A 144179-nucleotide genomic window follows, 5' to 3' on the forward strand; every position below is an offset into this window, starting at 1 on the left:
TTCATCAGACTTCTTGGATCTGTACATTCTTGTATTTCTTTAAAATTGAGAGATTTTCAGCTAATAGTTCTTAGTATAATTTCTATGCCCCCTTCTCTTTCTATATTCCTGGAACTCCCACAATATATATTGGTCCATAGATGGTTCCTCATAAGACCTGTAGATTTTGTTCACTGTTTTGCATTCTTTTTACTTTCTACTGATCAGATTAATTTCAAATGTCTTCTTCAAGCATACTAATCCATTCTTCTGATTGCTCAAATCTGTTCTTGAACTCTCCTAGTAAAATTTTCAATTCAATTATATTTTTCAGCTTGAAATTTTCCATTTGTCTGCTTTCCATAATATCTGTCATTTTGTTTATACTCTCTGTTTGGTGATATATCATTTCTTGATATCCTTTATTTCTTATCTGTGTTTCCCTTTTCTTCAAGCATATTTAATACTGCTGTTTTATGAAGTCTTTACCTAATGCATCTGATACCTGCCTTTTTTCAGACATGGTTTCTGTCACTTTATTTTATTCCTTGGAATGGGCCATTTTTCCTCTTTCTTTTCTTTCTGATTTTTCAATGAAAATTGGGCATGAAAAAAACAAAAGAAGAAATGAACAAAAAACCAGCACACTCTCCAAGTCTTTGCAATCTGGTTTTGTTCCAGGTAAGAACTTTAATACTCAGCTGGGCTTGTTCTGAAACTTTAGATCACTATGAGAGAAAAGCTTAAGGTTCTCAGGTACTTTCTGAGCATGATCTTACCTGGATCTGTGTGTATCTTTTTCCATTCCCTTATATACACAGTTGCTTTGAAATGTCTGTAATTTCCCAAAGAATCTCATGCCAAGGTCTCTTGAGGCTTTAGATGGTGCATTGTAAATCTCAACCTGTATCTCTTGCTGCACATGTCTTCAGGTCTTTGTCTCCCTGAAGCTTTCTCAAGCAGTGTCTGATGCTTTTTCCTGCCTGAGATCTGAGTTAAGCAAGGCAGGGGCCAGTTATTGTGACAGTTTCAATAGGTTATAATATTTTAATCATGCCTGCTCTGCTCTTCTAGTTCAAAGCAGGGAATTTGAAACCAGGGTTCCGATTCCTCCAGACCATGGCATTGCCATAGCAGGGATGCGCTGTGGAAAGAATGCACAGGCTATGAAACTTCCTACCATTTCAACTATGGCTTTTTGTTTAATGGGCATTTGTTTACTTGCTATAGCTCTTTGACTGTTTTACAGTTTTTACTAAGATTCTTTCCTTTGTCCAAATGAGTCAGGTTCCTCTGAGTCCTTTTTCTGATCATAACCCCAGCTCGAGTTCTATCCTTAGTCCATTGGCTCTGCTGACTTACTACAGTTTAAGCAAGAATTCTGATAGATAAGTTCTGAAAAATCTCCCACTCATGATACCTGACCAATTTGCTTTAATAAGCTGCCTTATCTTTAGCAATAACTCTGTCAAGTCAGTTTAGCCAAAATCATACTTGCCTATTCTGCTTCCTCTTAGTAATTTTCTATCTACTTGGCCCTCACCATGGTCCTGATCTTATATTTGGAGTCAAGGCTATTCCCTGTCCTGTGCAGCAAAACTCCACTATCTCTATTCACAGATTACATGAACTTATATAGAGAAAATCTTGAAAAACTCATAAAAGCTAATGAACCTAATAAATAATTCATCAAAGTTTCAGGGAAATCAATACCACCAAATAATTTGTATATCTACAGAATACCAGTGAACAAACCAAAAAGAAAATTAGCAAAAAAATTTAATTTTTTGCTAATTGAATACTGCCTACAAAAACTAAATACTTAGAAATAAAACTAATCAAAAAGATGAAACTGTTGTATGCTGAAAATTAAATAGCATTTCTGAACAAAATTAAAATCTATTATAGTGGAAAGACAACACATGTTCATGAATGAAAGATATAATGTTGTTAAGATATATGTACTGTACAAGAAGAAAGACAGATTTAATGCAATCCCTATTAAAAAAAATCCAATAGCATTTATTTTCAGAACTGGAAAAGCTAATCCTTAAATTCATATAGAATTTTAAAGGGTCCCAGATATTAAAACAATACAGGAGAATAAAGTTGAAGGACTCATATTACCTGATTTAAAACTTACTACAAATCTATCATAAAACCTTATGGGTACTGACATAAGGAAAACAGGAAAGGAGGAGGAACCCATATAAAACCCCTCACATTTATAGCCAGTGGATTTTCAATGAGGATGTCAAAACCATTCAAGGGGAAAGGGTGTTGTTTTCCAGAAATGGTGCTGACAAAGTGGATATGCTCATGTAAAAGAACCAAGCTATACTCACCATATACAAAGATTAAATAAAAATGGATTAAACACCTAAATGTAAGAGCTGAAACTACACAAGGTTGGAATTTCTGTTACCACAGGTAGTCTTTCAGTTCCCATATGGCATGCCTGCCCATACTAACTAGGGGAACCAGGTAGTTCTTTGGGATTGAGCTGGGAAGGTGTGTGTTAGTTTTCACTGTATTAAGCACCCGAGACAAGTCAGCCTGATAAGAGTGAAATGGGATGTTGATTCTGAGTCTGTATCCTGACAAAGTTGATTGAAAATGCCAGACCAGGAGTTCAGAGTAAAGCAAGCACAAAGTTTATTGAAAGGACAGCAAAGATCCCTGCACAGGAGGGAATTAGTGAAAAAGGATAATTCTTGGAATGGCTGAAGTCTAGGGGATAATAGAGTGCTTTGTCCGACTTAGGTCCACCTTGAAACTACGTTTGTGAATGGATGCCATCTAGTTGACTTCTTGCTGAATCCCATCACCTGGTCATGCCCATCTTTATCAAACTGGACATTCCAAAAGGGTCTGGTCAGTTCATCCTGGCCTCAAGCCCTCCCTTTATATTTTATGACTGCCTTTTTTTTATCTTGGTGAGTCCTGCCATTCACACTTTATAACTACCTTCTGCTATTTTGGTGGGAGGTCTGCTGTGCTGCTTTCCTTGAGGAGCCTGTTTCTCATCTCTTTGGATATTTTTTTTAAAAGATGCCTTTCTGTCTCCCTTAACTAGAAGAACGCTGTATTTTATTATCTTGGTGAGAAGCCTGCTCCTCACATCTCCTTAGATATTTACCCTCCGCTTTCTCTTATCTAAACAAAGTTACTTCTGCATTTGCTCTTTCACATTCTTCTGATTTTTGCTCCGCTCACATTCCTAAAGTCACTTTTCTCATTTGCTCCCCTCACAAGAGGAATGGTTTATTTTGGCTCACAGTTTCAGAGGTTTCATTCTATGATTTCTTCCACTGCTTTGGGCCTATGGGGAGGCAGTATATTATGGCAGGGCAACAGCAAAGGAAGCTGCTCACTTGGTGGCAGCTGGGAAGCAAGGGAGAGGAAGAGAGGCCAATATTCCATTCAGGGCACACCTCAGTGACCCCACTTCATTGTATTAATTTTCACCTCCTAAAGGTCCCACCATGTTCCAACAGTGCCATTGGCTGGGGACAAAGTCTTCAATATGTGGGCTTTTGGGAAACATTCAAGATCCAAGCCATATCTAACAGTAAGGATGCAACTCATCTGAACTGCTTTGTAGGATCTGGGAGAAGGTTCAGTTGAACTGCAGTACTTACCCAATCACTTCTGTCTCTGCACAGGTGTGTGAAGTGGTCCCTGATTCCTCATATTTTGGGTACCCAAACATAGGATGCTGGCACACAGATGGGAAGGTTGTAGCAAACTGGGATTCTTGAGGTCTTTTCTAGTTGATAAGGTCCCAAATCGGATCACAGGTTACAGGGGAAGTTCCCTTTTCTGATGATCAGAGGAATGTGGTGTGGACGTATGAAATGTAACTTTGTAACATCACCTTATTCATATGTAGTGACATATACAGAAATAAGCTGTCTCCAGGGTTATATAGTTGGCAAATGTCACTCAACAGACTAAATTCAATCACACTTCCAGAGCTGGGAGTATTTAATTGCTTGAATGCTGCAACTAAAGCCTTCAGCACGCAGGGCAGGTACACAGGACTCATGAGACTCAGTTGCTGTTGCCATTAACAATATATTGCAGTACAAATTTTCCCTTTTCATGTTTAATGCTAGAGCACTTACTTTCTGCACCTCTTAGGCCAATTGTCATTGTTTTTGTCTTTCATCAATGACTTTTCTGCATAGGCCTTTTTCTCCAATACAATAGCAAGCTGTTTTAAAGGCAGTGTCTGACTTCTCCTTAGGAACCCAGCATGGAGCTTAGCTCCCAGCAAGCAATTACTGATACATACCTTGATATTTTTGTAGCACTTTACCAATGACTGACCAACAGGCTTTAATGAGATTTGACTAGATCACAGCTAAAAATTTGAGCTTGACTATCTAGGCATCAGTGCTCTTCAGTGACATGGCTATAACCTTCACTCAGGAAGAGGGCAATTACTTGCAGCCCAGGTGACCCTGTACTGAGAGGATGCTGAAGATCTGCAGGCTTCAGATCTCATTCGGTAAAGTCTTACCTCTCCTCCATGTGGGAACCTGAAGCTTCCTAATTCTGCTTTTTCCAAATCTGTAAGGTATTCTTCTTTCCCACAGCCCTGCAGTGTTCTTGCCTGACCTCCCACCTGGTCTCTTTGTTTCCTGAGTACTTGGGGGCAAGAAACACATTTTCCCTCAAAATGGCTCAGAAGGATTTCTTGGAAGGAAATGAAGATGTTCATCTTTGCAGTACCAGTGGCTTCAGAGGGTAGAGGAAAGGCATGGAATGGGAGAGAATAAGCTATAGCATTTCCTGTAAATATATTCAGGCAGTTTAGGTAGTCTAATAATTAATTACAACTGTTCTAAATTCTGGTACCATGCCATACTTCCTTAATTTAAAAAATCTCTGATCCTTCAATATCCCATAGAATTTCAAGATAAATCCTTGCATTTAAAACACACCACCCCACCCCAAACCCACTATCTTTACTGTGAACTACTATTGGAATATTCCTTCATGCATTGGCCTTCAATTAAGTTACCACAGGTATCAGGGTGTTTTGCATAAAGTTAGAAACCATACCACGTTATTATATTGATGCTATGTCTTCTTTTAAGTAACATTTTACTACAACTTTCAAATGCCTTAATGGGCTGGCAGTGTCTCAAGCAGTAGTGTACTTGCCTAGCCAGCATGAGGCCTTGAGTTCAAACTCCAGTACCACCAAAAAAAAAAAAAAAAACCACTGAAACATAAGCTGTACAACTGCCCTTTGCTTACAAGTGTCCAAGTATTCCTAAATCAAATTAATCTGCACTATCTTTCTAGTCGCAAAATAAGAAACCACAGGGCTACTGCAAGTATTACATATCTTCTTTAAAAATGTGAAGCCATCCTACTTCCAAACCATAATTGTTTGCCAATGTTCAGTACAGAAAACAAACACTCTCTTTACGTGTTTAAAGAAGGCATACATTGCAGAAAGTCAATGCTTTCAAAATTGGTATGCTGGCTAGAGAAGTAATGGAGACAACTTCTAGGCTACTAATTTGAAAGTAAGCCCACATCACTAGGAAACACCTGCTGCTGCCAGCAGTAATACTTCAAAACCACAAGCTTACAGCCAAACAATAGAATGTTAGTCCAGCTGCAGCAAGCATGGGAAAACTTGCTCACTTGCTTTCCCTAGAATAACATTCAACACTCAATACACACACACACACACACACATATGCATACAGCTACATAATCAGAACTCATCACATAAATGGTAACTGGTACTCATCCTTTAGGATTCAGATGAAAAACTACACCCACAGCCAAGCATGCTCTAGTCTCCCATATGTTGATTCTTAATTATGCTCTCATAACCCTTGGAAAAGTTATTTCCAACTTACATGCTACCTCTTTTGTTAGCCATAACCTCTGTGAGACAGGACACATTGTTTTAGTTATTACAATGATCATCAAAATGTACTGTATGGACAAAGAGTATCAGTGCCACCTGAGAGTCTGTGGAAAATGCAAGTCTAAGGCTTCACATCGAGCTAACTGAAGCAGAAACAAATGTGGAACTCAGCAGTCGGTTTTAACAAGCTCTCTTAGGACCCTGACAATCACTAAGTTCTCTGAACTACAGGATTATTACATCCCAGCCCACAGCATTGCAGATGTCTCAGCAATGCTCAACAAATTTTGTTGAAGTAGGGGAATTAAGCCCACAGGAAATGAACTGTAAATTATCTCACCGAAATAATATTCTTAGCACAGAGGCCAGGCCATTTTCCTCTAGGTTTGCAAGTCTCCAATTAAAGACTATATAGTGTGGGTGGAATCAGTTTTTTTAAGAAGAAATGAAAAGTTTTGCAAGAAATACATTCACAGTAAAAGTTCCTTAGGAACAAAATTTTATTAAAGACTAAAAATTTGGTTAATGCCATTCTTAATTCTATAGCCTCTATTTTCAACATTATTAATGTTTGTTGAGTTCACACACCCAATAGCTAAAAATAATTTGTGTAGAACTCAAATTGCAAGATAGTGCTACAAGTGCATATGCATTGATAATATGCTTGTCTGCTCTCCTGTAGGATTTTGTTTATAAATAGTATCACTGCAAAGAAAGATTTACATGTAATTCCCATATCCTTCAGGTTGTTCAACCAGTAATCTGATGTCAACCAAGATAACTTTTAGTGAACACTGCTACATCGAATTTCTCTCCAGTATGTGTTCTTTGATGTAAAATGAGGGATGCACTTGAACTGAAGGTCTTCCCACCATTTCTAAATTCTCTGTACCCTATACAGTTTTTTTCCTTTATAACTCTGTAAGGGATTTCTATTGTCTACAGTCTTTCCCACATTTGCTATATGTACAGTTTTTACCCGTGTCTTCTTAGGTCAATTGAGGAATTAATACTGACAAGGCTTTCCCTCGTATTGTCTTCATTTGGTTTCCCTACAATATCTCTGTTAGACTATAAAATCTGCACTATTTCCAAAAGTCTTCCCATATTCACTACATTATAAGACATTTTCAATAAAAGTTTTTCAGTGTTGAATAGGGGAGAATCTATGGTTGCCGTGTATTATGACAAACAATGCTTCACGTAGTCTCTCATAGCATCACTTCTCACACATATAGTGACTCATGTGGTCTAAAGGCTTTTCCATGCTTACTGCACTATTGAGTTTCTCTCCATTATGTGTTCTCTGGTGGGCAGTAAGATTTGAGCCTTTGCTAAAAGCTTTCCCACATTCATTACACTTATATGGCTTTTCCCCAGTATGAATTCTCTGATGTACAGTGAGGTTTGAACTACAGTTGAAGGTCTTGCCACACTTAATACACTCAAAAGGTTTCTCTCCAGTATGGATTCTATGATGCTGAAAGAGGGATGACCTGTGACTAAAGGCCTTCCCACACACACTGCATTCATAAGGCTTCAATCTAAAGTGATTTCTCAAATGCATATTGAGTGATTCAGGCTGGCTGAAGGACTTACTACACTTCTGACATACAAAGGGCTTTTCTTCAGTGTGAATAGTCTGATGCTGAACAAGAAATGACAGGCTACTAAAGACTTTCATACACACATTACATTCATATCGTTTTCCCACTGTGTGAATTCTTTGATGTCGAGTAAGGTGTGAGCTACAGCAGAAAGCTTTCCCACACTCACTGCATTCGTAAGGTTTCTCTCCAGTATGGATTTTCTGATGGTGAGTAAGTGATGATCTATGAATGAAGGCCTTCCCACACATTTGACACTCATAGAGTTTTTCTTGAGTATGAATTCTCAAGTGTTCAATGAGATGTGCAACACGACTAAAAGACTTCCCACAGATCATGCATTCGTATGGTTTCTCTCCAGTGTGAGTGCTTTGATGATTAGAAAGTGAGGAGACATGACTAAAGGCCTTTCCACACTCGGTACATCTGTAAGGCTTCTCTCCACTATGGCTTATCTGATGTCGAGTAAGGGATGAGCCATGGCTAAAAGTCTTCCCACATTCATGACATTCATAGGGTCTCTCTCCTGTGTGAATTCTCCAGTGGCGATTAAGGGTTGATTGTTTGCCGAAGGCTTTCCCACATTCGCTGCATGTATAGACTTTATCTCTATTATAAGTCTGCTGAAGAGTAAGAGATTTACCCTGGCTAAAAGCTGCAACATTTTCACTAGAATTCAAATGTTTCTTTCTGCCATTGATTTTCTCCTTTTTCATAATTGATTTTTTTGGTAAGTTTTTGCTTGACATATCATGTCTCTGTGATTTCCCTTCACCAGAAATTTTGTGTGGTTCAGAAAGAGTAGACTTTAAATGGAAGATGCTTCTAAGGGTATTGTATTTGTAAACACGTTCCCCAATGGGGCTTTTTCGAAAGCCAAAGGTCAGTGATCTGAAATGTTCCCCTTGGCATCCATGCTCCCTCTCCAACCTCTCTACATACTTCACGTCCTTGTTAAGATCTGAAAATTCAAAACCCTGTTTTATGTTTTTTTCCATTATTACTGTTTGGGATGAGTCTTCATTAATATGCTTTGTTGATGACTCCTTGTTTTCCCATCTTGACTCCCAATCTGAAATACATCAAGAAAGCAAAGCACTGCTTTTTTGTATACTTCTTGAAAAGAAACTTCTATAGTAGAAGTAGGAGAAGTCTATTTTTTAAAAAATTAAAATGAAGTCCCTAGAAAACACATGGTTATGACAACTCATATATTTCAGTGAAATATATGAAAACACAGCTCATAGGAACAGGAATATAAGGTGATGAGCAAAATGGGAAAATAAAGGCGATTAGTATATGGGAAAAAAATGAAGCTAACTGAAAGAAAGTGTAGAAGACATTCCAAATCTCAAGCAATCATTTTGTGTTTATATTTATTGTCAAAGTACCTAACAGCCTTATTCTCCAACCTTCAATAAATCTCAATGCCAGATTTAAAATTCTTAAAATACAGAATTTATACTATTATTGAACATTAACAACACAATAATCTAAATGCTCTTTGTGTGTCACAAAGATGTCTTTCTGAGTTTATGTAATATCTGTATGAAATCATCTGATAATTTATTGGACTTTAGAAAATATCCCTAGAAATATATTGTAATAATTCCTTGTTTCCTCTAATACTTATGTTTATATAGATCTATGAAATAAGCTTTAGAGGAAAAGTGATTTTCCATCTATTTGACATCTAATTCAATATTAGATTAAAGCCATGAATAAATCTATTTCCTTAAGTGGACTTAAGAAAAAAATAATTTGCCTTATTTTGTTTTGAATAAAAAAGAGATCTGAAATGTTACAATAACAAAAACCTTTGACTAGATGACATGAGTAATAGAGACAGGTAATAATTCAGTATGGTGGAATGATCATTTTGAAATCTAAGTTAAGAAGGCCTGGGGATGTAGCTCAGTTTGATAATGCTTGCCTAGCATGTGGAAAGCTCTGGGTTTGACCCCCCAGAACTGCAAAAAACAAAAGAAAACAAAACATAATAAAAAAAATAACAAACTAAAATATAAGCTAAGGATTCCTTCAATTCATTTATATCTGGGATCTCTTGAACATGGTATCACTAAAATGTCTCTATGCTAACAACAAGCATCTTTAAAAAGACCTTCTTTGCCTGATTCACATGACTCAAAAAGAAACATACCTTTTGACAGTTTTTTCTCCACCATCCAGGGTTCTCTTCCATCTTCCAGTAAAGTGATCACATATGGCTTAGTTATGGAAAGACCTGCTTATAGAAAGAATATAGAACTACCTTAAGTTGTATTTCTCAAGGATGAGAGGCCATCACAAGACAGAGCAAAGAAAGAGTTAAAAGGTATTCACCAAAATGAGAAGGTAAGCTTCAGACAAGGAACAAAGAAGCTGCACATTCCTCTGGGAACATGGTACAGAAATTCAGCCATTTATTTAGGAGGATTTCCAGCAAGTCAGAGTAGCAAAAGGAAGATTTTCCCCTACTGTAATGATGGTGGAGATACCCTTACCTAGAGAGACCAGGTTCTTATAATTCTGGACCATCACATCCTTGTATAAATCCCTCTGAGCAGAATCTAGCCATCCCCACTCTTCATGAGAGAAGTCTATGGCCACATCACTAAATGTCACCTGAAACAGCAAAGATACTTAGGTTCAACTATAGCCCAAGTCTCTTCTGAGTAAGGAAAAAGAGTTAAAAGAAAAAGGACATATCAAAAAAAAAACCAAAACCAAAACTCTAATGGAATGCTCATAAATGTGCTTAGAAATTTCTTCTCAACAGTACTTACAATATCATTTAACATACCAAAACTTGAGAAGAAACTTAAATGTTTGATAACTTAATGGTTAGTAAAATTATAATATATGCATTTAAAATGGCACTAGCAGCCTGGAATGATGATACATATCTGTAATCCTAGCACTCAATCTTCCTGCCTCGACTTTCCCAGTGCTGGGATTACAGATATATGTCCCAAGCCCAGCTGGTCCTTAGTTTTAAAGGGGAATTAAACTGTGTCAAGTGTTGGGGGTAAATCACTAAAAATCAAATCTCCTGCCGATGCAGAAAATGCTCTCCACAAACAGAAAAGAACACAGCTGCATTACTGAATAAGCATTAAATCAGACTGAGTCATGTAATCCACCAATGAGATGTGTGAATAGAAAGCAATCTCATAATTTTATAATGCCAGGCAGATACATTAATATTTTCAAAATAAAATGACAAATTTTCCTCAACTAAGAGGACTGACAGCACAATCTGCTACCTTATAGTTCATCCAAAATTTTATGTTAGTTGGAGTATCTGCTGTGTTAGTTAACTGTCTTTATGCCAAAGAAAAGAAAAGAAAGAATTTGGGCTGAGAATATAGTGCAGTGGTACAGCACTTGCCTAGCATGCACAAAGCCCTGAGTTTGATCCCCAAAATCATAAAACAAATAAATGTAAAAAAAAAAAAAAAAAAATATATATATATATATATATATATGTAAAATATATTCTTGGAGTCTTGCTCTTATTTCCTGCATGGGGAACAGGAAATGTTTCTCCCCTCCTCCTTGTCTATACTTTATCCTATTTTACTGAAATAAATCCTTGCTAAAACTTCAAAAAAAAAAGTAAATAAATAAAATTTATTGTATCTTTATAAGTAGGTAGCTATAAGTGATAGTCAGGACCTAAGCTCAATTCCTACACATGCAGGGAGAGAGGGGCTCTAATGTCTTTGATGTTTACATCTCAAAGAGATGGCTCCAAGGCCCTTGAGAAAGACTTCACAGACTAGCAAATCTGGCAACAGGCTTGTATAGCTTTGTAAAAAGATTTACTTGTACCTCAAAGGGATAAGGAAATGTTTTAAAATTATAGACCTTTTTTTTTTGCAAAGAAATACTCTAAAAAAGGGGTGAGGGAGCCTGTTTCCCTTTTGGTACCAGGGAAAACTTTACTTTTTCAAAAACATTTGTGTTCAGACTTACACAGTTACTACAGGGTTATGCTAGCCTTACCATATGGACTGAAATTTTTTCTATTTTTTCCTACTTTTTACTTTTGACAATGGCTTTTAAATTATTAACTTTTACAAATCTGATATGACTAATAAAAAATCAACAATATACTAAATGTATAAAACATGTCTTACTCCATAAATGCAAACATATTTCATTTTTTCCATTTAGTATTTCATACTTTGTTTTGGATGCATATTAATGTCACTATATATTAATAGCTTGAAGAAGACAATCCACATACTCTCATCAGTAGATACTCTTTGCTCTTTATTTACAACCAGGGTTTCTCATCTGTGACACTACTGACAATTGGGACTGGATAATTCTTTGTTGCAGTGAGCTGTCCTGTATACTGTTAAGACAGCCCTGGCCACCAAGCTGGTCATTAGCAACACCATCTCACCCATATCCTCTTATGACAACTGAACAAAAAAAGTGTCTCTAGACATTACCAAAAGTCCCCCAGGTGCACTGCAAGCAGGGCCAAAATCATGCATTTGAGAACTACCACTTTAGAAAATTTGTATAGTTCCTTAAAAGAGCCTTGGAGCCCTCTCTACCTCTCAAGGTATTTTCTCAGTTAAGCATTACTTCACTTCCTCCCTGTTGTTATAAGCCTCTACAACCCAGCTCAAGCTTCATTTTCCCAGGGATGGTCCAACACCTTCTGTCCTTCAGTTGCCTGGGCAGCCTGGGTGTTCACTTGTCTTGTCCCCAAAAGAACTTAGGATATTTGTTCTAGCACTTATCTTAATATCTTTTATGTTTTCTTACATTTTTCCACTTTTGTACTGCTTAATACAGTAGCTGCTAGCCAATATGGCTATTTAAATTTAATTATCCTCAGTAACCGCCACAGGTGGCTATGGTACCCAAGAACACATATACAGAACATGCCCAACAACACAGAAAGTTCTCATCTAATGACACTGCACCAGAGCTTGAGTCTAGCATGTCAGTGTTCAATCTAATCCATGTATGATTTTTCCTAACAGGTACTTCATAGGTATTCAGAAGATGAATCAGTGAATGATTTTGGCATTATTTCACTTTGGCTTTTCCTTGTTAGAAGTTTTTTTCAGTTCTAACAATTAATTTTCTTGGGAAAGACTACCTAACACACACATCTGCAATCTATGTATTCATGTCTTTTTTTTTTTTTTTAACCTTTCACCCCATGATTCTGCCCCACCATTTGTATTTTGGTCACTCATTTTAATCACCCAAGAAATACTTATTAAACATCCATTTTGTGCAAGTTTCCACTCTGCATACTGAAAAACAAAAAGTATTACTCCCAGCAGGAGAAGACAAACAACCCATGCATATACCACATGCATATTATATAGCTAGTGAGTGAGCTGCTATGGAAAACACCAAAGCAGGGCAAAGAAGTGGAAGAGATGGGCAAGGGAAGGTGACAACAATTTTAAAACAGGGAAGATTTACTGAGAGTGTAACCATCAAGCAGAGTTACAAGTTTGTGTGCATCGAGGGAAGACTATTGTGAGCAGATGGTACAGCAACTTCCAAGGCCTGAAAGCAATGGCTGGAGCTCAAAGGGGAAAGAAGACGGAAAAGGTACGACCACTGAGAAACAGCCCAACCGTACACAGGCCACTGTAGATCTCTGACTTCTATTCTGAGCCGCAGGCCACTGAAAAATTTTAAGTTCAAGAATGATAGGATTTTATATGACAACAGGATCACTGTGACAACTGTATTACAAAGAAACTAAAGAGTATTAAAGGCATAAGCAAGGGATCCAGCTAGCTAGGAGGCTACTGCAATAAATCCAATTAGGTTGGGTCAGGGTGGGAATGGTGGGTGGTAGTAACGGAGTAACCAATGATCAGAACATATATTCTTTTAAAATTTTAGATACACTAGAGTATCTGAAGAGAATTATAAACGAAAAGGAAGAATCAACTGGCAAGACTGACATACCAGTAACTGGACAGCTCTGAAAGGGAGGTATTTGGGCTCCATCCTTTCCTTTTTTTCTTGGTAGGACTAGGGTTTGAAATCAGGGCTTCGAGCTTGCAAAGCTGGTGTGCTACTCTAGTCCTTTTTTTTTTTTCCAGCACTGGAGTTTGAACTCGGGCCCTCATACTTGCTAGGCAGGAGCTCTACCACTTGAGCCTCTCCACCAGCTCCATGTTTTTCTGTAATGAAAGGAACCATAGATCCAATCCCTAAGTGGACTGTTGGGTGGCAACCAGGAAAAACAAAGGACATGCTCAAGAGTCCTGATAAATTTGTTTCAGGAATATTTGGGTACATACTGACTTACCTGCGACATTATTTCACAATTTCCAGTAGTCTATGCAGTTCTCTTTCCAGGCTCCTGGTAATGTCTAGGGAAGGCGGGAAACAAAACAAAAAGGCTTATCTTGCAGCTCTATGACACACTATAATGGAAAAGCACACAGGTAATCACACTCCGGGGCTCCAGTCTCTCCCTGTGAACTAATAAGGTATTTCTTGGCACAGAGTAAGCACTTACCAGGTGCCACCTGCAAGGAAAATCAACTACTTTGTACATAGGAGATACACTCGTCAACATTAATAATGTGAATTATCAGCTTGTTCTATCTTCACCATTACACATGGTTAGGCATTCATATTATTCTAGATTTGCTTTTTAAACGATGGCAGAACTAGGGCATATTTAAACCATTTGATCAGGGTTAGACAACTGGCAAGGGTCATTCAAATAAGCAACATTCAAACAGCTGTGGATGGCGTTTGCTCTGAGCATGCACAGGGAACACTCACGTTTACTTCTCACCCCAGGTGAGCGCCATCGCCACTTTCCCCTTACAGAACAGGCCAAGGAGGCCCCGCTCCAGGTCACACCTCGGAGTGGACCCAGGACCTTAGCAAGAGCCGGCCGTACGGCGTCCCGGGCCCCACGCCTGCGGGAAAACTCAACCGGGGCACCCGAAGCTCCAGGGCTGCAGAGCCGGCATCTCCGCATACCTGAGGCGCCGCTGCCTCCCGGGACCTGTGTTACCCGGTGTCCCTGCCGATTTGCACCGCCGCCGTCAGGACTGCCACTGTCTTGGGATGAGCCAAGAGTCACGCCACCTTTCCCAGTGTCCTCTGCGACTGGGACAAAAGTTCCTGACACACTTCCCGATAGCCTCTGCGGCTATCCGGGCTTCCTAAGACATTATGCAGCTTGGAGCCGTAGTCCCAGCGCGGCCAACAAAGACACACACTCAACGTGTCAGAGTTTACAGTATCTTTTGGTGACCTATACTTCCCAGAACGAAGGGGGTGAGCCCTGCATGTGTCGTAAAGACACTGGCGCCCAGACCAGGAAACTACATTTCCCAGAAGGCGGTGCGGCCGCGACAAAAGGTCTTCCGGGTCATCCCGAGCGGTCAGCCCTGTTCTCTAAGGATGTGAACTTACCTTGCTGGTACGGTAGGAGAGAGAACTGACTTCGGGTAAACAAAACTCTCTCTCATCCAAAATCCTGCTGCCACCGGTCCAGGGCCAGTGTTCTCTGCGTCCGCTTGCACCGGACTATATTTCCTAGGATGCCCTGTGGGTGGACTGTCACACCAGCCTAGGCCAATTCACGGAAGTTCACGCCCGCAGTTCATCTCTGTGTCTGTACTGAAGGTCATTCGGATGCCCTTGAAGGACTTAGAAATGTTGCACTGCAGTGAATGCGCTGAAGACAATATTCCTGATCAGGAAGAAATCACTCTTCCTGCAACCCTGAGCCTGCCCTGCCTGGTCCCCAGAAGCGCTTTTTTGGCTCTGATCTTGTCCAGCCTATATATTTAGGCCAGAGCAATGAGCTATTGGTGTAAATTTATGTTGTTCACTTTTTAAATTATAACTGTACTTTTTTTAAAATTTACGTAGTGTGGCTGTGAATTTTCTAGTCCAAGTAACTAAGTGTATGATATTCATTAGGCAATGCTTCTTACTTGATGTATCTCATGTGTATGATAATTAATTACTATGGCAGCTATAGCTTTTATGGGGCATCAGCTGCCTTGCTCTCATATGCTTTCAGTATGTTAAAAGAGTATTCCTTTTCTAATAAATTTTACTATTAGTTCTACTATAATCTTTGAGTCCTGCTTGAATTCTTCTACTGCTGCTTGCAAGAATCAAGGTATTTACCAGCGATATTTTTCTGGTAACACATAGGCATGGCTGGGAAAGAGGTTTTTGTGCCTGAAGTAAAATTATTTACAGTACAGGGGATGAGGTTATCTCCAAAGGTTAGATCTACAGTTGGGGTGATCATCTGAAGTAACATCATCTCCAGAAGTGATGTAAAGGTTTACATGTGCTATGTTAAGAATTATTAGGAGCATGAGAACATTTAGAGAAGCAGCATCAAAATCCTGGTAAATAGGATGTTAGCTTTCTACAGGGCCAGCAGCAGAGGTGAAGAAATGTAGCCAAGATTATATGTAATTTCTAGTAAGAGCCAAAATGATTTCTCTTAGCCTGGACATGGTGACATAAGTTATGGGGTATACATGTCAGGACAGTATTATATTTCAAAATATCTCTAAACTAATATTAGCAGCCCAAAGAGAATCCCTTATTATTATGACACTGAAGATCCTCAACTAGAAGAGGGCTGTGGCTTTTCCCCTAGTCCAAGCAATAAATTAGATTTCATTAAGCCTCTTAAAAAGGAGACCATCTTAAAAAACATGCAAACAGCTGGTAACTAAATAACTCATTACTTAATGAACAATGGGTCATCAATGAAATAAAAGAGGAAATTAAAAAGTTCCTGGAAGTCAATGAAAATGAAAACACAACCTACCAGAACCTATGGGACACAGCTAAGGCAGTCCTGAGAGGAAAGTTTATAGCCATGAGTGCATATATTAAAAAGATTGAAAGATCCCAAATCAATGACCTAATGATACATCTCAAACTCCTAGAAAAACAAGAACAAGCAAATCCCAAAACAAATAGAAGGAGAGAAATAATAAAAATAAGAGCTGAAATCAATGAAATAGAAACCAAAAAAACCATACAAAGAATTAATGAAACAAAAAGTTGGTTCTTTGAAAAAATAAACAAGATCGATAGACCCCTGGCAAACCTGACTAAAATGAGGAGAGAAAAAACCCAAATTAGTAGAATCAGGAATGCAAAAGGGGAGATAACAACAAACACCATGGAAGTCCAGGAAATCATCAGAGACTACTTCAAGAACCTATATTCAAATAAATTCGAAAAGCTTAAAGAAATGGACAGATTTCTAGATACTTGTGATCACCCAAAACTGAACCAATACAACCACTCTGGAAAAAAATGTGGAGGCTACAAAAACAAGATAGCATTTGATGTCCTCAGTGCAAAGGAACTAATGAAGAAACTTTAAAGCAACAGAGGCCAATAGGAGAAGGGGACCAGGAACTAGAGAAAAGGTTAGTTTGAGAAGAATTAATTTAGAATGTAACACATATATTCAGGAAAGCAATGCAAGTAAACTCCCTATATAGCTATCCTTATCTCAACTAGCAAAAACCCTTGGTCTTTCCTATTATTGCTTATACTCTCTCTACAACAAAATTAGAAATAAGGGCAAAATAGTTTCTGCTTGGTAGCGAGGGAGGTGAGGGGGAGAGGAAGGGGGCAAGGTAAGGGAAGGGGTGGGGGGAAGTGGGGAGAAATGACCCAAACATTGTATGCACATATGAATAAAAGAAAAAAACGAGCGGGCTCTAGTGCATTAGCACTGACTGTAGGGAGTCTGTTTAGAAGAATAACAGTGATCAAGCCAACATGAAGGGTGGCTCTGAACAGGTAGCACCTGTGATGGTGATAAAAGTGTTCATATTCTCAATATATTTTTAAATGTGCCACTGGGTTTCTCATTTGATTATATGTGCATTTGTAAGAGAAATGAACTTGGAGGAAGTAAAATACCTTCGAACACCTCTGGAAACTTTGGTATATTTGACTGGAATAATGCAAACATTACATAAAGAGAAACAGGTATTTAGCAATGTCATATGTCCCCAGTCAGAAGAGAATTTGCGTAATCACAGTAATAAAGAAAAAATTTAGCAACTCTTCCAGTTGCAGGTAAATATAAATTCTTCCTAGTCACACAAGCAGTTTTACATACAACTTTTGTACTTTTCGTTACACAGTAGTTTTGTAGGTGACTGATCCCAGTTCTAAATCCCTGACTATGTTTATGACTGGAAGTACATAAACACTTATGGATTATTCCATGTTTATTAACTTTTGCCTTACAACATCCCTAAGCAATTTTCTTGTGTTTTCATTATATATTTTTGTTACTATGCATCTGTAGAAGAGGGTAGTTACCATGCTTTATATTCTCAGAGTAGTTCTCACTGTGGTATACTATAAGCAAGACAAAGATAATTACCAAATTCTTGGCTTAAGCAACTAGAAGAATAAATTTATCATCTGATGAAATGAAGTAGCTGTAAGAAAAGGAGGTTTGAAGGGAAAATAAGGACATCACTTTTGAGTGTGTCCAATTTGAAATTTCTGGGATATATCAAAGTTATGTGTCATATAATCACTTCTCCATATGGCTAAATTTTGGAAGAGGTTATGGAGATACCGATTTAGGATTAATTGCTTTTGGTCCCATTTTAAATCACAATACTGGATGAAACTACCAAGAGAGTGAGTGTGGATGGAGAATGAAGTGGATGAAAGAAGAGCCCAGCTCAAGTATAACATTAAATGCCTGAGACCAAGCCTGGCACAGTAGCTCAAGCCTGTAATCCTACCTACCTGGGAGGTGGAGACTAGGAGGATTATGGCCCAAAGCCAGCCCAAGCAAAAAGTTAATAAGATCCCATCTTAGCTAATGACTGGGCATGGTGGTGTGGACCTGTCATACCCAGCTATGTGAGGAAGCACAAAGAGGAGGATCATGGTTCAGGCCAGACTGCACATAAAAGTAAAACCCTGTCTCAAAAATAACCAACAGAAAAGAGCTGGCAGAGCAGCTCAAGCAGCAGCACACCTACCAAACAATTGTAAGGCCCTGAATTCAAACCCAAGTATCACAAAAAAATGGTTGAGGCCAATAGGCAAACTAACAACAACAGGTAAGGAATTCTAAAAACAATCTAAAATAAAATAATAAATATCCTATTACTGAAAAGTGTTTGTAAATCACTTGTACTTTTAGGATAAAGGTTTAAAAGACAAATCTATTAACAATAAGAACAGCTATGATGATATGTTAAGGAGACTTAATATAAAAGACACAAATTGTGACACCAAAGACAAAGTGGAGAAGGATGAAGGATGAAGATGGTTTTTATGCAACTGAAATTAAGTTTCTCTCACCTTAAAATAACCTGGTAAAACTACAAGGTGTTTTTCAGAGGCCTCATGATAGCCATAAAGCAAAAACATATGGTAGGTATGCAAAGAAAAAAAAGAAGGTGTCAAAGCATACTACCACAGAAAATCATTAAATCACAAAGAAAGGTAGCAAGAGAGGAAAGGGAAAAGAGAATCTATATAAAACCCCCAAATACTCAAAGTAGAAGCAGTAAGTCATTATCTTCAATAATTACCTTGGTAAATGTTTAAAAGTTTTCAATTGAAAACATAGAGTAAGTGCCAGTCATTTATTCCCAGTACCAGCTACATGGGAGGTCGGAGTAGTATTAAAAATGAGGCCAGTCTGGGCAAAGTTAGCACCAGACCATTATCTGTAAAACAAACTAAAAGCAAAGGGAATGGGGGCATGGTTCAGCAGGTAGAGCATTTGCCTAGAATACACAAGGTCCTGAATTCAGTCCCCTAGTAACACACACACACACACACACACACACACACACACCATAAAGTTGTGGAGTGAACTAGAAACGAACTACATCCCCCCTTTAAGATCCTCTCACTTTAGGGAAACACACAGATTGCAAGGTAAAGGAAATGGAAAAAGACATTCTACACAAAAGAGAACAGAAATACCTATAGGTACATTAAATAGTATAAACTTCAAGACAGAAACTGTAAAATGAGACAAACGAGATAATTATATAATGAACAAGGGGTGTGTTAATCAAATACGCACACACTTAATATCAGATCATAAAGCAAATATGACTGGTTCTGAAGGAAGAGAGAGAATTCAATACAGTAATAGAAGAGAACTTCAGTACCCCACTTTCAAAGTGGACAGGTTACCCAAGCAGAAAACCCACAAGAAAATGCTGGATTTGGATCACACTTTAGATGACACGGCTCTAACAGACTTCTACAGAACATTCTAGCCAACAGCAGAAGATGACACATTCTGCTCAAGCACAATCGAGTGCCTACCAGGATTTGGCCACAAAACAAATTTCTAACACATTTAAGAGGGCTGAAATCATATAAAATATCTTTTCAGACCACAATTACGTGAAGCTAGAAATAAATAAAAGGAAGAATTTCAGAAAACTCACAAACATGTTGAAATTAAACAACATGATCAAGAGTAACCAATGAAGTAAGGAAGAAATTGGAAAGGACAACTTAAGATATCATGAGACAAGTAAAAATGGATAGACAACACACCCAAACATATGGGATGCTGAAAAAGCAGTTGTAAAAAGGGCATTATAATAATAAATACCTACATAAAAAAAGAAGAAAGATCTCAAACAAACAATCTAACATTATATGTCAAGTTTTAACTAGAGGGGACTATCACTGAACATACAGAAGTAAGAATTATAAAGAATGTCATGAACAATTGTATGACAATAAAGCAGGTAACATACATGAAATGCACAGATTCCTAGAAAGACACACTTACCAAAACTGACTCAGAAAGAGACCATCCAAATACCTAAAACAAATGAAAAGATCGAGTTAACAATTATCATCATTATCACTGTCTTTGTCACAGTCATTCTTGTCTAGGAAAACCAAAGACTGGCTAGCCTCAACAATGACTTGTAACAATGATTTGCATTCCTTTTCAGCAGTACTGGGGTTTCAGCAGTGCTGCCTAGCACACTTGCTAGGTAGGCTCTCTACCACTTGAGCCACACACCCAGCTGTACCAACTAGTTAAAGAAGAATTAATGCCAGTTCCTCACAGACTCTCCTAAAGAATGGAAAATTCAAGAATACATCTCAACTCATTAGTAGGTTATTATACCCTTCATACTAAAATTAGACAAAGACATCATAAGGAAGCTGCAAACCAAATCTCTTATGAATAAGGATGCAAAAAATCTTCAACAAAATACTAAAGACTACATCTGAAACATATAAAAAGGATTCTACAAATGGCCAAATGAGGTATATAACCAGAATGCAAGAATACTTTAACATCTGTAAATAAGATAATGTTGTATATCATTCTAGTATAAAATGTTATATTAATTTGTTATATAGCACAGAAAAAATTTATAAAATATGACAAATTTTCAGATAAAAAAATCCAACAAACTAGAAACAAAGAAAATCCTATGTCTGAAAAAGAAAACCAATGAAAAACTCAGAACTATCTTTGTACTTAACGGTGAGAGAGCACAAAGATTTTACCCTAATAGAACAAGACAAAGATGTCCCTCTTGATGTTTCTGTTCAATGCAATAGTGGAAGTTACAACAAAGGATTTTAGGCAAACAGAAGAAAAATACATCCAGATTGGCAAAGAAGAAGTGAAACCATTTCTATTCACAGATGAAGTGATTTCCCATGTAGAAAATCCTAAGCAAACCGCTAAAGCACTAGAGCAAATAAAAAATTTAGCAAAGTTTAATGCACACAAATCTGTTGTTTTCCAATACATTAGCAATGAACAACATGAAAATGGAATTCAGAAAGATTTCATTTATAAAATTATCAAACCAAATAAAAATTTAGGGTCTCTTTTGAAAATTTTACCTGAAAATTTTTATATATTTATATACATCCATAATATTTTTAATGCATGTATAGATTGTGGAAAGGGTAAATCAACGTATAGCATATCTTTTACCTCCTATACTTATTTTGTGATGAGAACACTTAAAATGCCCTCTCCTGACAGTTTTCAAGTATACAATGTATTGTAAGTAATTATAGTCATCATTGTTGTTCAATAGAACTCTTGAACTCCTGTTACTGTCCCTTCAACACCCACCACCCAGCCTCTGGTAATCTCTACTGTCATTTTTTTAGATTTCACATATAAGTAGAATGGTATTTGCATTCAGTACTTGGCTTATTTTGCTTAACACAGCATCCTCCAGATTCACCCAGATTATCACAAATGACAGGATTCCCTTATTTTTAAGGCTGAATAGTAGTCCACTATGTATATATTCCATATTTTCTTTATCCAATCAGCTATTGATGGACACTTAAGTTGATTTCCTATCTTGGCTCTTGTGAACAATGCTGAAATGAACATGGAATTGCTATTCTTTGACATACTGACTTCATTTCATATATACTTCATTTCATATATACATATATATGTATGAATTACATTGCTGGATCACATGATAGTTTTATTCTCAATGTTTTAAAACACTGCATACTGTTTTCATTAATGGGTGTACTAATATACCTTGTGCAAGGATTACCTTCTCTTCACATCCTATCCAACAGAGCTGATCTTTCATTGTTTTGATAAAAGTCATTCTAATAGGGTGTGAATTATATCTTATTGTGGCCTTAAGTGCATTTACTTGTGCTTAGTCATGTTGAGCTTTTTTCCGTGTACCTATTGCCCATGTGTATGTCTTCTTTTGAGAAATGTCTACTCAGATCCTTTGCCCATTTTTCATCAGGTTATTTGATTTTTGTTCATTTGTTTTTGATATTGAGTTATTTTACCATTGAGTTCCTTATATTTTTTTGGATATTTATCCCATAACAAAAAATTGTGCTAGTATTTTCTCCCATTCCATAGATTGTCTCTTCATTCTGTTGTTTTCCTTTTTGTGCAGAAGGACTTTTGTTTGATGTAGCATAATTGTTTATTTCTCCTTTTGTTGCTTGTTTACTTGAAGACATACACAAAAATCATTGCACAGATTAATGTCATGAAGCTTTCTCCTATTTTTTTTCTAGTAGTTACAAACTTCAGGTCTTCCATTTAAGTGTTTAATCCATTTCTATCATTGCATGATAAATAATCAGAATAATGGGTTTCATTGTGATTTTCTTATACATGCATATAACACTTTGATCACATCTAGTCTCTTCCTTCCTCTCTTCTTCTACCCTATGAGCCTCTCCCTCTTGTCTAATAGCTTCCTTCTACTTTCATGTCATCCTTTATCCCCTAGATTCCACATATGACAGAAAATATGTGATACATGACATCTGAGTCTGGCTTATTTTGCTTAACATGATGATCCCCAGTTCCAACCATTTGCCTGCAAATGACGTTCTCCTTCTTCTTTATAGCTAAACAATACTCTATTGCATGTGTGTGTGTGTGTGTGTGTGTGTGTGTGTGTGTGTGTGACATTTTCCCTTAACCATTCATCTGTTGGTACTCAGGCTGATTCTATAATTTGACTGTTGTGAATAATACCACAATTAACATAGGTATGCAGGTATCTCTACTGCATACTGCCCTTGGTATAACTCAAAAAGTGATATAGATGGATCATCTGGTATAAATAGAATTATTTTTAGTTTTTTGAGGCACCTCCATCCTGACTTCCATAGTGACTGAACTAATTTGCATTCCTACCAAGAGTGTATAAAGGTTGCTTTTTCCTACATCCTTGCCAGCATTTAATTTTTGCATTTTTGACAATAGTTATTCTGACTGGGGTAAGATGGAATCTTAATGAAGCTTTGATTTGCATTCTCCTGATGGCTAAAGATTTTGAACATTTTTCATGTAGGTACTGGACATTTTTACTTCTTTTGAGAAGTGTCTGTTCAGTTAATTTGCCTATTTATCAATGGGATTACTTGGTTTTTTGTATGTTTGGTTTGTTTTTGGCAGTAATAGGGTTTGAACTCAGAGTGCTCTACCACTTAGATGATACCTATAGCCTTTGTGTTCTTTATGTATTTGGGTACTAATCCTCTGTCAGATAAATAGCAAAAAAATTGTCCTTATTCTAAGCTGTCTCTTCACTCTGGTAATTGTTACCTTTGCTGTGCAGATGCTTTTTAATATGATGCAATCCCATTTGTCAATTCTTGCTATTATTTCCTGAGTTATTGGAGTCCTATTTAGGAAGTTATTGCCTATTCTTGTATCTTAAGATCTTTCTCCTGTTTTTGTCTAGTAGTTTCACAGTTTTAGATCTTATGTTAACATCTTTAATACACTTTGAGTTGATTTTTATATAGGATAAGAAATAAGGATCTAGCTTCAATCCTCTACACATGGATATCCAGTTTGCCCAGCACCATTTATTGAAGAGGCTGTTTTCCCCAACACGTTTTTGGCTCCTTTGTCGAGAATCAGATTGCTGCAGCGGTGGTTTATTTGGGAGTTCTTTATTCTATTTCACTGGTCTGTGTTTATGCCAGTTTCACACTGTTTTTGCTTCTGTGGCTCTGTAGTATAATTTAAAAGTAGCTACTGTGATACTTCCAAAATTGCTCTTTTCCTCAAGATTTCTTTGGCAATTTGGGGTATTTGGGCTTTCATATAAATTGTGGATTTTTTTTTCTTCTCTAATTTTGTGAATGTCATTGATATTTTGACAGTGATTGCATTGAATCTGTAAATCATTTCCAAGACTATGATCATTTAACTATATTAATTCTGCTGATTCATGAAATTCATGAACATGGGAGGTCTCAGTGTCTTCTTCTTCAATTTAATTCTTTCGTGTTTTATAGAGGGTTTTTTTTTCAGTACTGGAGTTTGAATTCATCACTTGCTACACAGGTGCTCTAACACTTGAGCCATGCCCTGGGCCCTTTTTGCTTCAGTTATTTTTGGGATACTGTCCACGTTTTTGTTTAGGCTGTCTTGGACCACGATCCTCACCATACTCAAGTTGATACGAAGTCTTGTTAACTTTTTGCCAAGGGTGTCTTCAAAACATGATCCTCTTGATCTCTACCTCCTGAGTAGCTGCGATTACAGATGTGAGCCATTGCACCTGGCCAAGAGTTTTCATGGTAGCAATCTTACACCTCCTTTGTTAGATTTATTCCTAGGTACTTTTAGGCTAATACGAATGGACTGTTTTCCTGATTTCTTTTTCAGCAGGTCCATTATTGGTATAAAGAAAAGCTACTGATTTTTGTATGTTGATTTTTTATTCCACAAATTTAATGAATTTGTTTATTGGATATGAGTCTTCTGGTAGGGTCTTTAGGGTCTTTTAAGTATAGGATCAGATCAACTGCAAACAGAAATAATCTGAATTCTTTCTTTCCTGTTTGTGCCCTTTTCATTTCTTTCTCTTGCCTCTTGCTTTGTCTAAAATGCCAAATACTATATTCACATATACTGTATTATATGACTATATTGACATAATGAGAGTGGACACCCTTGTCTGCTTCCTGATTTGACAGGAAATGATCTCCATTTTTGTCCATTCAGTATGATATATGCTACGGGTTTCTTTTACATAGTCTTTACTATGTTGAGGTATGATTCTTCTTTTATTTCCCCCAAATACTGAGTTTGAAGGTATGATCCATGTATACCTAGTTTCTGCAGGACTCTTACTATGAAATGATGTTGAATTTTGTTGAAGGCTTTTTCTGCTTCTACAAAGATGATCATACGATTTTTATCCTTGGTTCTATTCATGTACTGCATTATGTTTTAATTTATGTATGTTAATTATCCTAGCCTCCCTAAAATGAAAACAACTTGACCATGGTGTATGGGCTTTCTAATGTGTTGTTGAGTTCAATTTGCCAGTATTTTATTGATTTTTGCATTCATGTTCATCAATGATATTGGTCTGCAGTTCTTTTTTTGTGATATTGTTGTTGTGCATCCTTATCTGTTTTTGGTATCAGGGTAACACTGTCTTAATAAAATAATTTGGAAACACCCTTTCCATTTTGTGGAATAGTTTGAGGAGCATTGGTGTTAATTCTTTTTTAATGGGCTGTCAGGATTGAACAGTGATTCCATCCAATCCTGAGCTTTTCTTTATTGGGAAACTATTATTGCTTTAGTCTCCTGTGGGATGTTAATCTGTTTAGGAATTTTTACCCTCTTGGTTCAATTTTGTTAGGTCACATGTCTAGAAATTTGGCCGTTACTTCTCAATTTTCCACTTTTTTGGAATACATGTTTTCAAAGAGTCCCCTAATGAGTCTCTGAATTTCAGTAGTATCTGTTGTAATATCCTTTTTTCCCCTCTAATTTTGTTAATTTGGGTCTTCTCTTTCTTTTGGTTAATTTGGCTAAGAGTTAGCTAGACTTGCTTATCTTTTCAAAGAACCAACTCATTTCATTGATCCTGTTTTTTAGTGTCTATTTCATTAATTTCAGCTCTGACCATTATCATTTCTGACCTTCCATAGGTTTTGAGTTTGGCTTGTTCTTGTTTTTCTAAGACTTTGAGATACATCATGAGGAAGTTTTTTGAGATCTGATTTTTTAGCATAGGCACTCACATTCATAAACTTCCCCCTTCCCTGTATCCCACAAACTCTGATATACTGTTTCCTTTTCATTTGATTCTGAATCCTTTAGAATTTTCTAATTCCTTCAGTGACCCACTGATCATTCAAAAGTGTATTATTATTCCATGTTTTTGTATAGTTTATACAACTATAGTTTTGCATAGTTTATGCATTTTATTTGCTTTTGATTTCTAGTCTCACTCAATTATCTGATAAGATCTAAGAAATTATTTCAATATTTTAAATATTTTTAAGACTTGTTTAATAAAGAGGGTAAACTTGTTCAACATACACTGTATACATGTATGAAACTAACACAATGAAATCTCATTAATGTATGTTAATTCAAAAATTAAATTAAATTTTAAAAAGTCTTGCTTTATGTTCTAAAATATGATCTATTTGGAGAAAATCTCATGAACTTCTGAGAAGAATGTGTATTCTGCAGTTCTTGGGTGGAATATTCTATACATGTTTGTTAAGTACATTTGATCTACAGTTTTATCACTGTAGCTTTTCTTATTGATTTTTTTTTTTTGGTCTGGATGATCTATCATCCAGAGAATATGGTTTTGGAGTCACCCACAATTATTGTATTGAGGCCTAACTTGCCATTCATATCCAATGTTTGTTTTATGAAATTGGGTGCACTGAAGTTCTGTGTGCATATATAATTGTTGCAATTTTTGATGGATTGTTCCCTTTATCTATATGTAGTAACCTTCATCTCTTCTGTTGGCTAAAAGTCTGTTTTTGTTTTTGTTTTTTCAGATATGACTGTAGCTACTGCTGTTTTTTGGATTTTATTTTCTTGTAATATTATTTTCCATCCTTTTACTTTTATCCTGTTGTGTGTCTTTGTGTGTCTCTTGCCATCACTCATTTGTAGGCAGCAAATTGTTGTGTCTTGTTTCTTAATCTGGTCAGCAACTCTATCTTTTAATAGAAGAATTAAGGCCATTTAGAATTAAGGTCATTATTGACAGGCATGTACTAGTGCCTGACATTTTCTTGTTTTTCTTCTGATTGCTTTTGAATAATGTATAATTATTTCTTTTTTCCTTATTCATCTTAGAGGTATGATGGCTTACCAAATTAATCATGCTTGGTTCTTTACTAATTATCACATGTTTGTCTACTCTTCTAGCAAGAATTCTTCTTTTTCTTAGCCTTATGATTGTATTTCTTTTGCTTCCTCTTCTGTAAGAAGGAGTCTTTAAAGTATATACTTTAATCCAAAGCAGGGTGTGGTGGCTTATGCCTGTAATCCCATCTGTTTGGGAGACAAAGATTGGAAAGACAAGACCATGGTTCAAGGCCAGTATTTGAAAAAGGGTAGCAAGATTCTATTTATTTTTTTTTTGATAGTACCAGGGCTTGAACTCAGGACCTACACCTGGAGCCACTCCACCAGTCTTTTTTGTGTTAGGCATTTTCAAGATAGGGTCTTGTGAATTTTTTTGCAAGGGCTGGCTTTAAACTGTGATCCTCCTGATTTCTGTTTCCTCAGCAGCTAGGATTACAGGTGTGAGCCACTGGTGCCTGGCTGAGACTCTATCTTAAAACATAAATGGGATTGGGCTGCTGGAGTGGCTCAAGTGGTAGCATGCCTGCCTAGCAAGTGTGAGGGCTTGAGTTCAAACACAGGTACTGCCAAAATAAAATAAATAAATAAATGCATAAAATAAACCAGGTAGTTGACTGCAGTGGCTTACACCTATAATCCAAACTACATGGGCTAGTGGAATTGCTCAAGTGGTAGAGCACCTGCTAGCAAGTCTGAGGCTTGGAATTCAAACCCTAGTATAGATTAAAACAAAACAAAACAATAATCCTAGCTACTTGGGAAGCTGAGATCAGGAGAATCACTGTTTGAGGTCAGCCCAGGCAAATAATTCCCAAGAGCCCATCTTGGGAACTAGAGCAAAATGGACTGAAAGTGCAGCTCAAGTAGAGCGCCTGCTTTGCAAGAGCAAAGCCTTGAATTCAAACCACAGTTCCATCAAAATAAAATAAGCAGGGCAGTAGGAGCATGTGCCTGTAAGTAGGAGGACGGTGTTCTAAGACAGGACCCAGATAAAAACACTAGACCTTATCTGAAAAATAACTAAAGCAAAAAAAAAAAAAAATGGACTGGATGTGTAGCTTAAGTGGTAGAGCACTTACCTAGCAAGAGAGAGGCTCTGAGATCAAATCCCAGTACTACCAAAAAAAAAAAAGAGTGAAAACATAAGCTAGATTTTAGAAGACTGTACTGTCAAATCTGTTAAATCACTGTCTAAAGAAGGGTTTATGCTCAAATTTACTAAGAACTCTCAAAACCTAATAAAACTAAGGAAAAAACCATTTGCCAGCTTGATAACAAGGAAATAAAAGTTATTTATAAGCAACATGAGTGTTAACAGAAGATACCACATGGAATCTACAAACAAAATGAAACAAAAGCCAGATGTAGTAGATGGATGCTTGTACTCCCTGAACTTGATAGGCTGATACAGGATCATGAATTCAAGGCCTAGCCTATGCTATCTCAAACAAAATAAAAGAAATAATTTTTTAAAACCTACTTAATAGTTTTCAAGGTAGAAGATGAATATTAAAAATAATTGTACCTCTAAAAATAATTATACCTCTACATACTAGAAATGAACTGGAAACTGAAATTTAAAAAGAACATTTTTACAACATATAACATATTTAGAGACAAGATGCATAAGATATATACACTGAAAACTATAAGAGATTGCTGAGGAAAATTAAAGACCTAAAGAAACAGAGACATATACCACATTTATGGAATGTTATAGTTAATACTGTTAAAATGTTAATTCTATTCAAATTATGTAATATATAAATTATACATATGCAGACCTAATCAAAACTCTACAGTGCTTCCATTAGAAATTTATGAATGGATTCTAAAATTTATGTGGAAAGGGTTGGGATGTGGCTCAGTGGCAGAGCACTTGCCTGGCATGCACAAGGCCCTGGGTTCAATCCCCAGACCCACCTCCCCCCCCCCCACAAAAAAAATTCATATGGAAATGCAAAGGATGTAGACTAGACAAAAATGTTTTTGAAGAAGTAGAAAGTTAAAGGACTACGTTACCTCATTTCAAGACATATTACTAAATTAAGTGAAACTTTTAAGATACCAGCAATATTCTAGATTGAAAAAGTCCAGAAATAGACTAACACATAAAAGATCATATGATTTTTAAGAAAGGATCAAAAGCAACTCAGTATAGAAGACAGAGCAACAAATGGTACTGAAGCTATTGAATATCCATATTGAAGCAAAAATAGAAACAAAACTCTTATCCCAAACCTCATACAGTATAGAAGAATTAACTCAAAATTGATTATAACACTAAAAGCATGAAGTCTACATTAGATAACACAAGAAGGATTTTTTTTTAATTCCTGGGTAATATGTAAAATAAAACCCCAAAACATACTCAATAAATGGGAACAATGCGTTTAAAAACTTCCAACATGGGAAAAATCATCAAGAGCGAAAACACAAGCCAGAGTTAGAAGTCTACATTAATGAAGGGTTTGTGTCCAGATGTATTGCTTTCAAAACAGCAATAAAACAAACAAAAAAAAAGTTCATTGGGCAAAAGATTTGAACATTTAATCAAAGAGAAATGGCAGTCGTATTAGTCACTAAGGATATATGCAATAAAATCACAAGAATACCAGTATACACCTAATGAGAATGACAAAAAAATAGAAAGACTGAACATCCTAAGTATTGGTGGATGCAATACTGTACGTGGAGCAGGTGAAACTCTCATTGTTGTAAGCATGTGCTATAAGCAAACTAGAACAGTTTGTATCTGATAAAACATTCCTGGAGCCTTTGACTTAGAGTCCTTGTTTGTTTTCTGATGTTTTGACACCTTAAGTAAACTTGATAGCACCACAAACTTGATAGCCCAAGAGAGACTGCCCCTCCAGGGCTGGCCTTTAGAGCAAAGGGCTTGATAGGAGCACATCTTTCATATATAAACCAACTAATCCTAAGTCTATAGCCCAGCTAATTCTTAACATACAAGGCCAGTATTTCCCCTGCCCTACAGAATCATAGAACCAGATACCAAGTAGCACCATAATCCAAAACCCACTGGAATTACTCAAACCAGTTAATCCTAAATTGTTTATTCTGCCCTTCTTTTCTTTCCTGTGGAGTCCTCATTAAAGGCTGTGGTCTATCCCTTAAACTTGCTACTTTCTGCCTCCTGACCAAAACTGGTGCTCTCCATGTGGCCCTGTGTGACATGGTGTGGCCCCTCCTCTTGGGAAATAGAAATACTAAATTCTTCTTTCAATGGCATTGTGTCTGTGTCATCACTCAGTCACTTCCAAAAGTAAAAATTAGACACTCAGGCCTTTGACTTCTAGGAATTAACCCAAGAGAAAAACTAGTACATGAACTATGAGTGTTCACATCAGCTTTATTTGTACTGACCCCAAACTGGAAGTATTCCAAATGTCCATTATAATATAAAGACTGTCCATAAAGAGAATAAATACTAGCCTATAAGAAAACAAGTATCCTTACAATTAACACGAAAAAAAATCTCATTATGCTTCCATGAAAATAAGTAAAAAAGACATGTTACTTCATTTACATAAACTCTAGAAAAGGAAAACAAATCTACACTGGAAGACAGTAAATCAGTGGTTACAGGAAAGGAGACTGAGGGGAGAAGGCAGAAGAATGAATTATAAAGGGGAATGAGGGACCCTTAGGGGATGAATACACTCATGATGACGGTGGTGTTCATGACTGTATACATTGAGCTTGTCATGTTCCACACTTTATGCACAATACATTGCACATGAATATCTCTACAGAACTTTATAATAGTTTTACAAAAAAAACTGGATGTCAACTCTCTGCAAAAACAGATTTGGCAAACACTGATTCCACAATACTTACTTTCACCCTTTGGAAGGGCCAGCCCTTCTTCAACAGAAGCAAAGACTAGTGAGCAAAAGGCTGTTAGTGAGTCCCTACTCACAAACCTGCATTATAGTCTGTCTTTTCTGTCTCCACTTTCTGGCCCATGGAGCTAAGGCCTTCTCGTGAACAAGCTGAGTAGCCTCAGCAGCCCAAAAAACAGAATATTTGCTCAGCCAGTGACCATGTCCACAGGACAAACAAAATATACAAGTCCTGAGAATATCCATGTACGCTGACCACTCACAGCATTCATGGAAGCACATTTAGAGGGTATACTCTAGAATTTGCTGTCCTTAACTCATCTAGTGTGTGAATGTAATTACGGTAGACTCCACTGGCTTCACATCACTCATGTTTTCCTCCAGGGAAGAAAGGGAGCAGTGGAGGCCTGCCTTCCTTGAGCACACTGTGTAACCTGACACATACTCACCAGATGCCAGAGGTGAGGTTTCAGCACAGGTAAAGCACTGACACACTTCAAAGGCCTTGGGCAGTATATAAAGTGCAATGCAGCTCCTGAACGCTTCCTACATAACTGGCACTCAGGGAATATCTATAAAGTGGATGTCCAGATGTGAGATTCAATTTGTGACAGATGGCTATTTCACAGAAGCCACTATGAGATTCTATGAAGTCACTCATTTCATCAACCAAATAGGCAGCAAGCTCCCTGCACTCTAAGGCCTTTCTCCAGGATGAATTTTCTGCTATCAAAGGAAGGAAAGAAACTGGCTTAAGGCTTTCCTACAATGTGATTTCTTTGATGTTTAAGGAGACTGGACTTGTGGGTAAAGCATTTCCCACATTCACTGCACTCATAAGGCCTTTCTCCAGTGTGAACTCTCTGATGCAAATTGAAGCTGGATCGGTGGCTAAAACATTTCCCACACTGAACACACTCAAATGGTTTTTCACCAGTGTGAACTCTCTGATGTGAAATAAGGCCAGAGTTTTGGCTAAAGAACTTCCCACATTCAGTGCACTTATATGGTCTTTCTCCAGTGTGGATTCTCTGATGCCGAACAAGTGTGATTTTGCGGCTAAAGCATTTCCCACATTCACCACACTTATATGGTTTTGCCCCAGTGTGAATTCTCTGGTGTCCAATAAGGCTAGATCTTTGTCTAAAGGATCTTCCACATTCACTACACTCATAAGGCCTTTCTCCAGTGTGAATTCTCTGATGCCGGACAACCGTGGTTCTGCAGCTAAAAAATTGCCCACATTCACTGCACTTATAAGGTTTTGCTCCAGTGTGAACTCTCTGATGCTGAATAAGACCATAACTTTGTCGAAAACATTTCCCACATTCAGTGCATTTATAAGTCCTTTCTCTTCTGTGGATTTTCTGGTGCTGAACAAGCCTGTGTCTGCGGTTGAAGGATTTACCACATTCACTGCATCCATGAGGCCTGTCTCCCATGTGAATTCTCTGGTGTTCAGGAAGCTTGTGTGTATAGCTGAAATCTTTTCCAAATTCAATGCACCTGTAATGTTCTTCTCCCATGTCAAAGGCCTTCCTGCACTCAATGCTTATGGGGAAATGCCCCTTGGTCTGATGTGGCAGAAAGCATGTGCTCTGCAGGCGATCTTCCCCACCATCCTCATATGTGAAAGGATTCCCTGGCATGTGGGCTCTGCAGTTATGAACACTGGAAGTCCTGTCCTCATCCCCTTTGAGGTCTTCCCTCCCACTGTGCTGCTGCTGGTCCTGGGGGATGCTTACACTGAGCCAGAATTGTCTGCCACATGCCCCACACGTGTGCATTTTGTGCTTAGGATGCTTTCCCTGCTGTTCAGCCAGCACCAAAATGTGTTTCATGACTGGGCCACACGTCCCACAAGGGTATGTCTTCTGGGTGGCTGGACTGGCCTTTGGAGCCCCAACCCTTGACCCTTGTTCAAAAGGTATCTCCTCATTCTCCACTCGAAACAAAGAACCTGGAAGCAGAAAAAGTTGTTGAAGTACATGAAATCTTGGAGGAAAGAAGCAGCCCAATCACAAATGCATGTCTTTCAGAAAAGACAACCATTAGAATGGAAGAAATGATCTGCAAACTATGCATAGTTTAACATGGGGTTAATATCCAGAATGTATATGGATCTCAAAAAATTCAATAGCGAAATACAAATAGCCCGGTTCAAAAATGGACAATAGAAGTAGACAGGTCTAAAAAAAAGACAGAAATACTCAAAAAAAAACATGCAAAAAATACTCAATACTCCTAATCATCAGAGAAATGCAAAACAAAACCACAATGAGATGATATCACATTCACTCCACTCCAGTAAGAAAGGCTATTATCAAAAAGACCAAGATGTGAAGAAAAAGAGAGCCCTTGAACACTGTTGGTGAGAACGTAAAATTGGTATAGCCATTATGGAGCAACAGTCCTCAGAAAATTAAAAATAAGGGCTGTGAGTATAGGTCGGTGGTAGAAAAACTGCCTAGCACAGATGAGGCTGTGGGTTAAGTTTCCAGCACCACAAAAAAAAATTATAAATAGAAGTATCATATTATCCAGCAGTTCCACTACTGAGTATGTATCCAAAGAAAATGAAATCAGTATGCTGAAGAGACATCTATATTCTCATGCTGACTGTAAAGCTATTCACAATAGCAAGAAATAAAACCGTCTAAATGCTGGTAAACTGTGTATGGATAAGAACATGTGGTACATATACTCAATGGACTATGATTGGGCTGTAAAAACAAATGAAATCCTGCATTATGCAACAACATGGGTGGAAATGGAGACCATTATGTTAAGTGAAAAAGCTAGGCACAGAAAGAAAATTACCCATTACCTTTTTTTTTTTTTTCTTTTTTTGGTGAAAGGTAAAAAATATGTCATAGAAGTTGACAGTAGAATGGTGGTTATCACAGGCTGAGGAGATTTGGGGCAGAGAAGGATAGAAGAAGACTGATCAATGGGTAGTAAGTTGTAGTTAGATAGGAGAAAGAAGTTCTGGTGTGCTATTGCACAGTAGGGAGTACTTCAAAAAACTAAAAAAAAAAAAAAAAAAAAAAAGGTTTTTGAATGTTTTAGCCATGAAGAAATGAAGGTCATGCCTATAATTCCAGCTAACGGAGGCATAGATTGGGAGGATGCAGGTACAAGGCCAGCCTGGAAAAAAAGTTAACAAGACCCCCATCTCAACAAAAAAGTTGGATGTTGGGGGTAGGTGGCTGTACGCCCAGCTATGCTCAAAGTTTAAGTAGGACTGCAGTCCAGGCTAGCCCAGGCAAAAATACAAGACTCTACTCGAAAAAAACTAAGGCAAAAAGGGCTGGGGGCATGGCTCAAGTGGTAGAGCACCTGCTATCAAATGCAGGCCTTGAGTAAACACCAGTACAGTCAAAAAAGAAAGAAATGAAGCCGAGCACAGTGAGGCACTTCTGTAATGTTACACACAGGAGGCTGAGTGACGCAGGATAAAGCAGGTTCAAGGCCATTCTGGACTACACAGTGAGACCCTGTCTCAAAACAGGCCATGAAATAAAGCATGATAAGCACGTATGTGTACACTGACCTAAATAGTACACTGTGTTAAATGTATCAAGACCACATTGTAGCCCATAAATGTGTATAATTTACATGTTATGCTCATCTATTAAAGTACAAATAACTAAGCTTTTACCAGTAACCAATGAGTAAAACAAATGTGCATATTACAAACCCAGGAATTAGTACATGGGACCGCTGAGAAGATAACAGGGCTAGACTGAGTGTGACAAAGGGTCTGCTACACTGAGACTGCCAAAATCACAGCGGGGAGGACCACTCCACAGTGGGACATAGCAATGGGATCTAACACAGAAGGGCAACTGCGTCTCTGACCTATTTCTACACAAGGCCTTGTCTGATTAATGTGAGCACTGAACAAAAGGGTATACCCAGACCCGTAAATCCAACTGTAACTAAGTACTGTTCCAAGACTAGGCTATTGCACATCTCAGCACATTACATGTAGCTCAGTGTGGAAGATGGCGTGACCTTAGAGTCAGAGAAGTGTGGTTGGCTCAGACCAGATGGCAAAGTAGAGATCAGTGGGCAAAATGTAAAGGATGGGGCTGAAGGAGTGAGATGAGTCATGGATACTGTCCTTGCTATGAAAACATTAATGGATACTGGAGAGTTTCCTAGTAGGATTATACTCTATTCCTCACTTCTCACTTACCACAGCCAGTTCCCTTCCAGGGCATACTTGCCCTGGCTGGTGTCACATCTGCCTTGTCAGGCACCCAGGCCTCTTCCCCCAGCTCCAGCTGGACAAGTACATGAATCTGGGGAGATACAAGTCCTAAGGGAAAGACAAGTCCAGTGAGTGGACAGCAGTAACTCAAGATGATCCCACTCCCCATGGACCATAGGAAAGGAAACTAATAATAAAAAAGGACCTCAGAGGAACATCTTTGGTCCCTACAAATAGTGGCCATACTAGTCCCTGCGATTCATGGTACCATCACATACATGAGGGAAGAGGACAGAACTGGAGACAAAGAAGTACAATAATCTGGAGAGTAACTATGTCAGGGTGAATCTACCCTTGGTGGGAACCACTGCATTCACTGCAAGATTCCTCCCCTGATAGCCTTTCCTGAAAGACTTCCAGGTCCCAGGTAGTAGCACTCCCTGGGAAGAACATAGGAGAGCACTCAGCCCAGCCCTGGCACCCACAGATCTTCTATAAGAAAACCTAAGGAAGAGTGTCCCTAGGTGGCTTTGGAAGCAAAGAGAAGCCCCCTAAAGAAAAGGAGAAAGAAAAGGCCCAGTCAAGGATATATATGAACTACAGAGGGACTTACCCAGTGAGGCCACAAGGGTAAAGTTCTCCAGCATCACATTGCGGTACAGTTGTCTCTGTGTCTCATCAAGAAGCTTCCACTCCTCCTGGGATAAGTCCACAGTCACATCCTCAATGGTTACACTGCCCTACCAGGACAGGGAAGGTCATGTCCTTGAGCAGCAGGTCTACCTTAGAGAGAGCCGCTACTCAAAATACCCTGATGAATGCATTCTCTGCTACACCTCCTCCTCAGCTTATTACATAGGAATATGAGGTTGAGTGCCACAGCTGGCCCCGCTCTCAAGGCTCTATTGATCACTGTGCCACATAGACCCACTAGGGCATGTGGGCAGATACATGCAACTAAGCTCTGGGCCTGGCATGAAGGGGCCCACTACATGTCCTGCAAGCTAAGTCCTCTGATCATGCCTCCTAAATCCTGCCTCCCTATACATAAACACAGACTCAGCTTTCTCTCTTAAATTCCCAGGAATAAGTCCTGGGACCATCAGTTCACACTTTCACCTGAGCACATCACTGTGTGAACCATCTCTTCCTCACATTTCTCACCTCCATGGCCACTGCCAACTTCCTGGCCCACATTGCAGACATCTCCCTGACCTCTCAACATTTCACTCTGCACCTGGCATCCAGAAAGTACATGAAACTGCAACCATGATTCCATTGTTCCTCGGACCTCTGATGGCCCAGTGAGAGGGGAAGCCCTAGACACTAGCCTTTCCATTTTGCCTGATCCTTGCTTCAGTCTCAGCCACCCAGAACCACCAGATGTGGCAGACACCTCAAGTCTTTAACTCTTGTATCACAGGCTGCACCCTCACCCACTTCAGCCATCCTCCATCCATCAAAACCCACTCACTCATGAACAGCTTCCCCAGTCCCCTAGCTTAGTGATTCTCCTACTTAACCACCAGCCTGAAGGAAGGAATAAACTGAATGAAGCTCTCAAGGCTCCAGCAAGGGTCACCACAAAAGCCTAGGAAGACTTCCCAGAGCTGAGTTAAGGGTAGGTCCTGGCCTCACTGCCTTGCTGTCATCTCACTTCCATCATTGTTATCCTTCCACACCCATCACATGGCCATTCTCTCTCCAAAGGCTTGGTACCCTGACAGACCCACCTCCATACCCACAGCAACCACTCTCCCTCACCTGATTTTTTATACTAATCAATCATATTCAGGGGCCCAAAGAATATAGACCCAATCCTCATCTGTTGCTCCATATTCTGCTTTCAGTCACCACGACCTGAATTGTCCCCCTGCTAACTGTAACTCCTAGTTCCACTCCTGTTCACATACAAGCCACCATACTGATGTATCTGTAACCATAATCCCTCTCCCAAACTTCAGACCCTGTCTATCTATCTACCCACTCAATGTCTTTGGAACATCTTAAACTCAACATGGCAAAAACTTAAACATTCCTTCTGAAGTTTTTTTCTGCAACTGACCTTTCTATTTCACTTGATAGCAATCTTTCCCTCCAGCTGCAAAGGCTAAATAGTTATCCCAGACTCCCATCCTTCTCTCTCAACCGCAAATCAAAATGTCTAAATAGTTATCCCAGACTCCCATCCTTCTCTCTCAACCGCAAATCAAAATGTCTAAATAGTTATCCCAGACTCCCATCCTTCTCTCTCAACCGCAAATCAAAATGTCTAAATAGTTATCCCAGACTCCCATCCTTCTCTCTCAACCGCAAATCAAAATGTCTAAATAGTTATCCCAGACTCCCATCCTTCTCTCTCAACCGCAAATCAAAATGTCTAAATAGTTATCCCAGACTCCCATCCTTCTCTCTCAACCGCAAATCAAAATGTCTAATTGGACCTACTGTAAGAATAAATTCAAAAGCCATACTTTTCTCCCACATCCAAAGCCACCATCCTGATTCAGCCACAACTGTGGACCAGGCATCACGGAGACTCTTTTAGAACCTTCTCCCTCACTCTCATCTGTTCTCCACTCTACAGCCAAAGGTGCATTAAGACCTAATTCAGATGACACACACCCCACACTCTATTCCTAAGCTTCTAGGGCTTCCAGTGCCCTCAGAATAAAGGCACACTCTCTCAGCCTGGCATTCAAGGCCTGAATCCTGCATCTTTTCAGATAGCTGTAATAGGTGACTGCCTTCTCAGTGTCACCTATAATTTTTTGCACATGCAGATCCCTGTCCCTTAATACCTTCAACAGGACAAGCTATTGGTGGTCAGACACTGAGTTGTGTCCATACAACCCCTGGTCTGGATTCTGGATCCTATGTCCAAACCAACCCCATAAGCACTAGATCCAAACATCAGTAGAGTGATAGATATAGAATACCAGGACACATCCCAGTCACCACAGTGGGATGTGTGTGTATATATATATATTATATGTGCATATATGTATATATATATATATATTAGATTGAAGGCCTGAGACACCCTCTACTTACCTCAGTCTGACTCATAAGTGCCTCTGATGCCATGGAAACCTGTGGAAAGAGTAAAAATGTGAATGGAGGACGTCCATGGTGTGGATGCAGGAGATCATGTGACCCCATCACTGTCCTGGAACAAGGTGACCTCCAGATCAATAACCTCTGGGTTTCAGTTATTAGTGCTCCCTCTTGCTGGCTGTGGGAACTTGGTTTGCAACCTCCTCATGTTCCAGTGTCCTCATCAGTGACATGGAAATGAGAATGAGAACATCCTCAATGGTGCTGCCATTACTATCAATGTATTAGTATATGTCAAGACTTCTGTTAATATTGTCAGTGCACGTGATGTAATAATTTTTAAAATCTTACATGCATACTTACATTGTAGGTACTTACAAAGTTGTAATATTCATGACTTTTAGCTTAGCAGTGATTGTGATATTTAGCGTTTGCATAACTTGTTAAATTCATACATTGCAACGCTTAATTGCCTATTCGTACACTTTTACAGGAATGTTTACCTGTTAACAACAAATATGAGATATGCTTCATAAATTCTTAAGTAAAAAGTGACATGGGGAACCTATGCAAGCTACTGGATACTTTTCTATCCTGAAAAATAGACTGGTATTTCTGCCTCTTTTCCCACTCTCCCTACAGCAGTAAGTGTCCTGTTGTCTTGCAGTCACATCCCCAAGGTCTCCAGGTCTCATCAACCCTGACCGACCCCCCACCCCAGGCCCCAGTCTTCTTGTCCTTGGCGAAAGCCCCTTTAAAATCCCTCAAAATCGCAGCCCAGCGGCTCAGGCGGCTGCCGGCACACACGAGGCTCATCTCATCGGCTCACAGGATGCCCAGGGCTCCCCAGCCGCACCCGAAGCCCGGGCACGCGTCGGTCCCCTGGAAGAAACGCTCCCCGGCCCGCGTCACAATGGGAGTCAGAAGCCACGCGTCACTTAGCAACGCTCCACGGTGCTGAAACAGGGTGTCGGGCTGAAACGACCCGGGCAGGCGTCCGCACCCGGGGCTTCGGGCTGGGAGGTGCGGGTCGGGACAGGTGACTGCCTGGGGACCGAGGCCTAAGCTGAGTCTGCGCGGCCACCACCTCTAAGAGCTGAGGCGGGGCGCAGCCACAGCAGGAGGACGCCCACGCGGAGCCCCACTTCAGTTAGTCCCCGCGCGGAGGCACACAACCGCCTCTGTGGTTGAGACCGTCTCCTTGTGCCTTTCTTCTCGCCTTACCTGCCGCAGCGAAACCTAGAGCTCACGATCTCATCCGGCAAATCATCCGAGGCTTCATCGAGAGGGCTGCGAGGAGAACTCCGGAAGTCCCGCCTCCCGAGGCGCACTCTCTGGATCTCATTGGTCCAGCGCGCCGACGCTCAGCGCAGAGGCCTATGGTAATGTAGTTTTCTCAAGCCCTTGGAGTGCGCCCAAGCAAAACTCCCTCTAAACGGCCCCAGAGAGGCAGAGGCCAGTGGTCTGCCGGGCGCCTGGCGAGTGGGCTGCAGTACACTGACATGGGCATTTATCTCTTCTGTATGCTGTCTTCATTTCCCTTGGATATATGTTCAGGAATGGGCTATCCGCCCTATTTTGTTACTATTTTTACTTTGTTGAGGAACTTCCGTACTGTTTTCCAAAGTGGCTGGGCTGATTTATGTTCCTAGTAACCGTGTATAGAAGTTTTTCCTCCACATCCTGTTTTTCGGACCGTAAAGCACACGGAGCAATCTGTTAATTAATTTTTTCTTCCCAGTCATATTGTTGCAGAAATGGTACAGAAAGTATGACTGACCTGCAAGAATAAGACTCAGACCCAGGTGGTTGGAGGAAAGGAAGGTTTATTACGCTAGCGGACCAGCACTTGGATATCTCCAAAATGGCACAGGCCCCCGAGCTCCGGGTGGCTGAGGTTTTTATACTGAGAAAAGCAGCAAGCAAGCAAGTGGGGAGAGCAGAAGCAGACTTGGCGGTTAGCTGTTCAAGGCTATAGTATATCATGTCAGCACAGCTGTGGATGAAGGCCATCCATAGTTTCTAATGAGATAGATGGATGCAGGGGCCCTGGCTAAGGGGAAGGGCTTTACTTGTCTTTGATCCTTTTCCCTGGCTTTGATCTCTCTCTGGGTTTCCTTATCATTCCCTCCTCTTATCCATCATAATCCCTTATGACTGTTTCTGGAATGTCATCTAGAGGCAATCCTTGGTACTGTCTCACTAACTATAATTTAACAGCGTCCATCCAGTTGGGGACCTGTCCAAGAGGTTTATCATAGGAGGCCCTAGGAGCAGTAGTAAGAGTAACACAGTGAATGGGCCTGCCAGGGGGGTTACCCATGGGGCCCAGTTTTATCCTGTAAAAGACTTTGTCTAGAATCCCCTCAAAGGACTGGAGTTTTCCCTCCTCTTCTGGCAAATATGTATCACCCAGGTTACTTTGGGAAAGTTGGCATGAGGCATTACCATTTGAAAAGGGAACTCAGAATAGAAACAACCAAAAACAATATCACATCCTGTTAGTAGGAGAGAAAGATTGCCAGAAAGAGCGTCTTGATTTATGCTCTGTCCTGCTGGGACAGTTACTGTTAATGTTACTGACCAAAACAAGGTCATAATACCAAAAGAGAGATAGGCAAGGGATGACAGAATTTAAACATCACCATAGAACATTGTCCATGAGAAACACCAGTCCATTAACTGTCTGTCCAGTTGGACTCCTCAAGCTTCTGCCATGTGTAGAGTAGTCAGCTTCCAGTTTGTGACTAGGGCAAGGCTGAAGGTCCCCTCCTCAGGGTCAGTTTGAGTGGATGCTGGAGTCCTGGTTTGAAGAGGAGTCCCTGTTTGGGGTTATTTTTGGCACATGTGTTACTTTGTTTACAAATATTGTTGGCTAGGCTGGTGAGGCACCTGGTTACCAAGATCAGGGCAACTTAAGTTATTAATCACCTTAACACACTCATGGTCTGGAGGCCCTGCAGCCGACAGGAGGAGGATTGCTGGGTTTAAAGCCTAGACAACTTTTAGCTTTACTTGTGGATTTTTACAGAGCATATTTTGGTATCTGACTATCCTGACATTTGTCAGCCAATACCATCCCTTGTATTTTATTAGAATCATTACAGAATGTGGGACCCTAACAGTTATTTTCTCCCCCAGTGTTAACTTTTTGTCTCTGATATGAGGAAGGCTGTGGCTGTGAGAGCTCACAAGCAGAGAGGCCATCCCTTTGCCGTTGAATCCAACTGTTTGGAGAGATAAGCCATTGGCCGATGTCATGAGCCTAGGAATTGGGTCAGGACTCCAATTGTTATGTTGTTTCTCTCATGTACATAGAGGAAGAGAGGCTTTTTATATCTGAGAGTCCCAGAGCAGGGACGCTAACTAATATCTCCTTGATGGCATGAAAAGCCTGTTGTTTAGATTTTTAGATTGGGGCTCCGTTTTATCCCACACACACACACTTTGTGGCTTTATATAAAAGCTTTGCAAGCAGTGAGAAGTTAGGTATCCAAATTTGGCAGAACCCAGTCATTTTCAAGAACTCATGGATTTGTCTTCTTGAAGTTGGAGTCGGGATTTAACAGACAGCTTGGTTGTGTGTGTGTGTGTGTGTGCTGGCCTTGGGAGGTTTTGACAGATCTGAGCCTTTTTTGAGATACCTTGTATCCAGCTTTTTATAAGAGAGAGTGGGAGCTCTGTCCCTTTAAGACAGTCTTGGTGGTTAGCCGCTGCAAGGAGGGGGTAAGAGTGTGCAGCCAGCTTTTTCTGCTGGGTATGCTGGTAAATCTGATGTCAGAGCAGTTTCAAAGATGATTGGGGAGTTCTTGAAACCCTGTGGAAGACAGGTTCAGGTTAACTGTTGTTGTCCCCCTGACTGGGGTCCTCTCATTGGAAAGCAAAGATGGGTTGGCTCACAGGTGTCAACTGGATGCAAAAAAAAAAAATGCATCTTTTGAGTCCAAGCATGAGAAGCACATTGTCTTTGCTGGTATTAGGGCCATCAAGGTGTATGTGTTAGGAACCACAGGGTGCAGAGCTACTGCTACTTGATTGACTGCCCAGAGATCCTGCACTGGGTAGTAATCATTGCTGTCCAGCTTCTGAACTAGCAGCAAGGGAGTGTTTCAGGCAGGTTGACAAGGTCTTAGGATTTCATATTTTAAAATCTCTGGAGGTGATGAGATATCTCTTTGATCACCTGACTGACGAAAGCAGGCCCACTGTCTGACCCGATGCTGCTAGGTACCCCGAACCGGGGAATGATTTTCTTGGCTAGTGTTTTTGATACCTCTGCAGCCTTTTCCGTGGGGGTGGGGTGGGCTTCCACCCAGCCTGTAAAAGTGCTGTCCACCACCAGAAGGTACTGATAAGTTTTGCTTAGTTGGATCTCAGTGAAGTCCATTTCCAGCTGTTGGAATGGGTAGCCTCCTTTTTCTGGACAAATAATGGAGGCTTGGGCCCCTGTCCTGTGTTGTGTTGGGCGCAGCCAACTGAGTTAGAGTTGCCAATCGGGGAAAGACCAGATGTTTTTGTAACAGTTCTTGTAGAGTGGTTTTGCCCAAATGGGTGATGTCATGTCATCATTCCTGTCCTCTTTGGCGTTGAGGCCATTGGAGTCAATTTTAAGGGGCTCTTTCTCCAGCCCCTCCTTCTTGGCTTTGTCTGTCACAGTGACCATGGCCAAGAACTCTCAGGGACTGTCTCCTTTATCTGGGTTCTCCTGGGTGGCCCACTTCTTAATGAGCTCCTTGGTGGCAGCCTGGAGCATGGCATACATAGACCTCTGGTCTTTGTCCACAGTCAGGTCCTCTGCATGGATCTCCTCTATCATGAACCCAAGCCATTATCTGAAGAGTACCCAGAGTTGCTTATCATAAGCTGCCCTCCATGGCCCCTCTTTCTGTATTTTTGGGTCACCCTATGGCCTCTGGCTCTGTGCAGACCCGGGGAGCTTTACCAGGGATGCCAGCCTTCCCGGCCCTGGGTCTGGCCCCTAGGTCTGGCTTTTTGTGTCCCCAGAAGCCTGGCTGGGGCCCTTCATCCAGCAGCAGTTTCCTTGGCTGCTTCAGGACCTGTGTGTCCTGTGCTCCCGTCTCACACAGAACCCTCCATACCCCATTCCACATCCTAAACAAAGTTCACAAGAGTGGCCTTGACCTTTTCTTGGCTTATGGCACTCACCGCCAGAAGCTTGAATTGACCCAGGGGCAGCAAGTTCAGCTGCAGGATGGCTTCGATGTCCACCGGTTTTAAGTGCTCCAGGACGCAGTTCTAATGCATTGTACCACAGCATGAGGCTGTGCAGCTGTGGTAGGCCCTGCACCAAGCTCGGCTACTGCCGTGGACAGGCTGCCATAGAAAGTCTCAAGTGGTGGCCCTGGAGCCTGATGGAGGGGTCATGGTGCTGCTGTTGGGGCCCCTACTTTTTACTTGTCAGCCTATCAGAATTTGGTGACCATTTTAATGGTTTATCTCTTACTTTGGGGTTGTTGGAGGCAAAGGGGGGGATATAATAAGGGAACTGCTTAATGACATGGGTAGGGGTCCAGGCCCGATGTTTTCTCCTTTTTATTGAAGTCCCCTGTGTTAGACTCAGATCTTTGTAGGCCGGAGTGGCCTGGTGCGGGCGATAATAGCCAAGTCTAGAGTGCCCTCTGCTGGCCATCCTGCCCTAAAAGCAGGCTATTTCAATTCACAGAATCTCCGAAGCTTGGTCGGTTTTATTCTAACCCCAGTCACCAGAAAAGCCTTCCCTAAAGTTAGCAAGCAGAGTCTGAAGCACTGTTGGGCGCTTTCACCCAGAGGAGCCCATTTGTTAATAGACCCCAGTATTATAAGAGAGAATTTAATTCCAGACTGTATTTATGGCAGAATGAAACATGCGAAGGTCATTTGTTTTTAATTACCCAAATTTTGACATTCCTGTTGCGGGCTGTGCACATACACCCCCTTTTTTTTCTCCTCTGGTCTGGGCTGGAGTGTTAACCCCTGAATGTCTACATCCTAGTGAGACCTGATTGAAATATGCTTGAAAATCTGTTTTCTTAAAAAGTAGCAGCAGAGCAGAGCAATAATTTTTACATTGACTCTATAATAAGAACTGTTCTAAAGATGTTCACATATTCATGTGTAAAAAGCCCAAGCAGCTTATAACAGAGATCTTTAAAATAAATACCCTGTTTTTGTTACCTTGAGTATCATATTAACCTTACAGCAGCATTTTAAGAACCATTTTGAAGATGTTTACATATACACATGCATTGTGAGCACACCATTAGATGGATATGTAATCTGACCAGCCATTAACAAGAGAAACATAAGCATCTCATGACTGTCTCAATAACAGACCAAGCCTACTGTACCAAACTTTTGGAACAGTTTTTTTTACCAGCAACAGTCAAAGTTGTTTTATTTTTTCTTTTAACCCCTTTTTTATATTCATAACCCTTCTGTAATATTCCTTTTCTTTAAGTCAGACCAGATCTTATGTACCAGTGCAAGTCCATCTTTAATGTGTTAATTTTTATAAGATCTCAGTTAGTGCTGAGCCTCAGTCCTCCTTCAGGATGTTTATCTTTTATATGCCTGATAATTGCTGATGTCGCAAGACAGACAAAGGAGGGGGGTGCCTCTCAGTGAGGCCACACAGATGCTCACCTGGTTGCAACCCCAGACAATGAGGTTGAGTGTGACTTAGCCAGAGTGGCATCAGCCCAACAGGGTGACTTACGACTGGATGCTAGTCCAATCCCACCATAGACCATATGTCAATCACTGTGACTCAGATTGAGCCCACTTGGACTCTTGTAGCCTTCAGGGCACCTACAAGTGCCCAGCTGTGGAGCCACAAATTTGAGCTTGAAACACCAGCGAGTCAAGCCACTCACTCACACACCATTCACTCAGATTTAAAAACAGTCCCTATTTATTTCCCCTAAAATCCTGGCTAGCCTTAAACCCAGTTGGCTGGAAGCCAGAATCACAAGGACCCCTAAATCAACAGGCCAGAATCACATTGGCCCCAGATGACTGGAATCACATCGGTTCCAGAGGAAGGGGACACCTCACCCTGGAATCACATCAGGGCTCAACTGGTCCCCTGTGGGGATCAGTCCGCACCGGCTCCTATACTGACTACCCCAGGGCTCTTACCTGGTCCAGACATCTGGTGCAGGTCTCCGTTTCACTCCACCAGTTTGAGGGCCCAGCCCTTGGCTGCCCAACAGGGCTCGGCAGTCTGATTTCACTGGGGCCTCCAAAATGTTGCAGGAACAGTACAGAAAGTATGACTGACCAGCAAGAATAAGACTCAAACCCAGGTGGTTGGAGGAAAGGAAGGTTTATTACACTAGCAGACCAGCACCTGGATATCTCCAAAATGGCACAGTCCCCGAGCTCCGGGTGGCTGAGGTTTTTATACTGAGAAAAGCAGCAAGCAAGCAGAATGGCAGTTAGCTGCTCAAGGTTACAATATATAATGTCAGCACAGCTGTGGACAAAGGCCATCTGCAGCTTCTAACAAAATAGCTGGGTGCAGGGGCCCCAGCCAAGGGGAAGGGCTTTACTTATCTTTGATTCTTTTCCCAGCTTTGATCTTTCTCCAGGTTTCCTTATCAGTATCTCCTAGCATTTCTTATCCCTGTGATCCAGTTTGAACTAATGGCTGCATAAATTCCATGCATTGGTTTTCCTGGAATTTCCCTTCATCATTTTGAGAATTCAGTTGTCCCTCTCTTGGTCTATCATTTTGGTTGAAGCACATTCTTGAGTAAAAGGTGCAGAAAGTTGAATGCTGGTGAATATCACATATTTGATAGTTTTCTAGGTTGAAAGTAGTTTTTCTTCAAAAAATGTGAAGGCATGTTTCTGTTATGTTCTGTATACTCGTGCCATTCTACTTGCTTGATCTTTTGAGTGAAAATGCTTGAACCCATGGTCCCTGGTCTTAAAAGTTATGCCATGATGCCCTCCATAGTTTCCTCTTTGAAGGGTGATCCTTCAGGCAGGTATCTGTCACGAAAGGAGCAGAGAAGGCAGGTGAGTGATTTTGACGGTTCCACATAGAAATTTCCCACCAGCAGCCTCTGTTTAACTCAGGAGCTTTACTCAGGCCTTTCCACTGCCCATGGCCTCTGAAGCTCAGGCCTTCTGGGGTGATATGGAGAAAACCCATTCTCTCCTCTTACGTGTAGTTTTCTCTACCCAGAGTCATCACAACCTTCTCTACTTTGCACTCTCCACAAATGTGTTGTATTCAATCATCGCATTCCCTTTGTCCATATGGAGTTATGTGTTTTTCTTCCACTGTTGTCTTTTCAGTGGTATCTTGGGAAGCAAAGGGGAAACATACGTTTTTGGGAGGGCATTTTTTCCACTTCAGACCATCCTCTCAGGTTAGAGGTGAAATATTTTAAGTTTATAAACCTTGACCATGCTGTCACCATTGTGCAGTTTCCCTGACATTGATAACCGGACTGTCTTATTCCTTCTGGCCCTGAAACTAGAGTTTTAAACCCCAGAACCAAAATTCCTTGGATTCCACCTAATAGATCTAGCCATGCTTCCCTATACACTAAATAAAAAGGCATAGTGAAGAGCAGAAAAAGGAGATTGATTATGTGGCATAGACATGCCATAGAAAGACAGCACTTCAGTTCAGCCATCTTGGGAGTACAGACATGAACTATAGATTTAAATAGCAAAGAATTAGGGAAGTGGGTGAAAGGTATGCACAGTTTAACAGGCCCAGTTATAGGTAGCTGTGGCCTGTTGACCATTATCTTAGTTCTTGTTTTGTGAAGGGTTCCCTGAGAAGTTGTTATCACTTGTCCTGGGGAGGCTCTGATGTTCCCTTCCTTTGGGGCACTTTCCTCCATCCCTCTTTGTAAAATCGTTATTGGTAAGTCCTGTCCTTTCTGGATTCAAAGGTGACTGTAAGTTGAAGGATTCAGACGAAGACAAATACAAACTGAAGGCAATGATGCCTAGGTTTTATCCTGCTTTTAGTAAATCAGTGGGCCCAAGTAAGGCAGTACTCTTCAGCAAAAGCAGCCCTTAAGCACTTGTTACAGCTCTGCTGGGCCTCTCTTAGTATGGAGATTCCCTAGTAATTGGGGTCTTGCTCTACTTTTTCCAGTGTAACTAGAACAAAATGGTTTTGATAACTCTCTGATTTTGTTTAGAGAATTGTCACACACCTCTCTTGAAAGACTTAGTATAGCATAACCCTTCCTGGCCTAATTATGTAGGCCTAAATATCTCCGGCTGCGTCAGCCTTGTGTGTTTGGTCAGAGCTGACTTTGTGGTGTAAACAGTGATGATGTGAAGATGCAGCCTTCAGAATGGGAGAAAATCTTTGCTATCACACAAGGGATTAATATGCAGCATATATAGAGAGCTAAAAAAAAATCCAATTAATAAATGGGCAAATTAATTAAATGATTATCAAAAGAAGTACAAATGGCCAATAAATGCATTAAGAAGTGTTCAACATCCTAAGTTATAAAGGAAATGCAAATCAAAACTACACCGATGATAGGCATGTATAAAATAGAATAATGAAACCCATTAAAATTGATACAAGAGGGAAGAAGAATAAGAAAGAGAAATAGATGAATTTTATCAAAATACATTATTTGCATGTATGGACATATCACAGCGAAAGCCCTTTTGTACATTTTACATATGCCAGTAAAAAAAGGAAAGTTGGAAATGTTAGTTTAAAAAAACTATCACTCCACTAAGATGACTACCATCAAGAAAACAACAAGGGCTCAAAGCAAGGCTCGAGTGGTAGAGTGTCTACTTAGCAAGCCTGAAACCCCAGGTTCAAACTCCAGCACCACATATGTAAATTAAAATGGGATTAGAAAAAGAAAACCTACAAAAAATGAAGGTGAACATGCTCGGGGCGGGGAAGGAACCTTCACACACTGTTGGTGGGAATGTAAGTTAGTGTTGCCACTGTGGAAATCAGGATGAAGATTCCTCAAAAAGCTAAAAATAGAGCTACCATTTGATCCTGATATACCACTCTTAGACATATACCTGAAGGAATATAATTTGTCACCATACAATTGAGATACCTGCACATTTTGTTATTGCAGTACTATTCAAAATAACTAAGTATGGAATCATCCAAAAGGCCCATTGATGCATTCATTGATAAATGTGGCATATAAACATAACAGACTATTATCCAGCCATAAAGAATAATGAAATTATGTCATTTGCAGGAAAATGGATGGAACCAGAGATATTAATGTTAAGCAAAATGAGTCAGACTTAGAATACAAAAGACCATGTATTTTCTCAAACATGGAATCTAGACCTTATAAATAAGTATATGAACAAGAAAGGAGGACTATCTGACAGGTGGAACATTGGAAAGTGGAGGGGGGGAGAAAGAAAAGTAGGGGGAGAAAAAAATCAAAGTACATAGTATGCATGTATGAAAAGACCACAATCAATTCATTTTTAAAACATGTGCAGAAAGGACTGTGGGTGTGGCTCAAATGGGCTGGTGCTTGCCTAGTAAACACAAAGCATTGAGTGCAGTCCCTCAGTATACAAAAAATAAAAGAAAGAAAACTAAATAAAGGGCCAGAAAGTTAAAATGGAGGGCTGAACTAAAACAGACATGAAGACCGGTGGAAAAGAATAGAAAACCCAAATATGAGTTCACACAGCTATGCCCACCTGATTTTTACAAAAGCACCAAAAACATGCATTGGAGAAAGACAGCCTCTTCAACAAATGTTGCTAGGAAAACTGTATCTTCATGCAGAAAATTGAAACTAGATCCATGTCTTTACCCTGTACAAATATCAACTCAAAAGTAGATTAAGGACCTTAATATAAGACATGATATATTGAAGCTAGTGCAGGAAAGAGCAGGGAATACAATGAAACTAATAGGCATAGAAAATTACTTCCTAAATAGAACTAAAGGTTCAAGAACTAAGAGAAAGGACCAACAGAAGAGACTACCTGAAATTTAAAAAGCTTCTGCACAGCAAAAAAAAAAAAAAAGGTCTCTAAATTGAAGAGGCTGCCCACAGAATGGAAGAAAATCTTTGCCAGTTATACATCTGACAAGGGATTAATAACCAGAATATACTGGGAGCTCAAAAAACTAACCTCACAAAAATTCAATGACCCAATGAAGAAATGGGGAAAACAACTGAATAGAGATTTTTAAAAGGAAGAAGTCCTAATGGCAAAAAACACATGAAGAAATGATCAACATTCCTGGCCATAAAAGAAATGCAAATTAAAACGTTAAGATTTCTCCTCACTTCTGTTAAAAGGCTCACAAGTAGTAAGTGTCCAGGGCAGACTAGAGCACAGGCCTATGGCTACGCAGCAGCTCCTGCCCTGCCTGGCTTTCATCCTAGCCAGGTCCTCCACCTGCCCGGAGGCCTCCCTGAGCCAGTCTCCTGAGTCCTGAGTTCTCTCCTATACACATTGACTGTCTTTTAACTAGACTAGTTGCCTTGTAAACCCTTCGTTGTCCCTGATTACAAACTGATTACTTTGAGCAAACCTCACGCTTAAATGAAATTTATTATTTTCCCCACCTCCCTCTCCTCAGTTTCTCTACACTCTCAATAGCACCGTCTCTCCATAGCTGTAATCTGAGTAAGAGCTAATCCCCTTCCACCATGTCTGTGGGATCCACATGCCCAGCCCTTTTACATCTTTTTTTTTACTGTGCTGAGCGTACTTGTTAGGGAAGCACTGCACCACTGAGCCACACCCAGCTCCAAGCTGAGTTTGTTTGGTGTTTTTCTCATCCTTTATACTGGAGTTAGGGTTTTTATTAAGACCCTACAGAGATCAAGTGACTCATCAAATCATATGAGGGCACACATGATGTCCAGAAGTTTGATCATTAATTTGTTGATTAATGTTCTGTTTGCCAGATTTTCTACTGCTTACCCCTTTCCCTATTCCTCTTTGGAAATTTCTACCCCACCATTATGGTGGGAGGAGAAGCAATTTTCACCTTCTGGTGGGAGCAGTATTTACATTTCTCTTTGGGATTCTTCTGTAAAGAATATTTCTCTTTTATTCCCCACTGAATTATTTATTAATCATTTATACCAATATGGGTGCACATATTATTTTATGCTTGAATCATAATCTAATGTTATATTATTTACTTTTTTGCTCACATTGTTCCAGATTTGACCACTTGGGAGCTTTTTCAGTCTTCCTTCTGCTATGGTTTTCACAATCTCATATTTTTCTTTTTTGAATTGAACCCAGGGCCTCATACATGCTAGGCAAGTGCTATACCACTGAGCTACAACCCCAGCCCTTGGTTTCTTTGAGAGAGGGGCTCACTATGTGTTTTAGGTTGGTCTTGAACTTGTGTTATTCCTGCCTCTGCCACTTCAGTCCCGCGATAATAGGTATGCACCACCATGCCCAGCTGACAATCTCAACTTATTTGTGCTAAAAACTCCTTTCCCAGGTAGGAGGTTTAATTGAATTTTAGAAACAGAGTAATACCTCTGATCCACCTAGCACGATGATCTGTGGAATTCCAGCCCACAGTGGCTTATAAATGTGTGGACAACTTAGGGTCTCTGACACACTGGTATTACTGTGTGGACTGTGCACTTTAAACCTGCCTTGAGGCCATGTCTGATGATGGAGAAATAGCCAGGAAAAGGAACAAGGCTAGAGCCACATGAAATCAAAGAAGGTACCCAGGAATTAGTTCCCTTGGGGTGAGGAAGAACCCTGAGACATATTGTAGTTGGTGGGCAAATACAAGCATTGTCAGCCCCTGAGGACAACCATATGGGTCCAGGTCCTTGGACTTCCCTAGCAGAGAGTGACTCACAGCCCTAAACTGGTGCCCACCTGTCCCTGAGGGCCCAATCCAGAGATTGCAGCACTAAGGAGCTCAAGAGAAGTGAAGCCCAGGCTCACACACTTTACCCCAGATCTGAACCCAGGCAAACACAAGTTTTCTGGATGATCTTTTGGCCAAATACAGTGACAGAGACCTCTGCTTGCCTCTGATGGTTTCCATCTCCACCTATTAGAAGAGTACTGCATTTGGAGTCAGGGGAGGTGTGGACATCTGTGGCCAGGAACCACAGGTGACCTTTGGGGATGGGCCATCAGAGCATTTTTCTCAATGTAGCCACTTCAAGGCCAGTTCCAATTGCTCTTTTGGCAAAAGCTGATGGTATCAGGGTTAGCATCTCTGCAATTTGCTCTGCAGAGTGGGAGAAGCTTCTGGTAATTTCATCTGCCATGGGTCTGGGAGAGCAACAGCTACTAAGTAGGTCCTTCCCATAGGCATTCAAATTTATGGGAGGGCTGGGCTGGGAGACCCAGAAGTTTCTAAAGCAGCAGAAAGCCCACTCCGAGAAGAGCATTCCAGCAATCTACACTATGAAGGGGACACTACTTGTGCTGGGCTTACTGGGGACCAAAGAGCTGGGCTTCCCGACAGGTGAGAATGGTAAAGAAGAAGAAGACGGTCATCTTGTGTGCACATCTTTGGAATGGATGCTGATGTCCCATGATGAATTAATCTGTGGAGTAATTTTGTAAATAACTTCCCTGCAGATTTTTGCTATATAGATACAGGTACACTAAATTATTGTATTTTACATTAAGATTAGCTTTTGTACTATGAATAGTTAACATTATAACATGTAAAGGGGCTCAATGCATTTCTGAACTGAATAAATCTTAATGAAATTGATCTGTAGTCAGAATTCAGTCAGGGAAAATGATAAATGGAAATAAAATGAAATGTAGTTTTTCCATTTTTCAAAAAAATATTTTGTGCTTCTTAGGACTGAGAAAAGAGTATGCTCTAATTTCAATGAAATATGGTAAATACTTTGACATATGATAAATAAAATGTTTTGAAATAAAATAATCTCCAAAATATATCATTTTTTTAAAAATACAAGGTCTTGTTTACCATTTCTTTGTGGTGAGAACATTCAAAATTCCACTCCTTTAGCTATTTTGGAATGTATAACACAGTATTTTTGTTGTTGTTGTATTGGGGTTTGAACTCGGGGCCTACACCTTGAGCCACTCCACCAGCCCTTTTTTGTGATGTGTATTTTTCAAGATAGGGTCTTGTGAACTATTTGCCTGGGCTGGCTTTGAACCTTGATCCTCCTGATCTCTGTTTCCTGAGTAGTGAGGATTACAGGTGTGAGCCACCAGAACCCAGCTAGCACACTAGCTATAAACACAATATTGTAGGTGTAATCACCCTACTGTTAATTGAACACAAAAACTTATTCTTTCTCTCTAACCATAACTATGTACCCATAGTTATCCCTCCCTATCACCTACTATAGAATCTCTCCTATGACATCAACTTGTTTAGACTCTACATGGGAGGTTCTGGTTGGAGTCTTATCTGAAAATTTGTAACCTTTGATTAACATCTTTCTTGTCCCTCTAACACAGTTCAGCCCTTATCACCATTTTACTCATTGCTTCTATTTGACCTCTTTTGGATTCCACATTGAAGTGGAGTCACATGGTATTTGCTATTTAATACCTGGCTTATCTTATTTCCCTTAATATAATATCTTCTAGGTTCATTCAGGTTATCACCAATGACAGGATTTCCTTTTTTTTTTTAATCAGAAAATGTGTTAAATGTATGTAACTTGAAAGAAACATCAAGAAAAGTGTTAAAAATAGTTTCTTCTTGGGAATTGCCAAGCTTAAGAAAGAGATAATGGTCTGTGGCAGTGGTGGGTTCTTTAACAGCATTTTTAAAAGAGTCAGTCTCTACATGAGATGGGTCAAGGAATACCAGTCTGTGTCTGCTGTGCTTTGTTTCTGTCTCTTCTCTCACACAGGAACACAGCATAAGCAAACAGAAAAACAGGCAGAAGGCACACAAATTTTCTGTTCTTTACAGGCCCTTTTGCTCCACCTTCAAAAACTGAGCCAGTTCTTCCACTGTTAGATGATCTTTCTTGTCACTATAGCTCAAGAGCAACAAATATAGGTCTCGTCTCAATGACATCATTTTGTAAAACACACAGGATTCTTCAAATGTCAAAGTTCCCTGATTCTCATCTGTGTCAGCAACCCGCCTGAACGGTTATCCATCAGATTGGATTTTACTGTAAGGCAATCTCTGCGTCTCCACAGGGGGTGCTCATTCTCTCAAAAGCAGCACATCAGTGGTACCTTCCAGCTTTCCCTCCATGAACAAATCTGAACAATCCATCTGGATTGTGTTTATTTTTTAAAATTTTATTATTCATATGTGCATACAAGGCTTGGATCATTTCTCCCCCCTGCCCCCACCCCCTCCCTTACCACCCACTCCGCCCCCTCCCTCTGCCTTCCACCCCCTCAATACCCAGCAGAAACTATTTTGCCCTTATTTCTAATTTTGTTGTAGAGAGAGTATAAGCCATAATAGGAAGGAACAAGGGTTTTTATTGGTTGAGATAAGGATAGCTATACAGGGAGTTGACTCACATTAATTTCCTGTGCATGTGTATTACCTTCTAGGATAATTCTTTCCGATCTCACCTTTTCTCTAGTTCCTGGTCCCCTTTTCCTATTGGCCCCAGTTGCTTTTAAGATACCTGCTTTAATTTCTCTGCGTTAAGTGCAACAAATGCTAGCCAATTTTTTAGGTGTCTTACCTATCCTCACCCCTCCCTTGTGTGCTCTCGCTTTTATCATGTGCTAAAAGTTCAATCCCATTGTTGTGTTTACCCTTCATCTAATGTCCACATATGAGGGAGAACATACGATTTTTGGTCTTTTGGGCCAGGCTAACCTCACTCAGAATGATGTTCTCCAATTCCATCCATTTACCAGCGAATGATAACATTTCGTTCTTCTTCATGGCTGCATAAAATTCCATTGTGTATAGATACCACATTTTCTTAATCCATTCGTCGGTGGTGGGGCATCTTGGCTGTTTCCATAACTTGGCTATTGTGAATAGTGCCACAATACACATGGGTGTGCAGGTGCCTCTGGAGTAACCTGTGTCACAGTCTTTTGGGTATATCCCCAAGAGTGGTATTGCTGGATCAAATGGTAGATCAATGTCTAGCTTTTTAAGTAGCCTCCAAATTTTTTTCCAGAGTGGTTGTACTAGTTTACATTCCCACCAACAGTGTAAGAGGGTTCCTTTTTCCCCGAATCCTCGACAACACCTGTTGTTGGTGGTGTTGCTGATGATGGCTATTCTAACGGGGGTGAGGAGGAATCTTAGTGTGGTTTTAATTTGCATTTCCTTTATTGCTAGAGATGGTGAGCACTTTTTCATGTGTTTTTTGGCCATTTGAATTTCTTCTTTTGAGAAAGTTCTGTTTAGTTCACTTGCCCATTTCTTTATTAGTTCATTAGTTTTGGGAGAATTTAGTGTTTTAAGTTCCCTATATATTCTGGTTATCAGTCCTTTGTCTGATGTGTAGCTGTCAAATATTTTCTCCCACTCTGTGAGTGTTCTCTTCAGTTTAGAGACCATTTCTTTTGATGAACAGAAGCTTTTTAGCTTTATAAGGTCCCATTTATCTATGCTATCTCTTAGTTGCTGTCCTGCTGGGATTTCGTTGAGAAAGTTCTTACCTATACCTACTAACTCCAGAGCATTTACTACTCTTTCCTGTATCAACTTTAGAGTTTGTGGTCTGATATTAAGATCCTTGATCCATTTTGAGTTAATCTTTGTATAGGGTGATATACATGGATCTAGTTTCAGTGTTTTGCAGACTGCTAACCAGTTTTCCCAGCAGTTTTTGTTGAAGAGGCTGTCTTTTCTCCATTGTATATTTTTAGCTCCTTTGTCAAAGAAAAGTTGGATATAGTTGTGTGGCTTCCTATCTGGGTCCTCTATTCTGTTCCACTGGTCTTCATGTCTGTTTTTGTGCCGGTACCATGCTGTTTTTATTGTTGTTGCTTTGTAATATAGTTTGAAGTCAGGTATTGTGATACCTCCTGCATTGTTCTTTTGACTGAGTATTGACTTGGCTATTTGTGGTTTCTTGTGTTTCCATATAAATTTAACAGTAGATTTATCAATCTCTTTAATGAATGTCATTGGAATTTTGATGGGAATTGCATTAAACATGTAGATTACTTTAGGGAGTATCGACATTTTTACTATGTTGATTCTACCAATCCATGAGCATGGGAGATCTCTCCACTTTCTATAGTCTTCCTCAATCTCTTTCTTCAGAAGTGTGTAGTTTTCCTTGTAGAGGTCTTTCACATCTTTTGTTAGGTTTACACCTAGGTATTTGATTTTTTTTGAGGCTATTGTAAATGGAATTGTTTTCATTAATTCTTTTTCAGTTTGCTCATTGTTAGTGTACAGAAATGCTAATGATTTTTCTATGTTGATTTTATATCCTGCTACCTTGCTATAGCTATTGATGATGTCTAGAAGCTTCTGAGTGGAGTTTTTCAGGTCTTTCAGGTATAGGATCATGTCGTCTGCAAATAGGGATATTTTGACAGGTCTTTACCTATTTGTATTCCTTTTATTCCTTCTTGTTGCCTAATTGCTCTGGCTAGGAATTCCAGTACTATGTTGAATAGGAGTGGGGATAGTGGGCATCCTTGTCTGCTTCCTGATTTTAGAGGGAATGATTTCAGTTTTTCTCCATTAAGTATAACGCTGGCTGTAGGTTTGTCATATATAGCTTTTATAATGTTGAGGAACTTTCCTTCTATTCCTAGTTTTCTTAGAGCTTTTATCATGAAATGATGTTGGATCTTATCAAAGGCTTTTTCTGCATCTATTGAGATGATCAAGTGGTTTTTGTCTTTGCTTCTGTTAATGTGGTTTATTACATTTATTGATTTTTGTATGTTGAACCACCCCTGCATCCCTGGGATGAAGCCTACTTGGTCATGGTGAATAATCTTTTTGATGTGTTGTTGAATTCAGTTTGCCATTATTTTGTTGAGGATTTTTGCGTCAATGTTCATTAACGAGATTGGCCTATAGTTCTCCTTTTTTGGAAGTGTCTTTGCCTGGTTTTGGAATAAGTGTAATACTGGCTTCATAAAATGTGTTTGGCAGTTTTCCTTCCCTTTCTATTTCGTGGAACAGTTTAAAGAGGGTTGGTATCAGTTCTTCTTTAATGGTCTGATAGAATTCAGCAGAGAATCCATCAGGTCCTGGACTTTTCTTTTTGGGGAGACTCTTGATTGCTGCTTCAATTTCATTTTGTGTTATAGGTCTATTCAGGTGATTAATGTCCTCTTGGTTCAGTTTTGGATGATCATATGTATCTAGAAATGTGTCCATTTCTTTAAGATTTTCAAATTTATTTGAATATAGGTTCTCAAAGTAGTCTCTGATGATTTCCTGGACTTCCATGGTGTTTGTTGTTATCTCCCCTTTTGCATTCCTAATTCTACTAATATGGGTTTTTTCTCTCCTCATTTTAGTCAGGTTTGCCAGGGGTCTATCGATCTGGTTTATTTTTTCAAAGAACCAACTTTTTGTTTCATTAATTCTTTGTATCGTTTTTTTGGTTTCTATTTCATTGATTTCAGCTCTTATTTTTATTATTTCTCTCCTTCTATTTGTTTTGGGATTTGCTTGTTCTTGTTTTTCTAGGAGTTTGAGATGTATCATTAGGTCATTTTTTGGGGATCTTTCAGCCTTTTTAATATATGCACTCATGGCTATAAACTTTCCTCTCAGGACTGCCATAGCTGTGTCCCATAGGTTCCGGTAGGTTGTGTTTTCATTTTCATTGACTTCCAGGAACTTTTTAATTTCCTCTTTTATTTCATCTATGATCCATTCTTCATTAAGTAATGAGTTATTTAGTTTCCAGCTGTTTGCATATTTTTTGTCTTTACTTTTGTTGTTGAGTTCTACTTTACTGCATTGTGATCAGATAGTATGCACGGTATAATTTCTATTTTCTTGTATTTGCTGAGACTTGCTTTGTGCCCTAGGATATGATCTATTTTGGAGAAGGTTCCATGGGCTGCTGAGAATGTATATTGTGTAGAGGTTGGATGAAATGTTCTGTAGACATCAACTAGGTCCATTTGATGTATTGCATATTTTAGATCTTGGATTTCTTCATTGATTTTTTGTTTGTATGACCTATCTATTGATGATAATGGGGTGTTAAAGTCTCCCACAACCACTGTGTTGGCGTTTATATATGCTTTTAGGTCTTTCAGGTATGTTTGATGAAATTGGGTGCGTTGACATTGGGTGCATACAGGTTGATAATTATTATTTCCTTTTGGTCTATTTCCCCTTTATTAGTATGGAATGTCCTTCTTTATCTCGTTTGATCAATGTAGGTTTGAAGTCTACTTTGTCAGAGATAAGTATTGCTACTCTTGCCTCTTTTTGGTGGCCATTGGCTTGGTAAATCTTATTCCAGCCTTTCATCCTAAGCCTATGCTTATTTCTGTCTGTGACATGGGTCTCCTGTAAGCAACAAATTGTTGGATCTTCCTTTTTAATCCATTTCATCAAGTGGTGCCTTTTGATGGGTGAATTAAGTCCGTTAACATTAAGCGTTAGTACTAATAGGTATGTGGTGATTCCTGTCATTTAGTTGTCTTAGTTGTTTGAAGGTTTTATTGTGTGTACATAAGTTGAGGTTACTCTCTACTTTCTTGCTTTTTCTTTTCCTGTGGTTTGGTGCTGCCTGTCTTTTCATGGTTAAGTTGGGTTTCACTTTCTGTGTGTGCAGAATCCCTTGCAGAATCTTTTGTAGTGGTGGTTTTGTGGTCACATATTGTTTTAGTTTCTGCTTATCATGGAAGACTTTTATTGCTCCATCTATTTTGAATGATAGTTTTGCTGGGTAGAGTATCCTAGGGTTGAAGTTATTTTCATTCAGTGCCCGGAAGATCTCACCCCAAGCTCTTCTTGCTTTTAATGTTTCTGTTGAGAAGTCTGCTGTGATTTTGATGGGTTTACCTTTGTATGTTACTTGTTTTTTCTCTCTTAGAGTCTTCAATATTCTTTCCTTAGTTTCTGAAATTGTTGTTTAATGATGATATGTTGTGGGGTAGTTCTATTTTGATCTGGTCTGTTTGCTGTCTTGGAGGCCTCTTGCATCTGTATGGGAATATCTTTCTCTAGATTTGGGAAATTTTCCGTTATTATTTTGTTGAATATTTTATGCATTCCCTTCGCTTGTACCTCTTCTCCTTCTTCGATGCCCATGATTCTCAAGTTTGGTCTTTTGATGTAGTCAGTGTGTTCTTGCATTTACTTTTCATAGTTCTTGAGTTGTTTAATTAATATTTCTTTGGTTTGGTCTTCTGTTTGTTCTATTCTGCTGGATTGGCCTTCCGTTTTGTTTTGCAGTTCTGTTTCGTTCTTTTTTCCATATCCTGGGTGGTTTCCTCTTTAATGTTGTCTATTTTTGTCCTGAGTTCATTTATGCGTTTATTCATCATGTTCTCTGTTTCACTTGAGTGTTTATACAGGGCTTCTATGGTTTCCTTTATTTCTTCTTTTGCTTTTTCAAATTCTCTATTTTTGTTGTCTTGGAATTTCTAGAGTGTCTCCTGTACATTTTGGTCGACCCTATCCAGTATCATCTCTATAAAATTCTCATTGAGTACCTGTAGTATGTCTTCTTTTAAATTATTCTTGTGGGTTTCATTGAGTCCTTTGGCATAGTTTATCTTCATTTTGTTGGAGTCTGGATCTTAGTATCTGTTTTCTTCATTCCCCTCTGGTTCCTGTACTAATTTTTTTGCTGTGGGGAAACTGGTTTCCCTGTTTTTTCTGTCTTCCTGTCATTGTCTTTGGTGTTGTTACTGTCCCTGTACTGTGTGCAATTAAGTATTTTGTAGCTTGTAATAATAACAATGATAATATTTAGAATGGAAGGGTGAGCTGAGATGGAAAGCAAGAAGTTAAAGAAAGGGGGAAAACAAATACACAGACAAGAAGGAGAAAACAGAACAAGGTATCAGACAAGAAAGTTTCAAAGGTATAAACAGGGAGCATTAGTGTAGTAATTGACAGTAAGCTGAACAGACATTAGAGAGACAGAGAGAGGATTGAAAATCAAAAATAAAAAAATAAAGATAAGAATAAAATAAAAAATAAGTAAATGAAAGAAATATCTATATATAAAAATGAATTAAAATAAAATGAAAAATAGAAAATTAAAAAAAAACAAAAACAAAAAACCTCCAAGTTGAAATGCAATGAAGTTTCAGTCTTAATAATTTGGGTGTTCGTCTCAGTCTCCAATCCTGGAGATGATGCCTCAGATGTTGTTCTGTAGTTGTCTCATCAAAGGGGACGCATAAAGTAGAACAAAACTACACACACACACACACACACACACACACACAAAAACCCACCAAGTGTCCCAAGTTCAAATGCAATACAGTTTCAGTAAGTTTTTCCACATGCAGGTGTAATTCAGTTGTTCTCTCATCAAAGGTAGGGAGAAAAAGAAAAAAAAAGAGTCTGGAGTCAGTTCTGAGAATGGTATCTGCAGCTGTAGCTTGCCTGCCCACTGCTGTGAGTGTGCTGTTGCTGGCGGCGTTGTTTATGCAGATCTCTGGGGTGAGCTTAGCACTCACCTGGCCCTGCAGGCTTTGTTTGCTCAGAGTTCTCTGTGCGGGAGCCTCTGCTACAGGCTTTTCCCTTTCCAAGCACTGGGAAAGGTGACACTGCACCCGCGTTGTCAGGCCTGCATGTTTATTTACAGTTCATGTGGGAGGTGGGTCTTCCCCCGTCTCCTGTGGAGTTTTCCTCCCAACGCCGCTTTCACAAGCTTTTCTGCTCCTGATTACTGGGCGGTGCTGCTGCTCCTGCCAGCCGCCATGTTTGTTTACAGTTCACGTGGGAAGTGGGTCTTTCCTCCTCTCCTGTGGAGTTTTCCTCCCTCTGCCACTCTCACAAGCTTTCCCACTCCTGGTTGCTGGGTGCGTGCCCCCACTCCCGCCAGAGGCTCTCCAGCCCACCCAGCTTGTTTATTTACAGTCCCGGGAAGGATTCCCTTCCCCCAATCTTCGGCGCTCAGGGTGCCCCACCCTCTTTCCTGCGTGTCTTTATTGTTCTTATTGCTTATTACTCAGTTTCTCTTTTTTCCCTGGGTGGTCAGTCTGTCCAGGGAGCTATGCTGCTCTGGCCCAGGCTTGTCTGTGGGAGTGCTGCGGTACTGTGAAGCTCACCTGGTCCACGTCTTCCCAAGCCGTCTGGGCGCAGGCGACTGGTGGCCTGGGGGCCCTCCTGGTTTCTCCATTTAACATGAAGTGGAGATTCTCTGCGCTGGCTGGAGGTGTGGAGGGGTCTAAGTTATGCCTCTTCTCAGTGATTATGCCTGCAAAGTGTGTCTCCAGCGTCTCTCTAAGATTTCACTATAGGAGGCTCGCTTTCTGCTTCCTCCCTCTAGCTGCCATCTTGGAATCTCCTCAGGATTTCCTTTTTTTAAGACTGAGTGATATTTATTCTCTCTCTCTCTCTCTCTCTCTCTCTCTCTCTCTCTCTCTCTCTCTCTCTCTCTCCATACATTGATGGACACTTATGTTGACTTACTATTGTGGCTTCTGTGAATAACGCTACAATAAACATTGAGAATGCAGCTATCTCTTTGACATGCTGATTTCATTTCCTTTATATATAACTCAGAAGTGGGGTTTGTGGATTACATGGCAGTTTCAATTTGAATTTAAATAAATACATATATATGTATAAATGTAAATATATGTGATTATGTGTATGTATGTATGTACATGTACATTTTGCAGGACCTTGTGTCTGCTAGGCAAATACTCTACCACTCAGCTATATCCCAACCTTTATTTTTAATTTCTTGAGATCACTCCTTACTTTAATCTTTGTGACTGTACTAATTTACATTGCTATCAACATTGTGCAGATTCCTTTTTCTCCACATCCTATCCAACAATTGGTCTTTCATCTTTTTGGGGGACAGTACTGGGTATGCAACTCAGGGCCTCATGCTTGCTAGGCAAACTCTCCAGCACTTGAGCCATACCTTCAGTCCTTGGTCTTTCTTCTTTTTGATAAAAGTCATCAGGGTGTGAGGAGGTATTTCATTGTGGTTTTAGTGTGCATTTTCCTTTTTTAAAAATTATTCATATATTCACATGTGCATACATTGTTTTGGTCATTTCTCCCTCCTCCCCCCCACCCCTCAGTACCAGGCAGGTCCTGTTCTGCCTTTATCACTAATTTTGTTGAAGAAAACACGCAAGCATAATAAGGAAGACAAAGCATTTTACTAGTTGAGTTGAAGATAGCTATACAGAAATATTCCTAGTGTTGCTTTTGTGTACACATGTGTTATGACCCATATTAACTCATCTCTAACTGATCTTTACACTGGTTCCTGAGCCCCTTCTCATGATAATCTCTGCCGTTTTAAGGTTTCTGCATTAGCTCCTCTGGAGTGGGGACATCAAATGCTTTCATGGTTTGAGTTTTCTACCTATTCCTATATCTCCTGTAGGTGTTCTTCCCTTGTCATGTGATCCAAGTCCAACCACATTGATGTATTTGCCCTAGATCTAAAGTCCACATATGAGGGAGAACATATGATTTTTGGTCTTCTGAGCCTGGCTGACCTCACTCAGAATGATGTTCTCCAGTTCCATCCATTTACCTGCAAATGATAAGATTTCATTCTTTTTCATGGCTGAGTAAAATTCCACTGTGTACAAGTTCCACATTTTCTTGATCCATTCATCAATAGTGGGCATCTTGGTTGTTTCCATAACTTGGCTATTGGAATAGCACTGCAATAAACATGGGTGTGCAGGTGCCTCTGGAGTAATCTGTGTTGCATGCCTTTGGGTATATCCCCAGGAGTGGGATTGCTGGTTCATATGGCAGGTCTATGTTTAGATTTTTAAGAAGTCTCCAAATTTTTTCCAGAGTGGTTGCACCAGCTTGCATTCCCACCAGCAGGGTAGGAGGGTTCCTTCTTCCCCATATCCTCACCAGCACATGTTGGTGGTGGTGTTTTTGATGATGGCTAGCTATTCTAACAGGAGTGAGGTGGAATCTTAGTGTGGTTTTGATTTGCATTTCATGGGAAGCATTTTTTCATGTGCTTTTTTGCCATTTGAATTTCTTCTTTTGAGAAAGTTCTGTTTAGTTCAGTTACCCATTTTTTTAATTGGTTCATTGATTTTAGGAGAGTTTAGTTTCTTACATTCCCTGTATATTCTGGTTATCAGTCCCTTATCTGATGTATATCTGGCAAATATTTTCTCCCACTCTGTGGGTGGTCTCTTCAGTTTAGAGACCATTTCTTCTGTTGTACAGAAGCTTTTTAATTTTATGAAGTCCCATTTGTCCATCCTTTCTCTTAGTTGCTGGGCTGCTGGGGTACTATTGAGGAAGTCCTTGCCTATACCTATTAGTTCCAGAGTGTTTCCTGCTCCTTCCTGTAGTAACTTCAGAGTTTCAGGTCTGATATTTAGGTCCTTGATCCATTTTGAGTTGATACTAGGACAGGGTAATAGACATGAATCTAGTTTCAGTTTTTTGCAGATGGTTAACCACTTTTCCCAGCAACATTTGTTGAAGAGGCTGTCTTTTCTCCATCGTATGTTTTTAGCAACTTTGTCAAAAATGAGGTGGGTATAGTTGTGTGGATTCATATCCAGGTCCTCTGTTCTGTTCTACTGGCCCTCATGTCTGTTTTTTGTGCCAGGACCATGCTGTTTTTATTGCTATTGTTTTGTAATATAGTTTGAAGTCAGGTATTGTGATACCTACAGCATTGCTGCTCTTTTTGCTGAGTATTGCCTTGACTATTCGTGGTCTCTTGTGTTTCCAAATGAACTTTAGGGTAGATTTTTCAATCTCTGTGATGAAAGTCATTGGGATTTTGATGGGAATTGCATTAAACATGTAGATTGCTTTTGGTAGTATAGCCACTTTTACTATGTTGATTCTACTGATCCATGAGCATGGGAGACCTTTCCATCTTCTGTAGTCTTCCTCAATCTCTTTCTTCAGGGGCTTGTAATTCTCCTTGTAGGGGTCATTCACATCCTTTGTTTAATTTACTCCTAGGTATTTGATTTTTTTTTTGAGGCTATTGTGAATGTAATTGTTTCCATATATTCCTTCTCAGTTTGTTCATTGTTGTGTATAGAAAAACTAATGATTTTTGTAGGTTGATTTTGTATCCTGCAACCTTACTGTAGCTGTTCATGGTGTCTAAGAGTTTTGGGGTAGAGTTTTTTGGGGTTTTTTGTTTGTTTTTTTAAGGAACTCATTCATTTATTCAAATGGTAAATTACAGTAGAACTTGAATGCATTGTTCAGAAAGTAACTCAAATGGAGATCAGCACGTTAACTTTCGTTAACATATACACACATACACATATGTTACACAGTACTGAGATTTATGGGTAAGTGACAAAAGCAAGGCAGAGAAAACGAACCATGGCATGCTATCACTTATATCAGATAGGGGAAAGTTGTAATGTGCATGTAGGCAGATACAGGGCTATCTGGAGACATGGCTGACTCCAGGGTGGGGTACGGAGAAGGGGGATCTCCAACATCTTGTCATGGTAAAAGGCAGCAAAGCCACCAAAGCCAGGTAGGACTGTGTCAGCAGGACTCGGGAATCGACCTTGGGGTCAACATGAGCTGCTGACTGCAGCAAGCTGAGATGCACCAAATTGGTTCCTTGTGATTTTGCAGTGATACTGCCAATCATTGGGTAGAGTTTTTTGGGTCTTTAAGGTATAGGATCATCTCATCTACAAATAAGGATGTTTTGACAGTTTCTTTACCTATTTGTATTCCTTTTATTTTTGTTCTTGCCTAATTGTCCTGGTTAGAAATTTCAGTACTATGTTGAATAGGAATGGATATAGTGGGCATCCTTGTATTGTTCCTGATTTTAGAGGAAATTGTTTCAGTTTTTCACCATTAAGCATGATGTTGGCTGTATTTTCTTATATTTGCTGAGGCTTGCTTTGTGCCCTAAGATATGATCAATTTTGCAGAAGGTTCCATGGGCTGCTGAGAAGAATGTATATTGTGTAGAAGTTGGATGAAATATTCTGTAGACACCAGCTAGGTCCATTTGATCTATGGTGTGATTTAGCTCTTGGGTTTCTTTATTGATTTTTTGTTTGGATGACCTATCTATTGGTGACAGGGGAGTATTAAGGGCTCCCACTACCACTGTGTTGGAGTTTATAAGTTTTTAGGTCCTTCAGAGTATGTTTGATGAAATTGGGTGCATATAGGCTAACTGTTATTTCCTTTTGGTGTATTTCCCTTTTTATTAGTATGGAGTGTCCTTCTTTATCTTGTTTGATCAATGTAGGTTTGAAGTCTACTTTGTCTGAAATAAGTATTGCTACCCCTGCCTGTTTTCGAGGACCATTGGCTTGGTATATCTTCTTCCAGCCTTTCATGTTCAAACAGTGCTTATTTCTGTCAGTAAGATGGGTCTCCTGTAGGCAGCAGATTGTTGGATCTTCCTTTTTAACCCAGTTTACCAGTCGGTGTCTTTTGATGGGGGAATTTAGTCCATTAACATTCAGTGTTAGTATTGGTAAGTATGTGGTGATCCCTGTCATTTAGTTGTTTTTGTTGATTAAGGGTTTCATTATGTGTAGCTGAATCAATGTTACTCTTTACTTTCTTGCCTTTTCTTCTCCTATGGTTTGGTATTGCCTGCCCTTTCATGGTTTTGTTTGCTTTCATTACCTGTGTGCAGAATTACTTGGAGAATCTTTTGTAGTGGTGGCTTGGTTGTCATATATTGTTTTAATTTCTGCTTATCGTGGAAGACTTTTATTGTTCCGTCTATTTTGAATGATAGTTTTGCTGGGTAAAGTATCCTAGGATTGAAGTTATTTTCATTCAGTGCTTGGAACACCTTACTCCATGCTCTTCTTGTTTTTAAGGTTTCTGTTGAGAAGTCTGCTGCGATTTTCATGAGTTTACCTTTGTATGTTATTTGTTTTTTCTCTCTTACAGCCTTCAATATTCTTTCTTTGGTCTCTGTACTCGTTGTTTTAACGATAATATGTTGTGGGGTAGTTCTATTTTGGTCAGGTCTGTTTGGTGTTCTGGAAGCTTCCTGTATCTGAATGGACATAGTTTTCTCTAGATTTGGGAACTTTTCTGTTATTATTTTGTTGGCTATATTATGCATTTCTTTTGCTTGCACCTCTTCTCCTTCTTCTCAGGTTTGGTCTTTTGATAGAGTCAGTGAGTTCTTGCATTTTCTTTTCACAGGTCTTGGGTTGTTTAACTAATATTTCTTCAGTTTTTCCTTTAATGGCCATTTCATCTTCAAGTTTTGGGATTCTGTCTACTGTTTGTTCTGTTCTGCTGGGATGGCCTTCCATTTTGTTTTGTATTTCTATTTCATTCTTTTTTCTGAGGTTTCCATATTGTGGGTTACTTCCTCTTTAATTCATTTATGGTGGTCTGAGTTTCAGTTTGGTGTTTATTTAGGGCTTCTATGATTTCATTTGTTTCTGGGCTTTCTCATATTCTTTGTTTTTGTTGTCTTGGAATTTCTTGAGTGCCTCCTGTACGTTTTGGCTGACCATTTCTAGTAACATCTCTATGAAATTCTCATTACTTGTAGGATTTCTTCTTTCAGGTTGTTCTTTTGGGCTTCATTGGGTTCCTTGGTATAATTTATCTGTTTTGTTGGAGTCTGGATCTGGGTATCCATTTTCTTCATTTCACTCTAAATCCTGTGCTACTTTATTTTTGGGGGGAGAATGGTTTCCATCCCTTTTTCTTCTTCCCATACTTCCACTAGGTACCATTTCTGTCCCTGCACTATGTGTAATTTAGTATTAGCTGGGTTGCAATATTAATACTAACAAAATCGTGAGAGAAGGATTAAAAAAGAGAAAGAGAAGCAAAGATAAAAGGAAGAGAGAAGACTGGAAAAAAAAGAAAAAAATGGGAGCGATGGTGAGTGATCAAACAGCAAACCAGGCAGCCAAATCCTTAAAGGAGGGAGAGAAAAAAAATGGGAGAGATGGATGGTGGGTGATCAAACACCAAACCAGGCAGCCAAACCCTTAAAGAAGGGAGGGGAAAAAAGAACAAAAAGAAATAATCACCAGTTCTGGAACAGTAGAATTGCAGGCAGTCTTAGTTGTTCTGTTACTCCTTTAGCATCCAGTTCTGTATGTGTGTCTCTTAGGCAAGTTTGGAGCCCTCTAGTGGTGGCCTGAGAGCAACCCTGATGGAGCAGTTACCTGGACAGCCTGTAGAGCTGGGGCCTGGCTCTGCCCGAGGGGTGGGGATCCCAGTGGGCTGGGGGATGCAGTTGTCTCATGCCAAGCTGGTGCCCAGCCCTGATGGGTGGGGATCCCAGCAGGGCATTGCTCTGGTCATCCCACGCAGAGCTGGGGCCCAGCAGAGCCTGAGGTGTAGAGGGGGGCTAAGCGGCAGGTGTCCCAGTGGGGTGTGGATCCAGCACAGCTCAAGAGGCAGGGGGCCCGGTGGGGCATGGATCCAGCATGGGGCTAGGGCCTGGCAAGGCCTGAGGGGTGGGGATCCTGGTGGTGGTGGTGGTGCATGGATCTGGCATGCAGCTGTGGCCTGGCACAGCCTAAGGGGCAGAGAGCCTGACAGAGCAGAGCATCAGGTCTGCAGGCCTAACAAGGTGGGGACTTGGCAGGCTGGCTATTCTTTTATGAGATCGTGGCATAGAGAAGCCATCCACGATCTAAGGGTTTAGAGTGTTGTATTTTTGGCTCCCTCTGGTGCTTTACCTCAGCCAAGCATGTCTCCAGGGTCTCCACTGGGTCCCTGGTTCAGGAGCTCACAAGGTCTGCAGCTCTGTCTCAGTCGCCATCTTGAAGAGTCCTGCATTTCCCTTTTGACTGGCCATTTGATTGGTCATGATGAACATGTTCCCATGTACCTACTGTCCACTTGTATGTCTTCTTTGGAGAAATGTCTATTGTCCATTGCCCTTTTTGAAGTAAGGTTATTTGTTCTTTGCTATTGAGTTGACTTCCTTAAATATTTTGGAAATTAACTCTTCTTTTTTACTTTTTAATATCATATTATTGTAATACTTGGGAGTACATAGTAACATTTACAAAAGTTCTTAAATTTATCATAGTTGAATTCACCACCTCTCCCACCATCATTCTCCTTTTTCCTCCTATCCCCCTCTACCTGGAATGGTTTCAATAGGTCTCATTTTTCCATTTTCATACATGAGTACATAATATACTACATTCATCCTCCCACACACTTTCCTTATATTCTCCTCCCTCTGACAGGTACCAACCCCCAGACAGACCTTGTTCTTCATTGTTTAGGTGTCTGTTCATTCTTCAGTGGGATTTTCTGCCTTGGTATTATACCCATACATGAATTGTGCTTAAGTCAATCTAATTCGCCTACACTGAAATTCCTCACCTTTCCCTGCCTAGTCTATGTTGTTTAAGTTTTCAGTATGTTATGTTTCAGTATGTTTTCAGTATGTTTTGTTGTCTCTTGTTACTACATAGATTTGATGTATTTCATTATTATTCACTATGATTCTTTCCTTCTTTACCTACTCCCTTAGTCTCCCCAAACAGTTTACAATTAGTGTATATAAATCTACTGATTTTTGTACATTGATTTTGTATCCTGAAATCTTACTGAATTTATCAGTTCTGACAATTTTTAATTTGGAGTCTTTAGGCTTTCTTATATATCAGAACATGTTGCCTGCAAACAGAAATAATATCAGTTCTTCTGTTCTGATTTGGCTTCCTGTCATTTCTTTCTCTTGCCTAATTTTTCTGGCTAGGACTTCCAGTATAATGTCAAATACAAGTGGCAACAGAGGGGATTTGTGTTGCTCTTCACCTTACAGAAAAAGAAAATTTCAAGGTTGGATGGTTCACTTGTTTTGATCACTGAAAACCACTCTGTTGCCTGTGTGTCCCACAAATGGAAAAATAGTTTTTATCCATTTACCTGCTAAAGATTATGTTTGGTTGCTTCAAAGTTTTGCCAGTGAGACTGGGTTATGGGAGTATGTCCCTTCCAGGGTCTCATACTTCCTTGTTAACACATATGCCCTTCTGTATGGCTGGTTGCCTTTCCACTTCTCTTCCAGGTTGTGACACATCCAGATGCCAGCACCATATTGTTTGGACTTTCTAGCAACCAGAATCAAAAGTTAAACACACCTCTCTTCTTTTCTTTCTTTCTTTCTTTTTTTTAAAGGAAAGTCTCCTTTTGGTTAAAGTTTTGGAGATTTTAGTCCAGTGGACTCCTTTGCAGATTGTCACAGAGCTCTACTAATAGAGGCACCAGGCCACAGTCATTGTATATGTGTATCACTGGAGTGGGTGCTAATGGGAGTAGATCTGTGCTACATGGACATAGGTACCCCTCAATTACTTTGTTACTTTGAGATTAGAAGCTTTTGCACCATAAGTATTAACATTACAACATGCATGCATAACACGTAGGGGCTCAGTGCATTTCTGAACCGAGAAAATCTATGTCAGCTGGGTGTGCTGGTGCATGCTTATAATCTCACCAACTGGTAGAGAGGGGATCATGCATTTCCCATGTGGAATACAAAAATACATAGGAACACAGAATAGGACTGGAGATGTGGCTCACAGTAGAGTGCCTGCTTAGCAAGTGTAAAACCCTGAGTTCAAACCCCAGTACCACCAAAATAAGAAAAAGTCCTAACAAGAACAGAGAGTAGAACAGTGGTTACCACAGCTGGGGATGGTGAGCAAGTGAGAAGTAGGTCAAAGAGTACAAACTTGCAGTTACACAGGATAAATAATCCCAGAGACCTACTGTAGAACATGCAGACTACAGTTAATACTGTGTTGTATATTCAAATTTGCTGAGAATAGATTTTAGGTGGTCTTACTGGAAAAAAAAAACTGTGTGAGGTGATGGGGACAGGACAATTTCCTTAACTGTTGTGATCATTTCACTATGTATATACATATCAAAACACCATGTTGTATACCTTAAAAAAACATATATATACATAATATATATGTATGTATGTATGTATTACTGTGTCTAAAGATACAGTAAACATAGTTTAACCAGAAAATTGTTTCCACTACCTATGAAAACAATTACATATAACTATGTTATGAGGAAATCATTTAATCATAGTATATTTGTGTGCTTATAGGTACTTCTGTTGGAAGAATACTCCATGTAAACTGAGGTAAAAAACTTATGATATGTCCCAATAGTTCTATAATATGTCCTGATCATGCCTTTGGAGATAGAAAGCCATTTTTCCCTATGAGTCCTTCATACATTGTCTGAATTGCCATGTTCCTTTTGAGGGGCCTTAGTTTGCTTCAACAGAAAAAAGGAGAGAGATAATCTGTTGTGAGTAAATGTGAGTGAGTAAATGTTCTCTCAGGCATAAGATTGGAACTTGGCACTGACCTATAGGATGTCACCCAAAGCGAGCTGTCCCAGTGAAGACAATGTTATCACATCTAAGACTGATTTACAATTCTGCTAACATTGGTTTTGTAGGCAATTATGAAAATGGAACAAAAGAGAGAATGCACTTATAACATCCAACGGAAGTTCTATATGTGACTGGTGAACAAATATGTGAGTTCACATGATCCACTTCTAGGAAGAGAGATTATGTTTCTTCAAACTTGCAACTCAGAAGATAAAATCAGCTCTTGATGACTGTTCTCTTATACTAAACAATGACTTCTTCTTTGCAGAAACATCAAGTACATTTAAATAAAGCATGCTTGTTTTATGATTAAATTTTTAGCATGTTTTATTTAGGTTGTGAATGAACTCGGTAGGTTTGCTAATTTTCCTACTTCAAGTTTATTGAAAATATTAATGAATTTACAGATGTACAGATGTGAAAATACTATGGATCATGTTAGTTCCTGGGCTTAAATCTTTTCCCATGACAATAAATGTTTCTTTTCCAGGTTCCATGGTTCATGTGGTATGCATTTCATATCTGTATTCCACTTATACCTGGGATATGATCTTTACTCTCCAACATTTCCTTATGTCAAAATGTTACCTATATTTTCAGAGTTCAATTACATGTTTAATGGTATCATTTTGTCATGTAGTAGTAGAGCATTAAATGCTTTACTTTGATCATTTGAGAACACAAACTACTAAAAGTAGATGAGAACAAAAATTATTATTAGAAACATAACATTATTTTAAAACTGAACATAATCAGAATCAACATTGATAATAGCTTTTTTGGTTATTTAAAGTGCCAAATTTTAATGTTCATTGCATCCATAAAGCATATAAAATAAAATTTAGTACAAAAATACAACATGATAGAATTAATGTTCTTTGGGATGACTTTTTCTAGTATGGGTGTGAGGAAGAAGGAAAAGGAGAGCTGGCTGGGATGATCTGGGATCTTAGGAAGGTGCTCATTCAGTGTTCAACTGAAAATGAGTCACCCAAGAGCATGACCTGTTCTTAGTCAAAGGTGACCGTGTTCATTATTTTGCCAAAAAGTTAACTTGTTTCTGATCAGAATGAGTATTTAATCCAAATTCTGCAAAATACTCAAACATTTGGGAAAAACAGTTCTCAGTGGAATAATAAAGGAAGCAAAGGAAAAGGAAAGGTCAGATCTGTTTATGGAGCTTCTATTCTTCAGTGACTCAGACATTAGAGCACAGGGAACTGGGTGAACCCATGTCAGAGGGAGCCTTGGCATCAACCTGAGCTGTGCCTTTTTGTAAAGCACCATGACTCTCACTGGCTTAGAGTCAAGAGATTGTTCTGTTTTCTCTGAGCCCTTCTTGCTGTTATCACAAATCATTGAGTTCCCTCTCAAGCTGTCATGACAATTCATATACATTTCCCTAAAGAAGAAAATCTCTAACCCAGATACCCTGAGACAGATTTTGATAAGAAATTCTGTAAGAGTAACCTTTGTTCATGAGCTCATTTTTTAGTCCTGACCTTCAGGAAGTGGACATGAATCCTAGGAACTCTACCCACTGGTAATAAATTGTAATCTGATTAGATGGGAAATGTTGTTCAATGTAATACTCTAGAAAGGCTCAAGAGAACAATATTAGCATTTGGCCATGGGTTTCAAAACCCCAGACTGTAGTGATTTTGTGCTTTTTATTCCCTCCATCAGTAACACCAAGATACATATCATAGATACTGGATAAAAATATACTTCTTTGGATGTTTTGAAGGAAATGTATTAAGACAGATATTGCCAGAGAATTGATTCACTGTCAAGAATTTAGTTTTTCCTTTAGGGGTGTGTTGGATTTTATTTTGGCTGGTTTTTTGAAGATGGCCCCTGTAGTTAGATAAATTACATAATACAGATGAAAAATTCCTAGAAACTACCAAAACTGACTCAGACTTCAGATAGAATCTGAATATGTGTAACATGTGGAAATACTGAATTAATAATTATCATCCTCATTATCATTGTCTTTCTCCTTATTATTCTTGTCACTTAAGAAAGTCTAATACTGGCTGTCATAAACAATGAATTGTAATAAGACTTAAGAAGTAATTAATACTAATATTCACAGGGTCTTCCAAAAAAACAGGACAGGGAGCAAATCTCAACTCATTAGAAGGTCAATATATCATCTACCAAAGCTAGACAAAGACATCACAAGGAAAGAAAACCACAGACCAAATCTTTTCTGGATATATTTTAAAACTTCAACAAAATACTAAAAGACATATCTAAAACATGTTTTAAAAGGATTATACAACATAGCCAAGTAGAAGTTATCATAAGAATGCATAAAGTTATTGTAACATCTGAAAATAATGTAGTATGTCATAACAATAGAACAAAAAATAAGATAGCATTTTTAGGCAGTTTCTCTATTTTGCCCATGTTATCTCTAACTCATGATCCACCTACCTCAGTCTCCTGAGCCCCTGGAATTACAGGCACATGCCACTGTGCCTGACTTGTTTTTGTATTGATGGGGATTGAACCTAGAGCCTTAGGCATGCTAGGCAAGTGCTCTACCACTGAACAACATCCCTGGCCTATTCACTCATTATATGATTTTAGGAACAGAAACAAATTGACAAATATAACAAAACTGTTATGATAAACACTAAATAAACTAGAAGAAGATCCTTAATCTGATAAAGAAATCCAAGAAAACACATAATCAATATTGTACTTATTTTGTGGGGGACAGTACTGGGATTTGAACACAGCGCCTCATGCTTGCTGGCAGGTGCCCTATCATTTGAGCCTCACCTTTAGGCAAATATTGTGCTTAATGGTAAGATAACACAAGGCTTTAACCCTAAGATCAGGAAGAAGACAAAGATGCCTTCTCTTGCCATTTCTGTTCAACACAATACTAGAGGCTACAACAAAGGATTTTAGGCAAGATAAAGAAAAAGGCATCCAAGATTGGCAAAGAAGTGAACTCATTTCTATTAACAGATGACATGACCCTAAGTACAGAAAATGCTGAGGAAACCTCTAAAAAACATTAGAGCACATAAAAATTCATCAAAGTTTAACACTCACAACTTTCATATTTCAGTATACTAGCAATGCCCAATATGAAAACAGAATTAAGAAACATTCTTATAACGATACCAAGCTGAATAAAATATCTAAAATACTTTTGAAAAACTGATAAATTTTGTATAACTTTATGGTATAGAACATAATGTTTCATAAATGTATAGATTATGGAAAGGCTAAATCCAGGTATAACATATCCATTTTTCCTATATGTTTTATGATGAGAACATTAAGCACCACTCTCATAGTTTTGACGTACTTCCAACATCCACCAACCAGCCCCTGGCAATCACCATTTTACTCTTTGCTTCTATGTGTCTTTTTCAGTTTTTACATAAGTGGGGTCATGGTGGCATTGCCACTCAATGCCTGGCTTATTTCCCTTAACATAGTGTACATATATGTGGGTGTATACACGTATATAGGTAGGTATACACATGTACATAAATATATAAATAAAAATATAATTTTTTTAAATACTTCCATTCATTTTTCTAGTCTAATTTCTCTGTCTAGGACTTCCAGTACAATGTTGATTAGAAGTGGTAAGAGAGGGTATTTTTTACTTTCTCTTCATCTTAGAGGAAAGAAATTTCAAGGATCATTGGTTTTGATCACTGGAGGCCAGCATTGCATGGATGTTCCACTGTTTTTCCATTTATCATGTACTGTTTGTGGGAAGGTTTATTCATACTCCTCCTCATCATCCTTTATTATCCCTCAATGTTGGTGAGCTGTTCTCATGATCCCTCAGATATTTTTCACACATATTGGTCTTCTCTCATTCTTAAGGTTTATTACTTCTTAAATATATTAATTTTTAAATCTTTGCAAAGAAACAAATTTGTTTTCATTGATTCCCCCCGATTTCCTTTTTCTACTTCATTTTTCACTGATTTCTGCTCTAATGTTCATTTTCTTGCATAATTTGGATTTAATTAGCTATTTTTCCAGGTTTCTAAGGATGAATGATGTCACATCTTTCCTCTTTTCTAACATATGTATTCATTCATACAAATGTCTTTTTACATGCTACCTTTACTGCTGCCCACAGATTTTGATAAGCTACATTCTCACTTACATGAGATTTAAAATATTTTGCTTTTTTCAGAGTTCCCTCATATTGTCTGAGATAGCCTTTACTTCATTTTTTGGTGGTGGTGGTGCTGGTTTGAACTCAGGGCCTTGTGCTTGCTAGGCAGGTGCTCTGCCACTGACTCATGCCATCCCTCATGTTTACATCTTCAGTTCTGAAGGATCACTTCATTGGATATGGAATTCTAGGCTGGAAAACATTGCTTTCATCACTTTAAATATTTCCTTCTGCTCTATTTTTGTTTGCATACTTTCTGAAGACAATAGCTTGGTTGATCCATGTGTCATTTATAAGGGTGTTGCTCAGACACAAATACTTCAGGACATTATATTTATCTTTATGTTATTTATTTATACTTTAATTCCATTGTGGTCTGAGAGAACATTCTGCATGACTTTTTAAACCTTAAATTTGTTTTATGATCGTAAGTATGTTTTATCTTGTTGAATGTTCCCTGTGACCTTGATAAAAGTGTATTCTGCTATTATCAAGTGAAATATTCTGTAAATGTCAATTAGACACATTTGATTTTTGATGCTCTATAGTTTGAAAACATCTGTGCTGATATTCTGCTTCTATGATCTGTTAATTATAGACAGAGTGGAACTGAAGTCATTAGTTATAATTGTATGTTGGTCTACTTCTCCATGGAGTCCTATCAGTTGTTAAATACATTTTAATGTCCTCTTGTCTTTTTGGACAATCCACCATTTGATCAGATAATACTCTTTATAACTGATGACTTTCCTTCCCTGCTATTAATGGTTGAATATAACCCAAAATGCGGTAGCAGCAAGAGGTTAGGTGTTCGGGAAGTGACTAGAACATAAGGGCAGAGAAGTCAGGAAGGGATTTAGTGCCCTTACAAATGAGAAAGCAGGGAGTTCTCTTGCCCTTTGCTATGTGAGTCAACAGTCTGCATCCTGGAAGAGAGCCTCACCAGAACCCAACCATGCTGTAACCCTGTTCTCAGGCACCCAGCCTCCAGCACTGTGAGAAATAAAGGTCTATATTTTATCAGCACTGAGGGTACGGTACTTTATTATGGAAGCCAGAATTGAGTAAGACATGTACCCTGCACGATATTAATAAAGTTACTCTAGCTATCTTTTGATTTGTATTAGCTTGTATGTTTCTTCATAATTTTCCTATTAATCTACCTATGTCTTTATAAAGTGAGTTTCTTACAGATTACATAAAGGTGTGTCTTTATTTTTCATCTCTCTGTCTTTAAATTGTTGTGTCAGACCATTTACATTTCAAGTAATTTCTGATTATAGCTGAATAAATAGTACTGTCTTATTAGTTTACTATTCACGGTACTTGATCTCTTGGCACACTAGTTATTCTTTCTTTAAAAAGTTCTAGTCACTGTCTTAAAGTTGGCAATGTACATTAAAAAGCAAATATAGGTCAGGGTGTGGTGGCTCAAGTCTGTAATCCTCACTGCTAGGGAGGCAGAGATCAGGAGGATTGTGGTTTGAGGTCACCTTCTCAAAATATCATCAAGACCCCCATCTCCACCAGCCTGAGTGGTGATGATGCATGCATGTGATTCCAACTATGTGGGAGACTGTAGGTAGGATGTTTGGAGTGTGAGGCAAGTTGGAAAAAAACATCAGACCCTACCTGAAAAATAAAAGTAAAAAAAGAGCTGTGTCATGGCTCAAGTGGTAGAACTACTGGAGAACCAGAACCATAAAACAAACAAAAAAACCAATCAACCAAAGTAACTTTAAATCAAGGACTTTGCCCATACTCTATAAATCACAGATGTGCTCTTCTAAAGACTTTTACTATAAAATAAATTTTAGTGATAAAATCTATACATGATATAAAATATATTCAAACACAGATTCTAAAACACAGTAAGTTTTAGTGGGCAAAAGACTTGAGAAATAAACCACTCTCCAAGAGAGCAGTGAAATTGGTATAAGAAAAATTCTAAACATAAGTCATTAGAGAGATATAAAATGAAGCCACAGAGAAGTAACCCTATAGTCCTAATAATAATAGCAAAAATTAAAAACACTGAACATAGCCAAGTGTTGATTAACACACGAAGCAACTGAAACTCTCATACACTGCTGGTGAGCATATAAAATCACACACTCAGGAACATGTTTTGTCAGCTATAAAAAGATAAAGATCCACATAGCCTTCCAGTGTACTTATTATATTCATTTATTTTCTGATGTTTTCACATGGTTAAAATCTTGCTGGCCCAATAAGGAACTGCCGCCTCCCAGTGCTATCCCTATTTAAGGGTCAGATCAGAAATATATCTCTCACATTCAAGTCACTCTTAATTTTACAGACCCAACTAGCTCTAACTCTTAACATCCGACCAATATTTCTCTTGCCTTCAGCATCCAGGACCAAGTACCAGGTAACAACAGAATCCAAAACCTATTGGGATTATCAAGCCTGGTAACCCCAACTGTTCACTCTGCCTGGCCCAGTCTTTCCTGTGAAATCCTCAGTAATGCCTGTGGCCTTCCTCTTGCTCCATTATTAAACCTCCTCACTGGTGTTTTCCTTGTGGTCCTGTATGGCCAGCCATGCCCATTCTTTTCTTGGCAAATAAAAGTACCAAATTCTTTTTTCTATAGTATTGGCCTCTTCATGTCATCACTCAGTAGCCCCCATAAAGTGAAATCCTGTGGGTAGAAATGAGACACACAGGCCTCTACTTCTGTGTATTAACCCAAGAAAAAGAATAATAGACAAGAGCTACATGCCAGTGGCTCACACCTGTAATCCTACCCACTCAGAAGGCAGAGATCAGGAGGATCACAGGTCAAAGCCAGTCCAGGCAAATAGTTTATGAGATACCCTACCTCATAAAAACTTATCACAAAAAAGGGCTGGCATGGAAACTGAATAACTCATTGCTTAATGAACAATGGGTCACTGATGAAATAAAAGAGGAAATTAAAAAGTTCTTTGAAGACAATGAAAATGAAAACAAAACCTACCAGAACCTATAGGACACAGCAAAGGCAGTCCTGAGAGGAAAGCTTATACCGATGAGTGCATATGTTAAAAAGACTGAAAGATCCCAAATCAATGACCTAATGATAATCTCAAACTCCTAGAAAAACAAGAACAAGCAAATCCCAAAACAAATAGTAGGAGAGAAATAATAAAAATAAGAGCTGAAATCAATGAAATAGAAACCAAAAAACCCATACAAAGAATTAATGAAACAAAAAGTTGGTTCTTTGAAAAAATAAACAAGATCGACAGACCCTTGGCAAACCTGACGAAAATGAGGAGAGAAAAAACCCAAATTAGTAGAATCAGGAATGCAAAAGGGGAGATAACAACAAACACCATGGAAGTCCAGGAAATCATCAGAGACTACTTCGAGAACCTATATTCAAATAAATTTGAAAATCTTAAAGAAATGGACACATTTCTAGATACACATGATCATCCAAAACTGAACCAAGAGGATATTAATAAACTGAATAGATCTATAACACAAAATGAAATTGAAGCAGCAATCAAGAGTCTCCCCAAAAAGAAAAGTCCAGGACGTGATAGATTCTCTGCTGAATTCTATCAGACCTTTAAAGAAGAACTGAAACCAACCCTCCTTAAACTGTTCCATGAAATAGAAAGGGAAGGAAAACTGCCTAACACATTTTATGAAGCTAGTATTACACTCATCCCAAAACCAGGCAAAGACACCTCCAAAAAGGAGAACCATAGGCCAATCTCCTTAATGAACACTGATGCAAAAATCCTCAACAAAATAATGGCAAACTGAATTCAACAACACATTAAAAAGATCATTCACCATGACCAAGTAGGCTTCATCCCAGGAATGCAGGGGTGGTTCAACATACAAAAATCAATAAATGTAATAAACCACATTAACAGAAGCAAAGACAAAAACCACTTGATCATCTCAATAGATGCAGAAAAAGCCTTTGATCAGATCCAACACCATTTCATGATAAAAGCTCTAAGAAAACTAGGAATAGAAGGAAAGTACCTCAACATCATAAAAGCTACATATGACAAACCTACAGCCAGCATTATACTTAATGGAGAAATACTGAAACCATTCCCTCTAAATCAGGAACTAGACAAGGATGCCCACTATCTCTACTCCTATTCAACACAGTACTGGAATTCCTAACAGAGCAATTAGGCAAGAAGAAGAAATAAAAGGAATACAAATAGGTAAAGAAACTGTCAAAATATCCCTATTTGCAGACGATATGATCCTATATCTTAAAGACCAAAAAACTACTCAAAAGCTCTTAGACACCATCAATAGCTATAGCAAGGTAGCAGGATATTAAATCAACATAGAAAAATCATTAGCATTTCTATACACTAATAATGAAAGAATATATGAAAACAATTCCATTTACAATAGCCTCAAAAAAATCAAATACCTAGGTGTAAACCTAACAAAAGATGTGAACGACCTCTACAAGGAAAACTATAAACTTCTGAAGAAAGAGATTGAGGAAGACTATAGAAAGTAGAGAGATCTCCCATGCTCATGGATTCGTAGAATCAACATAGTAAAAATGTCTAGACTCCCAAAAGTAATCTACATGTTTAATGCAATTCCAATCAAAATCCCAGTGACATTTATTAAAGAGATTGAAAAATCTACCGTTAAATTTATATGAAAACACAAGAGGCCACCAATAGCCAAGGCAATACTCAGTCAAAAGAACAATGCTGAAAGTATCACGATACCCGACTTCAAACTATATTACAAAGCAGTAACAATAAAAACAGCATGGTACTGGCACAAAAACAGACATGAAGACCAGTGGAACAGAATAGAGGACCCAGATATGAAGCCACACAACTATAACCAACTTGTCTTTGACAAAGGCGCTAAAAATATACGATGGAGAAAAGACAGCCTCTTCAACAAAAACTGCTGGGAAAACTGGTTAGCGGTCTGTACAAAACTGAAACTAGATCTATGTATTCACTCTATACCAATATTAACTCAAAATGGATCAAGGATCTTAATCAGACCCCCAAACTCTAAAGTTGGTACAGAAAAGAATAGGAAATACTCTGAAATTAATAGGTATAGGCAAGAACTTTCTCAATGGAACCCCAGCAGCACAGCAACTAAGAGATAGCAAAGATAAATGGAACTTCATAAAAGTAAAAAGCTTCTGCTCAACAAAAGAAATGGTCTCTAAACTGAAGAGAACACCCACAGAGTGGGAGAAAATATTTGCCAACTATACATCAAAGGACTGATAACCAGAATATTTAGGGAACTTAAAAAACTAAATTTTCCCGAAATTAATGAACCAATAAAGAAATGGGCAAGTGAACTAAACAGAACTTTCTCAAAAGAAGAAATTCAAATGGCCAAAAAACACATGAAAAAATGCTCACCATCTCTAGCAATAAAGGAAATGCAAATTAAAACTACACTAAGATTCCACCTCACCCCTGTTAGAATAGCCATCATTATCAACACCACCAACAACAGGTGTTGGCGAGGATGCAGGGGGAAAAAGGAACCCTCTTAGAACACTGCTGGTGGGAATGTAAACTAGTACAACCACTCTGGAAAAAAATTTGGAGGCTACTTAAAAAGCTAAACATTGATCTACCATATGATCCAACAATACCACTTTGGGGATATACCCAAAATAATGTACTCAGATTACTGCAGAGGCACCTGCACACCCATGTTTATTGCAGCACTATTCACAATAGCCAAGTTATGGAAACAGCCAAGATGCCCCACTACTGAGGAATGGATCAAGAAAATGTGGTATCTATACACAATGGAATTTTATGCAGCCACGAAGAAGAACGAAATGTTATCATTCGCTGGTAAATGGATGGAATTGGAGAACATCATTCTGAGTGAGGTTAGCCTGGCCCAAAAGACCAAAAATCGTATGTTCTCCCTCATATGTGGACATTAGATCAAGGGCAAATACAACAAGGGGATTGGACTTTGATCACATGATAAAGTGAGAGCACACAAGGGAGGTATGGGGATAGGTAAGACACCTCAAAAACTAGATAGCATTTGTTCCCCTCAACACAGAGAAACTAAAGCAGATTCTTTAAAGCAACTGAGGCCAATAGGAGATGGGGACCAGGAACTAGAGAAAAGGTTAGTTCAAGAAGAATTAACTTAGAAGGTAACACACATGCACAAGAAATCAATGTGAGTCAACTCCCTGAATAGCTATCCTTATCTCAACTAGCAAAAACCCTTGGTCCTTCCTATAATTGCTTATAGTCTCTCTCCAACAAAATTAGAGATAAGGGAAAAATAGTTTCTGCCAGGTAGCAAGGGGGTAGGGGGAAAGAGGGAGGGTGCAGGGGGTAAGGAAGGGAGTAGGGGAAGGGGGGAGAAATGACCCAAACATTGTATGAACATATGAATAAAAAATAAAAATTTTAAAAAAAAGGGCTGGCAGAGTGGCTCAAGGTGCAGAGCCTGAGTTCAAACCCCAGTACCACATACACACAAAAGAAATCTGTAGTAGATGTTCATAATGGCTTTACTTCTAATAAACCCCACTGGAAGTTATCCACATGTTGATAACAGATGAATAAAATAATAAATTGTAGCCTATCAATACAAGAGAATACTAGTTTCCAATAAAACAACCAAAAGCTTATACTCTACTGAAATCTCTGATTATTCTAATTATGTGGAAAACAAGTAAAAAAGATACTGGACTTACAATTTGTCTCCTGTCTCTACTTTTTTTTCCCTTTGCAGCAACGGCTGACAGAATAGCCATGCACCCATGACAACCCAGAAATATTAGAATATTTTCTGTGGCAGTGAACACAGTACCCAGAAAGTCCAGAGGATACTTTGTGTACCCTCATCACTCACAGGCAGTAACCACAGTATTTATGGAATAGTGCTTCATTGAGGATGGTACCTTTGAATTTTCTACCCTCATTTCTACTGATCTCATCCAGTGTATGAATGTAACTCCAGTACTCTTCTGGCCTTACACCACTCATGATTTCATGCAAGAAATGAGGAATGGTACAGAGGCTAGCCTTCCTGGAGTACACTGTGCAACCTGACACTCATGTGTCCGATGCTAGATGTGAGATGGTTTGAGCACAGGTGGGACAATAAGCTTTTCCACACTTGTTGCAGGCATAGGGCCTTTCTGCAGTGTGCAATTGTTTATGCCAAACATGGTAGGATCTTCTGTCAAAGGCTTTCCTACATTTAGTACATGCATAAAGCCTTTCTCCAATGTGAACTTTCTTATGCTGAAGAAGGTGGGCTTTTGTGCCATAGGCTTTCCCAAATTCACCTCAAGACGTTTACTTTTGTGGCTAAAGGCAGCCCCACACCCCCTGCACCTGTAATGTCCTTCACCAATGTGAAAAGCCTGCAAATACTCAGCACTGATGGGTAAACTCCCTTTTCTGTGAGTGGTCTTCTGCTGAGGAAGCCTTGATCTGGAAAGATTATTCCCACTACCCTCATATGTAAGAGGATTCTCTGATATGTGGACTGCACAGTTCTTAACACAGGGAGTCCTGTCCTTTTCCACTCTGAGGTCATTCTTTCCACTGTGCTGCTTCTGGTGTGAGGGAATTCTTATAGTGAGCCAGAACTGTCTGCCATATGTCACAACACACATGTGCAGTTTGTGCCTGGAATGTATTCCCTGTTGTTCAGCCAAAACCAAAATATTTTCCATGACTGTGCCACACATCTCACACCAAGGGTAAGTCAACCGGGTGACTGGATCAACTTTGGAAGCCCTGACATGTGAGCCCCTGAGAAAGTGCCTCCATATCCTCCACTTGAAACCAAAAACCTGAAAACAGAAAATGTTGAAGTATATGGAGATCGTGATGGGAGGAGGTAGCCCTATTAGAAATGCCTGTCTTATAAACCCAAGAAAGAAACACATGGGACTCTATGGAAGCTAGTGGAGCATAAGTTACCATGAAGTCTGTTGTGCCGTGCATGGGTCAAGGACACAGTGATGGGATCCAACTTGGGAAGGGGAGACTGTTTCTCTGACTTACTTCTCTGTAGATGTCTTTTAGCAAGCTGGTAACACGTAAGTACTGAAGAAGTACACAAGTACTGAAGAGAGAAGACTATGTCCACACCTAGGAAGCCAACTCCACCTAAGAATCTGCCCAGGAACTATCTTGGTGTTGCAATTCTAGAGGACTGCATGTGACAAAAAGCCAGAGAGGTGTAGTTAGGCCAAGTCAAAAGTTAGAGTAGGAATGCTAAGTCAGCAAAAAAGTATAGAATGGAGCTGAAAAAATGAAATGAGTCAGGGCCCTGTGTTTGCTATGAAAACACGTATGGGCAAGGGAGAGGTTCTAGGTATTACAACACATCCCTGCCATTATGCTACCCTCTCTTCTCACTTACCAGAGCTAGTCCCCCTCAAGGGCTCTCTTGCTGAGGCTGCTGTCACATCTGTCATTTCAGGCATCAAGTCCTCTTCCACCAGCTCCAAGCCAATAACATGAATCCAGAAAGATACAAATCCTGTGGGGAGGACATGGCAGGTGAGTGGACAGCACCAGCTCATGATGACCCCTTCCCCACCTATCACAAGAAACTAATTATAAAATGAAACTTGGAGGAACATCTTTCAGGAACCAGTCAGTGGTCTCTAAAATAAGGCAAGAGGAAGTTTCAGGGGACAGAATCTTGGAGAGAGGAACAATGTCTCTGGCTATGATTATGCCATGGTAGGCCAGACCTAGTGGGATCTATTGGATTAATTCCAAGACTTCAGGCCCTAGGATCCCTTCCTGCAAGGATTCCAGGCCCTTGATTTTGAGGCTACCTGGGAAAAGAATGAGTAAAGCACTCAGCCCAGGCCTGGCAGTCATAGCACCATGCAATAACAACTAGAAGGCAGTTGTGTACAGCTGGTCGTGGGAAGCAAAGAGCATCCCCTGGAGAGATGGGAAGAGAAAGGGCCCAGACAGTGATGTACAGGGAATTGAGGGCCCTACTCACGGAGACCACAAGTTCAAAGTTTTCCAGCATCACACAGGAGTCTCTGCATCTCATCAAGAAACTTCCATTCAACCTAGGAAAAGTTTACAGCCACATCTTCAAAAGTCACACTGTCCTGCCAGGACAGAGAAAGCTTTTAGCTGTGACCTTCCATGTGTCTTTTATCCCCAAACTATGCATTCCCTTCTTTCTTCCTCCCCAGCTCACCTCACAGGAGATGAGGCTAGTGCTGTTGCTGTTGTTCTCACCCCAACTTCTGCCAATAAATTATCCTGGCCATGCTTCTCAAATACTAAATCCCACAGATAAACTCAGGAGCAGCTTTCCTTCATACTTTCCCAGGACCTGTATCATGGAATCATCCATTCATGGTGTTTCTCTGAGTATATCACTTGGTGAACCATTCCTCTCTTACAGCTCCAACCTCCTACTGCCACTGCCAAGGTCCTAGGCCAGCCACAGACACATTTTGCTGTACTCATGGCATCCAGAATGCTTGGGGCATTGGCTCATAGAGCTACGGAAAGTCAGACCCATTATGAAAGACCTGTCCACACATCCTTGTTCTACCACAAATGCCTGGTGAGCCTCCACAATGCTAAGTGCAGGACCTGGCCTTGCTGCCGCCTGATCTCTGTTACTGGTCTATTTCTACATCCAGTATTCCATGGTCATTCTCCTTTGGAAGCCCTGGTCCTGACAAATCCACTTCCAAAGCACAGACACCACTCTCCCTTAATTATATTGTGAAACACACCAACCTTATTCATGTACCAAAACAAAGTGATCCAGTCCTCTTAATATTACCTTCCCTTTTCTTGTTACGAACAGTGTTTCTATGACCCAAGTATTAATTCATTCCTAAATGTAAGTTATAGTAATACCTCTGTCCACATACAAGCTGCCAATTTGTGATGTCTGCAAAGGAACCCCTTCCTGACTTCAGACCTGTGTGTTCAGCTGTCTATTTAAAGCCTCCATAAAGAGGTCTCTGGGCAATTCAGTGTTATCTGAAAGCAACTGCACATGAATATCCCTCTGCCTATAATACCTTCTGTAGGACATTCTATTAATGGCCACATACTGGATAGTGTCCATATAATCCCTGGGCTGGATTCTGGAGCCCCTGTCTAAAAAGACACCAGGGACAGCAGATTCCATGTTCAAAGAGTGGCAGGACATATCCCAGCCACTATGAGTGGAATATGGGCAGGATGAGTACCTGAGACATCTCCTACTCACCTGCTTGCAATTTTTTCTGAAGCCCTGAAACCTGTGTAAAGAGGGAGGCTAAGAGTGGAAGGCATCTATGGTGCAGACTCACGGTGTGAGTCTTACCCCTGCCTTGGAGCATGGTGACCACCACCTGACAATCTAATTTCTAAGCTTCAGTATTCAGTGCTCACTTTTACTGGCTGTGTGACCTTGGATAAGCATTCAACTTCCCTGTGCTTCGGTGTCTTCATTGGTAAAATGAGCATAAAATTACAACAACTTTAGAGTCTGTTTTTGCTATCAATGCAAAAGTATATGTTAATATTTGCTACTTTATTTCATAGACTAATGTTAGTGCATGTAATGATCATTTTTGAAATCATAGATGCATGTTATACTTACATAGTATTTATGAAATTGTAATACTCATAACTTTTAGCTTATTAATATTCTGCTTTGTGGTACATTATGGTATGATCCTAGTAGAGTGTTTGCCTAACTCCTTAAATTCATACCTTGCAATCCTTAACTGCTGGTAACAGGAAAGGAAAGGCCAAATTAGGGAACTGGGTCTCTTTCTTTGGGGCACCTGAATGAGGTTGGTGTCACAAAGACAAGTAAAGGGAGTGTGATGATCCTAGGTTTGAAGATGCATCTTCCAGGGAGTAGGCTTTTGGACATGGAATGAATGTAGAAATATTGTACTATTGAAGGTGATATGACAGTGAGGCCAAGGCCTGCACTTACTAACTTTAGAAGAATGTTTATCTCTTAACATCAAATAAGAGTTTGTTTGATAAATTCATAAGCATAAAATAGTGTGCAGGGACAGCACGGCTGGTGGATGCTACTTTTCTATCTGTAAAGTGGACTGGTAATTGGGCATCTTCTACTTCCCTACCCTATTACCACTGCTCTGGTCTAGTGGTAAGTCTGGTGGCCTCCTTGTCTCTAATCTTATCAAGTCTTCCCCCTCACGACCAAGTCAGTATGTTTCCATTAGAGTAACATCCACTAATTCTTTGTGTGGGGGGGAAGAGATGGGAGGCGAGGCAGTACAAGGGTTTGAACTCAGGACCTCAGAGCTTGCTGGCAGGTGCTTGACCATGTGAACCACATACCCAGCCCATTTTCCTTTACTTACTTTTCAAAGAGGGTCTCACCTTTTTGTCCTTGGTTGGTACTCCTACCTATGCTTCCTAATTATTTTGTCACCACCCTTCCCCCAATGACTTTTGAGATGGAATCTCTGCTATATTTTGCCAGGACAGACCTAGAACTAGTATTGGGATAACAGCAGTAGGCCACCATGCTGGCCTACCTCCGGGAATCTTTTAAAATCCTAAGTGAGATGCAGTGTCTTCTCACTCCCTCCAAATCAAAGTCCGGCGGCTCAGGTGACTGCCAATCCACGTGGGGCTCATCCCATCTGCTCACAAGGTCCCCAAGACTCCTCAGCCGCACCCCAAGCCTCTGCACGCGCTGGTCCCCTAGAAGGAACACCCTCCACCCCTCGTCACAATGGGTGTCAGAAGTCGCACGTCACCTAGCAACGCTCCACTGTGCAGAACTAGGGCGCTGGTTTAAAATGTCCCGGGCAGGCGCCCACATTCGGGACTTCAGGATGGGAGGTGGGGTCGGGTCAGGTGACTGCCTGGGGACACAGCCTAAGCCGAGTCTGTCAGCGTGCAGCCACCTCTAAGAGCTGAGGCGGGGAGCAGCCACAACAGGTAGGTGTCCACCCCGAAGCCTCGCACCAGGCAGTCCCCGCACCCAGTCACCCCCTGTGGCGCCCTCCTGAGTCCCACACCGCCTCTGTGCTTCCCAGACAGACTTCTTAGGCCTTCCCGCTCACCTTACCGGCGGCTGGACCTAGAACTCACAATCGCACCAGGCGATGGAACAGTAGCTCACCAAACTGCCAGCCACTAGGAGAGCACAGGATGTCCCGCCTCCGGAGCTGCCCTCTCCTCGGCCTTATTGGCCCAGCCTGCCGACGCTCAGCGCACTGGCATCTGGGTAATGTTTCTTATCTGCAGTGGGCGTCATTGCTGGGCATGCGCAGTACAGACTGCGCCATAGTTGGCAGCCTGCGGAGGATCCATGAGTGAGCGGGCCAGTCGTGTCTCAAGTTTCCGTGACCAGAATGGATGTCACTCCTGGTGTCGGAGATGTACCGAGATTTCTGTGGAACTGAATCCAATCGTAGAGGAGTTGAGAAACATTAGTTGTTTTCAAAAGGCACAAAGTCAAAAGACACACATACGGGATCTTCCCACCCGGAAGTGTGTCCACCTGTGATGCAGAGTCTACAGGTAGTACCTTGTTTCTCGTCAGATTCCAGTGGACCAAAGCTTTAGAGGCAGTCCTGCCAAGTCAAGTATCCTTGCACAATGGGAAGGGAAAAATCCCCACATAGGGTCATGATGGGGAAGAAGAGGGCAGCCTGAGAAGATAGACACGTATGGGGTCTGTCACCGGTTCCCACAGGGGAAACGGCTGTGTAGTCAGTGATTATGTCAACTCAGCCATCACCACTTCATCCAAATAATGTCAGCTCATTACTCTGACGTGTATTTGGTCGTATTTAAGGAACACAGTTGCCTTTGCTTTGGAGACAGCATTTTCAGGAATCACTGCAATGTTGTGGAAAGGGACATCTTAACACTGGAGGACAAGGTTGGGTTCTGTTAATTACTTCCTGTGCTGGGAAGACGTGACTGTTACTTTACCAGCAGGTGCAGGGATGATCCCTGCATCAAGAGTAGACATTATGTTAGGAAATCAGTTGGGAAGTGGGTAACTAACTGTATGATTACTCAGACATGGCCAATATAGTTCTAAACAAACACTATGGGTGATACATGTTGAGAAGTCAGAACCTCAGTATTTTGACCTAAGGACACTGATGGCTGAGTACAGGAGTGGTGACATAGGAAGAACAGAGGAACCCTGAAATTCCTAAAGATTTTGACATTAAAATGTGATTTTAAGCAATATTATAATTGAGTGACTGAGAGGGTTGTGCATACAGCTCATTGATAGAGCACTTGACTAGCATGTGGGAGACCTTGGTTTTGATTCCCCAGCACTACAAGGAATAAAAAGACCAGAGGAACTGAGGAATACCAGCTGTAAGGGATAGTAAAGAACACATTTGCATATAATTGCCAGAATTCTAAAAATAATGAGTAGTGTCATATTTATTCCATACTTAGAGAGTATTCGTGAAGTTTCTGTTGTATACCAGGCACTGTTTTGTATGTGCAAAGTGCACATCAGGTTCCAACGAGACAAAGACTTGTGACTTCATTAGACTAACATTCTAATCAAGAAAAATGGAGTTAGAAATGGGAGACTAAATAGGCATGTATATTTCATTTTAAATGTGGTTGCATGTGTAATGGTAAGAAAAGAAGAAAGTTAAGGATGTTAAAGGTGTATGTGTGGCTGGAAGCTTGTGGCTCATGCCTGTAATCCTAGCAACTCAGGAGGCAGAAATCAGTAGGATCGCAATTTGAAGCCAGCCCCAGAAAAATAGTTTGAGAGAATCTAAAAAAATATCCCAACACAAAAACAGGGCTGGCAGAATGAATCAGGTGGTAGCGTGCCTCCCTAGCAAAAGTGAGGCCCCAAGATCAAAACCCAGCTGCCAAAAAAAAAAAAAAACCCCAAAACCCAGTGTGTATGAGGAAGTGTTTTGCAGTTGTTTTTTGAGGCCATAGATTACTATGGGAAAGCATCAAGTAAAATAGCATGTCAAGAAAACTATATGGGGTGAGAGTGAAAACACTGGGGATATCTTGTGGAATAATTTCTAACAAAATAAAACCCTAGCCTACAGAAAAGCCCCTAAATAGCTATCACTTATGTTCCACTCCAGAGAAAGGGGGAAACCTGGTACATCTTCAAACCAGTTGAAAGAGGAAGTGTATAGAAAGAGGGGAATAAATACTGAGCAGGTATGTATAGCTTGGCAGTCCATTTTAAGAGCCTATCGTGTATCACTATATAAATCTTGGGACACTGAGAGGGATGTGAACAAAAACAGAATCTGTAGGCATTCTTAATAACTTGAGAATTGTGTAGATCATTTAACATTAGTTATTAGATATCATTTAGTAGACACGCAACAAAATCTGGGTGAACTGTCCATGCTGGGCAGTAGTGGTGATGAAATATAAGCAAGATTTTTTTGACTATTTTTTATTCATTTATTTACATGTGCATACATCTTTTGAATCACTTTCCCCCTCTCCCACACCCTCTCCCCCTTATCCCTTGCTTCCAGGCAGAACCTGTTCTGCCTTTATCTCTAATTTTTTTTGAAGAGAAGACATAAGCATAATAAGAAAGACAAACCATTTTTGTTAGTTAGGGATAGCTATACAGAGAGATTCCTAGATTTCTTCCATGTACAAATGTGTTACAACCCAAGTTGATTCATCTCTAGCTGATCTTTACACTGGTTCCTGATCCCATTCTTGTGTTGACATCTGTTGCTTTAAGGTTTCTGTATTAGTTCCTCTGGAGTGGGGACATCAAATGCTTTCATGTTTTAGGTTTACTACCTATCCCCATACCTCCCTTGTGTGCTCTCCCTTTGTCATGTGACCCAGGTCCAACAACATTGTTGTATTTGCCCTAGATCTAAAGTCCGCATATGAGGGAGAACATACGATTTTTGGTCTTCTGAGCCAAGCTAACCTCGCTCAGAATGGTGTTCTCCAGTTTCATCCATTTACTTGTGAATGATAAGATTTAATTCTTCTTCATGTCTGAGTAAAATTCCATTGTGTGTAAATACCACATTTTCTTAATCCATTCGTCAATAGTGGGGCATCTTGGCTGTTTCCACAACTTGGCTATTGTGAATAGCGCTGCAATAAACATGGGTGTGCAGGTGCCTCTGGAGTAACCTGAGTCTCATTCCTTTGGGTATATCCCCAGGAGTGGAATTGCTGGTTCAAATGGCTGATCTATGTTTAGATTTTTAAGAATCCTCCAGATATTTTTCTAGAGTGGTTGCGCTAGCTTGCACTCCTACCAGCAGTGTATGAGGGTTCCTTTTTCCCCACATCCTTGCCAACACCTGTTGTTAGTGGTGTTGCTAATGATGGCTATTCTAACAGGGGTGAGGTGGAATCTTAGTGTGGTTTTGATTTGCATTTCCTTTATGGCTAGACATGGTGAGCATTTTTTCATGTGTTTTTTGGCCATTTGAATTTCTTCTTTTGAGAAAATTCTGTTTAGTTCAGTTGCCCGTTTTTTTACTGGTTCATGATTTTGGGACAGTTTAGTTTTTTAATTTCCCTGTATATTCTGGTTATCAGTCTTTTGATGTATATGTGGCAAATATTTTCTCCCACTCTTACAGACCATTTCTTTTATTGTGCAGAAGCTTTAAATTTTTATGAAGTCCCATTTGTCCATTCTTTCTCTAAGTTGCTGGACTGCTGGGGTTCGATTGAGGAAATCCTTGCCTATACCTATTAGTTCCAGAATGTTTCCTGCTCCTTCTTGTATGAACTTCAGAGTTCTGATATTAAGGTCCTTGATCCAATTTGAGTTGATACTAGTGCAGGGTGATAGACATGGATCCAGTTTCAGTTTCTTGCAGATGGATAACCACTTTCCCCAGCAACATTTGTTGAAGAGGCTGTCTTTTCTCCATCATGTATTTTTGGCACCTTTGTCAAATATAAGTTGGGTATAGTTGTGTGGATTCATATCCGGGTCCTCTGTTCTGTTCCACTGGTCTTCATGTCTGTTTTTGTGCCACTACCATGCTGTTTTCGTTGCTATGGCTCTGTAATATAGTTTGATGTCAGGTATTGTGATACCTCCAGCATTGCTCTTTTTGACGAGTATTGCCTTGGCTATTCACAGTCTCTTGTGTTTCCAAAGGAACTTTAGGGTAGATTTTTCAATCTCTGTGATGAATGTCATTGGGATTTTTATGGGAATTGCATTAAACATGTAGATTGCTTTTGGTAGTATAACCATTTTTACTATGCTGATTCTACCAATCCATGAGCATGGGAGATCTCTCCATCGTCTGTAGTCTTCCTTGATCTCTTTCTTCAGGGGTTTCTAGTCTCCTTGTAAAGGTCATTCACATTCTTTGTTAAGATTCCTCCTAGGTATTGATTTTTTTGAGGCTATTGTAAATGGAATTGTTCCCATATATTCCTTCTTAGTTTGTTCATTGTTGGTATATAGAAAAGCTAATGATTTTTGTAAGTTGATTTTGTATCCTGTCACCTTGCTATAGCTGTTTATGGTGTCTAGAAGTTTTTGGGTAGAGTTTTTTGGGTCTTTAAAGTATAGGATCATATAGTCTGCAAATAGGGATATTTTGATAGTTTCTTTACCTAATTGTAGTCCTTTTATTTCTTCTTCTCGCCTAATTGCTCTGGCTAGGAATTCCAAGACTATGTTGAATAGGAATGGGGAGAGTGGACACCCTTGTCTCATTCCCGATTTTAAGGGAAATGGTTTCAGTTTTTCACCATTAAGTATGATGTTGGCTGTAGGTTTGTCATATGTAGCTTTTATAATGTTGAGGTACTTTCCTTCTATTCTTAGTTTTTTTAGAGCTTTTATCATGAAGTGGTGTTGGATCTTGTCGAAGGCTTTTTCTGCATCTACTGAGATGATCAGGTGGTTTTGTATTTGCTTCTATTAATGTATTACATTCATAGATTCGTGTATGTTGAACCACCCCTGAATCCCTTGGATGAAGCTGACTTGGTCATGGTGGATGATCTTTCTGATGTGTTGTTAGATTTGGTTTGCTATTATTTTATTGAGGATTTTTGCATTGATGTTCATTAAGGAGATTGGCCTGTAGTTCTCCTTTTTGGAGGTGTCTTTGTCTGGTTTCAGGATGAAAGTAATATTGGCTTCATAAAATGAGTAAGGCCATGTTCCTTCCCTTTCTATTTCGTGGAACAGTTTAAGGAGGGTTGGTATCAGCTCTTCTTTAAACGTCTGATAGAATTCAGCAGAGAGTCCATCAGGTCCTGGACTTTTCCTTTTTGGGAGACTCTTTATTGCTGCTTCAATTTCTTTTTGTGTTATAGATCTATTCAGGTGACATATCCTCTTGGTTCAATTTTGGATGGTCGTAAGTATCTAGAAATCTGTCCATTTCTTCAAAATTTTCAAATTTAGTAGAATATAGGTTCTCAAAGTAGTCTCTGATGATTTCCTGGATTTCCATGTTATTTGTTGTTATCTCCCCTTTTGCATTTCTGATTTTAATGATTTGGGTTTTTCTCTCCTTATTTTAGTCAGGTTTGCTAGGGGGTCTGTCAATCTTACTTATTTTTTCAAAGAACCAACTTTTTGTTTCATTGTTTCTTTGTATAGTTTTTTTGTCTGTTTCTGTTTCATTGATTTCGGCCCTTATTTTTATTATTTCTCTCCTTTGTTTGTTTTGGGATTTGTTTGTTCTTGTTTTTCAAGGCTTTTGAGATGCAGCATTAAGGAATTGATTTGAGATCTTTCTGTCCTTTTAATATATACACTCATCACTATAAACTTCCTGTTAGGACTGCCTTTGCTGTGTTCCATAGGTTCTGGTAGGTCGTGTTTTCATTTTCATTAACTTCCAGGAACATTTTAATTTCCTCTTTTATTTAATCAATGACCCATCAATCATTGAGCAATGTGTTGTTCAGCTTCCAGCTGTTTGCATGTTTTCTACTGTTGTTTTTGTTGTTTAGTTCTAGTTTTAAATATTGTGATAAGATAGTATGCATGGAATTATTTCTATTTTCTTATATTTGCTGAGGCTTCCTTTGTGCCCTAAGATATGATCAATTTTGGAGAAGGTTCCATGGGCTACTGGGAAGAATGTATATTGTGCAGAACTTGGATGAAATATTCTGTAGAAATCAACTAGGTCCATTTGATCTATGGTGTGATTTAGTTCTAGAATTTCTTTATTAATTTTTTTGTTTGGATCTATCTATTGGTTGATGGGGGGCATTAAAGTTTCCCACTACCACTCTGTTGGAATTTTTAGGTCCTTCAGAGTATGTTTGATGAAATTGGATACACTGACAGTGGGTGCATGTAGGTTCCTTTTGGTGTATTTCCCCCTTTATTAGTATGGAGTGTCATTCTTTGTTTCATTTGATCAATGTAAATTCGAAGTCTACTTTGTCTGAGATAAGTATTGCTACTCCTGCCTCTTTTGGTGGGCCACTGGCTTGGTAAATCTTCTTGCAGACTTTCACCCTAAGCCAGTGCTTGTTTCTGTTGATGATATGAGTATCCTATAAGCAAAATATTGTTGGAACTTCTTTTTTAATCCAGTTTGCCAAATAGTGTCTTTTGATGGGGGGAATTAAGTCTGTTAACATTGAGTGTTAGTATTAATAGGTGTGTGGTGATTCCTATCATTTAGTTGTCTTTGTTGTTTAAGGGTTTGATTGTGTGCAATGGAATCAATGTTACTCTTTGATTCCTTGTCTTTTCTTCTCCTGTGGTTTGGTACTGCCTGTTCTTTCATGGTTTTGTTTGATTTCACTTTCTGTGTGCAGAATTCCTTGGAGAATCTTTCGTAGTGGTGGTTTGGTGGTCATATATTGTTTTAGTTCCTGCTATTCATGGAAGAATTTCATTGCTCCATTATTTTGAATGATAATTTTGCTGGGTAGAGTATCCTAGGGTTGAATTTATTTTCATTCAGTGACCAGAATACATCACTCCATGCTCTTCTTGCTCTTAAGGTTTCCGTTGAGAAATCTGCTGTGATTTTGATGGGTTTATCTTTGTATGTTATTTGTTTTTGCTCTCTTACAGCCTTCAATATTCTTTCTGTATACTTGTGCTTGTTGTTTTAATGATACTATGTCATGGGGTAGTTCTATTTTGGTCTGGTCTGTTTGGTGTTCTGGAGGCTTCCTGTACCTGAATGGGCATAGTTTTCTTTAGATTTGGGAAATTTTCTGTTATTATTTTGTTGACTATATTATGAATTCCTTTGCTTGCACCTCTTCTCCTTCTTCAATGCCCATGATTCTTAGGTTTGATCTTTTGATGGAGTCAGTGAATTCTTGCATATTCCTTTCACAGGTCTTGAGTTGTCTGACTAGTATTTCTTCAGTTTTTCCTTTAATTACCATTTCATCTTCGAGGTCTGAGATTCTGTCTTCTGCTTATTCTAGTCTGCTGGAGTGGCTTTCCATTGTGTTTTGTATTTCTGTTTCATTTTTTTCTGAGGTTTTCCATATCATGAGTCACTTCCTCTTTGATGTTGTTAATTTTCATCCTTAATTCATCTATCTCTCTATTTATGGTGTTCTCTGTTTCACTTTGGTATTTATTTACTGCTCCTATGAGTTCATTAATTCATTTTTGTGTCTTCTCATATTCTTTATTTTTGTTGTCTTGGAATTTCTTGAGTGCCTCCTGTACATTTTCGTTGACCATGTCTAGTAACATCTCCATGAAATTCTCAGTGGTTACTTGCAGCATTTCTTATTTCAAGTTGTTCTTGTGGGCTTCATTGGGCTCTTTGTCATAGTTTATCTTTGTTTTGTTGGGTCTGGAACTTGGTATCTGTTTTCTTCATTTCCCTCTGAATCCTGTATTCATTTATTTTGTGTGGGGGAGATTGGTTTCTATCCTTTTTTCATCTTCCCATCACTCCACTTGGTGCTGTTTCTGTCCCTAATCTGTGTGTAATTTAGTATTAGCTAACCTACAATAGTAAAACTAACAAAACTAAGAAAAAAAAAAGAAGGAAAGAAAGAAAGATAGAAAGAAAGAGAAAAAGGAAAAAATATAGTATCAAAGAAATCACCAAGGAGAATGGGTATAACTAGGTTGCAGCTGTGGTGGTGATAAAAAGTGTTCAGATCTGCTTTTTCATTGTTTAATATTTGATATTTAATAAATTTTAAGTGAATGATTCATTAAATAGTAAACATTTTTCTAACATGTACCAACATTTTTCACAAGTAAATGAAAAATTTCAGAACAACAGGCTGTAACTTTTGAACCATATAAATGTTGTTTAAAATATTTCTAAACTTTAATTAAATCCATATATGAATTTCATATCTGAATTTTTTTAATTATGGGGAACAGCATGACAATTAGATACATATGAATGCAATGTGTAACAATCAGATCAGTGTAATTAGCATTTGCATCTATTTAAACATTTATTATTTCTTTGTGTTGAGGATATCCAACACCCGCCACCCAGCCCTTGGTAATCACCATTTAACTCTTTGTTTCTATTTGTCTTTTTAGATTTCACATATAAGTGGGGTTTTGTGGTATTTGCTACTCAATGCCTGGTTTATTTCTCTTAATGGTGTCCTCTAGGTGGCATTCCTCTGTATGTAATTATGTGTGGATATGTAATATATATAACATATGTTTTTCTTTTTTTGTCAGTTCTTCCATTTCTTTTTCTTGTCTTATTTCTGTGGCTAGGAATTCCAGTAAGATGTTTATTAGAAGCAGCAAGAGAGGGCATTTTTGACTTTCTCTTTATCTTTGAGGAAAAAAATTTCAAGGATGGATAGGTCATTTGGCTCAATCACTGAAGACCAGCCATTACATGGGTATTGCACTGTTTTATCCATTTACCATTTACAACTTGTGGAACACTTACTCATAATCCTCATTATCTTCCTTTATGTTGTTGGTGAGCTATATTCACAGTCCGTCAGACATTTCTCATATATTTTGGTCTTTTCTCATTCTTACTTAAGTTTTATTACTTCTTAAGTATATTACTTTTTAAATCTTTGCAAAGAAACAACTTTTGGGATCATTGATTTTATTTTTCCTGGATTTCCTTTTTCTGTTGATTTCATTTTTCACTGATTTCTGCTTAATTTGAATTTACTTAGCTATTTTTTCCACTTTTATGAGAAAGAAGACAATTGATGTTAGATCTTTTCTAACACATGCATTGACTACTACAAATGTCCCTCTGCCTGCTAACTTTACTGCAGTGCATGAATTTTGATAATCTGCATTCTCACTTACATGCAGTTCAAAGTATTTTAATTTTTTTGAGAATCTCTGAGATATTCTCTGAGACAGTCTTTACTTCTTTTTGTGGTGGTGGTACTCAGGGCCTTGTGCTTACCAAACAGGTGTTCTCCTACTTGACTCATACCCCCAACCCTAGTCTTTACTTTTTTGATTAAAAGGATCATTTCACTGGATATAGAATTGTAGCTTGGGGAGTTTTTACTTCCATCACTTTTTTTATTGTTTTATTATTCATATGTGCATATAAGGCTTGGGTCATTTCTCCCGCCTGCCCCCACCCCCTCCCTTACCACCCACTCCACCTCCTCCCACCCCCTCAATACCCAGCAGAAACTATTTTGCCCTTATCTCTAATTTTGTTGAAGAGAGAGTATAAGCAATAGTAGGAAGGAACAAGTGTTTTTGCTGGTTGAGATAAGGATAGCTATACAGGGAGTTGACTCACATTAATTTCCTGTGCATGTGTGTTACCTTCTAGGTTAATTCTTTTTTATCTAACCTTTTCTCTAGTTCCTGGTCCCCTATTCCTATTGGCCTCAGTTGCTTTTAAGGTATCTGCTTTAGTTTGTCTGTGTTAAGGGCAACAAATGCTAGCTAATTTTTTAGGTGTCTTACCTATCCTCACCCCTCCCTTGTGTGCTCTCGCTTTTATCATGTGCTCAAAGTCCAATCCCCTTGTTGTGTTTGCCCTTGATCTAATGTCCACATATGAGGGAGAACATACGATTTTTGGTCTTTTGGGGCAGGATAACCTCACTCAGAATCCATCACTTTAAATATTTCATTCTGCTTTCTTCCTGTTTGCATATTTGCTGAAGGAAATATCTTGGTTGATCCATGTGTCATTTGTAACAGTGTTGTTTAGACTTTATTTTATCGATTTCTACTTTAATTCCATAATTGTCTGAGAGAACATTCTGCATGACTTTTAAAATTTGAATTTCTGAATTCATGTTTTATGATCCCAAATGTGTTTATGTTGGTAAATGTTCTCTGTGACCTTGATAAGAGTGTATTCTGCTGTTGTCAAGAGAAATATTCTGTAAATGTCAATTAGAGCCATTTGATATATGGTACTGTACAGTTTCAACACATCTGTGCTGTTATTTTGCTTCAACAATGCTAATTACCATCATAGTGGTACTGAGGTCTTTATAGTATTATGTTCCTCTGTTTGTCCTTGGAGTACTATCAGTTGTTACATACATTTTAATGTCCTGTTGTTTGGCATTCATACATGAAATTCATGCATGAAATTAATCTAGCTACTCTACCTTTATTTTGGTTTGTGTTAGCCTGGTATAGGTTTCACCACCATTTTCCTGTTTACCTACCTCTTTACAAAGTGGGTTTGTTATAGATAACATAAAGCTGGGTCTTACTTACACCTTGAGTCACTCCACCAGCCCCTTATTTATTTGATGGGTTTTTCAAGATAGGGTCTCGCAGACTATTTGCTCAGGCTGGCTTCAAACTGCAATCCTATTGATCTCTGCCTCCTGAGTAGCTGGGATTACAGACATGCACCACAGGTGCCTGGCTTATTTTTAATCTACTGTCATCTGTCTTTAAATTAATGCATCAGATGATTCACATTAAATTATTTCCTGATGTAGTTGAATTCATAGTACCATTTTCTTATTTGCTATTTATGGTACTTGTTATATTTTTATTTCAGTTTTTTTCTCATTACAACTGAGCATTTCTGAGTCTCTTACTGCATTTTATTGAGTCTCTTGGCACACTAGTTATTCTTTGTTTAAAAAGTTTTAGTCACTTTCTAAAAGTTGGCAATATACATTAAAAAACAAATACAGGCCTGGGTGTGGTGGTTCACACCTATAATCCTAGTTAACAGGGAGGCAGAGATCAAGAGAATTATGGTTTGAGGCCACCTTGGCAAAATGTCAGAGAGAACCCATCTCTATTAACACAGGTGGTTATGTTGAATGCATGTGATCCTAACTACGAAAGAGACTAGGTTGGTTAGTGGAGTGTGAAGCCAGCTGGCAAATACCCAAGACCGACTGTTGCAGGAGTTTGCTAGCTGAAATATGGGGCTCTTGAGGCAATTAGCAGGAAGCAAAATTTTATTGTGCCAACACAGACTCAGTGGAATCATGTCCAAAGGCTGAGCCCCAAGAACAAAGGGGTCTCAACATATATACCCTTGAAAGCAGCTTACAGAAGCAAAAAAACAAGGTCTAATCCACATATGGTTATATTTAATTTTATTGGCTACTTAATCCCAGTGCTACGTGACTTTTCCCTCCCTGGTGCTACATGATCTTCCTCATGTTCAGATTTCTCAAGTATTATCTCTCTGCTATGCCATACCTACCTCACTGCTACTTTCTCAGGACTCAGGCCTAGTCTATTTTTTCTGATACTCCTCCCTGCTACACTACCTGAAAAATACCTAGAAGAAAAAAGGGCTAGGTCTTGGCTCAGGTAGTTGATAGGTCACTGGCTATCAAGACAGAGGCCTTGAGATCAAACCCCAGAACAGCAAAACAAGCAAACCAAAAACCAAACAAAAAAAAATCAAACAACCTACTAAAGTAACAAACTCCTCCCCCCAAAATACCTGCACATACCTGTAATCCCAGCATTTGAGAGGCATAGGCAAGAGGGAAGTGAACTTGAGGCCAGTGTGGGCTATGTGTAAAGTTGATGGCCATACTGAACTATGCAGTGACATCCTATCTCAAAAACTAAAGCCATGAGGATGAACCTAACCAAGGTACACTGTATGTAATGAACACCCTGTACAACTTATGTATGCTAATAAGAATATTTTTTTTAAAAACTACACCAACCAAAGTCCACTTTAAGTAACACTGTACCACTTCACAGGTGGTGCACATAGCATCTAACAGACACTTTGCATTTTCTCACTCCCATGCCTTATGACATTTCACCAGTGTTGCTATTGAAATTTTGAACAATTAAGTCTTTCATAAGTTTTGAATAAGTAACTAAATTTTTATTGGAATTAATTTTTTTCTAATGTCCTTCCTGTATTTTGATTCATATTTCTGATATATTCCTTCCCTTTCCTCTGAGGAATTTCTAACATTTCTTCTTAGGCAGAGCCCATGGCATCAAATTCCTTCAGATGTAATATCTGAGAAAGTCTTGTTTTTCCTTTAATTTTGAAGAATCTCATCTCTGGATATAAATTTCTAGTTTGGTTAGATTTTCTTTGAATGGTTTAAATATTTAATTCCACTTTTATTATTTGCATGGTTTCTGAAGGGAAGTCTTATATAATTCCCATTCTTATTCCTCTAAATGTAAAGTGTTTTATTCCTCTGGCTTCTTTGATGCCTCTCTTTCTCTTTATCTTCATGATATTTGAATATGTTATATTTTATGATATGAAATGATTTAATTTATGATTAAATGTTTGAATTTCAGTGCAACATACAAAAAATATGGATGCTGTTAAATTTGCAGTTTGAATGCCTGTATTAGAAAATAAATATTTCAAATCAATAACAGAATTTACATTGAAAATGAGAAAGAGGGACCTGGAGGTGTTGCTCAAGTGGTAGAGAAGATGTCTATCAAGCATGAGGCCCTGAGTTCAAACCCAGAATGGCAAGAAATAGAAAAAAAAGAGAAATAGGATGAATGCAACCCAGTAGGCAAAGGAAATTAGATTTAACTTTAAAATAATAAAAGGAATAACTTTTACAAGAGCATATACCAACATTCTTTGAGACAAGATGTGCAGGATCTGTACACTGAAAAATTTAAAAGATTGCTGAAGAAGATCAAAGATATAAATGAAAAGACAGAAATAAACAATGAAGACTCAATATGGCTAGCATATTCTCTTCAAATTTTTATATATACAAATCTATAAGTGTGTGCACGTAAATATATATTGACATAGATATGTATAACTATTCAATGTGATGTCAATCAAAATCCTACAGTGTTTTTGTTAGAAATTAAGAGCAGGATTCCGAAATTCATATGAAAATAAAGAATGTGGAGAGAACAAATTTGTTTGTGTGTGTTGGGTATTTTTGAGATTGGGTCTCTGGATATATTTGCCTGGGCTGCCTTTGAATTGTGATGCTCTGGATATCCACCTCCCACAGAGCTAAGATTACAGAAATGAACCACAGTGCCCATAGGCTAGAAGACTCTACTGGCAAATCACATAGCTAATGAAAGATTTGTGCCCAAATTTATTAGCAACTTTCTAAACTCATTGGAGAAAAGATTTCCAGGCATTCATCTGACAGGAGATTAGTGTCCAGAATATATAGAGAACTTAAAACAGATTAAGACCAAAATAATAAATAAGACAATAAATAAATGGGAAAATGAATTGTATAGAAACTTTTCAAATGAAGAAGTACAAATGGATAATAAGTACATGAACTGTTCAACAACTTTACCATACATGAAACACAAATGTAAACCATATTGAGATGCCATCTCACCCAGTCAAAATGGCTATGACCAAGAAAACAAATGGGTGCAGGACCTAGGAAAGATACGGCCCACCAACTGCTCCCAGTACTACACAATAAAAAAGGACCTGGGTGGCCTGATGGTAGCCAGGGGCAGCAAAAGAAGGGCCAGGGCCTCCCCATTTCTGCCTTCCAGTAACCTTGAATGAGGCTCAGCTCATCCCAGCTACCCCAGAAGCTCTAAGCAACACCTGTCTCCACCTTTCTGGCTATACACCAGAAAGCCACCAGGGGCTTGGCCCATGGATAATGTCTGTTCTTGCTTCTCACTCTAATATCCTGTCCTTGCCATCAGACCAAGTAAAGACGGGTCTTGATCTTGCCATAACAATATTCCAGAGACTGAATAAAAATATTCCAATCAAAAATAATTCAGTGAGGAGGTTCCAAGATGGTGACTAGGGGGAGGAAGGAGATAGCATGAGCTCCATAAAGCAAAAATCTTGCTGAAACACTGGAGACACACTTGGCGGGAAAAACCACCAAGAAGAAGCAAAACTCTGACACCCCTAAATCCCCAACCCACACATAGCTTCCCCACACTACGATATACAGAGAAACCAAGAGGGTTTCTGCACCGCCAGTTGCCAGCTCCTAACCTGCTTGGGAGATGCAGACCAACATGTGATCAAATAAGCAGCACACAGTACCCCCACAGCCACCTCTGTGATAAACCAGCATAGCTCCCTGGACAGACTGACCCCTGCCCCACAAAAAAAAAAACTGAATAATAAACAAGGAACTGAAAAGGATGCATAACAAAGAGGGGAGGGTGCCTTGAGCTCAGAAGAAAGAAAGAGGGGCAGTCTCTCACAGAACTTTAAATAAGCCTTCTGGAGAAGGTGGGTTTGGCAGCTCCCCCAGCGAGCTTGGGGTGGGCAAGGCTTGCAACAGTGGCTGACGTCCCGGACGCTCCACCGGAGAGTGGGGCATGAGCAGCTCCCCAAGTGAACTCTAAATAAACAAGGCCTGCAACTGTAGCAGGCTGGTAGGACTCTACATGGAGAAAAGGGGAGGGGCAGGCGCCCACAAAAACTCTAAACAAACAAAGGCTGCCAGAGAAGGTGGGTTTAGTGGCTCCCCCCAGTGAACTTTAAATGAACAAAGGTTGCAACAGTGGCTGACGTGCAGGATGCTCTACTGGAGAATTGGGGAAGGGCAGTGCCCCACACAAACTTTGAAAACTAAGCCTGCAACTGCAGCTGGCTTGTAGAACTCTTCACCAGAAAAGAGGGGGTGGGCAGGCACCCCAGAGAACTCTAAATAAACAAAGCCTGCTGGAGTAGGAGTAGGTGGGCGTGACAGCTCTCCAAGTGAACTTCAATAAATGAAGCCTGCAGCAGCAGCCAGCTGGCAGTAGGTGGCAGGTGAGTCACAACCTGAAACAGAGCAGATGGCAGATCACAAAGCTGTCTCCTGTCCCAACCACATGGTGACACAACAACAGTGCTACTGATTATATACCAACACCAGGACTGGATGCTGAAAGAGCAACACCAGAACTACCTGAACTTGGACGTGAAATTTTTATTCTTTTATAGTTTTAGATGTCTTTTCTGTTTTTATTTTTTTTCTTTTTATTATTATGTTTTTTCCCTTTGGTGAGACAATGACAGAGCTAGTACTCAAACACCAACACCAGTACTGGATGCTGAAGGAGTAACACCAGAACTATTAAGACTGAAACTTTATTGCATCTGAACCTGGGGTTTCTTTTTCTTTCTTTTCTTTTTTCTTTTTCTCTCTTCTTTTTTCTTTTTTCTCTTTCTCTCTAATGCTTGTATAGTTCAATGTTGATTAGTACATTATCTCTCCCTGTTAATTTCTTTGATTCTCTATTTTTTTATTTTTTCTTTTCTTTCTTTGCTTTCTTTTTCCTCTTGCTCTTCCATTATAGATATCATTATTTTTACTATTGTGAGCTAGATAGTACTAAATTACACACAGTACAGGGACAGTAACAGCACAGAGTGGAATGATGGGAAGACGGAAAAAGGATGGAAACCATTTTCCTCCCATAACAAATTAGTACAGAAACCAGAGGGAAATGAAGAAAACAGAAACCCAGATACAGACACCAACAAAACAGAGAGAAACTATACCAAGGAACAGAACGAAGCCCACAAGAAAACTGAAAGAAGAAATCCTGCAAGTAATCAATGAGAACTTTATAGAGTTGATACTGGATATGGTCAACCAAAATGTACAGGAGACTCTCAAGAAATTCCAAGACAACAAAAATAAAGAAAATGACAAAAGACAAGAACAAGGAAAGAAACCATAGAGTCACTATATAAACACCAAAGTGAAACAAAGAACACCATAAATAGGGAGATAAATGAACTCAGGATGAAAATTGACAATATTAAAGAGGAAGTGACCCATGATATGGAAAACCTCAGAAAAAAAAGCGAAACACAAATAAAAAACAAAATGGAAGGCCACTCCAGCAGACTAGAACAAACAGAAGACAGAATCTCAGGACTCGAAGATGAAATGGTAATTAAAGGAAAAACTGAAGAAATACTAGTCAGACAACTCAAGACCTGTGAAAGGAATATGCAAGAATTCACCGACTCCATCAAAAGACCAAACCTGAGAATCATGAGCATTGAAGAAGGAGAAGAGGTGCAAGCAAAGGAATTCATAATATAGTCAACAAAATAATAACAGAAAATTTCCCAAATCTAAAGAAAACTATGCCCATTCAGGTACTGGAATCCTCCAGAACACCAAACAGACCAGACCAAAATAGAACTACCCCATGACATATTATCATTAAAACAACAAGCACAATGTATAAAGAAAGAATATTGAAGGCTGTAAAAGAGAAAAAACAAATAACATACAAAGGTAAACTCATCAAAATCACAGCAGATTTCTCAACGGAAACCTTAAGAGCAAGAAGAGCATGGAGTGATGTATTCCGGGCACTGAATGAAAATAACTTCAACCCTAAGATACTCTACCCAGCAAAACTATCATTCAAAATAGATGGAACAATAAAAGCTTTCCATGATAAGCAGAAACTAAAACAATATATGACAACCAAGCCACCACTACAAAAGATTCTCCAAGGAATTCTGCACACAGAAAATAAAATCAAACAAAACCATGAAAGGACAGGCAGAACCAAACCACAGGAGAAGAAAAAGCAAGAAAGTAGAGCACACATTGATTCAGCTGCACACAATCAAACCCTTAAACAACAAAGACAATTAAATGACTGGAATCACCACACACCTATCAATACTAACACTGAATGTTAATGAACTTAATTCCCCCATCAAAAGACACTGATTGGCAAACTGGATTAAAAAGGAAGATCCAACAATGTGCTGCCTACAGGAGACCCACCTCACCAACAAAAACAAGCACTTGCTAAGAGTGAAAGGCTGGAAGAAGATTTACCAAGGCAATGGTCCCCAAAAACAGGCCAGGGTAGCAATACTTATTTTGGACAAAGTAGACTTCAAACCTACATTGATCAAATGAGATAAAAAAAGACATTCCATACTAATAAAAAGGGAAATACACCAAAAGGAAATAACAATTATCAACCTATATCCACCCAATGTCAGCACACCCATATTTCATCAAACATACTCTGAAGGACCTAAAAACATATATAAACTCCAACACAGTGGTAGTGGGAGACCTTAATACTCCCCTATCACCAATAGATAGGTCATCCAAACAAGAAATCATTAAAGAAACCAAAGAACTAAATCACACCATAGATCAAATGGACCTGGCTGATGTCTACAGAATATTTCATCCAACTTCTACACAATATACATTCTTCTCAGCAGCCCATGGAACCTTCTGCAAAATTGATCATATCCTAGGGCACAAAGCAAGTCTCAGCAAATATAAGAAAATAGAAATAATACCATGCATTCTATCTAATCACAATGCATTAAAACTAGAAGTGAACAACAAAAGTAATAACAAAAACATGCAAACAATTGGAAACTGAACAACACATTGCTCAATGACCAATGGGTTATCAATGAAATAAAAGATGAAATTAAAAGGTTCCTGCAAGTTAATGAAAATGAAAACACAACCTACCAGAACCTATGGGACAAAGCAAAGGCAGTTCTGAGAGGACAGTTTATAGCCTTGAGTGCATAAATTAAAAGGACAGAAAGATCTCAAATCAATGACCTAATGCTACATGTCAAACTCTTAGAAAAACAAGAAAAAGCAAATCCCAAAACAAACAGGAGAGAAATAATAGGGGCCAAAATTGGTGAAATAGAAACAAAAAAAAAATACAAAGAATTAATGAAACAAAAAGTTGGTTCTTTGAAAAAAAAAATATTGACAGACCCCTGGCAAACATGACTAAAATGAGGAGAGAAAAAACCCAAATCAGTAAAATCAGAAATGCAAAATGGGAGATAACAGCAAACACCAAGGAAATCATCACAGACTACTTTGAGAACCTATATTCTAATAAATTTGAAAATCTTGAAGAAACAGATTTATAGATACTTATGATCATCCAAAACTGAAACAAGTGGATATTAACCAGCTAAACAGATCAATAACACAAAATGAAATTGAAGCAGTAATAAAGAGTCTCCCAAAAAAGAAAAGTCCAGGACCTGATGGATTCTCTGCTGAATTCTATCAGACCTTAAAAAAACTAATACCAACTCTCCTTAAACTGTTCCATGAATAGAAAGGGAAGTAAAACTGCATAACTCATTTTATGAAGCCAGTATTATCTTCATCCCAAAACCAAACAAAGACACATCCAAAAAGGAGAACTATAGGCCAATCTCCCTAATGAACATCGATACAAAACTCCTCAATAAAATAATGGCAAACTGAATCCAACAACACATCAAAAAGATTATTCACCACGACCAAGTAGGCTTCATCCCAGGGATGCAGGGGTGGTTCAATAAATGTAATACATCACATCAATAGAAGCAAAGACAAAAACCACTTGATCATCTCAATAGATGCAGAAAAAGCCTTTGATAAGATCCAACACCATTTCATGATAAAAGCTCTAAGAAAACTAGGGATAGAAGGAAAGTACCTCAACATTATAAAAGCTATATATGAGAAACATACAGCCAACATCATATTTAATGGTGAAAAGCTGAAACCATTTCCCCTAAAAAACAGGAATGAGACAAGGATGCCCACTATCCCCACTCCTATTCAACATAGTCCTGGAATTTCTAGCCAGAGCAATTAGGCAAGAAAAAGAAATGAAAGGAATACAAATAAGTAAAGAAACTGTCAAAAAATCCATATTTGCAAATGATATGATCCTATACCTTAAAGACCCAAAAAACTCCACTCAAAAAGTCCTAGACACCATCAACAGCTACAGCAAGGTGACAGGATATAAAATCAACTTACAAAAATCATTAGCATTTCTATACACCAACAACAAACAAACTGAGAAAGACTATATGGAAACAATTCCATTTGCAATAGCCTCAAAAAATCAAATACCTAGGTGTAAACCTAACAAAAGATGTGAATGACCTCTACAAGGAAAACTGTACACTTCTGAAGAAAGAGATTGAGGAAGACTACAGAAGGTGGAGAGCTCTCCCATGCTCATGGATTGGTAAAATCAACATAGTAAAAATGGTTATATTACCAAAAGCAGTCTACATGTTTAATGCAATTCCCATCAAAATCCCAATGACTTTCATCAAAGAGGTTGAAAAATCTACCCTAATGTTCATTTGAAAACACAAGAGACCACGAATAGCCAAGGCAATACTCAGCAAAAAGAGCAATGCTGGAGGTATCACAATACCTGACTTCAAACTATATTACAAAGCAATAACAATAAAAACAGCATGGTACTGGCACAAAAACAGACATGAAGACCAGTGGAACAGAATAGAGAACCCAGATATGAATCCACACAACCATACCCACCTTATTTTTGACAAAGGTGCCAAAAATATATGATGGAGAAAAGACAGCCTCTTCAACAAATGTTGCTGGGAAAAGTGGTTATTCACCAGCAAAAAACTGAAACTAGATCCATGTTTATCACCCTGTACTAGTATCAACTCAGAATGGATCAAGGGCCTAAATATCAGACCCCAAACTCTAAAATTGGTACAGGAAAGAGTAGGAAATACTTTGGAACTAATAGGTATGAGCAAGGACTCTCTCAATGGAACCCCAGCAGCTCAGCAACTAAGAGAAAGTATAGACAAATGGGACTTCAGAAAACTAAAAAGCTTCTGCACAACAAAAGAAATGGTCTCTAGACTGAAGAGAACACCCACAGAGTAGGAGAAAATATTTGCCAGCTACACATCAGACAAAGGACTGATAACCAGAATATACAGGGAACTCAAAAAACTAAACTCTCCGAAAATTAATGAGCCAATTAAAAAATGGGCAAGTGAACTAAACAGAACTTTCTCAAAAGAAGAAATTCAAATGGCCAAAAAACACATGAAAAAATGCTCACCATCCCTGGCCATAAAGGAAATGCAAATCAAAACCACACTAAGATTCCACCTCACCCCTGTTAGAATAGCCATCGTTAGAAACACCACTAACAACAGATGTTGATGAGGATGCCCAGAAAAAGGAACCCTCTTACACTGCTGGTGGCTATGCAACCACTTTGGAAAAATATTTGGAGGATTCTTAAAAATCTAAACATTGATCTGCCATATGATCCAGCAATACCACTCTTGGGGATATACCCAAAAGACTGTGACACAGGTGACTCCAGAGGCTCCTGCACACCCATGTTTATTGCGGCACTATTCACAGTAGCCAAGTTATGGAAACAGCCAAGATGCGCCATCACTGACGAATGGATTGAGAAAATGTGGTATTTATACATAATGGAGCTCTACTTAGCCATGAAGAAGAATGAAAAATTATCATTTGCAAGTGAATTGATGGAACTGGAGAACATCATTCTGAGTAAGGTTAGCCAGGCTCAGAAGACCAAAAATCATATGTTCTCCTTCATATGGGGACATTATTTTAGGGCAAATACAGCAACGTTGTTGGACTTTGGTCACATGATAAAAGTGAGTGCACACACGGGAGGTATGGGGATAGGTAAGAAACCCAAAAAACATGATAGTATTTGATGTCCTCAATACAAAGGAACTAATGCAGAAACTTTAAAGTGACAGAGGTCAGTATGAGAAGGAGATCAGGAACTAAAGAAAAGGACAGTTAGAGATGAATCAACTTAGAATGTAACACATATGTACATGGAAGCCATTCTAGGAATCCCCCCGTATAGCTATCCTTATCTCAACTAGCAAAAATCCTTTGTCCTTCTTATTATTGTTTATACTTTCTGTTCAACAAAATTAGAGATAAGGGCAGAACAGTTTCTGCCTGGAAGCTAGAGGTGGGGGGCAGAGGGAGGGGTGGGGAAAAAGGGAGGAGGTGGGAGTTAGAGGAGAGAAATGACCCAAACACTGTATGCACATATGAATAAATGAAAAAAAAATAATGGATAATACCTGACTGATTGTAAGGGAGCTCAAACACATGGGAGGGTTTATGTGAGGGAGTAGGCTCCAAACAATCTTTAATCATAGACCACAACCAAAAGTAAAGATGGGCATGCACTCTGGCCCTTTAGCCACATAGTGTGCCCTCAGTCTGTCTCCTACCTTGTTCCATGTTTCTGACTTTTCAGTGCCCTCCTCAGAGAACCACAGGCAAGTATCCCGTACAAAAATCTAAAAGGTGCATAAGCTGAAGTAACCTGATTCTGCTTTGTCTGATCTTTGGCATAGCTTTTAAAGCCTGTATATGGAGCTCTTGATCCTTAGACTCACCCTGCTTTTATACCTGACTGTATTCCACCTGACTTATTACATCTTACACGTGCACTTCTCAGAGACTAGCTCCTCATCTCAGGCTTCAAGTTCCCCTGTAGTTAGATTCCCATCCAGGCATCACCAGGCTCTCAGATACCAGTTCGGGTGCCACCTCTCACAACCTGCACAAGCTTGTCCTAGAAACCTGATGGTGACAAGAGATGCAAAAAAGGACAACAGACAAAAGACCAAACATGCACAAAGCTGGGGCCAGGTAGGCTGGGTGCTCAAACAGAGACACAGCAGCAACCTCCACCTCCAGAGAGTTTATTATATACAGTGGCAAAACAAGGTGGCAAGGCAGTTCTCAGGGAAGGGGGCGTGACATTGTAATTCTCGGGAACAGGAGGAACCTGTGACTGCTTCCTTCTGAACGTAAACATCTTAGGAAAAAACAGCTGTACTGCATCTTGCCCACTCCTGCAGCTGGGGCTGTGCCAACTTAAGCCTTCAGTTTATTGGGCATAACTATGCTTGCTCCCTTCTGCAGTTTGGGGTTGTGCCAAACTCAAACCCGCTGTTTGACACACCTGTGCTTATGTACTCTGCTCTCCACATCTAGCCAAAAAACAAACACACAAAACCCCACTGTGACTCCAAATCTTCCCTGGAATACAAAAACTGAGTGAAAACAGTTTACAACAGTCAAAATATGAAGTCTTTATTGGGAGGGGATTTTTTTGTCTTGGGTAATACTTCTTAAAATATATACCAATAGCATACCAAAAGCATGTTCAATAAAGAGGAAAATACATTTAACTTTATCAGTAGTAAAAATTTCCAGTGTGGGGACTAAGAATAAAAGCCATAGGCTAGAAGACTGTACTGGCAAATCACATAGCTAGTGGAAGATGTGTGCCCAAATTTGTTAAGAGCTCCCTAAACTCATAGGAAGGAAATTAAGATCAGAAGAAAAAGTAAGATAATAAATGGGCAAATGAATTGTATAGAAACTTTTAAAATGAAGAAGTATAAATGGGCAATAAATTCACAAAGAACTGTTCAACATGGTTACAGTAAAGGAAATGCAAACCTAAAGCACATTGTGATCCCACCTCACCCCGATCAAGAAACAAAAAGGGGAAGGGTCCTGGGCAGAGAGAGGCTGTACCCAACACTGTGCAACAATAAAGGGGCCTGGACCAGCTGGAGGCAGCTAGGGGCAGCAAGAGAAGGGCCAGGGCTGCCCTCTGCCTGACTTCCAGGGACATGGTTTGAAGCTCAGCCCTCCCACCCTGGCTACCCCAGAGGCTGTGAACCTCAACTCTGTCCATCCTGGTGGCCACAGATGCACCTGAGGCTCTTCCCAAGGACAATGACTGTCCTTGCTAATACCCTATTGGAATAAGCACCCTGTTCAATCTAATCTCCTGTCCTTGCTATTAGACCAACTGAAGACAGAGTCTTGAAATCTCAGATATAAAGATAGTTTCTCAATCTTGCCTTAACAATATTCCAGAGATTGAAAAAATGTTTGTGGGTGATGTCAAAACTCCTGCCAACCAAGCAGAATTCAGCAAAAAGAAGACGGATTCTGTTGATGTTATAGACACTTGCACTGGTTTCTCATAAGGAAAATGATGACATGATAAAGAGTTGCCTAGAGAGCATCCTTCATTCTCCTGCTTACCTGGTTTCTGGAGTGCTTGGATGATACTCAAGATTCCGGTTTCCAAATTCTGTTCCTGTCCAATGGAAGAGAGCTGGCTTATGACCCTTCGCCCTGTTTTACTGCAGGTGGATTAACCACTATCAATGTGGAAATGGATCCTATGGAAAACGTCATTCTACATCCCACCTTGTCAGACTTCTGTGCATAACTCCTGCCCCGGTCTCAGTGAAGCCAGCTGTGGGACTGATGCATTTCGTAACGCAAATAGTTCCAGAGTGGAAGCCCAAAGTGAAATGGAGCAGCACCTCCACTGCTATGTGCTTGCAGTGCATGAAACTTTAACAACCAAAGAGCATTCATCCTTCCCACTGCATAAAGAACATACTGAGACAGGCTCTGAATACAAAAGTCTTCACTGCCAAAATCTTATCAGGCATTGCCACTCTCAGCAAGTCACGCACAATGGGTGGGTGGTTAATTGGCCGTGCTTGCATCCATACAATTACTACGAATTTCAGATCCTGTTGGTTAGTTTCTCTTTGTGCATATGTGTGTGTGCATGCGTGTTTGTGTGTGCGTGTGTGTGTGTGTGTGTGTGTGTACAATGAAAATGCTGTCCCTCTCAGTTGCAAGGGTTGCATGCTGATTGGAAGCAGGGCTGTCTCAAACTAAAACGTGTGCAATTCCATGTTCTTTTCTACTGAATCTAGTGGTGAAGGGACTGAGGCAGGCTTTCTGCCACAATCACTCTTCACAGTGTTAGAGCTCATGAGGCCAGGGTGCAGGGATCAGCTGGCATGTAGGCCAGTTACCACAGAGGAATCTATTTTCTTATCTTTAGTCAGTTACTTCTGTCTTTAGCAGTTGCAATGGGATTTGCTGAGCCACCCACACTCGTCTTCCTCAGATATTAACACATTTACAGTTCAAAGCACTATCTACTGACAGTACAGTAGCATTGCCTGCCTTACCAACGTTATTTCTTGAATCCTCTACAAACACTAATTCAATGAGTGTACATCTGTGAAATGTCTTCAAGGAAAAAATGCACCATATTGTTACGGGAAGTAGTGGTGTGTTTTTCAGTAACCACACAGAAGCCTGATACATGGAGCCCTTGCAGACTTTCAGGAAAGAACTGCTTTTTTTTTCTTCTTCTGGTTAGTCCAGGGTATTTAACGTTGGAAGAGGTTAAATGCATTGTTAGATGTGGATTAGATTGTTCTTCCTCTGGCCGTGAGGATGTGCCAGGATGTCCCTTTAGAAGGAGAATCTAGATCTCTTAACATTCTTTATCCACTTCCCCTTTTTTGTATCATTTCTGTTTAGGGGCTGAGTCTGTCAAACTGAGAAGTGGTTACTTTTGTGTTTACAAGAGTGTGGGGATAAGGCAGTTTTCATGAAAGGGTGTATGTTTTACAGCATATACATTGTAGGGCATAAGTTGATATGTTGAAAATACGCCAACTAAATTTCCTTTGGGTGCAATCCTCTGAATACATGGGGTCTCTGTTTACATGTTGTGCAAGTTGTTAGGACCTCACCAGCTCCACACAGAGGTTATATTATCTAACCTCGAGTCAGTTACTTCATTTTTTAGCAGTTGGGATGGGGATTGCTGAGCCATCCGTGCTCACCAACTTCCTCAGAAACTAACACACTTACAATTCAAATCACATTATCCTGTGTTCAGCCATGAGAATTTGTTTGGCACTGTGAAAAGTTTTGTATATGAAACTGCAATGGTTTTTTCTCACTACCTCTTTCAGATTTCTTAATATCTTAAATACATTGACATCTTTATCATTTATTGACTTCTGATTACTTTATCTGGGTCTTGTTTTTTATGCTTTATTCTACAGAACAAAATAACTCAATCATGGGGGTATTTTTTCAGGATTGGGATTACCACACTTCCCGTAATATCACAGGTAGTTTCTGTGTCAGTGTCGAAGGTTTGTGCTTAAAATTGGCACATGTAATGATCGAAGAAAATGGTTGCATAATTCTATTGAAGTTTTTGGTCATTAGGTGTTAGGCGTTTGCCGTGTAAAAGACACAAGGCCAATAATAACACAGATCATTGTTGACCCATTAAGTATTTTTGAAACATGGCCAAAATGCATTTTGTGAGTTGATTACTCTATTGTTTATAATATACTTTAGTATTGCATAAAAATTAAAGCCCTGACACATAAGATCCCTCTGAATTTATAAGCTCCGACCATTTGCAAACTAACAGCATAGAATGTACCTTGGGAAAAAAGTCTAGAATACATAGTGTACATAATCAGTGCTTCCTGAATGAGTTTCTGAGCTTTTACAATGTATCACAGTCCTCAAAAGTTGTTACAATGTATATCCTGTGTCTTACTTTATCTTCCACAGCTAGTTGAATTGCATTCTGCATTGTAAGTTGGAGATTTGCCATCTCCTTTGTGGTGATGAATTCATATTGATAAGGGATTTGCAGAAGATGCAAAGTGACTGGATTTCTGACTCCCATTGCAGGGAGACACTTTTGTCTTTTTTGTACATTACTTTCCTTATATTTTTTCAGTTTTCTGTTTTCATTAGTTCTTTGATTCTAGCCAAGTGATAGTTCATTTATATTTGAGATAACTCAGCATTGCCTAGTGTTTTTGCTTCTTAAATCTGCATAGTATACTGATTTTTCATCTGTAGATTTCTGTTCGTATCTGAATTTCTTTGCTATTTCTATTCTTCTTCAAGTAAACATATAGTCTTAAGAAAAAAGGGCAAGGGCAAGGAGGACTATATTCACTACCATTTTCTTTGTGTTGGAATGAAAAACATAAAAAGACACCAAGTAGAGATGGATATTATTTATATACATGAGTGGGAACAGTTTCCAAGCAGTTTTTTTAAGAATCAGTTAGAGAGACTGCTCCTTTTACTGACTGATGCTAGTACATATTGCTGATGCTACTTTAAAACTAGCTTTTTATCTTAGAAGGCCTACAAATAGTGGTTAAACTCCTTAAAGTTGGGCTCCTACAATGGATGGCTTCACTGCCATTGGCCATGTTGATGTACTACAATTGGCAGCTCTACCTGGTTATTTTAATGCTTTTTACATAAGATGCTTTATTTAGAAAACCTACATAATGGTGTTGATCTTGTCATGTACCAGTTTTGCTTGAAATTTGATACCAGTTACAGTGGTTTAGTTGGAGAAGGCAACATAAAGCACACAGGACATCTTATTTGCAACAGTATACTTTATGTGGGAGAAGTTGGAGGAAGTCAGTTTAAGCAGATAATATTCTGTACATCATTGTGAATATACCTTGTGACATTTAATTTTTTTATAATTGTTATAATTGTTTTGCTCTGTGGTACCTGAAGTTATAGTATTGTTTGTTTGGTTTTTTTTTTTTAGTGGACTGTAGAAACACCAAATCAGTGTGAGTTTTCAGGTCTCAAGTGTGTGAGTGGTTTTGTTTCTGTCTTGGGTGTTTGTCACCCCAGAGTTTTGCTCTTGAATAAATAATTGTGCTTACTGTTTAAGAAGTGGCTTTATTTTTTCCTCAAGAGAAATTGTGAAAACATTCACTTTTCAAGGGCAGAGAATGAGTTATGGAGACTGTGTGAAACAATCAACTTGAAAATTCAAAAGGGACATTTGTTTATGTAAATGAACATCAATTTGTGCATAAATGACAGCTTATTATCTTAACACAGTGACTAAAATTTTTGTTTTTAGGCAAACTTTTTGGTTCACAGCTGGTCAGTTTTATGCAGAGAGAATACACAGCACTTTGCTAAGAGTAAGTGTAGCACTGCTTAAACACTGCATATTATCACCATTTTTTAATTGGGAGCAGTGGTGTATTATGTACCACATGGAGTTATGGTTTTTAATGTCAGTAAATAAAATATCACTTAACAAAAAGAAAGGAAAAAAAAGAGAAATCCAAATACTGGCAAGGATGCAGAGTGGAGGTAGGCATAACCTCTTATTCATGGCTGTCGATGAAAATTAGTCCAGCCACTATGGAAGATCAGTTACAGAGATTCCTCAAAAAGATAAAAATAGAACTTCCATAAGATTTTTTCAAAGGAGAAGGGATAAGTAGTAGTAATGGAGTGGTTAAATTTGCACGGAGTACATTATACATGTCTGGAAATGTACTGAAGCCCCTGTAGAAAATTACTTTAAAAAAGAAGAGCAGGAGGTGACGCTCGGAGAGCAGATACCTCAGTAAAGATTTAGGAGGAAGTTTCATTAGTTGTAATAAGTTCCAGTGCTCACATGAATAAGTCACAAAGGTGGTGTTAAGGAAGTCAGCAAAAATGAGGTGTCAAGGACCAAACAGGCTGAAATTTTATCCACGTAAAATATTTTATTAACATGGTTATGGTAATCCCAAAGAATAAAGGCAGATACCAAGATGTTTCAGGAAAACAACGAGTCAGGAGCTCAAATCTGGCTGACCAGACATGATTTGTTTTATAGATGGAAATTATCACCAAGGAAAAGTCATTGGTAACAAAACAAGGTAGGAACACACGGAGTACCTGTTCAGCTAGCATTTGTATTTATTTTATAATCACATACTCTTTTAAATCAAGAATGTCGACCATACTCTGTAAATCACAAACATGTTCTTCTAAAGATTTTTATTATAAAATAATTTTATAGCTATAATATATGCATAAAATATATTTCAACACACTCTAAAACTCAATTATAAAGCAAAAGGTTTTATTTGGCAAAGACTTGAAAAGAAACCTCTCTCCAAAGAGAGCAATGAAAGTGGTAAAAGTGAAAATTCTAAACATTATTCGTTAGGGACATACAAAATGAAGCCACAGAGAAATACCACTATAGTAACAAGAACTGCAAAAATTAAAACACTGAACATAACAAGTTTTGGCTGAATCACTCATACTGCTGGTGAGTATGTAAAATCATATACTCAGGAACACATTTTGTCAGTTGTAGAAACAAACATTCACATTGTTTTCATTCAGAGAAGTTATTATATTCACTTTGTTTTCTGATGTTCTGACATGTTAAAAATCTGGCAGGCCCAGTAGGGAACTGCCCCTCCCAGGACTGGTCCTACTTAAGGGCTTGATGAGACACACACCCCGCACATTCAGGTCACTCTTGATTCCACAGGCCCAATTAGCTCTAACTCTTAACATCCAACCAGCATTTTTCCTGCCTTACTGCATCCAGGGCCAATTACCAGGTAAAATAGAATCCAAAACCTGTTGGGATTATCAAGCCAGCTAACCACAATTGCTCACTCTGCCCTGCCCAGTCTTTCCTGTGATATCCCCAAAAAAGGCCATGGCCTTCCTCTTCCTCAATTATGCCTCTTGACTAGCATAGGACCTTTCTCCACTGTGAAATTATTTATGGCACAAAGGCCAATCTTCTGTCAAAGTCTTTCCCACACTCATTACACAAACAAAGCCTTTCTCCAATGTGAACTTTCTTATGCTGAAGAAGGTGGGCTTTCAGACCATAGGTTTTACCACATTCGCTGCATTTCTAAGGCCTCTCCCTTGTATGAACACTCTGGTGCTCAAGAAACACACTTTTCTGGCTAAAGGCGTCCCCTCACTCACTGCACCTGTAATGTCCTCCTCCAATGTGAAAGACCTGCCAGCACACGGCATTCTGGGTAAATTCCCTTGTTGGACCAGCACTCCTGCTGGGGAAGGCTTCAGTGGGGGAAGTTGTTGCCACTTTCCTCCCATGTAAGGATTTTCTGGTTTGTCAGTTCCACCGTTCTTATGGAGTCCTGTCCTTTTCCACCCTGAGATCTTTAATCCACAGCACTGTTTGCAGTCCTGGAGGATGCTTATAGTGAGCCAGAACTGTCTGACACATGCCCATGTGCACAGTCCATGCCTGGGATGTATTCCCTGCACCTCAGCCAGCAACAAAATATTTTCCAAGACTGTGTCACACATCCCACACAAGGGTAGGTCATCCACTATCTGGATCAAATTTGGGAGCTCTGACATGAGAGCCTCCTTGAGACATTGCTTCTTCATTCTCCAGTTGAAATCAAGAACCTGAAAGTAGAAAATGTTTGAGTGTATGAAGACCATGATGGGACGAGGTGACCCAATTAAAAATGCCTCTCCTAAAAATTCAAGAATAAGTGCCTGGGACTCTTTGGAGGTTAGTGGGCAGAAGTTACTATTGAATCTGTTGTACTGCACATGGCTACATCCTACAATAGGCAGTCTTATTATGGGGGAAGGACACAGTGATGGGATGCAGCTTGAAAGGGGAGACTTTCTCTGACTCATTTCTCTGCAGATGGCTTTCAGCAGAGGTTGTCTGCTATTGACACATAAGTATTGAAGAGAAAGAAGACTGTGTCCACACACCCTGGAAACCTACTGTACCTGAGAACCTGACCAAGAACTACCTGGGTGTTGCAAATGTCCAATCACACTACCTGTAGCTCATTTTAGAAGACCCCTGCAGTGGGAGAAGTGAGGGGAATGGGTGTGACAAAAGTCAGAGAGGTGTAGATAGGGCCAGGCTAAAAGTTAGAGTAGGAATGCTAAGTCAGCAAAAAAAAATAGAATAGTGCTGAAGAAATTAAATGAGTGATGGCCCTGTCCTTGCTATGAAAACACTCATGGGCACTGGAGAGGTTCTAGGTGTCATTACAACCAAGCCCTGATGTTATTCCATCCCTCTCTTCTCACTTACCAGAGTGAGTCCCTCTCGAGGTCTGTCTTGCTGAGGTTGTGTCACCTCTTCCCTTTCAGGCACCTGTCCTCTTCCCCCAGTTCCAAGCATACAATAAAATGAATCCAGGAAGACACAAGTCCTGTGGGGAGGACATGGCAGGTTGAGTGGACAGCAGCAGCTTATGATGACCCTTTCCCCTACATATCACAGGAAACTAATTATAAAATGAAACTTGGAGGAACATCTTACAGGAACCTCCCAGTGATCTCTAAAAGAAGGAAAGAAGAAATGTCAAAGGACAGAATCTGGAAGAGAGGAACAATGACTACGGCCAGTGATGTTGTTAGAGTAGGTCATGACTGGTGGGACACACTGGGTTAATTCAAAGACTTCAGGCCCAACTATCCCTTTTTGCGAGGCTTCCAGGTCCTCAATTTTGAGGCTGCTTGGGAAAAGGATGAGGAAAGAACTCAGTCCAGGACTGGGACTCACAGCACCTTCACAAGAACACCTAGAAGGAAGTGGTGTGCATAGCTGGTTTGGAGAAGCAAAGAGCATCCCCTGGAGAGAAGAGAAGGTAACCAGGACAGTCAGTAAAATGCAAAAAACTGAGGAACATTCTGAGTGAGGCCACAAGACCAAAGGTGTTCAATAGCACACTGCAGTACAGGCATCTCTGAGATTTTCCCCCTCATAAATGTAACTTACAATACCACCCCTGTTTATACACAGGCCACCAACTTGTGATGTCTCCAAATGAACTCCTCCATGAACCCCACACCTGTGTGCTCCCGTAAGGCCTCCACACAAGGGTCTGTGGCATATCTCAAACTTAACATACTCAGAAACTCACTCCTGATATGCTTTCTAAAAAAAATCCTACAATCAACCTCCACATTTTAGCCAATGTCATCTCCTTTCTTCCAGCTGCAATGGGAAAAAACCATGAAGTTATCACTGACCCTCCTCCTTCTCTCCCAACCCCCATATCAGAGTATCTAATGGACTTAATGTAAAAACAAATTGAGAATCCTTACTTTTCTCCCACATCCAAAGCCACCACCATTATCCAGTCACAAACCCTGGATGAGCTATCACTGAAACTCTTCCAAAGCATCTTCCCTCACTCCACAATGTTTTCCACTCTCCACTCAGAGGAGATATATTCAGACCTGATTCCAATGGAGCCCCTACTCTACTCCTAAACTTCCATGGTTTCCAGTGCCTTCAGCCTGGCACTTCAGACCTGAATCGAACATCACAGCTCTCTGGCCCCACTAAAGAGAAGGCATGTGCAATTGTTGCGTGCCAATTCAGTCATACCTGTAAGCATTTACACATGTGCATCCCTGTGCCTATAATGCCTTCCATAGGACATTCTGTTTGTTGCCACAGATTGGACTGTGACCATATAATCCCTGAGCTGGATTCTGGAGCCTATGTCTGAAAAGACCCTAGAATTAATAGACCCAGTGTTCAGTAGAGTGACATGTATTGAGTGCCAGGACAAACCCCAGACACGATGAGTGGGATGTGGGCAGGGTGAGGGCCTGAGACACAGTCTACTCACCTATGTATGGCTCTGGAGCCATCAGAACCTGTGGAAAGAGGGAGGCTGTACGTGGAGGACATCAATGTACAGACTCATGGTGTGAGCCTTCTCCCTGTCCTGAAGCAAGGTTACCCCCACCTGACAGTCTGATTTCTAAGCTTCAGCCTTTAGTGCTCCCTTTTACTAGCTGTGGGACCTGGGACAAGCATTCAATTTCCCCATGGTTCAGTGTCTTCATTGGTAAAATGGGCATAAAAATGTCAACAACTTTAGTCTGTTGTTGCTATCAATGCATTAGTATTTGTCAAGGCCTAAGTATGAGCTACTGTATTCCACAGACTACTGTAACTGCATGTGATATGACAATTTTTGAAATCTTAGATTCCTGTCATACTTACATGGTAAGTACTAAGAGATTGTAATATTCAAACTTTTTCCAATTTACTAATAATATATTCCTTTTTGGTATTATTAAATTATGAGAGTAGTTCAGTGCTTATATAACTTCTTAAATTCCTATATTATAATGTTTAATTATTGGTGAGAAGAAAGGATCACACTGGAGACTGGGTGTCTTTCTTTGGGGCACTTGAATAAGGTTTGAAGATGGATCTTCCAAGAGGGAACGGACAAGGGATGGATGTGGAAGTATAGTAACAATGGAGATGAGATGACAGTGAGGCTAAGGCCTGTGCTTACTCTTTAGGGGAATGCTTATCTCTTAACATAAAATAAGGCTTTGTTTCATAAGTTCATATGTACAAAATAGTGTAAAGGGACTATATAGGCCAGTGGATACTACTACTTCTTTCCTAGAGGTCAACTGTTAATTGGGCATCTTCTCCTTCCCTGCCTTACGGCCACTGCTCTGGGCTAGTGTAAGTCTGGTTGTTCTTTTTGCAGAATTACTCCCAAGGACTCCTTCTCTCTGCTCTTATAAAGCTTCCCTCCCCTTCATGACCAAGTCAGTCTGTTTTCATTGGCATAACCCTAAGTAATCTTTTTTCAGGGGAGGAGGTAGAGAGACAATCCATTGGTTTGAAGTGAGGACTTCATAGTTTGCTAGGCAGGTGCTCTACCATGTGAGCCACATATCCAGACTGTTTTTCTTTATTTTTTCAAATACGGTCTCACCTTTTTGTCCCTGACTGATGTTGGCCTGCAATACTGTTACCTATACTTCCTGCTTACCTGGGATGACAGGCCCACAACACCACTTCTGGTTGACTTTTGAGATGGGGGTCTCTGCTATATTTTTCCAGGGCTGGCCTCAATTCTGACCCTCCTGACCTCCACCTCCTGAGTAGCTGGCATTACAGCAGTAAGATGCCATGCCTGGCCTACCTCTGGGATCTGGAAATTTTTTAAATCCTACCTGGGATGAAGTCTCTGCTCATGAACTCAGAATCAAACCCCACCGATTCAGGTGCCTGCCAGCCCATATAGAGCTCATCTTATCTACTCACAGATTTCCCACAGCTTCCCAGCTGCCCCACAAATCTCTGCACATGCGCTGGTCTCCTGGAGTCAACACTTTCTGCCCCTCATCACAATGGGTGTTAGAAGTGCACACATCACCTAGCTAAGTTCCAGTGGGCTGAACAAGGGCGCCTGGATGAAATGACCTAGGCAGGAACCCACATTCGGGACTTCAGGATTGGGAGGTTGGGATCAAACAGGTGCCTGCCTGGGGTTCCCCATCTACTCTGAGTCCATCAGCACGGTTGCAGGGGGCAGTCATAAGGTGACGCACACGCCAGTGCCCCTGAACCAGGCAGACCCTGCAGAGAGTCCCTCAAATGCTTCTGTGAGTCAGGATAATGTCTCCTGTTGCCTTCCCACTAACCTGACCTGAGACTGCACCTAGGGTCACAGTCGCACCAGGTGAACCAAACCATGGGTCACCAAAATGCTCACCTGGAAGAGAGCACCGGAAGTCCCTCCTCCTGAAGCACCCTTTAGTCAGCTCATTGGCTCAGCATGGTGGAAGCTCATCGCACAGGCCTCTGGGTAATGTCTTCATCCACAGACTGCATCAGCACTGAGCATGCACAGTACAGCTGCACCACAGACTCAGCAGCCAGAGGATCCACATGGTGTGGTGGCCAGCAGTGTCCCAAAGTTCATTGACCTGGCTGGATGTCCCTCCTGCTTTCGAGGACATACTCAGAGTTCCATGGGAGGCACTGCACAAAATCATAGAGGGTTTGAGAGAGTATTTATTTTGTTTCCCCATAAGTAAAAAAATTAAAAGACACAAAACCACAATGTCCGACACAAAAAGTGTGTCCAGAGAGAAGGAGCCAAGATGGCGGCTAGAAGGAGGAAGCAGAAAGCAAGCCTCCTATAGTGAAATCTTGGAGAGATGCCAGAGACACACTTTGCAGGCATAATCACTGAGAAAATGCATAACTTTGACCCCTCCACACCTCCAGCCTGCGCAGAGAATCTCCACTTCATGTTAAATGGAGAAACCAGGAGGGCCCCCGGCCTCCAGTCGCTGGTGCCCAGACAGCTTGGGAAGACGTGGACCAGGTGAGTTTCGCGGTACCGCAGTACTCCCACAGACAAGCCTGGGCCAGAGCAGCATAGCCCCCTGGACAGACTGACCTCCACCTGGGGAAAAAAGAGAAACTGAGTAATAAGCAATAAGAACAATAAAGACACGCAGGAAAGAGGGTGGGGTGCACTGAGCACTGAAGATTGGGGGAAGGGAATCCTTCCCGGGACTGTAAATAAACAAGCCGGGCAGGCTGGAGAGCCTCTGGCGGGAGTGGGGGCGCGCGCCCAGCAACCAGGAGCGGGAAAGTTTGTGAGAGTGGCAGAGGGAGGAAAACTCCACAGGAGAGGAGGGAAGACCCACTTCCCACGTGAACTGTAAACAAACATGGCAGCTGGCAGGAGCAGCAGCACCGCCCAGTAATCAGGAGCAGGAAAGCTTGTGAAAGCGGCTGTGGGAGGAAAACTCCACAGGAGAGGGGGGAAGACCCACCTCCCACATGAACTGTAAATAAACACACAGGCCTGACAACGTGGATGCAGTGTCACCTTTCCACGTGCTTGGAAGGGGAAAGTTTGTAGCAGAGGTTCCTGCACAGGACAAATCTGAACAAAGCCTGCAGGGCCAGGTGAGTGCTAAGCTCACCCCAGAGATCTGCATAAATAACGCCTCCAGCAACAGCAGGCTGACAGCAGCAGGCAGGCAAGCCACAGCCGCAGATACCATTCTCAGAAAGGACTCCAGACTCTTTTTTTTCTTTTTCTCCCTACCTTTGATGAGAGAACAACCGAATTACACCTGCAAGCTGAAAAACTTACTGAAACTGTATTGCATTTGAACTTCGGCCACTTGGTGGGGTTTTTTTTGTGCATGTGTGTGTAGTTTTGTTCTTCTTTATGCGTCCCCTTTGATGAGACAACTACAGAACAACATCTGAGGCACCATCTAAAGGATTGGAGACTGAGATTTCACTTCATTTGAACTTGCAGGTTTTTTGGGTTTTTTTAATTTTCTATTTTTTCATTTTATTTTCATACATTTTTATAAATAGATTTTTCTTTCATTTACTTATTTTTTATTTTTATTCTTATCTTTTTTTATTTTTGATTTTCAATCCTCTCTCTGTCTCTCTAATGTCTCTTCAGCTTACTGTCGATTAGTACACTAAAGCTCCCTGTTTATACCTTTCAAATCTTCTTGTCTGACACCTTGTTCTGTTTTCTCCCTCCAGTCTGTGTATTTGTTTTTCCAATTTCTTTAACTTCTTGCTTTCCATCTCCACTGACCCTTCCCTTCTAAATATTACTATTGTCATTATTACAAGCTAGAAAATACTTAATTACACACAGTACAGGGACAGTAACAACACCAAGGACAATGACAGGAAGACAGAAAAAACAGGGAAACCAGTTTCCCCACAGCAAAAAATTAGTACAGGAACCAGAGGGGAATGAAGAAACAGAAACACAGATCCAGACTCCAACAAAATGAAGATAAACTACGCCAAAGGACCCAATGAAGCCCACAACAATAATTTAAGGGCAGACATACTACAGGTACTCAATGAGAATTTTATAGAGATGATACTGGATAGGGTCAACCAAAATGTACAGGAGACACTCTAGAAATTCCAAGACAACAAAAATAGAGAATTTGAAAAAACAAAAGAAGAAATAAAAGAAACCATAGAAGCACTGTATAAACACCAAAGTGAAAGAGAGAACACAATGAATAAATGGATAAATGAACTCAGGACAAAAATAGACAACATTAAAGAGGAAAACAACCAGGATATGGAAAACCTCAGAAAAAAGAACGAAACAGAACTGCAAAACAAAATGGAAGGCCAATCCAGCAGAATAGAACAAACAGAAGATAGAATCTTAGAACTTGAAGATGAAATGGTAATTAAAGGAAAAACCAAAGAGCTATTAATTAAACAACTCAAGACCTGTGAAAAGAAAATGCAAGAACTCACTGACTCCATCAAAAGACCAAACTTGAGAATCATGGGCATCGGAGAAGGAGAAGAGGTGCAAGCAAAGGGAATGTGTAATCTATTCAACAAAATAATAATGAAAAATTTCCGAAATCTAGAGAAAGATATTCTAATACAGATGCAAGAGGCCTCCAGGAAACCAAACAGACCAGATCAAAATAGAAATACCCCACAACATATCATCATGAAAACAACAAGTTCAGAAACTAAGGAAAGAATATTGAAGGCTGTAAGAGAGAAAAAACAAGTAACATACAAAGGTAAACCCATCAAAATCACAGCAGACTTCTCAACAGAAACATTAAAAGCAAGAAGAGCATGGGGTGAGATCTTCCGGGCACTGAATGAAAATAACTTCAACCCCAGGATACTCTACCCAGCAAAACTATCATTCAAAATAGATGGAGCAATAAAAGTCTTCCATGATAAGCAAAAACTAAAACAATATGTGACCACAAAGCCACCACTACAAAGGATTCTGCAAGGGATTCTGCACACAGAAAGTGACACCCAACTTAACCATGAAAAGACAGGCAGCACCAAACCACAGGAAAAGAAAAAGCAAGAAAGTAGAGAGTAACCTCAACTTAGGTACACACAATAAAACCTTCAAACAACTAATACAACTAAATGACAGGAATCACCACATACCTATCAGTACTAACACTTAATGTTAATGGACTTAATTCACCCACCAAAAGACACCACTTGACGAAATGGATTAAAAAGGAAGATCCAACAATTTGTTGCTTACAGGAGACCCATCTCACAGACAGAAATAAGCATAGGCTAAGGTGAAAGGCTGGAAGAAGATTTACCAAGCCAATGGCCACCAAAAAGAGGCAGGAGTAGCAATACTTATCTCTGACAAAGTAGACTTCAAACGTACACTGACCAAACAAGATAATGACATTCCATACGAATAAAAGGGGAAATAGACCAAAAGGAAACTAATAATTATCAACCTGTATGCACCCAATGTCAACGCACCCAATTTCATCAAACATACCGTGAAAGACCTAAAAGCATATATAAACACCAACACAGTGGTTGTGGGAGACTTTAACACCCCATTATCATCAATAGATAGGTCATCAAAACAAAAAATCAAGAAATCCAAGATCTAAAATATGCAATAGATCAAGTGGACCTAGTAGATGTCTACAGAACATTTCATCCAACCTCTACACAATATACATTCTTCTCAGCAGCCCATGGAACCTTCTACAAAATAGATCATATCCTAGGGCACAAAGCAAGTCTCAGCAAATATAAGAAAATAGAAATTATACCGTGCATACTATCTGATCACAGTGCAGTAAAAGTAGAATTCAACAACAAAAGTAAAGACAAAAAATATGCAAACAGCTGGAAACTAAATAACTCATTACTTAATGAAGAGTGGATCATTGATGAAATAAAAGAGGAAATTAAAAAGTTCCTGGAAGTCAATGAAAATGAAAACACACCTTCCGGAACCTATGGGACACAGCTAAGGCAGTCCTGAGAGGAAAGTTTATAGCCATGAGTGCATATATTAAAAAGACTGAAAGATCCCAAATCAATGACCTAATGATACATCTCAAACTCCTAAAAAAACAAGAACAAGCAAATCCCAAAACGAAGAAGAGAAATAATAAAAATAAAAGCTGAAATCAATGAAATAGAAACCAAAAAAAACCATACAAAGAATTAATGAAACAAAAAGTTGGTTCTTTGAAAAAATAAACAAGATCGATAGACCCCTGGCAAACCTGACTAAAATGAGGAGAGAAAAAACCCAAATTAGTAGAATCAGGAATGCAAAAGGGGAGATAACAACAAACACCATGGAAGTCCAGGAAATCATCAGAGACTACTTTGAGAACCTATATTCAAATAAATTTGAAAATCTTAAAGAAATGGACAGATTTCTAGATACATATGATCATCCAAAACTGAATCAAGAGGACATTAATCACCTGAATAGACCTATAACACAAAATGAAATTGAAGCAGCAATCAAGAGTCTCCCCAAAACAAAAGTTCAGGACCTGATGGAGTCTCTGCTAAATTCTATCAGACCTTTAAAGAAGAACTGATACCAACCCTCCTTAAACTGTTCCATGAAATAGAAAGGGAAGGAAAACTGCCAAACATATTTTATGCAGCCAGTATTACACTTATCCCAAAACCAGGCAAAGACACCTCCAAAAAGGAGAACTATAGGCCAATCTCGTTAATGAACATTGACGCAAAAATCCTCAACAAAATAATGGCAAACCGAATTCAACAACACATCAAAAAGATTATTCACCACGACCAAATAGGCTTCATCCCAGGAATGCAGGGGTGATTCAACATACGAAAACCAATAAACGTAATAAACCACATTAACAGAAGCAAAGACAAAAACCACTTGATCATCTCAATAGATGCAGAAAAAGCCTTTGATAAGATCCAACACCATTGCATGACAAAAGCTCTAAGAAAACTAGGAATAGAAGGAAAGTACCTCAACATTATAAAAGCTATATATGACAAACCTACAGCCAGCATTACACTTAACAGAGAAAAATTAAAACCATTCCCTCTAAAATCAGGAACCAGACAAGGATGCCCACTATCTCCACTCCTATTCAACATAGTACTGGAATTCCTAGCCAGAGCAATTAGCCAAGAAGAAGGAATAAAAGGAATACAAATAGGTAAAGAAACTGTCAAAATATCCCTATTTGCAGATGATATGATCCTATACCTTAAAGACCCAAAAAACTCTACTCAGAAGCTTCTAGACATCATCAATAGCTATAGCAAGGTAGCATGATATAAAATCAACATAGAAAAATCATTAGCATTTCTATACACTAACAATGAGCAAACTGAAAAAGAATGTATGAAAACAATTCCATTTACAATAGCCTCAAAAAAAATCAAATACCTAGGTGTAAACCTAACAAAAGATGTGAAAGACCTCTACAAGGAAAACTATACACTTCTGAAGACAAAGATTGAGGAAGACTATAGAAAGTGGAGAGATCTCCCATAGTCATGGATTGGTACAATCAACATAGTAAAAATGTCTATACTCCCAAAAGTAATCTACATGTTTAATGCAATTCCCATCAAAATTCCAATGACATTCATTAAAGACATTGAAAAATCTACAGTTAAATTTATACGGAAACATAAGAGGCCACGAACAGCCAAGGCAACACTCAGTCAAAAGAACAATGCTGGAGGTATCACAATACCTGACTTCAAACTATATTACAAAGCAATAACAATAAAAACAGCATGGTACTGGCACAAAAACAGACATGAAGACCAGTGGAACAGAATAGAGGACCCAGATATGAAGCCACACAACTATAACCAACTTGTCTTTGACAAAGGCCCTAAAAATATACGATGGAGAAATAGCAGCCTCTTCAACAAAAACTGCTGGGAAAACTGGTTAGCAGTCTGCAAAAAACTGAAACTGGATCCATGTATATCACCCTATACCAAGATTAACTCAAAATGGATCAAGGATCTTAATATCAGACCCCAAACTCTAAAGCTGGTACAGGAAAGAGTAGGAAATACTCTGGAGTTAGTAGGTATAGGTAAGAACTTTCTCAATGGAACCCCAGCAGCACAGCAACTAAGAGGTAGCATAGATAAATGGGACTTCATAAAACTAAAAAGCTTCTGCTCAACAAAAGAAATGGTCTCTAAACTGAAGAGAACACCCACAGAGTGGGAGAATATATTTGCCAGCTACACATCAGACAAAGGACTGATAACCAGAATATATAGGGACCTTTAAAAACTAAGTTCTCCCAAATTAATGAACCAATAAAGAAATGGGCAAGTGAACTAAACAGAAATTTCTCAAAAGAAGAAATTCAAATGGCCAAAAAACATATGAAATAATGCCGACCATCTCTAGCCATAAAGGAAATGCAAATTAAAACCACACTAAGATTCCACCTCATCCCTGTTAGAATAGCCATCATCAGCAACACCACCAACAACAGGTGTTGGCGAGGATGTGGGGAAAAAGGAACCCTCTTACACTGCTGGTGGGAATGTAAACTAGTACAACCACTCTGGAAAAAAATTTCGAGGCTTCTTAAAAAGCTAAACATTGATCTACCATATGATCCAGCAATACCACTCTTGGGGATATACCCAAAAGACCATGACACAGGTTACTGCAGAGGCACCTGCACACCCATGTTTATTGCGGCACTATTCACAATAGCCAAGTTATGGAAACAGCCAAGATGCCCCACTACTGAGGAATGGATCAAGAAAATGTGGTATCTATACACAATGGAATTTTATGCAGCCATGAAGAAGAATGAAATGTTATCATTCGCTGGTAAATGGATGGAATTGAAGAACATCATTCTGAGTGAGGTTAGCCTGGCCCAAAAGACCAAAAATCGTATGTTCTCCCTCATATGTGGACATTAGATCAAGGGCAAACACAAAAAGGGGATTGGACTTTGAGCACATGATAAAAGTGAGAGCACACAAGGAAGGGGTGAGGATAGGTAAGACACCTAAAAAACAAGATAGCATTTGTTGCCCTCAACGCAGAGAAACTAAAGCAGATACTTTAAAGCAACTGAGGCCAATAGGAGAAGGGGACCAGGAACTAGAGAAAAGGTGAGATCAAGAAGAATTAACCTAGAAGGTAACACACATGTACAGGAAATCAATGTGAGTCAACTCCCTGTATAGCTGTCCTCATCTCAACTAGCAAAAACCCTTGGTCCTTCCTATTATGGCTTATACTCTCTCTACAACAAAATTAGAGATAAGGGCAAAATAGTTTCTGCTGGGTAGCGAGGGTGTAGGGGAGAGAGGGAGTGGGCAGGGGGGTAAGGGAGGTGGTTGGAGGAGGGAGGAGAAATGACCCAAACATTGTATGCACATATGAATAAAAATAAAGAATAAGAAAAATTAGCGTAGAAGGTAACACACATGCACAGGAAGTCAATGCAAGTCAACTCCCTGTATATCTATCCTTATTTCAACTAGCAAAAACCCTTGGTCCTTATACTCTCTCTTCAACAAAATTAGAGATAAGGGCAAAATAGTTTCTGCCGGGTATCAAGGTGGTGTGGGGAGAGGGAGGGGGTTGGGGGGTAAGGGAGGCAGTGGGGAAGAGGGTAGAAATGACCCAAACATTGTATGCACATATGAATTTAAAAAAGGGCTAAATAAATAAATAAAGGAAGGAAAGGAGGGCAAAACAGGTCCTTTCTGGAGGTGGGTGCCAGTGGGAGGGGGAAGGTTAAGGAAAGGGTGAAGGAGGATGAATATGGTGGATGCATTTTGTATTCATGTATGAAGATAGAATAATGAAACCTGTTGAAATTGTTCCAAGAATGGGGAGAGGGGATGAGGGAGAATGATGGAGGAGGTGAATCTAGTTATGATATATTGTAAGCACATATGTAAATGTCACAATGTATCCCCCTGTAGCATTATTATATGATGATATATACAGAAATCATACCAGTAATTGGAAATCATTCCAATAATTGGAAAAGGTCAATTTTAAAACAAAGAATGATTAAGCAGTGAAAGATAGTTAACTACCAAAACAGGTAAAAGAGAACTCTAGATTTAAAAGTAGCAAATGTAAGAAGCAGCTACTAGCTAATTTTTATTGAGACAGGATCTGGTGATGTAGTTAAGGCTGATCTTGAACTCACTGTGTAACTTAATGTGGCCTCAAACCCCAAATCCTCCTGCCTCAGCCTTCTTAGTGTTTGAATTTCAGGTGGTCCCCACTATGCCTGACTAGCAACTGGTTCTTCATGAAGAGAATGCCTAAAGAAGAAACAAATTTGGAAGAGGGCCTCCACTGCTGAGGTTTATACCTCACTGAAGAGGGCATAGTTGCAATTTTCTAGATATTGTAGAATTTTTACTGGATGCCACCAGCCCAACTGACAGTATAGAAAGTAGTTGCTGAGGTACTGGATTGCTGGCTGTTGAGCAAGAAGCTTTCCATGAGGTTGGCATCAAAACTTGGTGAAAGGTTAGCATTCCTGGGTCTCTCATATCCCACCTTGATGGTTGCACCATAAGAATAGAAAAAAACACCAGAATTCCTTCTACTGTGCTTTTTAGTGTTTCTGCTACATACTGTACTGGCAAATAACCATTGCACCAACCAAAATTTTAAAAATGCTTATGTGTCCCATGTCAGGGTCTCAATTCAGGGCAAAGGAGAGAGAAACTGGTGATGAAAGGCAATAAATAGACAATTGGTATCATCCACACCTTTAGATTCTCAGCTTCTATACACATCCTTCTGCACATATTTGAGCTATGGTAGAACAGTGAAATAGCTCTGTCCCTCTGTCCCCATGCACCATGATATAGCTATCTTTTTGACAAGTAGAGAAGTCTCCATCTTTTCCCTACAAAGAGGAGACACCATTGCTAGATACATTAGTTTGTCTACAAATTCAGTTGTAGTCCTTCTACACATTCTGTACCCTAAAAGCTATATCATAAGTCTTAAATGAATGCATAAAATAAGGTATAAACATTTCATCCTGTATAAAATTCTGGGAAAGTCCACAGCTACACCGACATGGACATGTTTAATCTCATCAGCAGCTAAGCAGAGTCCAACCTGGTTCATGCTCAAGTAGGAGACAGCCTGGGAATACAAGGGTTTGTAGGTTCTCAAATAAAAACATTAATAGTGGCTCATGTGGTAGAGCACTTGCCAAGTAAGTGTGAGGCCCTGAGTTCAAACCCCAGTACCAGCATAAACAAATGAGTGAATAAATATTATAAATAATAGTAAAATAATGGGAAGGAAAACAAAATGGTTCATACATATAAATGAGCACATACACAACAAGCAAAGAGAAAATACGCAAAGGTGTAATGGTCCTCACTTCTGTAACTGGTCACAAAGCCCATTAAAATCCTTCACTGCTCTTATCACCTTAGCCCCTGGTCCCCTTTCCCTCAGCCAGAGTCCCAAGATGGCCAGTGTCCAACACATACATTGAAACTTTTTCACAGGCTTCCTAGGTGAGGACTATGGCATAATGAACTCGTGACAATGTCTCAACTCATAATCCACATCTAAACATAAATAAGGATCATTCCTAATGAATAATACAAGCTATAATTAAAGGGTTTTGCTCAGAAAGAAAATTCTGGCATTGTGCTAATATTGGCTTGAAGCTGATACCTGCCGCTTGCTTTATTGAACAGAGGATTTATGGTCTCAGGAAATTTATGGTCTCCCAATGCCTATTCTTTCTCATCAAGACAATAACTTCTTCTGTACATTGCATGCCAACATAAATAGTAATAAAATAATTTAAAATTAAGAGAATGTAGATAGAAAGCAACAGAGAAAATCCAATACACACCGTGAAAGATGCTCTGTGCTCCTGTCTCTAAAGAAGTGGAAAATTTAGCTGGACAGATATGAAATTGATGTAGAGGAGGAGATGATATTTTGCCTGGCCATTTGTAAATAGATAATGGTACCACTTAAGTTAGATGGAGGTGTTAATAATGGCAGAGACAATGCCAGTGTCTTGACTTGTCTGTGGGGTGAATTACAAATATAAACTAGAGGGGTGTTCCCAGCAAGAAAGGGACCATGTAAAAGAGGCATTGACTCTGGAGAAGGCAGATGGACTTTAGCTAAAGTAAAAATGGGATACCAGACACTCATAGTTTGGAAAAATAGTTTCAAACCTACAAAAATGTCCCAGAGAGGCATTTAGAATGTAAGAGTAAAAAATGAAAGGAGGGACAAAACCCAAAACACCAATATCAACTTTAGTAATAACGAAGAATAGGTAGAGAGGTAAAAAGAGAAGAGCAATTTTGAAGCTATTTCATGTTTCCCTGCCCCTGACCAGAAAGGTTGTGCTTGCCATATGCTGGTTCCTAATAATAAGAAAATCAAAGGACCCCAGTTTGGCAGGCAAATGATATTATCACCATATTTAACAAGACCACATGTGAACACCTTGAGTTTTAGTTTCTAAAATCACACCTCACAGACAGACACCAATGGCTCACGCCTAATCCATACTATTCAGGAGACAGAGATCAATCTGGAGGATTGACTTTTAGCTCTTCATATTACTGGAAAGGACCAAGAGGAAGCAGATATATAACAATTCAAAGAATTACTAGTGTGTAAATACTTAAATCCATCCTGGTTATTTGGTTAAATTGACATGAATACCAGGATACTATGAAAATTATGCTTTTTTATTATTTTTGCTGTGAAAAGATTACTCTGAAAATACTGGTTTCATTGCTGCAGAATTATTTGTGCAACACTTGTTTTGCCAGCATCCTTTTTACAGTTCTATTGATATTTTAAGAATGGAAACACAACAATCTGCATGGGAAGCTAGTGTTCAGTGGCATGTGTTTGATCTTCAATCTAACTACATACATATGACACTGCCATATTTATACTACAATAGCCTTGTATGGTCACTTAAACCATCCCACACACTGTTCTCAGCATATGATAAATTGGTTTTTTTTACATCACTCATTTGAAGAAAATATTATTAGTACTATTTCTTAAATTTTTCAAATGAGGAAGTTAAAGATGAGCGCTGATATGTGATTTTTGCAATGTTAAAGATAAGTGACATGGCTGAGATTAGAGCCCTCTTTCAACTGGAAGCATTACAATACACATGACATGTCTAATCAATGAAGCTTCCTATTTTCTGGCATAATACCTCTGGAGTCCACAGAATAGATGGTAAATGGAAAGAACAGTAAATGATATGCTATTAAAATATCTGTTGAAAGCTAGGAAAAATTATGGCCTATACCAAGTTAAATAGCAACAACAGATGGTGGAAAGCGGCGAGCAAGATGGAAGATGAGGAGGTCGCTGAGAGCTGGAAGGAGGCGGCAGACAGCGGGCAGATGTGTGTTAGAGTGGCTGGTGTAGTTTTTGGATTAGAGCAGCTGTGGTGGCCAGGGTAGCAAGCCAGGAATTGCAAATTCACTTCACCTTGGGTTCACTTGGCTCTCGGCTTTGCCCTGTGGCAGTGGTAGGCCAGGCCCTGCGATGTCCCACAATGTCTTCCCCTTAGGAAGGGCCGGCGGCCAGTTGAGTCAGCATCTAGTCTGCAGTACAGCCCTAGAGCCTATGGGAAGCCAGGAATTGTCTGCAAGTGGCACTAGAACAGAGCTTCAGTCTTGTAAGAGACATGATCACCCCCAGGAGTGGGCAGGAAGAACGTTTGCTGCTATCATAGTCCACTGCCCTGACCAGCCATCCACGTTCTAAATGTCTAGCGCCCATCCTAGTGGTTTCTGACCTGAGGTGATACTGTCCTTTCGGTTGGAGAAGAGTGCAGAGGTAGTCCTGCAGGAAAGGCCAGAGTGCTGATTGCTCAGCCCTTGGGACCACCTGTGCTTGCTTTGCCCTCTCTGGTGGGAGCCAGGGGCACACTGGTTGGTGAGTGTCTGTGGATTGAGAACATGCAGGGGTGGTGTTCTCACCTCCCTTGGCCAAAGATAGGGCTCTGCCCACAGTGTGCCTGTCCCTACCCACCAGCTGCCATGCCTTTGGCTGTGTAGATGGAGAGATGGCAGGCAAAATAAGAGAGAGAAAAGAAAACAGGAAACTCTTGTGTTGGGGGAGGTGGGAGGGGAGATGGGAAAACGGTTTTGATTTTGTGTGTGTGTGGTTTTTTTTTTTTGTAGTTGTCTGTAACTTCCCTTAAGTGCTTTTTTAAAAATGTAAGTTGCAGGCTTTGGCTTGGAAATCCCCAGGGGGTGAGGGGCAGAAACCTGAGGCTGCTGCCCCTTGATCTGCCTTCAAGGTACTGTCCCTTCCCCCAGCTCCTCCAGGCCCCGTGAGCCAGGCCTCAGCCTTTCCAGCTAACCGCTTTCCATGAGCCACTACGCTGATGTCAGCCTATAACCAAAGGAGCTGGGGGTCCGGGCCTGGTGACCAGCCCTTCTCAGCCCCCTCACTCAGGGTGCTCCCCACCTGCAGGCAGGAGGCAACACCCTATCTGCTGCCATCAGCCCCTTCCAGAGCCCACCTACCCCCCCCACCCACCTACCCTGTCCTGCCATACCCTGCTCTGCCCCATCTGGGGGTGCTCTGCTCAGGGATAGGCTGTCAGGGCTGCACCCAGCCTCCCTGGTAAACAGAGACTCAAGAAACCTCTGGGGTCCTAACCTGGTCGTGTGACTCCAGGGGTGCACGTGGGCCCCTTGGATGTCTGAACAGAAGGGATGGGAGGGAAGGTCACACCCCTGCAGTCTCACTCTGCTGGTGTAGCGGGCAGCTGCCCCACCCCACTCCACCCCGCATCGCGGGCTCCTGAGTCGGCAGATTAAGCATTTTATAAATTGTATTTTAAATACATGTTTTAAACTTGAAAAAAAAAAAGAAACAACAGATGGTGAAATAATGCGTACAGAAGTTGGTAGGCTAGAGTGGATATAGTAAACAAGGCCAGAAAACACAACAGGTCATTGTGTGCTAGACCACAATGCACCCCAAAGTTCTTTGAACCTGGTCTGTTTCTGAGGGCTGCCCAATTCTAGAATCACAAATAAAAGCCAGTGACTATCTTTAACCAAAAAAAAAGACAAAGAAGAAGAAACTCAGTGAGAGTTAAGAAAATACAGACAGTAAGTATAGTTAGGAAAACAATGCAGGGTGTGAACAAGCAATTCAATGAAGGGATAGAGATCTTGAACTAAGCATAAATCTTGGAAATGAGAAGCTCAACATGTCAAATAAAAACAGCTGAGGCTGTATGTGGTGGTCACCACTGTAATAGCAGCTATTTTTTGGAGGCAGTTTGAGGCCAGGACAAGCAAAGAGTTAACGAGACCTCATCTCAACAAATAAGCTGGGAATGGTGGTTCATGTGTGTAATAACAACTATGCCAGAGGTATACAAAGGAGAATTGTGGTCTGAGGCCAGCACAGACAAAGATGCATAACCCTATCTAAACCAAAAAAGCTCTGGAGATAAGGCTCAATTGGTAGAGGGCCTACCTAGCAAGTTTGAGGCCCTGAGTTCAAACCCCAGTACTGCAAAATGTGTGTGTGTGTGTGTGTGTGTCTGTGTGAAAGCCTCAAAAACAGACTACATCAAGCAGAACTGAGAACATCTGAACTTGAACACAAGTTGTTTAATTTTTTTGGAATAGTGGGCTTTGAACTCAGGGCCTTATGCTTGCTAGGCAGAAGCTCTGCCACTTGAGCCACTACCAGCCCAGACAGATTGTTTTAAATACTCAAGTATGGGGGAGAAGAGAATGAAAACAGCCTTCGTGACCTATGAAACACCATCAAACACACAATCACATTTTGCAAGTTCCCTAAGAAGAAAAAGGGAAAGCATAGGAAACATGCTTAATGAGACAGTATCTGAAAACTTACCCAATCTTGGGAAAGATATGGGCAGCCAGGAACAGGAGGCCTCTAGGCTTCCAAGTTCAAATGACCAGAAGAGATCCTCACCACAGCACGTTGAGTCAAGCCAACAAAAGAGGGGATTTTAAAAACTGCAAGAGAAAAGTGTCAAGCTGCATCTAAGGAAGCCCTACTCGATTAACAGCAGAAACACTACAGACCAGGAAGGAATGCAATGACATATTCAAATTCTGCAAGAAAATAACTGTCGATCGACAATACCGCAGTCAGCAATGCTGTCCTCAGAAGTGAATGAGAAGCAGACTTTTCAAGATGAGCACAAACGGATAATTCATCACCACCAGATGAACTTACTAAAGATATGCAAGGGAGACTTACATTCAAAACAAAGATAATTGCCATCATGAAAAAGTAATATCAGTGTAGAGCCCACTGGTAAATTAGACACAAAAAATAATAAATAGAAATAAATCAAACCTGGCATTGTTGGAAGGAGATGCCAGCATCCTGGTCAGGCACGGAGAGCCCTTCTGGCCTACCAGATCTCGAACCACAGGACCCAGTCAGATGCTAGAGTGGGAGAAGTGCAGCAGAGCAGATTTAGAAGATAAAACACCTGATCATCTAAATAAACACTTTCGTCTGTGCAGAAAACATTTTGAGAACTACATAATCTGGAGAAATCTACCTTTTGCAGAGGCACCAGAACACTAAAGAATGATTGGGTTATTTTATTTCTCAAAATCAATTGAAGTAGATACTTGTGAAGTCTGTCATTGGGAGAGTCCTTACAGGACAGTGTTTTGAGATAATGCAATACCAATAATTCATCTTACTGGTCATTTGAAAAATCCATGCAGTAGACATAGGACACAAATAAAAGAATGGAGTGAAGATGAAATCAGGACACCGAAACAGAAAAAACAATTGCTGAAACCTTTGAACAGGCCCCAAAACATGAACAAATAACAGCAGTGCTAGAACCCCAGTGCAGAAGCAGGTGACCAGAAGGATATAGACATTTTATCTTTAACCCTCAAAGAGAAGGAAAACAAAGAATATCTAAAATCTTTATTTGAAATTTTGAGTCTTATGAGAAAACAAAACGTACCTGTGGATGCGCTTGAGGCTAATGAAATCCTAGAAGGTCTCTTTATGCCTAATAACTTTCAGGCAGCGCTGGAGTGCTGGATAAATTCTGGTGCTGAGGTCCTGAGGAAGCACTTTGAGACCACAGTGGGCAGCACATTGTTCTCTTCTAAAACACAGCATGGAAAGATGCTGGAGATCTGTGAGAGACACACTTCTCTTCCATCATCACCGAGGATGTGGTGAACATAGCAAGGGAGAGCACCTACCCCTGTTGGCGAGGTTTGTTGATGAACCTCATAACCTGAGAGAAGAATGTGTGGGCTCCTTGCTCTTTGAAACCAACATAAAAATTTTGGCTATGAAATTTCACAATACCATAACTAAGAAGTGGAGGCTAAATGTGGATGGAGCATTGTCCTGGCCAGGCTTACATTGTATCCAGTAGATGTTCTTCCAAAATAAGACTTTCACAGAAACATCCCCAAGTACACTCTGTTCTTCCTGCGCCTTAAACATGTGGTTGGTAAAAATCAGACCATGAGATGGTGGTATCAGTTGCCTTAAAAGAACTAAGAAGTCCATTCTTTTTTCCATCAATCACCACAACTGCCTTTAAAATTGGACAAGGTAATGTCTGTTCTTTCTCAGAATAGGAAAGAATGTGTGAAGAAACTGAAGGAAATCTGTCATTTCTGCACAGGAAGTAATGATGTTTTTGCAATTTTAGTGGAGCTGCTTCCAGCACTTGTTTTATGTTAAAATAACAGAAGTAGTGACACAAATATTAAATGGAGTAACCACAGAACTGGTGGAGCATTTGTTCTCTGATTTTGATTTCACTGTTAGCATTCCTGTTCTTTTTTTTTTCTTTTTCAGTACTGGGGTTTGAGCTCTGGGCCTCCTGCTTTCTAGGCAGGTTCTCTACCACTTGAGGCACCCCTCACTCTTGTTCTTAATATATCTATCTTTTACAAGTTTGTCTCTAGAGACAAACCTCTGATTTCTTCCTTGCAGACAGAAAGTAGCTTTACAGCATTACTGCATTCACTCAGTGAATTGATGGAAAAGCTTGCAGTTGATCGGGAGTTTTGATGTGCTGGAGTCACAAATTTGACAACCAAACTTGATGTCCAAGGGAATCTTCCTGGGAAATTCTGCAGGGCCCAGCAAGCTTACCTGGAATCTTCTAACATCTGTTAGTTACTGCAAACAAACCCTAAGTTTTCCAAGCACATTATTCAGGAATTAAAGCTACATTCCCAGAACAGCACCTCAAAGCTCTTAAATGCTTGTCTCTGGTGTCCTCAGTCAGAGGACAGTCCAAGTCAAACACGTTGAGAAATGCCGTGCCAACATTTACACAGGTGACTTTCCTGATCCTGATGCTCTCTTAGCCAAGCCTCATGGCTGGAAAATCAAGTGGGTAAACAGAAGGAAAACCATGAACTTTCTTTTCAGCATTTACAAAGCCTTCCATCTGTCTGGCATCAAGTTTTTTCCTAATGTGTGTGCCATGCTGTATACTCTTCTGTGACAAAGTTTGAGAATGAGCACTATGAAAAATTGATAAGAGGCCATGAGCAGTGGCTCACATCTGTAATTCTGGCTACTCAGGAGGCCAGACTGGACAAAAAAAGCATCAAGACCCCATCTCAACAAAACAAGTGGTGCACATCTGTCATCCCAGGTAGGTGGGAAGCCACATGTAGGAAGATGATGGTCCAAGGCTAGCCTGGGGCAAAAATCAAGACTCTATCTGAAAAACAACCTAAAGATAAGAGTGAAATACCTCGGAATAAATTTAACAAAAGATGCAAAAAACCTTTACAATGAAAATTACAAAATTCCAATGAAAGAAATTGAAGAGTACACAAACACACAAATAGAAAACATCCCATTCATAGATTAGAAGAATTAATATTGCTAAAATGTCCATATTATCCCCAAAGAACTTCACATATTCAATACAATCTCCATCAAGTCATTCTTCATAGAACTAGAGAAAACAACCCTAAAATTCAAATTGGAGCCCAAAAATCAGATGGCCAAAAAAGCTTGAGAGAAAAGAAACTGAAGGTATCATGGTACTTGACTTCAAAATACACTACACATAGTTATAGCAATCAAAGCAGCATTTTGGCTTTTAAAAAACAGACACAAAGCCTAATGGAACAGAATTGAATGACTAGAAATAACCCTACTTATCTAGAACCAACCAGTGTTCAACAAAGGTGCTCAGAACATGCATTGGAGACAGTTTCAATAACTTGATTTGGGAAAATTATGTATCACCACACAGAAGAATGAAACTAGATCTCTTTCTCTCTGTAGTAACAAAAATCAACTCAATGGATTAAACCCTCTGGTGTAGGACTAAAAACAAACTACTAGAAGAATACAGGGTAAATGCCTCAGGACATTGGCATGAGCAAGGATTTTTTGGACAAGATCCCAAAAGCACAGAAAACAAAAGCAAAAATAGACAAATGGGATTAAAACAAATAAATAGCTTCTACACAGGAGTTTAGAAAGAATTTACAGAATGTTAGAAGATATTTGCAAAATATACATTTGATAAGGGGTTAATATCCAGACCATATCAGGAATTCAAATAACTCAGTAGCAAAAAAATAAAATCCCAAAGAACCCAAAGAAAAATGGGCGATAGACTAAAATAGGTATTTTCCAAAGACAAACAAATGTCCGAAGTTACATGAAAATGCTCAAAATTGGTATATATTATGGAAATGCAAATCAAAGCCACAATGAGCTATCACCTCACTCCAATAAGGATGGCTATCAAAAAAAAAATAAAGGATGACTAATGCTAGATAATTTGGGGGAAAGGAAACGTAAGCATGCTGTTGATAGGAATATAAATTCGCACAGCCATTATGGAAAACAGTATATAGGTTCTTCAGAAGATTAAAAACTAGAACCAGAACTAACATATGATCCAAGGATTCCTCTACTGGGTATATATCCAAAGGAAATGAAGAATATTTGTAAAAAAGACATCGTCACTTCCATGTGCACTGTTGCACTTTTTACAATCGCCAGAATATGGAATCAGCCTAATTGTCCAGAAACTGATAAATGCATAAAGAAACTGTGATTCATATTGGAACATTATTGAATCACAAAAATCATGAAATCCTGCATTTACAGCAGCATGCAAGGAACTGGAGATCACTGTGTTGTGAAATAAGCGGATATGGAAAGACAATTATCACATGACCTCCCTCACATGTGGGATATAAAACGGTTGCTCTCGTAGAGTTTGAGAGTAGAGTGATGATTGTTAAAGGCTGGGGAGAGTAAAGAGGAAGGAAAGATGGATGGAGGAAGGAAAAGACAGTCGATGGATGGATGCTAAATTACAGTTAGGAGTAAAAGCTTTGTGGTGTGGTATTGCATCATAGGCTGAATAGATAAAAACAATTATGCACTGTATATCTCACAAAGCTAGCAGAAGGGATTTTGAATGTTTTAGCCATAAAGAAATGATAAATATTTATGCTGGAGGTGTGGCTCAAGTGGTAGGCACCTAGCAAGTGCAAAGCTCTGAGTTCTAACCCCAGTACCAAAAAAGAAAGAAAAAGAAATGATAAATATTTGAGGATACAGTTAACCTGACTTAGTTATATAATGTATTACACAATTACATCACACAAGTCTAGAAAAAATAATTCTTTACAGTTATTCAAAAATGTGTACACAAATATTTATACCAGCTTTATTCATAAAAATGGCCCCAAATGGAGATGACCCAGAAATCATTGCACAGGTCAATGGTACCATATAATACTTTTAATTGATGCAAAGAAATGAACTATAAATTCTTTCAATAATATGTATGAATATCCAGTTATGTTGAGTAAAAAGAAATCCAAAAATGCTACACACTGTATGATCTCATTTATAGCACATTTTAAAAAGACAGAAATCATAGATATGGAGAAGACTAATGGTTGTCAGATATAAAAATGTGGTGGAGAGGGTAAGGCAATTTGTGTGGCTATGAAAGGGTCATATAGAGCATCTTTGTGATAATGAAAATGTCCTGTATCCCAATTGTATCAATATTAATATCATAGCACTGTAGTTTGGATGTGGCCTCTCCCATCAGGGTTCATGGATTGGAATCTTAGTCCCAAATATGACAATGTTAAGAGGGGGGCCCAATGACAGGTCATTAGGTCACTGGTAGTGCTGCCCTCCAAAGGGATTGTGATAGTTCTCATGGGACCCTGATTAGTTCTCAAAAGAAGACTGTTTACAAAATAGCAGACAGGTGCTTCCCAAATTTCTCTGGCTTCCTATCTTCTCTCACTCTCAATAAACCTCTTTTCTTTATAAAGTCCCCATCCTCAGGCATTTTGTTATAGCAACAGAATACAGAATAACATATCTGGCAATTATACTATACTGTAATTTTAGAAGATATTACTACTGGAGGAAACTAAAAGATTAATAGAATCTCTATGTATTATTTCTGACAACTTTATGCAAATCTACAATTATCTTAAAATCAAAGAATAATTTTTTAAAAGTGAAAAGATTGGGGATGGGGGTCAAATCAGAGAAACCGACATGTCAGTTCCTTGGTTATGGCTTGAGATTGTAATGGTGAGTGGTCCTGAGTAGTGCAGAATCATCAGACTTCATGGATTTGCCTTTAGTACTCTGCCAAGTGGTGTATGCACAATTTCAGCCCCAAAAAGTGAAAAGAAAAGGATGTTTGTGTCCACTGAAAAGCACTGCATGCTTTTGGTGGTCACTGAATCCTTCACTGCACAAGCAGGAAAGCCATTCTCCTGAAGGGGATGTCCACAATGAGAAAACAGTATTACAGGAGTGTTCAGAGTGTCCACTGCTCACCCAAGGTGCTCAAGGCAGAAGAGGCAGCACCTCTTCTATACATTGATTTTTTACTTGTGTCCAACATAGGTATAAAAGTGCTTCAAGATAAAAAATAAAACCTCACCAAGCACCCTGTGGATATTCAACTGTGTGGAAAATGGGGAAGAAGGAAACACCTGTGCCAGAAAGCCCACAGGTCTTCATGGTCACTTTCCATTTTTAAGAAATAAAACAAACTGGTGCTCTTTTGTTCAAAGATACATCAAGCCAGTCAATGAGAAGAACCACCCAAAGACCATTCAACTCAAAATCTTCATTGAGCATATCAACAACTATGCCTATTGGGTAACTGTAGCAGTAACAAGTCCACAAACATTGAATGACATTATCAACAAGTCACTCTCAATTCTAGGATATCTGCCTCCAAAAAGGATTACCAACTGTAGGTCAGTTCTGGCAAGAAATATGCCATCCACACTCATTGGGCACGAATATCCACATGGAATTAAAATGCGCTTTCTCTGAGTCACTGAGTTCCTGTCAGAGGAACCAAGGAAGTCCTCCTCTTTGCACTCTCCATGAATCCATCCAAGAGCAAGTATACCCAGCCGTGCAAGACCCATTCATGGTGAAGCCTAGGAACCCAGCCAAAGACCAACAGGGAAATAACTCAGAACAGACTGCAGTTAAAGGAAGATGTCCTATCATAAATGGGTTTTTTGGTGGGGATTTAACACATTCCACGACAATCAGTGAAGATTTCTATCAACCTCCTAAGATAGGACACTTTGAAACTTCTTTCATATGTTCGTGAAAATGACAGCATAGCCACCCAAATTCTGTATGTGATTTTCTTTGTCAATCAAAAAGATCTACTCACAGAAGACATCTTCAGAACATCAGCCAGTAAGAAATCCTACAGAGCCCTAAAGGAATAACTAAATTCTAGAGATAAAGCAAAATTGGACATTGATCCATTCCTGTGGTGCATCAGTTTTTAAAAGATTTTCATTGAAATAGCCAAGATTATATATTTTCATATAGTCTATATGATAAATGGCTTGCTGTTATTGATGAAGGGAATGAGGAGGAGGAAATAAGTACAATCCATTTTCCAAAAGCCAACACTGTTCTCTTGAAATATTGTTTTGGAGCCTGGTGTGGTGGGCACATGCCTGTAATCCCAGCACTTGGGAAGCTGAGGCAGGAGGATCTTGAGCTCAAGGAAAACTGAGCTACAGAGATACTGACCATGTCTCAAAAATACACAAACACTCACTTGCCTGAAAAGCACAGTTCCTGAGTTCAACCCTCCAATAAGGTCAAAAACAAAGAATAGAAGGAAAACAAGAAATCCTCTTTTGAGGTATTATACAACATTGAGCAAAAGCACTTTTTGGCTGGCTTCTTGAATCTCAGAACTAGAAAAAGAATTCATGAAAAACTGTCTTGAAGAACTTCTCATTGAAATCTGTCTCAGGATGTTTGGGAAAGACATTTCCTTCTTTGGGGAAATGTATTGTAGTTGTGATGACATCTTGGGAGGAAACTCGATGATTTGTGACAACAGCAAGAAGGCCTCAGTGAAAACAGAACAATCTCTTGAATACAAGTCAGTGAGGGGCTTGTTGTGTTACAAAAAGACACAACTCAATATGATGCCAAGGCCCCACGTGGCATGGGCTCACCCTGTGCACTAATCTCTGAGTCACTGAAGAATAGAATCTCCATAATTATATTTGACCTTTCCTTTTCCTTCACTTCCTTTGCTATTCCACTGAAAACTCCTTTTCCCAAATGCTTGCAAGATTCTAATGAATTTGGATTAAATTCTCAGGTTTTGCCCAGAAGTAAATAAAACCTTTGGCAAAAGAATGAACACAAGTCACCTTCAACTAAAACAAGCACTTGAGGTCATGCCCTTGGGTCACTCATTTTCAGTTAACACTGAATGAGCACCTTCCAAGATCCCATGTCACCTCAGCCAGCTCTCCTTATCCTTCTTCCCCACGCCCATACTACAAAAAAGTCTTCCCACAGAACATCAATTCTCTTTCTATCCCCATCATATTGTATTTTCAAACTGTATTTTATTGTGTTTCTATGCATACAATAAAAATTGAAACTTGGTAGCTTAGACAACCAAAATGCTGTGATTGATGGTGATTCTACTCATGTTGAGTTGCAGAACAGTGTGTTAAAGTTTTCGACAATAATTTTTGTCTCATATACTTTTTCTGGGGAAGGGCTGTACTGGGGTTTGAACTAGGTAAATGCTTTACTGCTTGAGCCCTGTCTCCAAGCACTTCTTTCTTTAGCTTTTTCTGTAGTTTAATCATTTTTACTTCAAGTATATCTTTTAAAAATCATAAATGGGGTTTTGTAACCCAAAATTTGTCATCACTTTTGAATCTGACAATCAATTCCAGACTATGCTTTACTGTATTTCAGGTTTCTGAGACCTAGCAGTTAAACTAATCAATTCTAAATATACATAACTATTGGACTCTTCTTGGTCAGAATTTTCTTAAAACTGTCTATCAATAAAAGAAAGACTTCTGTCTAAGTATGGGAGTATGAGAAAAATATTAAATACCTATCAAGAAATCACTTATGTTTAAAATAATAGAGCCAGTGCTATTCTCTGCCATAAAAGAGAACATGTAATGCTTATTTTATAGATTTTGGTAATATTTTTCCCTCCCCAGGCCACAATCCTACTTAATCTTTATATACAGTTATTGGGATTTACTGAATAAAATCCCCAGTGTTATTCCAAAGAGGAATGGGTTACTTTTGAGGAAAAGAGTGGTCTTTGTAACTTCTCTCAACTGCTTACTTTAAATAAAAATACCTAGTGCAAATATTTTTTAAACCAACTTTGGGTATTATTTGGCATACTACTCATTGTAGAAAAAAAGGAAATCAAAACTTTCCTGTTTTAGGAAATTGTTTACTATTGCATTTAAGGTTACAACGTGTTTGCTCTTTTTGTTTTTAACTGTCTAATTCAATATTTAAGTATGTAGCAATTAAAATTTTTTAATTCTGTGTTTCACTGTAGTAAGAGTTCTTTTTCAAATGATCTTCACACAGATACCTCAACACTCTCTCAGGTCACACAGTTTGGCTATAATGAAGAACGGAAGATGGATAGCTGAAGACAGTTATTATTCCCTCTGCTCTCAGAGGTGAGGAAGCTCTCAGAGGTGAGGAAGCTTTTAACATATGACCAACACAGAACTCAACGCCTCTGAAGCCCCCAAACTCACAACACTTCCATTTAAGAAGTCCATGTATTATGCTTAAAATAAAAGTTTGCTCACTAGGAAAGACTTGACAAAAAAGTTTTCCCCTCTCCCCAAAACACAACCAAAACAGCTCTAGTCACTCCTATGCTCCACAAAAACAAGGAAGTAGTAGAGGCTGGTCCAGCCTTTGAATCTGAAATCTCAGTTCCCAAAACAATGCTATTCACTCAGTTGTAGGTGTGCGTCCTTGGTTCTTCAATCCTACCCCCATCTGTAAGTTTGCTTCCATGCACACTCATCCATGCACACATACATTCATTCACTCTCAAAGTAGGATACTTTTTTATGCTTGCTGATCAATTACAAGGACTGTGAATTGGGCATGTACAGGGTTTCACGAGTGCTCTGTAAACATCAGTCATTTGAGTCCTTTTGTCTGAAAGCCTGACATCCAGTTCCACAACCAGAGATCACTAATTTCGCAAACGCCTTTCCCAGGCTGCATATTGAGTAAGGGTAGAGAAAAAGTCCTCGTGGCTGAAGTTTAGGTGGAAAGGCAGAGACCATTTCAGTCAATCTGATCTGCCAGGGAAGAAAGCCTAGCGTTCTGTGCACAGGATCAAACTTCAATCAAAATCAGGGAAAACATTTGCATTAATTAAACTGCTGGACACATCTACCTCCAACTCCGGTTCTCTCTTTTGCTGCAGGGATACTGACCCGCAACGGTCCTGGGCAGCTCTCACCACCCTGCTTTTCCATCTCCTGAGGACAGCACCTTCACTGCCCAGTGGCATTTTAAACGTGATCATCTGTAGGAGACTATTAGCAAGCTCTGTTGAGTACTTGGGACAATCCAGGCTAAGGTGTTCCTGCTGTGGTTTTAAATTTTTCCTCCATCAATATGGAGTTCTTTCTTTTGAAAATACCTTGGTGATCTTTGCTGTGAAGGACGAAGCACCGCACTACCCAGCTCAGGATGTCGGAGGAGCCTGGCTCCTGCTCCTCCTTGGTGACCACAGGTCTGGGGACACCAGCGGTTTGTGCCAACTGCCCCGGCTTATGCGGAGCCAACGGGCGCTGGGCCGCGGCGGGCCGTTTCAGGTGTCAACGGAACCGAACCAACTGTAGAGCCTTGGTGAGCACGCGGGGCGGCAGGTGCGGTGCGGGCTCTGCAGCCTATAGCTCTCTCTGCGCTCAGTCCCTGTTTCCCTCCTCGCACCTGTGACACCATGGCTTTTTCCCCTGCTGTGGTGCCGGCCATCGCTCTGCGTCCCCTGACCAGAACCACTTTCCACTGCCCACACCTCATCGGGCCTCCTGCTGTCTGTCCTCCTTACTCACAGGATCTGGCTTTTTTTTTCCCCCAAGGGCAGTCTGGACCCAATCCTCAAATTTTGTTTCGCATCATTGCTGGGATGACAGGCATGTGTCACCACATCTAGCTATTAATTCAGATGGCATCCCCCCCAGAAAACCCTTTACCGGGGCTGGCCAGGAATAGAGATCCTCCAGATCTCAGCCTCCCAAATAGCTGGGCTTAGGGACAAGAGCCATGCTGTGTCTAGCTTCACCTACTTTGTTGTTGCTGCTGTTAGCATATAACAGCTGTACAGTGGGATAAATTGTGACACAAATACACTTAACAATATATCTTAGAGTCACTTTCTCCATCATTCTCCCTCATCTTCCCTAGCCTCCTACCCATCTTGGAACAATTTCATCAGGTTTCACTATTCTAATTTCTATTTTATTTTCAAAATACATCCATCAATACAAATA

At 39.6% G+C, this 144179-nt stretch overlaps 2 protein-coding genes, 1 long non-coding RNA gene and 2 pseudogenes across 18 annotated transcripts; 2 read left to right on the plus strand and 3 right to left on the minus strand.

The window, feature by feature from the left end:
* Window positions 1-6357: 6357 nt before the first annotated feature.
* On the minus strand, window positions 6358-35308 carry LOC109679381 (uncharacterized). Of its 7 annotated transcripts, none has more exons than XM_074056938.1 (8): window positions 35198-35308; window positions 20291-20323; window positions 14476-15149; window positions 13787-13850; window positions 13441-13658; window positions 9987-10107; window positions 9644-9727; window positions 6358-8554 (listed from the first exon to the last, which is right to left on the minus strand). In XM_074056938.1, exons 5-8 carry the CDS (start codon window positions 13480-13482, stop codon window positions 7095-7097), a joined length of 1707 nt encoding a protein of 568 aa, XP_073913039.1. In that variant the 5' UTR covers window positions 13483-13658; window positions 13787-13850; window positions 14476-15149; window positions 20291-20323; window positions 35198-35308; the 3' UTR covers window positions 6358-7094. The 7 variants fall into 7 exon arrangements, with proteins under 7 accessions (XP_073913039.1, XP_073913036.1, XP_073913041.1 ...); XM_074056935.1 differs by having other exon boundaries at window positions 9644-9730; XM_074056940.1 differs by lacking the exon at window positions 13441-13658.
* Znf792 (zinc finger protein 792) lies at window positions 29093-86011 on the minus strand. 10 transcript variants are annotated; one of them, XM_074056949.1, is made up of 7 exons: window positions 85918-86011; window positions 82848-82962; window positions 82248-82367; window positions 38267-38305; window positions 35826-35952; window positions 35198-35320; window positions 29093-32956 (listed from the first exon to the last, which is right to left on the minus strand). In XM_074056949.1, exons 4-7 carry the CDS (start codon window positions 38297-38299, stop codon window positions 31749-31751), a joined length of 1491 nt encoding a protein of 496 aa, XP_073913050.1. In that variant the 5' UTR covers window positions 38300-38305; window positions 82248-82367; window positions 82848-82962; window positions 85918-86011; the 3' UTR covers window positions 29093-31748. The 10 variants fall into 10 exon arrangements, with proteins under 10 accessions (XP_073913050.1, XP_073913051.1, XP_073913049.1 ...); XM_074056950.1 differs by having other exon boundaries at window positions 82848-82920; window positions 85384-86006; XM_074056948.1 differs by having other exon boundaries at window positions 85384-86006.
* A 22892-nt stretch (window positions 86012-108903) lies between these two features.
* On the plus strand, window positions 108904-111748 carry LOC109679383 (tumor protein p53-inducible nuclear protein 1 pseudogene; annotated as a pseudogene).
* Window positions 111749-113408: 1660 nt separating this feature from the next.
* LOC141417852 (uncharacterized) lies at window positions 113409-120063 on the minus strand. The gene is made up of 4 exons (XR_012442496.1): window positions 119718-120063; window positions 119206-119474; window positions 115755-115875; window positions 113409-115102 (listed from the first exon to the last, which is right to left on the minus strand). It is a non-coding gene; the product is annotated as an uncharacterized lncRNA (long non-coding RNA).
* A 13609-nt stretch (window positions 120064-133672) lies between these two features.
* Window positions 133673-135817, plus strand: LOC141418184 (52 kDa repressor of the inhibitor of the protein kinase-like; annotated as a pseudogene).
* The last annotated feature ends 8362 nt before the right edge of the window (window positions 135818-144179 follow it).

The sequence above is a fragment of the Castor canadensis genome, chromosome 16 (genome assembly GCF_047511655.1).
Source record: "Castor canadensis chromosome 16, mCasCan1.hap1v2, whole genome shotgun sequence".
Classification (NCBI taxonomy): domain Eukaryota; kingdom Metazoa; phylum Chordata; class Mammalia; order Rodentia; family Castoridae; genus Castor; species Castor canadensis.

Excerpts from the sequence above, each read along its gene's own strand:
- LOC109679381 (XM_074056935.1), bottom strand. The coding sequence starts at position 13,482 with ATGGAGCCCAAATACCTCCCTTTCAGAGCTGTCCAGTTACTG. Across the intron at positions 10,108-13,440 it reads TCAGAGCTGTCCAGTTACTG|GTGACATTTAGTGATGTGGC; the intron begins GTATGTCAGTCT and ends TTGCTGTTTCAG. Across the intron at positions 8,555-9,643 it reads GGAGAAAAAACTGTCAAAAG|ATTGGGAGTCAAGATGGGAA; the intron begins GTATGTTTCTTT and ends GATGTATTTCAG.
- Znf792 (XM_074056949.1), bottom strand. The coding sequence starts at position 38,299 with ATGGCATCAGAGGCACTTATGAGTCAGACTGAG. Across the intron at positions 35,321-35,825 it reads TACCCTTGTGGCCTCACTGG|GACTTGTATCTCCCCAGATT; the intron begins GTAAGTCCCTCT and ends TCTTTCCCTTAG. Across the intron at positions 32,957-35,197 it reads CTGGAAGGGAACTGGCTGTG|GTTCTTTGTTTCGAGTGGAG; the intron begins GTAAGTGAGAAG and ends TTCTGCTTCCAG.